This window comes from Dreissena polymorpha, chromosome 1 (assembly GCF_020536995.1).
Source record: "Dreissena polymorpha isolate Duluth1 chromosome 1, UMN_Dpol_1.0, whole genome shotgun sequence".
Lineage (NCBI taxonomy): Eukaryota > Metazoa > Mollusca > Bivalvia > Myida > Dreissenidae > Dreissena > Dreissena polymorpha.
In genome coordinates this window covers 107,906,500-108,050,678 of record NC_068355.1, presented here as the reverse complement: position 1 = coordinate 108,050,678, position 144,179 = coordinate 107,906,500, and the positions used below count along the sequence as shown (strand labels likewise).

The 144,179-nt window shown below is 34.6% G+C and overlaps 2 protein-coding genes and 4 long non-coding RNA genes across 14 annotated transcripts in view; 3 read left to right on the top strand and 3 right to left on the bottom strand.

The window, feature by feature from the left end:
• Window positions 1-22,321: 22,321 nt before the first annotated feature.
• On the top strand, window positions 22,322-37,175 carry LOC127844174 (uncharacterized). Its single transcript, XR_008032595.1, has 4 exons — window positions 22,322-22,685; window positions 33,092-33,360; window positions 35,939-35,977; window positions 36,529-37,175. It is a non-coding gene; the product is annotated as an uncharacterized LOC127844174 (long non-coding RNA).
• Window positions 37,176-42,356: 5,181 nt separating this feature from the next.
• On the top strand, window positions 42,357-45,145 carry LOC127844215 (uncharacterized). The gene is made up of 4 exons (XR_008032626.1): window positions 42,357-42,420; window positions 42,886-43,052; window positions 44,027-44,184; window positions 44,701-45,145. It is a non-coding gene; the product is annotated as an uncharacterized LOC127844215 (long non-coding RNA).
• A 3,871-nt stretch (window positions 45,146-49,016) lies between these two features.
• On the bottom strand, window positions 49,017-51,128 carry LOC127844188 (uncharacterized). Its single transcript, XR_008032599.1, has 3 exons — window positions 51,073-51,128; window positions 50,317-50,414; window positions 49,017-49,898 (listed from the first exon to the last, which is right to left on the bottom strand). It is a non-coding gene; the product is annotated as an uncharacterized LOC127844188 (long non-coding RNA).
• Window positions 51,129-67,287: 16,159 nt separating this feature from the next.
• LOC127844208 (uncharacterized) lies at window positions 67,288-73,740 on the top strand. The gene is made up of 3 exons (XR_008032623.1): window positions 67,288-67,318; window positions 68,114-69,113; window positions 73,070-73,740. It is a non-coding gene; the product is annotated as an uncharacterized LOC127844208 (long non-coding RNA).
• Window positions 71,489-125,034, bottom strand: LOC127843841 (tRNA wybutosine-synthesizing protein 2 homolog). 9 transcript variants are annotated; one of them, XR_008032384.1, is made up of 8 exons: window positions 124,920-125,034; window positions 114,447-114,718; window positions 103,195-103,308; window positions 99,861-100,011; window positions 95,904-96,013; window positions 87,919-88,076; window positions 76,741-81,541; window positions 71,489-76,603 (listed from the first exon to the last, which is right to left on the bottom strand). XR_008032384.1 is itself a non-coding variant. In XM_052373710.1 (7 exons), the coding sequence occupies exons 1-7, from the start codon at window positions 124,985-124,987 to the stop codon at window positions 81,038-81,040; spliced, it is 1,377 nt and encodes a 458-aa protein (XP_052229670.1). In that variant the 5' UTR covers window positions 124,988-125,034; the 3' UTR covers window positions 71,489-81,037. The 9 variants fall into 9 exon arrangements, 3 of the variants coding, with proteins under 3 accessions (XP_052229670.1, XP_052229706.1, XP_052229697.1); XR_008032387.1 differs by having other exon boundaries at window positions 71,489-76,501; window positions 78,601-81,541; XR_008032379.1 differs by having other exon boundaries at window positions 71,489-78,687; window positions 78,977-81,541.
• A 12,442-nt stretch (window positions 125,035-137,476) lies between these two features.
• Window positions 137,477-144,179, bottom strand: part of LOC127843584 (uncharacterized) — a 7,444-nt gene continuing 741 nt past the window's right edge. The window contains exons 1-2 of the mRNA XM_052373268.1: window positions 143,766-144,179; window positions 137,477-142,204 (exon numbers count right to left, since the gene is read on the bottom strand). The exon at window positions 143,766-144,179 is cut by the window's right edge and continues 741 nt beyond it. Coding sequence (XP_052229228.1) covers window positions 140,340-141,917 — 1,578 coding nt within the window. The 5' untranslated portion in view covers window positions 141,918-142,204; window positions 143,766-144,179 and the 3' untranslated portion in view covers window positions 137,477-140,339. The remainder of the gene's footprint in view (window positions 142,205-143,765) is intronic.

Here is a 144,179-nt window from a genome sequence, read left to right as displayed (position 1 = left end):
AGCTTAAAATTCCCTTTAAGAAAAGGTATTGTTATGGGGGTCTCTATGTTCAAAATATTTTTTTTCTGAAAGGTGTTGATATCTTCGTTTCGTTTACATTAATTTTATAGGGAATATATTGTGTATATATGACCTAAACACAAAACAAGCCCGTCACAAAGGATTAGTATTTACATAAAATTACCATTTTTTGTTCGGAGTAAGTTTTACGAAATAAATGCGTTTTGTTTCATGAATTTAATGAGCATTGCGAATTTAAAAGACATAAATAGCTTTTTAAGTGGAAAATATAAAAAACATTTACAGAAACTCGTCTTGAGCATCTAAAAGCGCACCAGTTTGTGTTTTATGATTCCATAACAAGTTTAAATAATTGCTTATTTATTTTTCGACATTGGATGTAACAATTTTCTTGTACATCGTCTAGTTTGTATTATTTAGGAGAAATTTGTCATTCTTGAAGGCCCTTTAGCAATCAAAGCACCGACATCGAAAGTCAGAGGGTTTATCATGCGTTATTATGAAATGCATGTTCAAGAACTTCTACGTGAAATATCGATCTGAAATTTGGCATACCCCCTGTGTCACTGGCAACGGACCAATTAAAATTTAACTTCATGTATGCCATAAGCGGGTTCAATAAACGGTACACAAATGTGTAAAAACGATCCTTGTCGTATAATTTTAGGCAGTAAACAAATCACTAAATACATCAAATCATTCAAATCCTTTCCTGTATATTATCAGAATGATCTTTTACTTACAGAACACAATAATATATGCACTTGTATAATGTTATGTCCGACGACGCAGTACTAATCTCAGAATCAGCTGAGGGTTTACAATCATCCTTGAACAATTTGTTTGAGTATTGCACGAAGTGGAATTTAACGGTGAATGTCGAAAAAACAAAAATTGTTATTTTTCATAAAGGCAGATTAAAAAAAGGCTATAGATGGGTGTACAATAATAATCCAATTGAAATCGTGAACAATTTTAATTATCTAGGAATAGTAGTTTCAAGCAGCGGCTCGTTTATACAAGCCACAAATACTTTATCAGCCAAAGCGCTTAGAGCGATGAACGCATTATTTACTGTTACAAAATCATTGAATGTATCTGTTAAAATAATGTTAAATCTGTTTGATGCATATGTTGCCTCGATTCTAAATTATGGAAGCGAGATATGGGGGTTTACTAAAGCCGAAAATATTGAGTGTGTCCAACGCAAATTCTGTAAATGGCTTTTAAGTGTAAAAGCTTCTACTAATTCAAATGCTTTGTATGCCGAAGTAGGGAGATACCCGATGTTTATATGTCGATATTTGCGAGTAGTTAAATATTTCTTAAAATTGTTCAACGAAAAATCTTCTAACTGTATTTTAAGTAATATTATTCATAAACAATTTAAAGAAGCATGTGATAATCCTCACTCCAAGTCATGGACATCAAACGTTCGGACACTCTTGCAAGAGTCAGGTTTTAATGACGTATGGTTATATCCAGAATATGTTAATGTTAACAGCTTTTTTATAATGTTTCGCAGTAGATTAAAAGATTTGTTTATTTCAAAATGGCGAATTGATGTAAATGACTCTCCATCACTATAATTGTACAAAGAATTGAAACCCATTTTTGAAAGATCCATTTATTTAGACAAAATTGAAAATTCGAAATTTAGAAACATAATCGCAAAATTGAGATTGTCTTCCCATGTTCTATTTATAGAAACTGGTAGGCACCAAAATATTCAAAGAAATGAAAGAACATGTACATTTTGTTCAATGAATAAAATTGAAGATGAGTACCATTTTGTTCTTATATGTCCTTTATATGATAATATTAGAAATACATGTATACCTGTTTTGTACAAAAGAAGACCAAGTATGTTTAAATTTGTACAATTGTTGAATGAGACTAGAAAATCTGTATTGATACGTCTAGCTAATTTTTGTATAAAAGCATTTAAACTTAGAGCCGAAAATTTATAGTCTTATGAGAGAATAGTTTTTTACCCAAAATTGTGATTTTGTAAATAATTTATAACTGCATAATGTCTATATTTTATTTTTCTCAATCATTAACGGATCATAATCATTTACTTAACTTTTTTTAACAATTAAGAGCCTTCTCTTTCATATTGCATTCTCACAAAAATCATCTATGAGTAAAAATGCATAAACATTTGTTGTTAGTTTGACGCATGTGTATGTATATGTATTTATGATTGATTAATTGTTTTTGACGATGAGCTGTATATGCTTAAGTCGCGAATAAACTATCTGTTCTGTTCTGTTCTGTAACCTCTCTGTTACCCTGCTATAATTTTGTTTCGATGGGAGAGTGTCAGACATGGGATACGCTCTTTTTAAAATTACTCCCATGTAGTAGAGTGCACAAAATAATACAGGCCCGCTTTACCCCGGTAATAAAATGCTATACATCTAGTACCTCAATATTTGTATTACACCGGTAATCTACTCGTGGTCTAAACGATTATATTTTTTTACAATAAATATAATTTTCGGCTTTCAAATTTATTGAATACGAAAATTACTTTCACTTCAGTATGTAATTGCCACTAGGGGTTGCTGTAAAGCACGAGGATATTCATGCATGAGTGAACAGAGGTCAGTTTTTGTCATTCAGCCTTGGGAACTCAAGTGGTGTACATGTTATTTTATCGGCTACGGTTTACAGAATGGACGACACGGACCGAACCACGTGTAACAATTCTGAAGACATTAATATAGATTTGACGGAAACAGTGTCTGAATTAAACTTGTAATTATAACACAACAGGAAACGTGAGTTAAGGTAATTGTTAAAATAATATTTTGTGTGGTCAGTTTACCGTTTTGGGTTTATGTAATTTTTTAATAGAGCTCTTTAGACGGTGCCGTAAACGTTACCATAAAGGCCAACACCGTCGAATGGTTCTTTTCGCGGCCACTCTGGATGCAGTCCCCAGCTCGGTTCATGATTCGCGTTTTTAGAGGTTGGCAACTTCCAGCGGACGTGCCTTCCACAAGAGGTTAGCAAGCAAACGCACAGGACAGGAAGTGGTGACGTCGCTTAGGCGACCTCACCCTAGAGAAATATGTATGCATTTAGAGATGAGTACTCAAATGTGCGGTTTGAAGTTGACAGATAGATTTACTTATGATAATATTATTTACGAGCAAGGTCAGAAAGATTTTGCTGTTAAAAAAAGATTGAGAGAACATATTCAATTTTGGAAAAAATGCTGCCAATCATTTTATTATTGATTTTATTGAACGTGGTTATAGTAATACATTGTATTCTTATAATGCGGCGTTTACATTATGTTCCCGGCAGCCACGGCAGTCCCGTTTGTCCGAAACGTATCGCGCCGTGTGACTGTTGCAATTTTTGCCCTTTGATCCAAGGTTCGCCAGGTTGTGTTATGTTTCCTCACGGTTTATCATGGTATCCGTGACGTCGAAGCGAAAACGCGGCCTTTCGACGGTGCGCTAAGTTTTTATCGACGGTCTGCCACGGATGTATAAATGTTGCTTCAAGGTACATTGCGTTCTGTTAAGTTTCCGCACGTTGTTTGCGTTTGTCATGCAGGTATGCTACGTTTTACACGTTTGTCATTCATTTGTTACTTTCTGTCAAGGTATCGTGCGAATCAAACGTGGACAGCCGAGAGGTTTCTGGCACAGTTGTGCTCCCGGTATAAAGTAAACTCTCAAACAACAGTATTTATTATAACAAAATAATCCCAGTGACATGGGTGTGAACGGCGAAGAGGACTTTGTGTTTGCCTGCTTATTTGCAGCATTAATACAATATTTGCGTTGTAAAGAGCTGAAAAAAGCACATAAGTCCGGGAAAAGACGAAGAAGGAGGTCAAGGTCCCTGTGTGTTCGTCCATGGCTGTCGGAAGCTAGAAAGCAGCAGCAAGGGCACTTTGATACATTTTTTACCTAAGAACTCCGCAACGAAGATATCAATACCTTTCAGAATTATCTGAGGATGCCCCCAGAACTTTTTGAAGAGATCCTTAAAAGGATATTTCAAGTCATCACAAGACAAAATACGAAATTTCTCTCTGCCCTTACACCTGGATTTAAACTGGCACTGCGTTTCATCTTTTTGGCCTGCACCACCCAGAGCCTGTCTTTGGCCGCGGCGTCTTTGTAACCTGTGAGCCTCTTTGATGAGACAATTGGATTTTGCTGGAGGAAGTCAATTATGAGCTCTTTTTCTTCTTCAGTAAAATGTGTTATGACCAAAGGGGTTGTCTCTTCCTAGCACATGCACCTCCTTCTGCTTCTTCTTCCTCATTTGTTATGGGCGGATTAACAGGAGCAGTGGATTCTTCTTGATCGTGCGGTGGTAGGCATGGACTTAAGGTTGCTCCTCAACTTGAGCGTCCTTTGCAGCGCGGGGAGCCTTTGTTCGGCGCTTTCTTGGTGGCATTATACTGATCGAGTGTTCAGAATAAAATGAATGTTTCCTGAACAGGCTTTTATATACTCATCTTCAGACCGCGCGAATCGTGTCAGACCGTACAACAACTCAACTGGTCGTAACGCATCTGCCTGCAAAACGCAGCACACCGTAAAGGGTCGGAATAAACACGTAGCAAAACGGCTGTCAATTATCCTAGCTTGCCGTGGTAATCTTGACAAAACGAAACAAAACGTAACAAAACCTGATAGAAACTTAACATGTAGGGGAGGAATAGGATTCCCGTCAGAGTACGGACCCTTTTTGGGTTCTGTTACATACTGTCCAGTTTTGTTGCGTTTAAAACGTGTTATCACGTTCTCATTTTCGCCGTGGCTGCCGTGGCGAATTTTGTTGACTGTTTAAAATTTTGGCACGGCAACCCGATTGTGTCACGTTTGGCTATCCCGTTCCCCTACATTGTCTCCTTTTCATCCCGTTTCCTCCACGGTGGCCCGAAACGTGATTGCCTTGGTCGCCGGGAACATAGTGTAAACGCAGCATTATACAAAAGAGAACCGCTTAAAAACAATAAATTAGCGTGTGATTATAGTTAATTTGTTAGAAAAGAAATAGCAGATTTGTTAGATCGGGTTATGATACAAATAACTGATGGCCCCCTTGTGTTGTTAATCCTCTATCTGTCTCCATTCATGGCTATGATAAAGAGACTCAATCTTTATCTGAGATGTTTAAACAAACACGAATGGAAGCAATCTGTTAAATAAGAGGGTTTAATATTAACTTTGATGTTTCTCAACAAGGGTGTTTTAAAATAAAGTTTGATATACATTCTGATAACCATTTTGTAAATATATTTGCTGAACACACAACTTATTTTGGTTTTCATTTGAAGAGTTACAATTGTCTTGGATGAGATTTTAGCACACAAAATAATTTCGAGCAGACAAATAAAACAGCTTGCGTCGGATAAAAAGCAAGATTTGCCTCTCACTGTGTTTATTCTTTCGGTAGAAACATGTTTCTGGAAAACAGTACAGGAAATATACTGGATGGGAGACAATTGTAATTATGAGGGAGGTTTCAATAAGAATTTCTGAAAGAAGAATTAACAAGGCTATGAATACCATCGAGATTTAAACGGGCTCTGAATATATTCCAGTAAGAAAGGTAACTATGGTATAGCACATTATGTACATCAGTATTGTCATTGGTCCTGTAACTCATATAATGAATAGACATTTTAGTATCGATGTTGCGAAATGGCGATCGTGGAATTTTTACGTAAAGTTTTCAATAGTCTGAGGTAATTAGCATGTTGGATAAAAACGCTCAATTAGCTTTAATAAGGTTGCTGTTACTACTGGCGTTATCTCAAACATCGTATATGAATGCATCTGTTGTGTCCTATGCCGGATATGGCGTAAGCTCGGTAAATGGAGTGATGCATGGGTCGTGGACGTCAGAGCAGACAAAATGTCTCTTACTTGGCGGGAACTTTGTAGAGTTTACAGAGTTTTAGAGCTTTATTTGATGTTCTATCGTTTACAGAAAGTCGGGGAGTTTGTAGTGTTTTTTTTTTAAATGTTCTATGAAAAAGGATTGTCAAGATTTAACTATCAACACATTCAAATTCACAGCGTTAAGAAAATCATTTAGAAGTTAAAGGGATTCCGATCGAAAAAAAAAACGCATTGGCAGATTATTTATCTAAGATTGTAGAGAAGGATAACTGGGATATTGGTTTTAATTCATTTGACATGTTGCAAAGCAAGTGGGGCCATTAAGAAGATGTAGATGTCTTTGCGTCAGAGTAAAATTTTAAACATATATGATTCTTTAGTAGATTTTCGTTTCCAACATATGCAGTTTTTAATGTATTTACATTTCACTGGAGCATGTTTTTTGGGACTGAATCTTCCTCATATTACTCTTATTCCCAGATTGTTTAGTAAAATGGCGTATTGAAACGAGAACACTGTTTTGGTTGTGCCATAATCGAAAACGGTTAATTTTGGCAAAATATATATGAGAATTTTACCGAGTTCAGTGCATTTGTTAACGATTTTATCATTATGCCTACAAATAAAGAGACTTATTAACCATATAGAAATGGTGCTAGCATATTTGGTACTGAAAACCTGTGGTTCAGAATGATTACTTTTTTCATTTAGTTTTACATCTTTAAATCGTCAAGTGTTATTCAAATTTGTGTTCTTAATTGAACATTTTATCAACATTATTTTGTATGTATAATATGTTCTTGCAGAGGCATGCAGATGATATAAACGCGCTGCCTGACGTCATAGTGGGTATGTGTTCTTGCTGCTGGGGTTACACATAAAAATCTATAGCTTTTAAGTCGTCAAGTGTTATTTACCGAGAGAGGTAATTTTGGTTATCATAATGACAATGTCATGGTTTAGGCGCTTGCCTAAATTAATCATGCTGTTTTACAGCCCTCGATGTAAAAGAGGGAGATTACTCGTGAATGACTATGCGCTGAAGTGTTCAGTGGTTATGGCGTTTGCCTTCATACAAGTCACTTGTTACAAACCAGGTATGGGAGCGTGAGTGTAAGCACGGCACGACGTACCGGCATCGGCTGTCGGCGAAGTTATATATATTGGAATGTATTTGTTTGGTTTTCAAAGTGTGTCGTTATATTGAACTTTTTATTAGGATTAATAGGTGGTGTACTTGGAGTTTGAGAAATAAGTTTAAAATTTGAGGATATTTTACCCGCCTCTGCGTTTCATGTGCTTTATTTTTGACATCTTTATTCAAACTGCTCAGTCACCAAATCCTATTGTGTATGCTTTTTATACTATAAAGTGTTATCATGATTCGGTTCTAATTTAGTTAAGAGCAAACCTTCGAAATAAAAAACAAATTATGTACCTGTACTGCAAAAGTTTTTCACTGAAAGAAAGAAAAGAAACAAAAGAAAACAATTTATATAATCAAAGTACAATGGGTTCACTGCTACTTTTCTTTGTTAAGCAGTAATGGCCTGTTTAATTGAAAGAGATGTGATATAATTATTAACACAATGTATATGAGTAACTTGATTAAGTCATTCAAGACCGAAGAGTATCGTTCATTTGTTATTTTTATAGTAATTCGTAAATATTCCATATAACTCATAGTTGTTAGTAAATTTATTATTCTCAAAATACTATTTAATTATCATCATCATTATCAACAATATAATCATCATCTAATCAACATCACTATCATGAATGTCATCATCATCCTTATCAACGATATATTAACAAATGTTCTCTACAAATAATATCCCAAAGACAAAATAAGAGTGGATGTTTGTATTTAAGAGGACTTTCGACATATAAATGCAAAAACAATTTGTCTGACGCCCGTTTGTCTTCCATGTGCAACGAAGATCGATCTCAATGGCACCGCTAAGTTGATGAGTCTCGAGACGCGCGTAAACGGTGTAACATCCTTGTTCATATGTCTAAAAAACTCAAACGATATAAATTAAATTTTGTAGGACATGTCGTTATATATAATTAAACCTCCACATGAATTGCATGTGAATAGTGAAAACTTATTATTTTTAATCAGACGGTAAGTCTAAACCTAAAATCAAGAGTTAATGTTTGAATAACCTGATCCCGCCGATTCCCAACGCGCACACGGGAGGCCCAAATGCCCATCAATCACGTATAGTTGCTTAAAATCGTTCACATTTAGAACCATGAAACATTATTTTTGTTTAAAGAAGCTGCAATTATTTGCGAGCTTCATCCACTACCACCAATCAAGAGAAGTGTACATGACTTCACGTACACCCCATACAATAATCGGTAGTAATGAACGATTCAGGTAAAACCGCGATTTGGATACGCAACCCTACTGCTCATTTTTATTGCTTTCTTTTTTTCTTTTAATGGCAGGGGGACGTATGAGGACCCATGGCTCAAGGCCGGTTTCTAGGTGCCTTCATCACCTCCCGAAACCTCTAAGTTTAGAGAAATCTACAATAAGAATATATTACTATATTGTAAACATTAAGTATTCTGTAGCAAAATATGTAAATAACACATAATCAATCTCATTTGCGCAAATTAACATAACAAACATCCATAAATTAATACTTATAAAGAGTGTAGATAAATCATACGTATTCGAGTATTATATATATTCATATAAAGACATTTTGCAAATGCTGTACTTAACTGACATCAACATCTAACCAGTCACACCAAAACGAAAAGATATCGGGAATCGTATTAAAATAAAGAAAATACGAATACCTTGCAGAATTTAACGTTCATTACGTAACAAAACTAAAAATGATAGCACCTACATGTAAACATTCTAAGATTTCAATAAATATGAAGAAAGAAATATCCCCAGGAGGTAAGAGTCTAAGATGATACACAAAACTTTGAATTAAAATTCACATTAAAAACACAATATGAAGTAAAAGATAAAACAAAATAATCAAGAAAACTTAGCTGCTTCAGACTTAAATGAAAATACACCCATTGACTTTCACGGTAAAGGAATTGGTTCGTGTTAAGATCCCATCTCATATGTTCTAAAATACCGATCTGAAAGTAAACTCAATATAGACTTTATAATTGCAACATGAAAGGAATGTAACCGATTATTTAAAAATACACATGTTCATTAAAGGCGGACGGGCGGGTTTTTCACCCTTTCATACTCCTTGTCCATACCTTGTTCCTGTCAAATACACACCTCGAATGGCGACTCAACAGATTTGCAGATCATATAAACCACAGAACGAGAAACCCGTTCGTTTTCGCGCTGAATCCAACTAAAAAAAACTGCATTTTTTCGCGCTAAACCATTACCATCTCTCTTCTAAATAACATGTATAAAACCAATACAATACCGTATTTATCAAACCCAGAATAATTTCATTTATGGGAATGATATATGGAATTGAATAGTTGATACATGTATCGAACTACCTACATGTACGTATAACTTTGTTTGCCGTTTTTTTTTAATCTATTCGTGTTGGCTTAGAAAAGAAATTATCTTCCCACAGATGATATTGTTAAACAAAACACAATGTATTTTTATGAAATAGCTATTCTTGGGATTTGGATTGTGAATTGTTGCACAGTGTTCTTATCTGACCTTTATTTGTATTACACTAAACTTATCATTTGAAAATGTGACAAAATGTGTTTTTATAATTTACTGTTACCTATTTTGCCAATGAATGATATAAAAATTGCGTCGTTAAACTGCGGCGGTCTATATGGGAGCAGAAAAAGCTAATTGATGTTTTAAACTATTTTAAAGAAAAGGATTATCATATGTATTGTTTGCAAGATACGCATTAGTCAAATGATGTTAAAATAGAAATGTATTACGTTTGTGATGGTTTGTATTTTTTAGCTACGGTAAATCAAACACCAGAGGGTTTGCAATTTGAACTAAACGGAGAATTGACTGTCAAGTTTGATGGTGTAAACATGATACTGTATGTAATTTTATTGGACTAGATATGATTCTGGGAGAACGTATAGTTTCATTAATTACTGTTTATGGTCCGAATACAGATAATCCCCAATTTTATGAAATATCTTTGCGATCATTGATGAATTCGGAAATGATGACCTTAAAATATATGGAGATTTAATCTTGTTCGTAATAACAAGTTAGATGATTGTAATTAGAAATCAATGAAAAATAATCTAAACTCAAGAAGTATTATCCTAGAAGAAATATCCAAAACGAAATTTTATGGACATTTTGAGAGAAATGCAAGGTAGTGTTCGAAGATTTACATGGCGACGCACAAACCCATTGCAACAAGCAAGACTTGACTTCTTTTTAATAACGTCAAATATGTTAATTTTATGCAACACAAATAATCTCCATACACTTTATGATAGCGAAATTTCTTTTAATATAAATTACCAGCATTTTCTAGAAACACTATTTATGGAAATTACGTGGTAAACTATTTCGTATTCTAGTTATAAAAAATAAAGTTGTAGCTTTATAGAAATTTGACCTTGAAATACAAATTGAACAATTAGAAACAAGAAATAGATAACAAAAAATATACGGCGTTGATTGTGGTCGGTGTTTATGAACGATCAAAAGCTATATCTATGAAATCAAAAATAGCGAATGCCTTTTTTCTCCGCAGTTCTTAGCTGCATCACAAGCAAATCAATTACGGGGTGTTGCGCCAGATTTCGTGGCGTACTTCGCTTTATAAGATATTACTCAGATATCTATATTTACAGAATAGAAAACACAAGAAGCAGCATGAAAATAAATGAAAGCATATACGTCACCCGGCAACATTCGAATCTTATTTGATTATATTATTAAAAGTATCGTAAATCATCATGCTCATGCTTAATAATTTGGTCAAAATGGATTAATATTTATAATTAAATTAATCAAAATTGGTCCTTATCATGCAATTGTTGAAAACACATTACAATTCTATGATTGACATACCATAATCATATCGCCGAATATCTTTATTTAGTATCTATCTGATCAAAAGAAACTTCAAGTGCAATTAGTTTACGCGATAGTGTTTATATAACGATTTCTGTAACTAACTGCAAACTGACCTTGATACCTTGCGGGTTGGAATGCAATGCATTAAAGTCAGGTAACAATTCCACTGCTGGAACGACGGCATGTTTAAAACTTTAAACATTTACGTGTTTAACGGTAAATTTCGCAAACAATTTTAAATATTTCGTCTAAGCGTACATCAGTTTACTGAACAATAATACTTATATGATCTTATATGTATGAGTGCACATAATTCAATTTCGTAGTAATTACCAAATATGAGAACACAGCCTTAAAAAAACAAACGCTCTGGCGCTAACATTCTTCTAAATAGAAAGGGGCACACACTCTGTATTGATGTCGAGAATTGTGTTTGAAACTGCTCTATCTCTCAAACATTGTGTGTGATACACGCTTTGTATATTTAATTAGGTTGTGTTTATTTCAAACTTGCGATTTAAAAAGCTGTAACATAATTTTGAAAAATGTATTGCGTCTTAGATTATGCAATAGCGAACAACTTCAATGCCTTAATCGCTTTGATTACCTACGTATCAGTGTATATGTACTATACCAAATTACATATGTTTTGCTTTTAGGACAGTAACGATACATGTTAACGAAATAATGCACAGATTTCTAACTAAAAAAGAAGGTATTTACAAATCCATATAATGATACAGGATAAGTGACTATTGTTAAAAAAAAAAAAGAATTGTATATTACAAAAGAATGCACTTTACACTGTGCATGGTTCATCACAAAGGCACGTTTATATATATATATAATACTGATTATTGTTCTAAAAAAATTATATTGCGGCTGTCACATAACAAAATGGCGAATATTAAAATAACACTGCTTATAAAAAAGGAATAACAACTCATAATATGAACGATACATGTTAACAGAAAAAATGCCCACAATTATGGTTCACATCCAAACGAACCTAACTGACGTTCATAGTACACATCAAAGGAAGGAAAATAGCAAAGTTCGTAATGTTTGAGAGTTTGGTAGAATGAACTTTATTAAATTAGGGATGATTGATTAAAAAATAAAGAAGAGATTCGGGCCGAAACGAAAATGTCCCTGGGGGGGGGGGGGGGGTGGTGACCAATGTCATTCAAACACTTATTTAGTAAGTCAGTCTTTTATTAATTTATTCTTTCATTCATTCTTCATGAGTTCAATTATTCAGTCATCACTTGGAAGAATTTGTTTTGGATTATCAAAACCGTTAACCCTAGTGGCACTACATGTCTGTAGGAAAAGTACATTGTCCGTTTAACTTTAAAACGTTAGGCATACACAGGTTACAATATAATAACAATTGAGATGTGCTAAACTCTCTAAAAATCATATTGATTTACTCTGTTGAAGGCATGTTTTCAGTAAATGAGACTCGTTGTGTTATTCTTTCCTCGACCTGTTTGCAAGGAAACCATTGATGTTCATCAAAATATAACTGTTATGTGTTATGATTTGAGAATAAAGCGGGAAACTTGTGCGAATGGGGGTTACAATAAACTTAAAAGTACCGGGAAACCCGTTAACTTTGCTTTGTGTCAAGTTCTTTCTGACACATCGCATGACCTACTTTTTCCTTTTGTCATATCTTAAGCGCATTCAGCTTAGAATGCCCTTTCAGAAATGGATGGCTAGTGGGGTCTCTATATATGAAATGTTGACTTCATTTTTTCTTTCTTTTAATGTTGTCTAATCAAATTAGGATTTGAATGAGTATATTGTGACTAAAGGTTCAGCATGGGGTGCGGTAGACACGTGATTTCTTGGCGTGCCCCATCCGTAAAACTGGTCCTATAGCATTAACGTAAGAATAAGTATGACTTAAAACAGATATAAAACACAATTTCACTATCATAATGAATAGCATTATGATGACAAGCATATGTAAACCACACCTACAAGATAAGAACATCAAACGAGCGCAAAGATATACCCAACTCGCTAAAGTGAGGGATGGTTTTTGAGAGATTGTATTGTTAATTTGCTTTATAAGTCTATATTAGTGATTTATTTCCAACTTAAATGTTTGAAGAGAATAAAAAATTATGTTATACAGTCTAATTTTATTTTTGAAAAAAGTGTACAATAGTTTTAGTAAAACATATGTATAATATTACATTCAATGTTACTTGTTGTAAGGGTGCAGCGGGGCATCGAACCTGCCAAAGAAAGTTTACGAAGCCGGTTCGAAACCATTAGACCACGAAATTCCAGTAAAAAGGACAGACCCAAGCGTATTTAAGTTTATCATGAACAGGACATTTCACACCTTATCTTTGCCTTCAAAGGTGTCTTTTGTTTGCAAATCCAAAGGCTGAATGATCATTATTTATAGTAACTGAAACATAAAGTCCTATTAGAAAATTAAAATATAAATAGCAACGAGCAGCTGATAAGTTAAATACAAACGTCAAATGAATACACATATAACACATTTATTATAATCCAGAAGCTATAATTGTAATACAATGGTAAATTACCCGTGCTGCCCTATTTAAAATCTACATGTTTGTTGAGAAACCAAAACTTGATTGAAAAGAAAAATAGCCTAATGCTATAAAAAGTTTACCAAACACATCAAAATCATGAACTGAGCTCTAAACGCAGAACTACTCTCGCTACTCTATCCTTATTACACGCCTCTACTGCAACTACTGCTGCTAAACTTATTCGAGGTGATTTCTTCTTTATTTTATATCAATTTTTTAAACTAGAATTTTGTAAATCTGTTCTTTATATACAATCACCTTATAACTGATATCTTCAACAATCAAAACACAGGAATTTAGTATGCTTTTTCATATATTTTACTGCACGTAAGATTTTCCATTTCCTATTTGGTAAATACTATCAATATCATATTTTATTTGTAACATATTTTTTACAACAAATCTCCGAGAGAAAATGCAGGGTCGAGCCGATCTAGGAATGACGCAATCGTATTCGGAAATGATTACAAACTCGTGTGGCTTCTAGCAAAAATAGGACGGGGTTTGCGTTTACTGACGTGATTAATTTGTCATAAGTCTGCTGTGAAGCCATGTCGTGAGACTTCAGATATTGGAAATAAAAATACGTTAACATTCGGTTTATATCAGAAATGATCAACTAAAAGGTTTTCTGAACCATTCAATTAAAAATTATTGGTGCGTTTCATACTAAACGCATTTTTATGTCTAACAATCTTACGTTTTGCAAGCGTGGTCAGTAGAAGTATTAGTAGGTAACTCTTATTGAAGTCTGAACTCAGATAATGTAAATACCCAACGAGGAACAGAATGAGTAAAATAACCCAATAGTATTACATCGCCCTTCTCCGGAATCCTCCGCAAGATATATATCGTGTCTGATAGTCGTCATCTAGGCTTGTATGACTAATTGACTTTCCAAAAAGTCATTTCTACTTTTATTATGCTGTTTACGACACACGGTGAACAAGCGACGAAGTTTCTGTCGATATGTTGATATAAAGAGCATTCAACGTTCACGTGTTGTTAACTATTATCCAAAAGATTTCCTTTTTAAACATTATTCAACAACGTTGTTGTTATTTTTTTGGAAAATGAATTTGCGGTGTTAACAAATGTATTGAAACCGAAAGTTAAACTGGATTCATTTCAGTTCGCGATGTAGACACTTTTTTCACTTTAAGGAAGTAAAATCGAACATAGACATTAGACAATGAGATATTTATGCAATACAGATTGCCGTTTATAGTACTTGCTAAAATGCGTATGATGACAGACCATGTATAAATATTGTTTAATCAAATAAATGACTGGGTTCATAATTAGTTCTATTATTAATGCATGTGTCTGTTATGATTGGTTGTATTTATTTTTAAATATCATGATATTGTTAAAGTTTAAATAAGTTTGTCATAAATAAACATTTTGTGTTTAATTATTGCTATTTAATATAACTAGAATTAATACGTATCATTATGTATTCATTTATGTACTTATTTATGTATTACAAAATATCATTATTATTGTTAAACTAGTTTGTTAATTTCAACCAATTTTAATAGTGTTTTGTTTTCGTGGGTCAATATGAAAAGTATTAATCAGGGTGTTAGTATTTAACAATATATAATATTGCTTCAAAAATGAAAATTTTGGAAGTGGTTCTTGTGCAGTACAAAATAAGTCTAAACGCATAATATTTACAAGAGATGTCTTCGTGTCTTGCTTATTAGCTGCAAGTTTGCTTTGTATAGGTGTACTGAATTATGAATCAATGATAAGCATGATGTAATCTCCCTAATAGTACATTGTTTGGCTTAAACTCGGGACATAACGACACTAAGTAAGAAAACAACCGTGTATAAACACCACTGAATTGTCTTACAAATAAAATGTTATCATTTAATATAAAAATAGACGTCCATCTTAACATACATTTTAAAGACTTTAATAAACCAAAAACGTGTGAATTTGATGTTCACTTTATTTGTTCAAGACCTTTTAGTTTAACAAGTATAGGTTTAACCCAGGAAACAGGCTTGAGTGTTCAGTTAAGCTTCAGCCTTCCAATATTATCCAACTTAAATAATTTGTTTTAAAATTATAATTATTTGTGCAATTTTTTTTTATGATAAACATGTTATAAAAAATAACATTCAGCACAATAATTTATTTACCTGTGTACAAGTACCAATCCAATCTTGGAAGTTAGTGAACAATATGTAAAGTATCATTACTATGAAACACTAGTATTATCCTTATTGCAAAGTTCCACATAAATGGTGATGATGATAATTCAGCATGATTAATAGATATTTCTTCATTCCTTTTACACTAAAAATTCCACTATTCCACTTTAAAACCGTACCAATGATTAAACATTGATAAACTTGCGCAATTAAAATCTTATGTCACTGTTTTTTGAGCTTCCTTATGATTTAAACATTTTCTCTGAAATATGCAAATTTAAATTCAATGAAGTTGTGGAAGAGGCCACGTTGGTGTTGCAGGTGTTTCTCAATAATGAATCGGCTGTTGAAGATCTGTTTTACTGTGCTCCGCCCTGCTCTAAATCCAGCCGGCTCTTCGGCCAGCAGTTCCACGGCCATACTTTTCAATCGATTAAGGATGATGCGAAGCATGACTTTGCTGAGACCGCTGATTAGACTTATGGTGCGGTATTCTCGCACAACTTGAGGTGTCACTTTTTCGGTAGGGGTATGACCAGTGACTGGGTCCGCTCTTTGGCCACTTATTCTCCTTCCAGATCCTTTGGCATACTGACGACAATGACGCAGTCGTTACCTCTCCTACGTGCTAAATCAGTTCGAAATAAACGTTGTCCATTCTCGGAGATTTTCCTGCCTTAAGACTATATACTGCCTTCTCTACTTCTTCTTTAAGTATGAGCGGAATTGCGTCGTCCGGGTCTGGTCTGGGATCGTTCTGAAGGACAATGGAGTCCGATTGAAGCGAATAGCTGTATAGGTCTCTGCAGTATTCACTCCATCTGTAAATGACTGTGGCACTCTCGGTAAGGAGATCCCCGTAAGCATCTGATAATATACTGGCATTGGGCTGACTGGTCTTTTTGAGAGTCTTTAGGGTGTTGTAGGCCATCTTACTGTCGTCTGCGGTCATCTCTTTGTCAATGATAACACATTTTTCCTCAATTTGTTTGTCTTTGGCCTCTTTCATCATCATACGACATGTTCTGTCGTCACGCATGACTTGTTTTCCCTCAACTCTCTCATATGGCCAATGACAGTAGAACATCCTTGGTGTTGTTGCTAATTGTGTCGATGTCATTTTCTAAGATGTTCAGGGATGCAAACTTGCCACCTACCTGTGCTTGAAATACCTCTGAAATAACTGCAGAAACGTTAGATTGTCACTGGTCTTCTTTTTCGGCGTTGCTGTATAAGCCAGCTTTTCACCTTACCTGGCCTTTGTAAGTGTCCAATAAAATTCAAATAAATTTCCCGCGGCTAGACACAAATGAATACACTTTATTTAGTCCGTTGGCTGATTTGAGCATACCACCATAACATTGGAAACATGAACGCGTTTTGTAACACTGTTTTACTGCTTGTTCAGCATGAAACAATTTTATCTCTAATGAAAAGGTTTGATAGATATAACAGTTTTACACTAAACACTCGACATCAATACAGTTTGTGCGTGCAGCTTTTAATTTTCGAAGATTGCCAGCGCTAGAGCGTTTGTACTTAAAGGCTATGCTCTCATATTTAGTAATTACTTTCATATGTCGGCTGCCTAGGAAATGTTATTCTCTTCTGTTACAGATTTGTATTTTCTTTAATACTTTGTCTAGTCAATGTTTTATTGAATGACAGAATATGTTTAACATAATATTAAAATGGTAAAATAAAACACAATAGTCAAATTTTGATAATGTATTTCTTTTATTATTTATAATTTTACATACATACATATAGGCGTTATGAATATAAACCAACAAATTCGTGAACATTTCATAACTAATATATAAGTCCGACACATAAAATGAAAAATAAAAAATAAAACCCACCTGTCTGTGTACTAGTATATTTAAGCTCATAAAAGTAACGTTTTTCCCTATCCTGATATTCGTTTTGGCAAAAACCATTTTAAAATGTTTTAAAATTTGAACATTTAACATGCAAAAGTATAAGATTTAAACAAGCCGTCGTTCCAGCAGTGGAAGCGTGACCTCACTTTAACGAATCGCATTCCAACCCTCAAGGTATCAGGGTCAGTTCGCGGGAAGTAAAACAATCGTTATATAATATAGACGCTATCGTGTGAACAAGGTGAACTGGAATTTTCTTTACACCAGAAATATGTTAAATGAAGATATTCAGCGATATAATTATGGTATGTCAACAATAGATTCTTAATGTGTTTTCAACAATATCATGATAAATATTATTTTTGATTAATTAAACAAGATTTATTCCACCATATTGACTAATGTATGAAGCATGAGCGCGATGATTCTCGATACTGTAAATAATCGAATCAAAAAGCAATGCGCAACAAACCACTAAAACAGGTTTGTTTGAAGAACGCGCGTATAAATATTTAAAATATGTACGGATATTTCACGTGTGGCCGGTTTACTCATATGTTTTAATTTCACTTCCATTATTCTTTTGTGTTTCTGTTTTGTAAATATAGGTTTATGGCCAGCAATATGTAATAATGTAAAAAAAGCCGCGAAAACTCCGCGTAACATCCCATACTGCTTGTGATGCAGCTAAGAACTGCACAAAAAAAAGACATTCGCTATCTTTGATCTCATTCACTGAACTCTTTACCTTTCACCAACACCTACCACAATCAACGCCTTATATTTTTTAAAGATATTTCTTGTTAATAATACCCCAATCATTAAGACGTTTACAAATACAACTATTTTTAAGATGAGCCTCTCATAAGTATGTGTTGTTGATTGCTATCTATGTAAATTTTCTTTATCTTACATATGTGCTCGTATGACGAAATGCTTGCATTTGTTACCTGATGCTTAACTACAATTGAGAAAGAGGGAGAGACCTACTCAACACATATACACGCCCCCCCTCCCAACCGACGTCAACTGACGTTTTCTGGCTATATCTACATAAGCAGTATTCTTTCATTTTAGTATATACCTGTTGTACATTGTGAATGGGTGTGTTACCTTTTGCATATAAATCCGTGTAAACAAATATTTCAAACGGAGCTCCACGATGCGTCTGATATCTGCTGATTTGCATATCAGGCTCACCCTTAATGAATATTTTGATTTGCGAACTTGTAGGTAAGCATTATTACAATGTCGTTGAGAGCTTATATCTAGAAAAAATCACCGAGCAAAGCTTCCTCTGTTGATTTCAATACCGTTTTATGCATCGGCCTGTGATGAAATAAAATTTGCTTACGGTAGGTTAAGGATACAGCGTCTGCGACTATCACTGCTAGACATCTATACTGCGACAGTCAACATGAATGGAAAATACTGGTGGCATTGAAAATACAGACACAAAACTTATAATAATTACAACCATACGAAACATTACATAAAAGATAGAAAGGAAATACTTTCATTCAAATTGTATTTTAGAAACACAGAATGAGTCATGTTTTGCGCGGACTCAAAATGTATTGTGTAGTCTGTTGCACCGGCATAATGTCTCTAGCATCCTCCGCCTCTCTGCTATTTTTAGCGACTTTCTTTGCCTTCCGAAAGTGAGCCATCCAGTATATGTTTTGCCACTACTTGTCTTGTATCTAACCATTAAAAAGGCCATGATTATAGACCATGAAGCACGGTCATTCTTAAATATTTTCCATGGCCTACTAGCTCAAACTGCACTAATACAGAAGTGTCTAGAAGTAAATTGATTAGAAAAAAAATATTTATATGATGTTCACCATGGATTGTATGCACATCTCACATTTTCCTTTCATCGACGATGAATCAGGGTCGCTTGCTTTGATAACAATTCATTTCAGGATAACAACAGCTTAGTATTATGTTGAGCCTTTAACGCAGCGCGTACTTCTTACTTACTTAATATCAAACACGCATGTATGGGTATGAATACGTGTTATCAAGTGAAGACTTGTCTCCTTAGTTGTATGAAGATTGTCGGTTGTAAGCGAATTCGCAGAATCAAATTATTTCGATGAACACGTTGTGATTTATTTCTTAAATGCACGGGGTGTGGAATTAATATCAACACGACATTTGGTGTTCAGTAAATGTAAATAAGGCTATATTATATTAGAAATATAAGAAGTTTCACCAAGCACCACAAACTTAGTATTTAGAACTTAGCAATGGTTTATAAAAAATGGTAATTAAATTAATATACCTATCGACGCAATCTGACTATTCAATGAGTCATGGGTCTGGGCAGAGCCAGTACTTGGTGTCGCGGGGGGGGGGGGGGGGGGTAAGAACACTCCCACAGGAGGATTGAACCTGTGACCTTCCAATCGCTAGGCGGACACTATATACATAGAGGTCCTAGGATCCATGCCAATTGTTATTAACACCATGCCCTTGTAAAATATTTAAACATAAATAGTTTGAAACAAAGGTTGTAAAGAACTAATATTATCTGAAAATGAATACACCGGATCGAAAAAATGTAAGACATGTCATAGAGTTATATCAATATTTTTACTGAAACCATCGACAATCGATATTGATAATTGATAGCAAATTACACGCTTTTCAGTGTCCCACTTATGAACCACTGATTATGCGGCCTAAAATTTGTCGCGAATCATTACAAAAAAGTATTCATCATTTGGCAAGAAGATAAAGAAATCATTTAAGTCAGTTAATGCTGTTCAAAATGCAGTATTAATCACTTGACGTTATTGTCAGTTTTCCATGTTACTACACATGGCTTTGTAGAAAGCTGTTATTAGTAAACCACTCCATAAGCTTCTTTGAAATGATTACTATTTGTAGCAAAAAGATTGAGCTATTGTTTGATATTATATCTTTTAATGCAATAATCCATTTTTTTAAAATTACATTTCTGGTATTTCTGGATAATCCCTCGTAAATATTACTCATATATTTTATCACGTTTTATACATTTGAATAAGACAATCACAACGTCAACATTAAAGGTTAAACATTAATCGTAACTTCAGCTAACGTTTATATTTTTTAACTGTTTAAATAATTCATTTTATCACAAATATCATTCACGGAGTTCAAACGAGTTTGCGATAACATGATAGCAGTGCTCCAGCTAGGCCTAAATCGAAGGGCGCCGCGCCCTGCCCTCCCGAACCTCCGCCCTGCTCCCCCGAACCCCCGCCCTGCCCCCCCCCTCTAAAAAAAAAAAAAAAAAAAAAAATTTTTTTTTTTCATATTATAATTCATAAATCTCTTATTTCATTGTAATTATTTTAATCCTCATTGTAGAAATTGTATTTGAATGGTTTGATAATAATGGGAATAATACAATTATTTATAACATATAAATTAACATGCAATAGGAAGCATTCCTACGCGCGCTCGAACGTGCCCTTTTCACAAAATACTGCGTGTCGAAAGTGCCCATTTGACAATATACTGCGCGTCGAAAGTGCCCTTTTGACAAAAAAGCCCCCCTGCTTTTTTTAAATCCTAGCTGGAGCACTGATGATAGTATGGAAAATCTTATCCGGACATCTTAATTAAGCTTGATTGCTACATTGGGAAATGTTCAAATATCCGCCGGTTATCAGAGAAACCTTTCATTTGCAAATATCTTCGTAACATTGAGCTTGCATTAGTATAAAGGTTGACAAGACTGCTCATGCATTCAGATTAGTGCTCTGTCCTGTCGCCTGTTTCCATTCAACCTGAAGTTTGCAACAAGTAAGTAGTGTTTGTATTAAAATAATATTTTCTAACATAAAGTTTTCAACAAAGCACTGTTGATTGGTTACACGCGCATGTTGCCGTGAAAAGTGAAGAAACAATCAAGTAAATCATTAACTACAATTGTTTTAACTTTTTTGAAAATCTTGAGAACTTTTGTATGACGCCTTTCTAAATTACTTTGACTGTCTGACTGTATGACGCCGGTCTAGAACACTTCGACTGTCTGCCTGTATGACGCGAGTCTAGAGCACTTTGACTGTCTGTCTTTATGCCTGCCTAAAGCACTTTGACTGTCTGTCTGTATGACGCCGGTCTAAAGCACTTTGACTGTCTGTCTTTATGACGCCTGCATAAAGCACTTTGACTGTCTGTCTGTCTGTCTGTATGACCCCGGTCTAGAGCACTTCGAATTTCTGTCTATATGACGCCGGTCTAGGGCACTTCAACTTTCTGTCTGTATGACGCCGGTCTAGGGCACTTCGACTGTCTGTCTGTATGACGCCAGTCAAGAGCACTTCGACTGTCTTCCTGTATGACGCCGGTCAAAAGCACTTTAAAAATCCGTTTGTATGACGCTGGTTCTCTCATTTCACCAAACCTATGTAACGCGTACTTTACCTCAACAAAACTCCACTCAACCGGTGTTGATTGTGTAGACATTGCAGCGATTCCTTTTAATAAATGTATTGGAATTTAAGATTTTCTTTAATTTTTTGTTGAGATTAATATGAATGCATATTGATTGAAATTCGTATAAAAAGCAATTGTTTTTTTAATCGACGTTGATTATTATCGGCATTGGCAACGACGTTGATTTCATAAAAATACTCAACAAACCATTTTGTGCTGCATAATTCATAAATTGTTTTTTAATTGACGTTGATTATTATCGGCATTGGCAACGACGTTGATTTCATAAAAATACTCAACAAACCATTTTGTGCTGCATAATTCATCTTCAGTTTCTAGCTAACATACACTTTACTGCTGTACGAAATGTGTTTTTTTTTTAATGAAACAAAATATATTTCTAATAAAGTATTTAAAGATGTGCAATATTTGGCAAATATGTGTACGCATTTTGTTTTGCCCTTTGCTACGATCATCATACATGGGCTTGTTCAATACTGTGTTCTGGATTCAGTCACAATGGCACACTAATAACGATATAGCACCGCGAACACCGCACTACAGTATTCATATAAAATATCGGTTCGCTAGCGGAGAAGAGGGAGCAGTTCAAATAGCCTCTTACAACTAGCCAGTTACGTGGAAATATTCGTCAGTAACTTCTTACAAGGAGAACTTCAGCGAAGTACAAGGTTAGTCACATTATTTTATTGAACAGGAGTACAGGTTTCCTACGACTGTGTTCACATGCACTCTTATAAAAAGAATTAAATACATGCTATAAAGGATAAATATAAAATATATATTACTACAATTAATTACAAAATAATAATAATACATATGTATCGTTATAAATATTCCTATCTCACGCAGCTCTTATTGTAATCATTATAAAAAAACATTGATCCACACCAAACTAAAGACATCAAACACGCATTGATCCACACCAAACTAAAGACATCAAACACGCATTGATCCACACCAAACTAAAGACATCAAACACATTGATCCACACCAAACTAAACACATCAAACACATAATTTTCTGTTCTAGATTTTTATACCTATTGAGTTGCCGGAAAATCTTAACATAAGTGTATTTATTTAATTTATTTAAAAAAACTTTAAACAGTTTCTACTTTATATCATGATAGAGTTACCATGAAGTTTGTTTTTCCGCGAAGACATCGCGAACACTTTAGATAGCCTGACGTGTGGGGAAAAATATACAATACATAGTATTTTTATTAAACTAAGACTGCATCATCAATTGTGTATTAATATACTTTTTAGCGCTATTTGTAAGTGTTCCAAAATATTTATTTTTACTTTCGTAATAAACTAGGAAATATGATAATTGAAACTATAAGAAACACGCGTTTAAGACATTAACATCATTATGTTCGATTTTAATTGCATACCATGAACAAATTAGAACCACGGACATCCTATCTTAAGTCAGCTAGATCACAAAAATGAATAGATTTTTTTCATAATAAATTAGTTTATATATGTTTTATACATTGTAAAACTAAACAAGCAAATTTCAAAAGCTGAAGTGAAAATATACATACTTGTTTGACAATTGATTGTAAACTTGAAATAGACTTGTTCACAGTGTTGACTTGTTTTGGTTAAGTTTATCATAACATGCCATAAACCGATCACTTTAAACAATCAAGGTGGCTAAATAGCTCAGGTAAAATAGAAAGACAATAATTTAAGAAAGAAAACGAAAGAAATTAGAATAGTTTGCGCCACCGGGATTTGAACCCTCATCTTTTGCATGCAAATGAGTTAAACTTGCGGTGCTATATTTAGTTTATATAAGCGATCAACGTGTTCTTACAATATTTAATGTTTATAACAATTTCTGTTTCCAAAAATAAGCATTCAGTTCGGTTTTTAAAGCCTTGTAAGTTTCTCCGGTTTTTAAAGCCTTGTTTCTCGATGTTCAATGTCGATTACCCAAACGTGAAAAGATATGTTCTGATTGTGTAGTTTTAATTCCCTCCTGTGTGTAAATTTTTTTTTTTTATCTGAAAAAAATGTGTCATGTTGTCAATTTGTCGGTTTAACTACTATATATAACGAAACTAATTATAAAAAATAACTCTTATCAGCATACCCAATGCGAGAATGTCATCGTTTCAATTAAAACATTACTGGACGTGTTAATAATGATAAAGAAAATAGCAGGTTTCTATACGATCGTGTGTAATAGATCAGGTTGTGAAGCCTAATAAAGCAAAATCTAATACATGACACAGACCCAGAACGCTACCTTATAAATCCTAATGCGCCTTAATGTGCTTGTCATTAATTATCGTGGTATGGTTTTAAAACGCGAAACTTATTCAAGTTTATTGAGTTTACATAAGCATGAGGACTAACAAGAATCCGTAGTTACCTGTACAATTTATGAAGAATATCATGGCTCTCCTCATCTTACGCTATTGTTTTCCAATACACTTACTGAGAACATTGTTTTATAGACGTTGTTTAGAATTTGGGAAACGTCGCCGCATTAAGTATATATAACAGAGAATGTATTCACGTTATAGTCAAGATTACGATTTGTTAGCGTTTAATTCGTATTAATATTTGATTTGATTTATATCTCGAATTTACTCGCCACGAATTGTTTGTGGGAGCAGTATTTTTATATCCCGCTAAGAAATTTCGTAGCGAGTAAAGTCGAGATAAAGAGCGAATATTTATACGAAATAAACGCTAATCACTTTCTTGCTGATATGGCTGGAATGTTAGCGCATTAATAACAAGAAATATCTTTAAAAAAGATATACGGCTTTGATTGTGGTCGATGTTTATGAACGATCAAAAGTTATCTCTATGAGATAAAAAGTAGCGGATGCCTTTTTTTCTGCGCAGTTCTTAGCTACATCACAAGCAAATCAATTACGGGGTGTTGCGCCAGATTTCGTGGCTTATTTTGCTTTATGTGATATTATTACTCAGATATCTATATTTACAGAATAGAAAAACACAAGAAGCATGAAAATAAACGAGTGCATATAGGTCAGCCGGCAATACTCGAATCTTATTTAATTGCATAATTATAGTATAGTGAATTATTATGCTCATGCTTAATAAACTGGTCTAAATGGATAAATATTTCTAATTAATTTTATCAAAATTGGTCCTTATCATGCAAATGTTGAAAACATCTTAAAAATCGATGATTGACATACCACAATAATATCGCCGAATATCTTTATTTAGTATCTTTCTGATCAAAACAGACGTCAAGTGCACAAAGTTTACGAGACGGCGTTTATATAAAGATTTCTGCAACTGACCGCAAACTGACCTTGATACCTTGCGGATTGGAATGCAATGCATTAAAGTTAGGTAACAATTCTGCTGCTGAAACGACGGCTTGTTTACGCCAAATGTACACGACCAAGGCAACAGCTGTGCCTAAAATATTGATATATCGACAAAGCACCTAACGAACTATTTACTCCATCAGACAAAAATAGCATAGATTCCAATTTTTTCCTTAAATGAAAAGATCGCAACCCCTGCGAACTCCGGTGATGAACTGTTTATAAACTCTGACTTTCACACACTGGCCGCGAATTGACCCGAATTGACCCGAAACCTCGCGGGTTGAAATGCAATGCAAGTAAGTACTAAATATGAGAATATAGTCTTTAGTATAAACGCTTTTGCGCTGGTAATTCTCTGAAAATAAAAGGTGAACGCACAAACTGTATTTATGTCGAAAATTGATTGTAAAACTGTTCTATCTATTGAGCCTTTTCATTAGAGATAACATTGTTTCATGCAGTAAAACAGTGTTACAAAGACGCGGATATGTTTCCAATGTTCTGGTGTTATACTCAAATCAGCCAATGGAATAAATGAAGTGTATTCATTCGTACCTAGCCGCGGGAAGTTTTATTTGAATATTATTGGACACTTACAAATGTCAAGTCAGGGTGAAAAGCTGGCTTAATACAGCTTACGCCGAAAAAGTAATAGAGGGTATACACGGCGAAAAATAACTGCCTCCGCACGGACGTCGCCATCGTGACTATCACGTGATTAGCCCCTCTTTATATGTCTAAACGTAATTTCAGAATATCCATGCTGATTAAGTTATTCATTCGCAACCGTCAAATATTTAAATATGTTTTTCCACTTTTTGACAAATATGTTGCTATGAATATTATATTTACAAAAAACACCATGAAATACAAAAGGGCACATTTAAAAAAATGGCTTAAATGGCACCATGGGGGTTGAAAATAAAGCTTTCATCATCCTATATCTATTGGTTTCGGTGAGTTTGTAAGATATTGAAGTGCAGAAATCTAAGTTTTGGTGGCAAAATGTTCGTCCATTATTTTTTATTCAGCTTTTATGAAACAGAATTTATTAAAGAATACAATAAAATACATATATAATGAAGGTATATCAGGCACCATAATGTGTCTTACTTAGCCAATATTATTATTTATTTTACATGTAGTAGTATTAACCTTTACAAGAAAAACATTTTTTTTTGCTTTAAATTTTGAAAAAAAAATGCATTTTTTCATAGAAATCAGCAATCTTATTTAAATTATGATACTAAAAATATATGATCCTGTTATTTAACCAGCATAGAAAATGTATAAACAACTTTTTAATAAAACTTCAGCCCTATGGTCACAACTATACACAACATTGGAGTAACTGGAATATGACAATGTTTTAAAATGTATGTTCTTTTGAGACCATATACTTTAATTAAAATCTTACACTCCTGACATGTTCAACATAAGCACACATTTTGCAGTTTCAGGTACATTGGAGTGACCTGAAATGCTGCAAGACATCAAATATTTTAAAACTTTGTCATAATCACAATTTAAGTAAGAAACAAATTACAAATCACAAATTATTTTATTTCACTTTGATTTAATTTGATGTAATTAAGTATTTTAATTTAAAAGTTTATCCATTGCTCACTTTGTGAAACATGACTGCTGCAAGATGTTAGCAGAATAATCATGCATTTGAATTTTACTTTTATGCTTAAACAAAAGCTTAGCAATCTTACACTCCTGACATGTTTAAAAAATACTAACTTTTCTGACAAATTTAGATAAAAACACGGGATTGATTTAACATCAAAACGCAAATTTACTTGGAACAAACATACATTTTTTGCATTGTTTGAAAAAATGTTGCAGTTTTGAATTCGGCCCGTGTTTAAGTTTTTAGAGTAATTTCGCAACCCAAACACTTGCCAGCTTGTGATGAATATTTCATACCTGCACCAAATATTGACTACCATGGCATGCCAGCCATATTTTGATAAAATGTAATATATTAGTAGTAATCTGAAATCTTATATAATGCCAATGGTGACATCTTAATAGATTTCAAAATGTTTACTATATGTTTTCTCCCCTCTGTGATGCCTGCTTTTTCTTACTAGCTCACCTTAAAGTAGCATGAAAAGTTCTATACTAAGTGAGCTAATTTGGATTCCCTACATCGATGATCATGTGTTAACGATTAGTTTGTTTACTCTCTTGAGGCTGCAATTTTTGCCCAAAATTATTGCATTAAATCTGGTGTGTTTTTTGTTGCTTATTCAGTTTTCAATAAAATCATGGGAGACTTTGTGAGCTTTAGTTAAAAACTAGGACACTTGGAAAATACATTGGAAAATTTCGCAGAGCTCACAATTATCAATATGAACCTGATCGTGATCAAAATGGTATTTTTTATAGTGGAGAGCTTCTGCATGATTGTGTGGGTTAAACTATGTAACAAGGTCAAATCATAGACACACTTAAACAATGTGCTGAGGTCACAGTTTCTAGTGAATAGTAGTGATCTTCATAACACTAGGTCAGAATTATATGCATAATATCTATGCCGAGTGTTGACATTAAAATCAGTCACAGTGATTTAAAATATTATAGACAGTAGAAACACTTGTTAATAAAGGTTCATGTCATATCTTGAATTAACATTTTACTGCATGTTCAACTTAATAATCTATGCCAAATTTGAAAGTGGGTCATGAATGCAAAGTGAAATCTTCATCAATAGGTCAAATCCTTGAAAAATACTGATGACTATCATTCTAGAGGTATCATTTTTCATTTGAATTTCTTAAATGTTGGTAAGACAGTTCTTTATCTTTACAATATCGTTGTTATAGACCTCGGTCGAATGCTAGGTATCAATGCCAATATTAAGGAAAAGAAACATTGTAAACAGTATTTTTAAGTGATTCATATAAAACTTTGTCAGAATGTTTATCTCTATTAATCTTGGTCTAAAATTGCTAAATTTAACATTTAAATGCTAGAAATGCTAGATTATTCTGATATTCAGGTACAATCTTACAGAAATTATTTTAACATTATAAATGCAATGTGGAACTCAAAGAATGGTTATTATATTACTTTATTTCACCACTTTCATTGCAAAAAACCCCCCACAAAACTACTGACTTTCCTACCTGAGTAGAAATAAATGTTATAGTTCTCAGAAGTCCTGCGCATTAAATAGTTTAGGATTTACTTTTCAAGTGAATTAACCGAGAAATTAAGATCATATTGTGACCAAATAAATCAACTTACACACATTTATATCATACATAACCAACTTATTGTCCAAAATTCAAACTTGGACAAAATCGTACAATCCTGACATTTAAAAAATGAGATATATCTCAATGATAAATATATTTTGTGAGCTTAAAGGATTCTTTTCACGTTTCGGTAAATTGACAAAATTAAAAAAAAAGTTGTTTCAGAATCGCAAATTTTTTATTTAGTTATTATATTTGTGATTAAACATTAATAATGAATATTTATCATGCTCTTATATAGCCATTATAGGCATCTATTGACGATTTAAAAACCTGAAAAATTATAAATCGTTGCAACGCGAAACGATTGAATAATTTGGAGACTTCTTTTGATGTCGTTTTTTTTTTTTTGTGAAACTACGAGTATTACTTATATATAGTATAAAATACACCATGCATTGTATGCAGAAGGATGGTCGAGGGGTCAATGTAGGATACTTTTTACGCCAGGACTCCAAGGGTCAGTGGTTCGAGCCCTGTTGATGGTTACTTATTTCTTCTTTTTTTTAATTTTATTATTATTTTTTTTATGGAGCTTTTAAGAGCAAATGTTTACATTTATCAATAGAAAGCATTTAATGACAAACTTCAAAACATTCCAAAATCTGTAAAAAGGCCCCTTTTAATAACCTCATATGGCTAACTTTTGTTGGTTTAATAAAAAAATGTGCAAAAAGGTTAACTTTTATTCTGTATTTAAAATTTATCATTGTTTGATTCCATATCTGACACTCCAGACACTTTGAGGGTATACTAGTAAATGCGGTCATCCTTTTAATAAAAAGAAGTTTGTATGATGACGCTTGCACTGGTTTAATTCAATATACTTGCTACTTCATAACTCCCACATAAAAATTATGAAACATGCAGTATATAAAATGTTACATCAATGTAAAGTTGAATTTTATTGAATTTTGTAACTTTTTTCTCCAGAATGTGTGTGTCTTCATGTGACCACAAGCTATGTAAAAGTCATAATAAAATGTAGAAGAAGACAATTAAATATTAGTCAAATAACATCATTTTTATATGCAGGTCATTTTAATATGGTATGTTTTCAAATATGTCTGTACTGCTGCTGTGAAGTTTAATTAAATTTTACAATGTCACACTTTTTCCTTACACTCCTGACACTTTAGCCACATTTAGCGCAATAATTTTTCATTCTTGCATATTTTTAGAAAAATAAATGGACACAATTTTAACACCATTGAGAGACATTAATGAATAATAACTATTATAGATTAAAGCCAGAACAAAAAATTCTAAGCAGTTCTAAAAAAATAGCCTTTTCTTAATGTGCCTAAAACGTGATTTTCTGGTGCCAAATAATCTGGAAATTATTTAATGTAACAATAAGGGCGTTAAAGCGCTTAATGTTCTCCGATCTTGCACAACTATGTTAATTATTAGTCCCCGCCTATTGTTATGGTAGATAACCTTATGCTCAGTTTGCTGCTTTTTATATTGAAAACAGCCGCGTGTCGTGATGCATGGCAGATTTTTGGCAAAAATATGTTCGCCGATTAGAAAGTAGATTTCATAGCATTTAGTTGAGTTATACTTTACAATAAAACCAAAAATGAGTAATTATCGTTACATAGTTTTCTTGGTACTTTCAGGAAAATACAACCAATCCTCAACACTTTTTCCATTTCACAGACGAAATACTGATTTTCTGAGATTGTTTTTTGACGGAAATGAAACCACGCCATATCCTCATTAATATATTTCATCATTCTCGCTTCCGACAAATCGAAGCGGACCAGTGCGTGTCAACAAGTTATGAATTATATCCGATTTTTTAAGACTCTGTTTGGCGCAATAAAGTATTGACGAATAAGGTCAAGTTATTCACGAGTTCATGTTTATTGAAAGTAACGGCGTTTGATGTGCCGATGTAAAAGTCCACAGGTAAAGAGCAGTTATTCATTGTTTATCTGATATCCATTAAACAAAATAGCTTATACCGCTCAATTTTATCAAGAAGAATATTCATGAATATGGGATTATTAAAATGTATGATTCAATCGCACGAACATTAATTATTTCATATTAAAAATCGTGGGTAATGTTTTGGAAGTCTGTCTAGCATGTGCATTCAAATATTTATATATGGGCGCGCATATTCATCACATTTTCTGAAATCGATATATTTTAAAATTCAGTCTTTGATATGTTTATAAAAAAAACATGGGTTCTTGGACTTTTAAGTTGGAAAAAGAAAGTACAGGTGGTAACATTTTGTTTGTCAACTTATGGTGCATTAAAATGATAAAATATTAGTGAAAATAGACTTGGTATTGCCCGGGTATCAGTTTTCATATATCTCAAATGAGCGAGTGAATATGTGAGAATGGAAATATGGAGTTTATTTTGTAGACTTTTATATCCATCTTCAGTAATACTGTTGCAATTGATTATGGATTTTTGGATTATGCAATATACTAGTATCAAATACCAACATGTATTTGTAAACAAACTGACAGTAGAAATTGAAAGCGTTTATAGTTTTAAAAAAAAACTGGGAATAAAACAGTTTGGAGTTTTTAAGCCCGAATAAGAAAAGCATAAATAAAAATCACATGAAAAAAAAAGAAAGGAAAAACTTTATTTTATAGAAAACTATTCAGTCATTTTGACAATTTTTCAACTTTTTGACAAATACAGAAAAATAAAGAACACTGTACGATATGACTCGTACGCCGTGACAGCAATCGTATTTAGAATTTGATAAAATTATAAATTGTCACAAACGCGCAACCATTAAATATTTTGAAGTGCTTCTATTGCTTTCGTTATATTTTGTGACAATACGCGGATTGATTACATTATGAATAAAATGCTACTAGTATTACAAGAGGTCGGATGGCCGAGTGCTTAATGCGGTTGCTATAACATTGCTAGGTTAATGGTTGGTGCAAAGGTTGGGGAACATTTTCTCTTTGTTTCTATTATTTAATTACACTCTAGGTCATTAGTACCGATGTTTGCATTTATCAATTAAACATATATCATTATTTAATTTTTAATATGTGAACAATTCCCTCAACATAATATCATACATAAAATAACACGTGTATTGAAAACTACATGTTGCTTTCGTATAGTCGGGACTATGATTATGTGCTGTTTATCAATTAGAATTGTTTACAACGAGATTTTAGCACAATATGCCAAAGGTATTTATCTTCCCCCCGAATAAATCCGTGAACCATATTTCAGAATTTTATCTAGTGAGATATTTCATTTTGCAGTATTACTAGTAAACGACTTTATTGAAATAATCAATAATCCAAATGTGGAATAAATGTTTGCTTGTGTGTATCATACAGATTAAATTGGATTGTTAACCAACTTTTATATTACAGAAACATTTGTACTAAACTTTCAAGCTTGTACATTATGTGAATGTTACGCTTTTATCGGTCTTTTTTTATGTAAAAAGGTTGTGCATTTTAATTTCATATTTTTTTAAAAGATATTTATATAGATACCGTTGGAATGACCATTTTTATTTTTAACAATCGTTTGGATTAAGTTAATTATTAAATTGTGAACACTATATAATTGTTGAATTAAAGATTAAGATGTACTTGAATAAAGCAGTGATTTTACAAGTGCAATCATAACTTCTTGATAATGTTCGATTTATCTCTTCTTGCTTTGTGAATATTTACCTTTGCTTTAATGGTAGCGCCGTAAGCTATTAAAGAATAAATCAAGGAGTACAACCTTAGCACCAATCGTCACACAGTTACAACAAACAACATGTTTCCGAAGCAGTCTGATTAAAACAGACTGTTGTCTTATCAATTTCAACATACAGCTTGTACTCATTTTTATTAATCAATATTTAAGTCCAGAAACATATTGTACACAATAAAAGCAAGTGCATATTATACATTAATTAAAAAAAGCAACTATGTTTTATTTATGTCAAAATGACGGATGTATAATCTCCTGTTGACGTTCTTGTTTCAACATCAACGATGACACTCTGTGTGTCGTTCGATGACAAAGACGAAATTAATAATCTTGTCTGTTGAGGGCATGCATATTAATGAGGTCTGTCAGACATTTCAAATAGAATAACATAATGTGATACAAACCCTTCTGCTTTCTACTAAGTCAAATAATATGCTTAGCACAAACATTCACGAAGGTGTTCTTTTTTATTCTACATATATATTTTTAATATCGACAAAATATACAAGTGGTTATAATATCGTTTTTCCGAAATCGTTTATATACACGTACGATCGTGCATGTATATAACCTTATATATGATTATAAAAAATATATACTACACCATACAGGGGTAAATGTGATTGGTATCGAGTCTATATTATGACATAAACTTAAACATTAAACGTTTTAAAATGTTGCATTTAAACGTAATTAGTATATATATATATATATATATATATATATATATATATATATATATATATATGTTCTTACTATAATGTTGCAGAACAGCGACTGCAGGTATGGCGGTTTTAAGTGTGGGCGAGGCTCCAGGGATTAGACTGCGAGTAGACGTTCGTGTGTGCCTGCTTGTGTGCGCCGCAGCCATCTGGTCTACTACGATCGCAACCGAAACAGAACAACCAATACATAATACCGGATTGCGAACACTCTGGGACAAGGTCGTCCTGCCAAGATTAGAGCTATATATTAAGACGCGACTGACTCAACCCTATAGTGGAACGAATGTGATTGGAAGTCCGTTTCAAATATTTGGTAAGAAACTGTTTAGCACGCGAGTTCATGAAGATTGAAAAGTAAAATATTTTTATTGTTTAAGCTGACCTGGATAAAATAGGATGAGCTTCTCTGATCGTTTTGTCCGCCGTGCGACTTCTGTAAACATTTAATTTAAACGACTCAAATTCTAAAAACAAGTACGAACCGTTGACTTTATGTTGAAAATGTAGCGTAATGTTTGTAAACATGATTATACACACACATCGTCTACTGAATGTAAAGATTAATGTAGAAAATGAAAAAAATGCGTCTATCACACGACAATAATTAACTTAGTGGCTGTGCGAATTTACCATTTTACTATCGGATAAAATTGAATTGTGACCGGTTAATATATAAATATATACACGTGTCTTCAAATATACGGTTCTATAGTACATTATATTGATAATCTCAATTTTATAATTTGCTATGGATTTCCATGCGATGTTCATGACGACCAGTTTAAATGTATAGTATGTTCAAAATCTCTCCCTCCCTCTGAAACACAGCACACAATCGCACCAAAAAAGAATGACTTTAAATTTAAACATGTACTAAGGGAAAGGAATGATCTTATCAGCTGTCAAATAATTTTACAATAACTTGTTCCCGAGATCTCGCACGGATAATTTGCTTAGATAAATTCTGCAAAAATCTCGTATGTACGGTGGCATAGAGGTGACATTCACTCTTCTTTTTTAACTTACACTCCTCTTTTTTCTATCTCGTGGCCACGACATAGCGAGTTACTAAGTCGAGGTCACGAGATAGAAAAAAGAGGTGTATAAAACTAAATAAAAAAGTGCATTTACAAAAGAGCGGTGCAGGAAATAAAGGAGGGATGCATTAAACAAAGAGGAGAGAATTTTAGCTACCTCGAGGAAACGAGTTAGTAAGCCAATCAAATTTTGCGTAACATGTGCAAATATTCTGTACGCATATATATATATATAGTTGGCCAAAGCGGGCTTTTACTGTGATGATTACTTCCCTTTGTATAAAGATCACCATGAACGACCATATGGAACAATTTGATTGGCTGACTTACTCGTGGCCACGAGTAAGCCAAGTCGGGATCTCGAGATAGCTAAACTTCTCACCTCTTTTGTTTAATGTACCCTTCCTTTATTTACTGTACCGCTCTTTTTTAATTGCACTTCTCTTTTATATACTTTTACATTCCTCTTGTTTCTATCTCGTGGCCTCGAGTTACTAAGTCGAGGCTACGAGATAGAAAAAAGAGGAGTGCAATTCAAAAAAAGAGGAGTGAATGTCACTTCTATACTACCGTGCGTATGTGTAATCATAAAGATAAATTATTTCCAGAAAAAAAAATAGAGCACACAGACAATTAAACGTTAATAGATGTCAACACAACTGTAACTGGTGCTTTTTTCAAATAACTGTTAAATCATGTTTTTTCTGCATATTAGTGCATAAAAGACAGATTTTTATGCTGCTTATGGAAATGTGAAATACTTCGGAATTATTTAATTTAATAAGCCTGTATTCTTGTTAAAAAATTCGATTAATACTACACGGCTATGCTTCTCGCAACGTAAAATTGTGTCACCGATTTCAAACGTATTCAAGGATTTATTATTCTACGTGTCTTTAATGCACTGAAGATTTATGCAAATGTATTTCAATAACTTGAGATATTTGCAAAACTAGTTCTTAACGGTTATTTGAAACAGTTATTAGGACTTTCCTTTTTGCGATTGTAGACCATAAAATCTATTTGCCATATGTCTGCTTGCGAAAAAACTAGATCTTTATATTAATCAATAGTTGAGCTATTAAATCAATAGATATTTATCTAATAAGTATATATCGTGTACGTATTCGATGTGGGTAATCACAACAATTATTCGTATTTCATTTCCCGTTGTAAACCTTATCATCATACCTCACCCTTAGAAAATAGCCGACAAAGACTATATAGTTCAATTTATGTTTGATACCAAATAACGGCGCACTGGGTAGCTTTGTAATAAAGCTTCCCAATAATAATAAAAAAAACTTTGCTTATTAAAAAATAATCCCAACAATAAAAATATACTCGAATGCGTATTATTTTCTAGGATCGCATGAGAAAAAACAACACGTAACTTTACCAACTATGAAGATAGATATAAAAAAAAACTAATGTCGGATTTAGGCCATATGTTAAAGGCATACAATTGATTGTTGTCGGGTTTTCATATAATCTATAAATATAGACTTAACCACACCGCAGAGGCTATATCTGACCTAGGTGTTGATAAAAAAATATTTACAAATTAACTCTTTAAAAAAAAAAATCTCCATTGAACAACGCTTTGAACAAAACTCTTGTTAGCGACCTAGGGCAATCTTGCCCGTTTTGTTTGTAAATTACTCTGTAAGACGTGTTGTCGAAATTGACACAATATAGTTATATAACCAATATTCGTTTGAGTGCCATCAAATAAAACAATTGACATGAGATAAATTATGTTGCGCTGAACATTACGTGCAAAAAAACAACAACATGTTTACCAAATACCAGGTGACATCGCAACCTATGATAACATATACGTTTGCCTTTCAGACAAACACAGTATCAATCCAAGCCGACAAAAACGGAAAAGTATGTATAGTAAATGTCAGGTTTTGGTTGCAAATGAAGACGTTATAATAAATGAATCCATTTGCGGTCTAAAGTATGCTTGTTAGCTCGGGACTAGCCCGTAGTGATGTGTTTCGGGGTCCTTTAATGTCCACAATATGGGTGGCGTGGAGAAATGTGGTCAATTAGCACTGCAGTTTTCGCAATATTCCAAATTATAATATTAAATAACAGTATATTAGATTTCGCTTTACTCGATCAATTATTCAAATGTGTATGCAATTTGATTTTTCTGTGACATCCGATATATTCTTTTCTTGGGTTTTATAATTATCTGACAATGTATAGAGCTATGTAAGCTATGTGTGACATCTTCTCATTTACTGTTGGCGTTAAAATATAGCGTTATTTCAATATGACATTATGAGGTTTAACGCCAACATACCAAATTAAAATGTATCATGGTTTTAAATGTATATGTCGTTATTCAGTTTCTGAGCAATTACTTAGTCCAGTGATCCATTTCGGTTTTATATTGTATTTGAATATGCCTGAACTATTTCTTATTTCAGATTTTATGGGCATGGACACAATGGATCTTGTATTCGGCTCCCTTGATAAGCCTCGCCTACCGATGTCCGTCAGTCAGTTGCAAGTTGGAGATATGCAGAGCATGCTTAGAAGCATAGGACGTAAACGATAAAACAACGTCTAGAGCTTCGCAACGATCTGCATGGCTGATGAATTTACTTAAGCATAAACAGACGGAATGCGAACCGTTTAAAACTGATAAATATGTTCATAAACAAATCGTGATTACATTTATATTAAATGTTATGTTTGATAACGCGAAATTAAAGACATATTTACTAAATGTATTTTACCAGTTTACATATCTGTTTCTGTTTCTAACGAAGACGTTGAATCATGTTGTTTCACTTCGAATGTAATACAAACTTCTGACATCATTTGTTTGACTCTATATTTACAATATGTGTAAGTAACAGCGACTGAGATTATTTCTTATTCACTTATTTCAACAGTGTTTCTATTATCTATTAGAAAAGACAAAATACTTCCGATATAACGCTGGATTTGGCTTATCTTAGTGTGGACGTAAGCAGTTGCTGATGAAGTCTGTATATAACAGTAAACTCACCTGTACTAAAGTAGTAGTTCATAAAATTGTGCATTGTCGAAATAAAACAAGAACTTTGAAGCGGTATTTTGTCTTAGATGGGATTTTATAAGCTTAAATTAAAAATGAATTGTTGATTTTAATTCTAATGCAACATACAGTAAATGTTGCTATGTGTCATAAAGACTCGTTTTGGGACACGATTTTGCGTCATTATTAAAGTGTTCAGTTTTTATTACATATGTTATAATTGATGCCAATTTCTTATCACATTATCTAGTGCAATAACCTTCTATCCGCAACTTTATGTTTGTACGGTCTTGAGTGTACTCGTTATGCAGAGAAAGCAAATGATATAATGATACAATATAGAATTGGTTTGTATGGTTTAAACAGATTTGTTAGATGCAAACACTTAAATAAAACAATCTTTCATTAAAATATAGTATGTCTTGTATATTACATTGTAGTTAACACAAGGCGCATATTGTATATTAGTATCGCAGGCAAATCATCAGAGACATGTTTTCTAGCCTCAGAATAATGACATTTTCGGCCTTGATCCTGTGCGTTCTGGTGGTTATCCAGCTAGAGCTACACGTGGGAGGTGTATCCAGCAGAATGTCGCCTGGAGACGACGATCTGTTCTGGGAACCGCAGCTACCCGACCTATCTAATAACATTGGTATGTCAGCGCTAGGAGTAGTTTTGTCGTTTATGAATCACCAAACATAAGTTAAACCCATCTTTACATAAATGTTTCATTACAAAGACACGCGTTTATTAAACTGTAATATAACTTTTTTCTTTGGCAGATGCGTACTCTAGAATACGGAAAGGTGAGTATAATAACATAGTATGTTATTTGATAAACGAATTATAAGACTTCTGCTTTATAAATTTCCAAGACATTGTCTTGCATTAACATGTAGTTTATATGTATCTTGAATGAATTCGTATGATGCATAACGACCGACTTTAAATACTTGTTCGCAACATCGATTCCTATTCAAATGTGTATATCGTTAAAATGATTTGTGTAATGTTTTAATTTCAGCACTTGGTCCCGCTTTGGACAATTTGGACGTGATATTTCAGGCACTCGACAAGAACAGGCACCTAAAAGACCGCCATTTCCTAAGCGCTATAGGTCGCAAGCGCTAGTTATCAATTGCAATAAATTAACAATTTTATTGAAAATTGTTTTGGTACATAAATAATTTTTCAAATGCTGCACAGTTTCCATGCGTATGAAAAAAAAACAGAAATAAGAAAAGTGTTGCTTATAAAGGGAAAAAATAATGTAATAAAGTTTCAACATTGAATGGCTCTTTACTTTATCTTTATCTGGTTAAAAAATACTAAATTATTGTTTTGTACATTTTAGTACATATTGAAAATGTACACTTTTCTACAAATTGTATCTCATACAACGGGGGTTACTTTAATGCATTCGTTCACACCTACGATAATAAATATGATGCGTATTTATATAATGTTTGTCTTTTCTGAAGCAAGTTTTCTGCGTCTTTGACGCACCATAACTGCGTAATGGCGCACTATTTATGGAAGGAAAAGTATGTTTGATACTAAATAGGCCGTTTGAAATCATACATAAATAAAATCTGCAAAGATTAACGACGATGCGATATATACAGAAATGGTATGCCCTTAATTAACAACAAAAGGAACAAGATGATCTGTCGGTAACGATTTCTCGGACCACATTATTAAACATATATAAAATGAGCTCGTCACAATTCAATGACCAATTTTATCTCGACTCTAGTCAAAATTAATAGCGATATATAATGTGTGCACAGGGGCGGAGTTTTAGAAAACTAAGTTTACAAATACTAATATTTTTAAAGTAATGTTAATAAAAACAGTCTTTTTAGATAATTCCAGGCATCACGTGGCTAGTTTTGACTGTAGGAACATGACTTGTACTATGGCGCAATGCACAATATGACAACATGTGAATCCGGCATGGGCGTGTTACAGTTATGTTTATCAAATTTAAATGCTTTCGCTTGAAAGAATGTGGAAGAAATTGAAAAAAAAAAGATTATATAACCGCTTGTAGAATAAAATTAAATAATCGATAATGTATTGCTTATGTTTATTGCGGAAGCCTCTTAGTTTCCCTTAAAATATTAATAAAACGGTGAGATGTCATATTTACGCGAACTTATAGGCGTTTATTTGCAATACAAAAAACACCTAATAATGCAATCACACACATTATACCGTTTATAGACGTGTAATCTTCGTCTTCATCATCATCATCATCATCATCATCATCATCATCATCATCATCATCATCATCATCATCATCATATTTCCTATTAACGGTCTGGCCACAGGGTGGGGGATGAGGGACGACGATTCCGATAACCTCCGCCAGTTGGGAATGTTATGTTCTGCTGGGAGTAATTCATCCATGGTGGTGAGTGATGTCCATTATTTACGTTGTCCGCCCAGCTTGTAATCTATCTGACGGCCTCGATAGAGAGCCCCCTAACGTTCCTTGAAGTATAGTCCTGCACTGAGAATCATGCCAAGTGATTTGTCCAAACCAATCCAGCTTTTGTCGTGTGACGGTCGCCAGTAGGTGTTATTATGGGCAAACGAGTGTTCCGGTCATGTTCCGGACGTACACTTTCGTCTAATGCTCCATGTAGGGGATGCGGAGCAGTCTTAGCAGACACGTTTGTGCAAAGGCCTGGTGAGCCGTATTCACCTATTAATATAAGTCTGTAATTTTAGACTCAGTTCAAGTTTCTGTCTCAGGCTCACACTTAGACTTAAAAAACATTATTCAATGAAAATAAAATGGTAAATTCCAGACTCACACAGGAAAGTCTCAAATGCTAAGTCCACATTGTTAAGACTTACGTAATAAACTCACGACGTAACGTTATAAGCACGTAAACATTTCAAAATGGACGCCGCACGACGCCACTTGCGTTTTAATAATAATTTGCGAGTTGAAAAAGTGTTCATCGATCCAACGAATCACTCGGAAATATATCGGGACATTGAATTATATATCGTACGATTCCCTTTTTTTCGAGCAAACCCTAATTTCGATCACTTCGATTACATTAAGAATGTTGCTCTCGTGATGACGTCACACGCATGCGCTCCGAGTATTTTGTTTTACCAACAGTACTACGCTTGAACATAATTACAGACACGACTAAAATAAGGAAAAACACAGTTAAATTGCATTTAAAAATCTTACTTCAACTGAAATAATCCAAATGTACGCCTATTCCGTGCATTTTTTTCGGTACTCTTCATTAAACTTGCACTTTTGTCACGATTCCCGGAAAAAGGTCGCATGGAACAATCTGTGCGCGCACATCGCAAAAATAGGTGAACAAATTGCGGAAGTTTTTTTTTGCAATTCTTGAGTACTTTTTCGTGTCAATGTTGCTTAAAAGAAGATCGACCGATAAAGTTAAGTGGTAAAAACAAGTTATTAAAAAAGTTAAATTAATCTTTCAGTTTCTATAAATTTGTTCCGTGAATCGAATTTTCAAAGTTTAGTTGACCTAATGCCTATTGCAATCGAGTACTCTCGCTTTTCGGATGTGACGTCTCGACACAAGGTAAACAACACGCGTAGTGTATGTAATTTGCGGGTGTGTATGGAACTACAGTCGATTGGTGTATAACGGATAGCTAAGGACTTCGAGTCTCATTTCAACGTAAACACCATGCATTCAGTAATTAAACCATTAAACCTAGATAGACACATGTCTTTCCTATTGAAACATGCCAGCGGTTTTAAATTTCCGAAAAAATATTATTTGTTTACAGCGCGAATTTCATGGTACACTGATTCAGCCATTACCGGATCGCTTAGGTCTTTATCGGATTACATGTGTATCGTGTTATTTCCTGAAATTTGACACAGCATTTGTAACAAAATAATTGCAATATATGTACATTTCCAGAAAGGTAATTCATTTCTGCATTTTATAAGACCAAGTTAATGGAAATCGCAGCACAATTGATGAAGTAATAGCTGTTCAAAGCGACGCACCCTATATTCGGGTCATTTTGAGTTGAATACCTTGTTATATATATATAGATTTGATAGTGAAAAATATGTTTTCAGAGAAATCAATTTTTCGTTATAATTTGATTATTTTTCATTAAAATATGATGTTTTCACTAATAAATATCATAGTCAAACGCTAACCACATGTGTATTGGACAACTTCAATTGAGTTTATATTTATTTTGAGACAATCCCCACATTCCTGAATATGGGTCACCACATGTCCGTTATTCACTAAATCTCGAGTTGCAGCTTTCATGCTTATTTTATATGGTACGCATCAATTTGGTTTCTGAGCATGCTTACTTTTGTAAAGGACACATAATACTAAAATATTACATCAATGAACATTATGTTTACCAAACAAAATCTGCAAAATTCAAGAAACCATTCGTCTGCACTTTTCCATTCGTCACAAAAACGGTGCGTACATAACGTGACCTTGTTTTACTTTCGAAAAAAGAAACAGTTGTACACATTGACACACGTCAACAAAAACATGAATTGACTTAACAATTATAAGCTTTTTGTATTCAATTCATAGAAAACTATAAATAAAACGTTTAACCTATCCGTTACTCACTAAAATCCGCTATACATCAATCGACTGTATCGGTTTTGCGTGCTTAAACACGCTGTAAATAAATAATTTTGACATGGATTTAACGCAAATAAAATGATTCTTTAATGGTTACCGCTCGACTCAAGGTAATTGGAGGATAAACGTTATTGTTTCACAAGACCGGATAATCTTTTTATTTGTAATATTTGTGATGAAGAGCAGAGTCGGAATACAATGCGGAGTCTGCGGTGGCATAGAGGTGACATTCACTCCTTTTTTTTTAAATTGCACTCTTCTTTTTTCTATCTCGTGGCCACGAGTTAGCTAAGTCGGGATCTCGAGATCACGAAATAGAAAAAGCACTCTTCTTTTTTTATATCTCGTGGCCACGACATAGCTAACTCGTGGCCACGAGATAGATAAAAGAGGAGAGAAAAACTAAATAAATGCGGAGTGCAATTAAAAAAGAGCGGTGCAGTAAATAAAGGCAGAGTGCATTAAATAAAAGAGGAGAGCATTTTCGTCATCTCGAGATCCCGACATAGCTAACTCGTGGCCACGAGTTAGTCAGCCAATCAAACTGTGCGTAACATGTGTAAATATTCTGTACGCGTATATTCTGGTTCCCAGCTTCTACTGTAAACAAATAGAAGCCTGACATTGGCGGAATCATGGTCGACGCGATGATAATGGTGAGTTAACCAAATATTTAAAAATGGGGTTCGTCGGGGTATCATTCATTTTTCAATCGAAATGCATATATTTCATTCTGTAAACGTTCTTCCTTTTTTCGAGTTCGTCCGCATATTAGAGTTAATTATTGTTCCATAACCTGAGTATGTTTCGGACAAGAACACAGATAGTGTAATTTCGGATGTTTGAGTAAATTTGTAACATACTGTATTTGTGATGTATTTTTGAGTAGTATGACAAATATGAAAGCATTGCGGTGTGGTTATCTTTGATTAACAGTAGTTATGCATTTTTATGAATTCAGGCATTTTTCAAGGTTCACCACAGTCAGAATTTCAGACCTGCTTTTCCCAGATTAGCAAAATGCTTCTAAATATCTTTTCTAAACTCCATTAAAAATGGTTCGTGGTTTTCAAGACAAAGTTATTCATAATTCATAATTCAAATCATAAATCATATTTCAGATGGATCATACTTGGTTCCAAGTAATTGAGAGTAGGTCTGGCCCAGATCACACATACAGTGCCTGTGCCCAAAAAACTCAAGTACCCCTCATAAACGAGGAAGCAAGAGGGCAATATCAACTCCCACAGGAAAAACACATAAACATGAACATAAAAGGATTAAACTGGTGATTATTTTTCACTTTCTAGTACTACTTTCTTTTCTATAATAATTCAATTGTATTTTTATAATTGTGAAATCTCTTCAACCAATTGTAAAATTTGTTGAAAACACAACATATCACTTATTAAGTACCAACATTTGGTATATATCACTTATTAAGTACCAACATTTGGTATATATACTATGGATTTAAAATTTGTTTAACATAGGCTTGCTTAATAGAACACTGTCTTTTTGTGTGTATATTTTATTTTTATGTCCCCCACTATAGTAGTGGGGGACATATTGATTTTGCCCTGTCTGTTGGTTGGTCTGTTGGTTGGTTGGTTGGTCTGTTTGCGCCAACTTTAACATTTTGTAATAACTTTTGCTATATTGAATAAAGCAACTTGATATTTGGCTTGGATGTGTATCTCATGGAGCTGCAAATTTTGAGTGGTGAAAGGTCAAGGTAAAGGTCATCATTCAAGGTCAGAGGTCAAATATATGTGGCCCAAATCGCTTATTTTATGAATACTTTTGCAATATTGAAGAAAGCAACTTGATATTTGGTAAGCATGTGTATCTCATGGAGCTGCACATTTTGAGTGGTGGAAGGTCAAGGTCGAGGTCATCCTTCAAGGTAAAATATATGGGTCAAAATTGCTCATGTCATGTCACTTCTGCAATATTGAAGCTAGCAATTTTATATTTGAAATGCATGTGTATCTCATGGAGCTGCACATTTTGAGTGGTGAAGGGTCAAAGTCAAGGTCATCCTTCAAGGTCAAACGTCATATAGGGGGACATTTTGTTTCACAAACGCATCTTGTTGCCATTAATATTAAGTTCTTTGCATTAGGATATGGGCTAAAATTTTAATTCAAAGATCAAATAAACCACTCTTCATTCATATAAACTATTTTGGCACAAGCCCATCAATCCTTTTTAAGCTTTGCCATTAAACACTCAAATTTTCATGTTTCATCACTGATCTAGGATGAAAAAACCAGACACACCAGATGGTCCATCGAAGAGAAATCCTTTCTGAAAGAATACAGTCAGAAATTACGAAAAGATGGCGAGTCAGAAAACAGTTTCTGGAACAACTGTGCAATGGCCATGAACAACATGTTTGGTGGAAAAAAACAGAACAGGTACATAATGATTCTTAAACAGTGATAACATAAGTATATTTTCCTTATTTTGCTGGCAGAGCACTCAATTTTATATTCAGGTATGATACAATGTCATATGAACCATGCTCATTAAATTGAATTTAGAAAACAGTCATTACAAATTTACAATATGTCATAAGCTGTACATATGTACACAACAGAAACAGTGGGAGATGATAAATGTAGTAAAGGGGTGGGTGATTTTATAAAATAAAAAAATTTAAAACAGCTATCAATCAGATTTTTTGTTTTTGTAAAATATATGACTTATTTTTAGTCAATATAATTTAAACAAATTTTTTTTTTGAAATGACTACTAATAATGTATAAAACACTTTTAAAGAAGTCTATGATATAGAAACATAGATTAATAATGTTTGCTAAAATAACATTATATTGTCATTTCTTTAAAAAAATAAAAGATTTATCAAGCAATATTATCATGAATTATTATTTCTTTTTTTTTTTTTATTTTACTTTTTTTGCTCCAATCAGGTTCCAGCTCTCCAAGAGAAGTAGCAGGGCATATATTGTCTTCTCCATTGAGAGGAAGTATCGCTGTAGAACTTTTAAATGAAATTGAATATGCAGCCAAAAGAATGCTACAACAAGGACAGTGTTTTAGCCCAAAAGGATTTCTGTGACCTGGCTGAATTTAAATGGCATGAACTGATTGATGAACTATTAGAGCAACAGCCACTGCTAGCTGATGTTCTCTTGACTGTGTCTCTACCAACCTCTAAGATAGGGAATACAAAATCTGTTCAGAGACTAATACTGGTCATATCTACTGTGTTTGGAATGTTGATGAATACAGGATACCAGGAGTTGTCGTTACAACTTGTTAGTTCAAAAGATAATCGCAATGACTTTAGCTAATGAACAAACATACCAACAATTACATTTTGTTTCAACTGTGTTTCTTTTTTTCTTTAAATGTTATGTTAAAGCACAAAAGCACAAAATATGAACTCAACACCTTGTGTATAGAATGGAATATTGTAAAGTGTGCAGTTTATATTTAATCAATTTATGAGTAACTCAAGTGAAAATTTCATTAAAGAGTTGCCAAACTCAGCTGTGAATGAATGTTTGTTTTATAAAATATTCAATGTATGTATTTTAAATATATCTTTATATGTTTTAAATATTTCACAATATCTAAATACACATACATTAAAAAACATACCAGGTATTTAAAAAAAATCTTTCTTAGCCAGAAATTAGCAATATACATGTATAGTTTGTTGCAATTTGATAAAAAAAACAGTTTTAAACAATCAATTGTGTACTATTTTCTTACCCTCAAGTTTGTGAAATTGGGCATTTGAATGTTTATGTTACTGTTCATGACACATGTTTTGTTTGGAAATTAAATAAATCTTTTGGAACATCTATTTAATAGCACTTCTCCAGGATCTTAAGGTCCTTGATGTTTTAGCTCACCTGAGCTGCTCAGATGAGCTCATAGGATCGATGAATGTCTGTTGTCCATCCTTCTTCTTTTAACTCCCCTTTGGTGTTTTTTTCTGCTCATAGATCGAGAAACTTGGTCAGGATGATTGTTTTGAGGAATTGAAGGTCAAGTTCAAAGACGGGTCATCAGGGGTCAAAAACTAGGTTACTATGCCATTGACAAATATTGGCTACCTGTACTTAGGTGAGCGATATAGGGCCATTATGGCCCTTTTGCTTTAATTCTACCCTTAACACAATCAGAAATAAGTTTACCAATCTTGCAAAAAAATATTCTTATTTCTTGTCAATTTCGTATCAATTTTTTATTAATTGTAGTTCTATATGTAATTAGAACACCATTTAAATTTCATTAATATACCTTACGTAAAAATGTGTTAAATATGATGTCAAAAGTGAATTTCCCAGCAGGATTCTCAGGGTTTGTAATTCTTAACTAATAAATCATTTTTAGCCTTATATAGAAGCAAACAAAATTGGTCCTGTCAATTTCATGAGTCAGTCAGGGATCTCCAAACAATAGAAATTTTAAATGGGCCTTTTCACAGATTTTGACATGTATTGAAGCTTGTCATTAAATGCTTTATATTGATAAATTTAAACATTGGACCTAAAATCTCCAGTAAAAAACAACAAGAATGCAATGAAACAAAGGAAAAAACGTAAGCCCCAACTGGACTCGAACCACTGACCCCTGGAGTCCTGGAGTAAAAAGTCTCCCGCCTAGACCACTCGACCATCCATGCTCATGCTATGAGCGGATGTATTTTTTAATGAAATAAGCAATCCTCTTAGTTTCCCAAACTATAACGACAACAACAGAACTTTCCAAATTATTCAATCGTTTCGCGTTGAAACGCTTTATAATTTCAAGGTTTTCGAATCGTAAAAAGATGCATATAATGAATATTTTAGAGCATGGTAAATGTTCAGTATTACTATTTCCTCACAAATATCATTGCTAAAACGAAATTTTGCGAGTATGAAACTTTTTTTTTTCAATTTACCAAAACGTGAAAAGGCCCCTTTAAAGTCAGCCTTATAAAAGATAAATTGCTCTGCTACACAGCAGATGTCATAAGAAATAAAAAAATGTACCTCATGACTGTTAGTTTGTTGTTATTTGTTTATACTTTGGTTATGTTTATTTGTTATTTATACTTAAAGTATTATAGAACTTCAAAAACCAAACACACTGAATTAGTTAAAGCTTAAAGTTATTGCTTCAATCTTGTTTTAATATTACTTACATTTAATGACAATCACCTTTTGACCAAATTGAAGAGAAAAACCAATGGAATTTTTCTAAAATGAAGCAAAACCAAGTATAAGATTTTTCATTCATTCTGCAATTTTCTGAAATGTGATGTTTCTATGAGCCTTTAAACTAATTGTTCATATAGTAAGTTAAGCGCACCGACTTGAAACAGGTGTTGTAAATTATGAATTATTCACTATATACATTTGTATATAATGTATCCTTATATAATTTCACTTAATAGAATGCCTTTCAGGTAAATGGAAATATATGAAGTATTACCTATATGTGTTTGGTTTAGCTTTTCAAACCCATTTAAGTTGATTTATTTAAGGTAATATTTAAAAAAATTCAAATGAATTATAGACAAAAATGTTTGATCATTGTAGGTATATGACATACTTCAACCTTTGGGTGTCATTCAGGCATGTTGTAAACAATGGATCAGATATTAATTAATTAATTAATTGATTCTATTGCCAGTGGAAAGAAATTCAGAATTGTTGGGGACAACATTAACTTTCATTTAGGTTTAAGCACTGTCCCAACAAGAGCTGTCAGAGGACAGCGCGCTCGACTATTCGAGTGCTTGACAGTATAACGTAAGCCAACATGGGGGTAATATTCAAATTATTCAATAAGGTCAAGGTAATAGTTCAGGTATATTTTCCACAATCTATTGAACATTTGTAAAGACATAAAACAAACTAATAAGATTTTATTTAACGTTTGATTGCAATAGCTTGGGTGGGAAGTTTGGACGGTCTTTCAAAAATACAGTAAATAAATATATTTATATTTTTTAACCATGTTTCAAAGAAAAAAATATTCTTTTTTTGGGTTGGGTGGGGGTTGAGAGGGGGGTATAATGTGGGGTGTCGTCATTTATTAGATGATCTTTCAAAAATAAAAAAAGTGTGGGGGGGCAGGGGTTCTGGGTTGGGGCATGGGGTTTTGTTTGAGTGGAATCCATTGTGGTATTCTGGTAAGTGTTGTTTTATCAAAGTATTAATAAAATCTGATCATGAATAAAGATGTAATGGCAATTTAACTAAAATTTACTCTTGACCTTCAAAGTCAAGGTCATTCAAAGGTCAAGGTCAAATTGAACTTTGTAGGTACAGTACCCTCATGATAGTAAGAAAATATTTGAAGTTTGAAAGCTTTGTTACTAAGATAAAAAAAAGGTCCATAATTCTTACAAAATGCTTGATACAATTGTCTGCTCTTGTTTATAGATTGGGGTCATGTTGTTAAAGAAGTTTGCAAAATATGAAAGCAATATGTTAAGGGACATTGAAAATATTTGAGGTGGTACGCAAACTTTAACATAGATTTAAGAATAATATGCATATTCTAAGTGAAAAAAGTGCCATTATTCTTACAAAATGCTTGATAGAGTTGTCTGCTCTTGTTTATAGGTTTGGGTCATGTTGGTAAAGAAGTATGCAAAATATGAAAGCAATATGTCAAGGGACATTGAAAATATTTGGGGTGGTACGCAAACTTTAACATAGATTTATCAATAATATGCATATTCTAAGTGGAAAAAGGGCCATAATTATTACAAAATGCTTGATAGAGTTGTCTGCTCTTGTTTAAAGGTTGGGGTCATGTTGGTAAAGAAGTATGCAAAATATGAAAGCAATATGTCAAGGGACATTGAAAATATTTGGGGTGGTACGCAAACTTTAACATAGATTTATCAATAATATGCATATTCTAAGTGGAAAAAGGGCCATAATTATTACAAAATGCTTATAAGAGTTGTCTGCTCTTGTTTATAGGTTGGGGTCATGTTGGTAAAGAAGTATGCAAAATATGAAAGCAATATGTCCAGGGACATTGAAAATATTTGGGGTGGTACGCAAACTTTAACATTTGCACACTAACGGGAACGCCGACGCCGGGGTGAGTAGGATAGCTCCACTATATATATTTCATATATAATAGTCGAGCTAAAAATCCGGTAAAGAAGATTAACATGGAAGATCTGCACACATGGATTTCTCAGAACCAAATTAAGTGATATTATGAAATTGGACGTTAAAAAATAGGGTTACATTATAATGCTTAATAGTTCTGAACTCTTTATTCAAATTACATAGAATGTTCTAATTTTAAAAACATTGTTATAGACAATGACTTTTTTATTACTAAACTGTTTCCCAAAGGCCAAACAAAATCTTGTTTCTGGTCACCAGATTGACCCTCTTTTTTGTATCCCCACCCAATCTTTTTTTATTGACACTTTCTTTAAATATGTCAAAAGTCAATTATTTATAAGTAAGTTCTTTTTAAGGTAGATTTGATCATTTTTCAAGCAAAATAAGCATAGCAGCACAATTAAGAAAAGAACAGAAAAGAACTTAATTAGGTAACTTATACTACATGATATATCGTTACAAACAAATGTTAATTTATAAACATAAATCACGCAACTCCCGTTCCATTCTCACACATTTTCACCCATACGCACTATCCTCAGAAACACACAAACATACACACAGACTCACACTAACATATGCATTAATTCAACATAGAATATACATTTCCATCAAACATAAATGTAAATTAATAAATCCAATCAAATATATTTAAAATATTTAAAATATTCGAGGATAGACTTTCCTAAAAAGATGTGAAAATTCAATTAATCAAGGAATCTTGTAATAATAATATGTATGCTTTTAGTTAGGTGACAGTTTACTAAAATCATATTCTATCCCCAGTTCATTATTACACAAATCACAACAAATTGAACACTGTTAGACTTCCTTAGTTTCAAAACCAAAATACTGGTTAACTAAAGTTCTTCGGCAGATAGTTGAGTTTCCACAATAGTCCTTCATTTCTCTGGTGGTCATATGTGCAGATGCAATGACTGATTTGTTAAAGAAGAGAATGGCCAGGGCATCAACATGGCTTCTTCCTGCTCTGCCGATCTCTTGTTTGTAAGCTGCAAATATAATTTGTATATATATATATATATATATATATATATATATATATATATATATATATATATATATATATATATATGAAGATGTTCAAGATATTCGTTGGTTTACAATTGTACATTTTGCTAAAAATATTAGGAAAATTGTTTCTAGTTTTAGGAAAACTTTGTTAATAGGTAATAAACAGCTCCAGAAAAAAAAAGGATTATTTGTGTCATGTTTGAGCTGAGAGCACAGATTTGATCAGAACTTAGAGCACAAAATAAAATTGTATAAGCTCAGGTCAGTTTGTTTGCATCAGCAGATCAAAACTTCATTATCTATTATCTTGTTTGTGCTCAATGCTCAATTCTGTGCTCATTGCTCATATAGTTTTGTTGACTTTTATATCTAATATTGGAGCTTAATTATGCTTACATTATGACCAATTTTGTTTAATTCTGTGTTCGCAATCAGAGACGTAGATAACAACGTTTCTGTTGCAATGCATCTGTAACTGACTGGCTGTTGATAACCTGAAAAAAGAAGAAAGCAGTGTAGTGTCAGGGCTAGTTTAAATAATTAGACCTTGGTTACACAGGATTATCATCCCACCAAGGAAAATAACAAGCATCTGGATTTAAGCTCGCTTGGTAGGCATGTTAGAATAATGGTCATCACAGGTTTTAGTCCTGCATGTGTCATAATCTCTTTCTCTTGTGTACTATGACTATGTAAATTGCTTAGCTCTCTCAGCCATCATAGCAAAAATTGCAAGTATAATAGGACAATTTAAATAGTTCTATTAGAATGAGCAGTGGCTTGTAAAATGTATTATATAGTTGTTTGTTATAAATGAGCATTGATAAAACAATCAAATTAAATGGATGTACAAATACATTATTGATTTTTAAACAGAATAAATTGTATTATGTAAGCCAAAAATGTTCATAGCTTTGGTAAAAATAAGGATTTTGACGGTACTATTAATCCAAATAATTAATGTTATCCGAAATTACATTTTCCATTTATTTATCCGAAAACTATTCAACTAATGAAGAATGAAAAATCTCATACAAAATCAATCGTTCCGTGAAAATGAGTCATACCATTGAAACACTTAATAATAATACTGATCAAGAGATTAATAATTTGCACAACGAACCACCGTTTAAAATTTGCTAGTAAACTTACTATTGCCATCGCCTCCGCTGTCTGTATCTGCTGACTCTTTGTATACAAAGGGGCAGGTAATCCAGACTAAACGTTAAATTGACATAACAAACAATTTGATTGGCTGAGCTAAGTCGGGATCTCGAGATAGCGAAAATGCTCTACTCTTTTGTTTAATGCACTCTGCCTTTTTTTTTTACTGCACCGCTCTTTTTTTAATTGTACGCCGCTTTTATTTAGTTTTGCACTCCTCCTTTTTCTATCTCGTGGCCACGACATAGCTAACTCGTGGCCACGAGATAGAAAAAGAGGAGAGCAATTTAAAACAAGAGAAGCACCGCTCTTTTTTTAATTGTACGCCGCTTTAATTTAGTTTTGCACTCCTCTTTTTCTAGAAAAAAAGAGGAGAGTAATTTAAAAAAAGAGAAGTGAATGTCACCTCTATGCCACCGTAGGTGTCTGCCAGTTCTGGTCTCCCTGGCAGTATGTACCTAACTGAGGTACGTGGGCACCGGCGACCTTCAGCTCACCGTTGGTGATAGTACTGGCCTGTCACAGGCAACGGTTAGGCGTGTTTGTGCGCAGCCACAGGTCAGCGACATTCTGGAAGCGAAAGTGTCGGCATTCGTGAAATTCCCAGCTGGTGCAGACCGTGCAAAACAGGAACTTGGTGCCATCGCTGGTACGTGAGTGCATATGAGGTGTATGCTTTTGCAACTGTTCTAATGTATTATAGAGAACTGTCAAATTCATAATTATCCGCGTGTGTGGTCTTCGTGAAAATAATCTCCAAACTTAATGTACGGTGAACATGCACCAATTCTATAGATAAACAGTGTTGTTTGAATGTAAAAGTAATGACATACTTTTTTAAATATCGCTAACTATCATTATATGTATTTCTTATAAGTGATACTTATTTTAAATCGTTTACAAGGCAAAAACTTGACATAAATTTTATTTTCATTACTATAACAAATGTTTTTATAGATGTCGCAATTATTATATAACTATATTTGCCTTAACCTATTCAAATTGCCGTGAGGCAGTTAGTAGCGCTTCGGTTCTCTTTAATCAATTTTGCATTCTAGTCGGTGGGTCGAAATCACAAAAGTTCACGTTTTTTTGTATTGTAAATATAAAGTATACCGAGTATTGTATTATTGATTCTAGCTCTTTAATGTAATGGTAATTCATTATGAATTTCAATTGTTATTGGTTACTTATGAATGCCACACAATTCAATTTTAAAACAATGCACTATGATTTTATACACCCTGTCCGTCTGTCTGTCTGTCTGTCTGTCTATGTTATCATTGAGTTGCCATATAAACTAAATGCTATATGGTATGCATTTATTGACAGAAAGTGCATGGTTTTAATGCGCTGAATGCTTTTCATAATAAAAAACACTCGACAGCTGTAAACATATTGTATTATCACGTGACCTTATTTATTGCATTTTCAATAATGATGATATTAAATTTGATAATCAATTTAAGACACATAAGCATATTACATAGTTTTCTAGCTGACTTTAAGTAACACTTTCATTCCATATTACAGATATACAGTCACAAATCAAATTACATTTAAACCAAAATCCATTTAAACAAAATCCATTTATTTATTGATTCATATGATTAACTTTCAGGTTCACCAAGCACTTTGGGATATATTGATTGCACTCACGTGTACATAAAGTAGCCAAATGATCACGTGGAAGACTACATAGGGCGAAAGGGTATTCTCACAGTCAATGTTCAGGTATGGCTTAACAATTATTTCCGTGCAATGCTGAAATTCAATGTAAATGTTTTTCAATGAAACACGTTTATTGTTAACAAAACTAATTTATTAAACAACTACATTAAAATTGTTTGCCGGTTGCTATTCGTGAACTAAAAAATCATGTCATCATGTATTATATCAACTGACATAGCACAAAACAATCAAAATGTATTATTTAGTTTATTTATATGATATGTTGAAACCATGTTATGCACGTTTTATGTTCACAGGCTGTGTGTGACGCACACTACAAAATTACAAGATCCAATGCCTACTGGCCAGGGCGGACGCATGATGCCAGGCTTTGAAGAAACTGCGAACTTAAAAATCTGTTTGAAAATGGTAGGTTTTCTGACATTCCACAAACACTCGTGAACACAATTTGTATTAACAATGTATGTAAAGAATGTATGTGCATCAATGTATTTAAGATAATATTCAGCCATTGCTCACGGATAGACAAGCGGATATTATTTTTACTGTTACTCTATGATGATCAATAAATACATTTAAATATTCAAATCAAATTAAGTGGAATATAATAAATGAACTTTGTATTTAAATTTCTAACAATTTAATTTAAATTTAAATTAAAAGGTCAACACGCTGGGATATTGATCTGCGACAGTGGGTATGGCTGCTCAATACATCTTATGTCTACATAGCTGCGACCAGTCAATGCAGAACATAAACGGTTTAATGGTTCACTATGCAGAACACGTGTTAGTATAACACAATTTGTTTGGAATCTTGAAGAACCGGTTTGGAATATTGAGGAAAACGAAAACCAATCCACAAAAGGCGGTGAAAATGATATGTTCGTGTTTTGTTCTACACAACAAAGCGATCATTTACAATAAACTGCATGATATTCCAGAAGAAAATCATATATGCCAATTAACAACATTCAAGGCTATGATGATGATGATAACATGGATGAAAGGACAATGAGGGAATATATTATCAGGGTAATTCCGAGCAATTTTTTTAACAGTATTTGAATTTGAAAAAAAACCGTGTACACTTGAATATCAGTAAAAGTGATAGTGTATTTGATAAATGTCACTGTTTTTTTTTTAAATCTTGTCCATTATACTCATAAGTTTTCAAAATAAATAAAATGCAATATGTAGAAATTCAAATTCATAAACAGTATTGTTGAAATTACAGTTAAATCAAGTTTTGATGTCTTATTTCAAAGTCACATAGCAACTGAACAATTATATTGTAATTTTATTCAGTTCATTGAATGTAGCATTCATTATTATCAATGTTTTATATACTGTATACAAATAAAAACAAGACAAGTCCAATGACACAGCGCTCGACTTTTATTCCGCTTTGATCCGCTTTGATAGTACAATATACGTTAGCTGTCAATAACCTAATGCAGAGACCAATGCAATCCTTAACCTACATTTCTTCTAGCACACAAAAATTAACCAGAAATTTATAAGTACACAAGCGGACATAATAATTATTAAATGTTTCCAGTATTTTAAGTGGTTCTTACAAATGCATCCTTGCTGAACCAAATGTGTGTTCTATAATTACACGTGTTCATGAATACCATGAACAAATATGGTCATTTATGGCACACATTGACCCTGAACACAAACGGGACGTTTCAATTGAATATCTGTTGTAGAAACAGTGATATGGATATGTGAAATGTTGACCTTAACCAGAGCAATGCAGATGCCGACGTGCGGGTAAATAGTATAGCTTGGACTATTGAAGATTCTGAATCTGTATCTCTTTTGAAATTTGTTCTCGTTTTATTTTTATTTTTTTTGGCAAATGTTTAACAATCCACAAATTATGCTTTAATCATTTATGTAAATTTCGTTTTAAAAAACATAACTTTTGAATGGCTATATTAATATGCAATATAACCATAAAAAGTTTTAGTATGACTTCAAATCTTTTATCAGTGTTCATTATTATTGTAGGTGTTTTGATAATAATGTGTTCACTTGAAAATCAAGGCTGTTACTGTACATATTCAGCATCGTTAATGTTTACAAGCTGTTTACAAGCTGTTTAACACTTTGCTTTTGTAGTACAATGTTTTGACTTGCAAATATTGTGAATAGTATTCTTCATTCTAATGTTCAAACTCAGTAATTTGGTTCTCAAATTGGATTTTTTTCGATTTCTACCGTTAATGAATGTATTTCAAGAGTTAATTTTATTATGTCTTTCTCCATGTTTGATGATGTCATGTGTATCACCCTATGTTAATGTAACCTTCTATCTGTCTTCTTTGTGAACGCTGAATTAAGGATAAAAAGTGTGATTTTGATAATGGACTTGTTCTCATTATATGCAATTCAAATGTTAAAATCAATACATAGCGCATACTCTTTTCATTAGTACTTAATTTTGACATATTTGACGCTAATTATATTTCAATAAATGCACGATTTTTCTTACATCCTAAATATTACATATTATACAGTGCTTGGTTATCAGATGGTATTGTAAGTCCAGTTTTAAGAACTGTTATTCCGTCAATGCATGTTTAATACTTTTAAAGTGTCATCTTAATACCTCTAATTATAGACAAACTATGCCCTTGAACAAAATTCATAGCTTCCAATTAGAGCTACCTAATATAAAGTTTAAAGTTGATCACCATTTTTAGTTTTCAAGAATTGAACTATAAATTTAAACATATCCAAATTTTACATTCTTTTCGCTTCGTGCCTCTACTGTCATTACGTGTGGATTCTGAAATAACCAAGAAAAAATACATTGTCAGAAATCAAAAATATTTAAATCCAGTGATGTTTTCAATGTAATAAAATGGACGACATGTGTTGTTATACTCTACGTAAGTTATTGTTTAGTAACCCCAGCGTTAATTTTTAAACACAATATTCACTGATAATTTAATGCATGTTTTTTTGTTTTTCTGTATATAAGGGTAAATCTCTATAATATTGTATACTAAAATTGTTTTATGTGATGTATAAATATGGTTTATATATGATAATATATTTGTGTACCAATATGTTCTTCGCTGTGGCAGACTCTGTTTGTTGTAATGTGTATGAAGAGGTTGCAAAAGACAACGTACATTTTTTCTAAAAGAAAACGGAGTAAAACCCTAATGCACATACACGTATGCTCATTACCAATATAGTTACAATTATACCTAGATTTTGTGTATCTATAACAAAAGTTAATTTACAGTTGATTAAATATGGAAAACATAGTGACTTGAAAATATCTATTAATTGAAGGCTAAATAATTTTAGAAAAAATATCTTTAATTTTATAATAAAAGACAAAAAGAATCTTCTGAAACATATCTAAGAGTTCATACAGATTCAGCCCTTGTTGCCTTTAATGGCTTTGACACGTTGGAGGAGACCATTTAAAAAATTACGGGACATTAATTAATTTTATTTAAATCGTATATGGTCACCGTCTGAATCCACTCCCCCTGATAATCTTTTCATCACAGGGTTGCCTTCCATCGTTGAGGCAAGCACCTCCTCTGCCGATGACAGCAGGACTGCAGCACCACCGCCCGTGGTTGGGTGCCGCATTTCTCCGACCTTTTTAATATCTTCATTGAAAGAATAACAAATCATGATGTGTGATGACCAAGAAATACAATGTTTGTATTTGCACTCATTCCTTGTATTATTTTTAAGTAAAATTAAAGGATGAAACTAGACAATTATTTACAATGCATAACATCACTTGACTACGTTTCAGGAAAATATTATAATACAAGTACAATGGTCTATGAAACATACATTAACCAATGAAAACGCTCATAAAGCTTTAGTACAAATGTAAACGACAATAATATTGATAGTGATTATATCACATAGAAAACAGGTTCAACATATAGACTGTAGTAATAATGAAACAAACACCACCAAGTGCAAGTGATTGAAGGGACCGTCAACCGCGATTGACGAAAACAGAAAAGTTCTAAAATACCGTGTGTGTTTTTTAATTATTAGTTTATATTGATTAAAATATGACGACTGGTATGTTACATTACTTGAAAAAGTTAATATTTTCAGTATATTCGGTAATACAATTTCGCGATGTGAAATCGAAAGTACATATGGATGGCAATATGTGACATAACGATATACACACTATAAATAACGCAAGTAGATTGATCATTTGATATATACAATATATACAATTCACTACGCATGCACAATTTGCATTTCTGGGTTTACTACGTGATGATGATCTACTTGCGTTATTTATAGTTAACTGGTAGTTACCTGGTACCTGTACCCTGTAAAATTCATTACCGAATATACTGATAATATGAAAACTTAACAACTTTTTTCAAGTAGTGTAATATACCAGTCGTGATATTTAAAAAAAAACTTTAATTCTAAAAACTACGGTATTTTAGAACTTTTATTTTTTCGTCAATCGCGGTTGACGGTCCCTTTAATACTTGTACAACAAATTTTATAATATTTATTTTATTATATTTTCAAATGAATTAATACATGTTTTTGCAGAAGAAAATTATCGAAATAATCTGACATTAATTGACAAGTAGAAACCATGCGCATTTAATGAGCATCGAAAACAGTATCATATGTATACCAGTGCCTATTTATGAGCAGTAGGCTTAATATTGCCGACTCGTGGTAGAAATAATGCATTTTGTAATACAGTTTCTTCATAATGAATTGGATTTTTGTAAAATGTCAGGTTTAAGAATAGTGAATGGTAGACTAGGTTCAGATAGAAATATAGGAAAACACACATTTGTAAGTTCCAAAGGTTGAACTTGTTCTCTGTAAAAGTAACATATTTCCATTGATTCATAAGTTTGAAGTTTAGATCCTAACATTTTATAAGATCACTGTGTAGTAAAATGTAGTATTGCGTGTAAAACTGAGTTAGAGACATATCCTAACAGTAATAGCCGTAACGATCAATGACGCCAAAACAAACATATATTTACAAATGGGATAATGAAAAGAAAATGGATTATAAATATGCATGAAATTGTGAAAATGTATTAAATACTTGTGATACTATTAGTGTCTGTATTGATCAAACCCAAAATATTGATTCATTAGATAGTTATTTAACCCAATTTTGTGATGTACTTGAAAACATAAGTTCACCATTATTTTGAAAAAGCTAGTTGTCAATACATATTATGTTGATAAAAATAGTGTAAATGTTATAACATGAATCTCAATTTGTACAGACAGTATTCCGCATAGGAAAATAGAAAAGCATGGTAGTACCTACCAGTCTTTATAAAAGTACAATTAGAAAAAAAGAAATATGCTTATGATAAAAATCAAACAATTAAAGAAGAGAATGCAAGACTTACAAGTGCAAAACTTTGCTGGAAAATGTTTAAGAATAATACATGTAAAGACAATAAGTTAGATATAAGAAGTAGGGAGTTTTTAAACTATTTTAAATCAATTAATGATCCTAAATCTAGATTTTATCAAGCTGATGAAGATGTCTTGTTTTATCAGGACCGTACTTAAATAGAGAATAAAATATATTGTTTAGTGAATGAAATGTGGCAATTACTGATCAAGAAATTATAAGTGCTTCACTTCTTTATATATTGTAAGCAAATACATAATGGTAAATCAGGTGGACCTGATTATCTGCTAAATGAGTTTTTTAAATTTGGAATTAGTAGTAAAAGTTTCTTAAAGGGACTGGTAACCACGACGACGAAGAAAAGAAAAGTTGTAAAATACCGTATATTTTTACAATTATTAGTTTATATTGATTAAAATATTACGACTGGTATATTACATTACTTCAAAAAAGTTGTTAAGTTTTCATTTTTCAGTACATTCGGTAATATATTTTAATGGGTATGTCTACCGGGTAACTACCAGTTAATTATAAATAACGCCAGTAGATTGATCATCGTCGTCACGTGGTAAACCCAGGAATGCAAATTGTGCATGCATAGTGAATTGTATATATTATTTATATAAAATGATCAATCTACTTGCGTTATTTATAGTGTGTATATCGTTATGTCACCTATTTTCGCGATGAACTTTCGATTTCACATCGCGAAATTTTATTACCAAATATACTGAAAATATGAACTTTTATCAAGTAATGTAATATACCAGTCGTGAAATTTTAATCAATATAAACTAATTTTTTTTTTTAAATACGGTATTTTAGAACTTTTCTTTTTTGGTCAATCGTGGTTGATAGTCCCTTTAAAGTGGTTTGAACTTTGTTTAATTAATTCTTTGAATATGGACATTTTCCTGAAGTGTGGTGTGAGGTTGTTATTGTTCCGTTACATAAAAAGGGTGACAAACAGGATGAGAATAATTACAAAGGGATAACAAAATTAAGTACTTTTGGAAAATTATTCACGAAGGTCATTAACAATATGCTTAATAATTGGGCTGAAAACTAGCGAATCTATATAGAGGCACAGGCAGAATTCAGGCAAAATATGGCAACTATTGATAACATTTTGTATTACATGATGTAATTAATTACTTATTAAGTGAACACAAAAGATTGTATGTCGTATTTGTTGATACCAAAAAAGTGTTCGATTATTTGGTGAAGGATATCATCTAGTATAAACTGTTGAAGCTAGGCGTTAGAGCAAAAATATTTGATATTATAAAATCTATGTATGCAAATGTGAAATCAAGAATAAAATTAGGTAACACAATAAGTAATGAAGATTTTTCCTGTGTTTTTAGGAGTAAGACAATGAGAATCAGGACAATCATTATCACCATTTATATTTTCTATTAATTAGTTATTTTTGTTGCTATATGCAGATGAGATTGTATCTATGGCAGAAACTGAGGAAGAATTTATTAAAGGTTTGCCTTTGATAGAGGAATATTGTGATAGGTGGAAATTATGTGTTAGCACAAATAAAACAAAGTTTATGGTTTTTTAAAAAGGGAGACAACTTAGGTGGGATTTAAAATTGCACAAAGACCAAGCATTAGAATTTGTTAAATCATTTACATATTTAGGAATTGTATTTACTACAAAAGGATCTTTTGCAAATACCTTTGAAACACTGTCATGTCAAGCCTCAAAGGCTGTTTTTAAGCTTAATTCATATTTAATTAATCATCCAACAATTTCAATACATACCAAATTGTTGTTTGATTTGTTTGATCAGCATGTTTTACCAATTTTAAATTATGGGGTAGAAATATGGGGCTTAACTGAGTCAATGGCAATTGAAAGAGTTCACTTAATTTTTAGCAAAAACTTCTAGTCGTGAAAATTTAAACACATAATAATTTTGTATTCGGGGAACATGGAAGAACGTCCTTGATAACTAAAAGAGCCATTAATGTAAAACGGTATTGGTTGAAAATTATTCAGTTAGAAGATAATAAGTATGAAAAGTGTATTTATAATCAAATGTGTGAGAATTTAATAAATAAAGCAAATTATTCTTGGGCAAAATCGGTTTGTAATCTTTTACAGGCCTTAGGTTTTCAATATGCATGGCTAAACCAAGGTGTAGGTGATGAAAAGTGTTTTTATCCTTGGTAAATTCTTTATTAAATGATACAGAACTTAATGATTCTTCATAAGCAATAAGTTACAGGCAGTTTTGTAAATTTGACTTGCAACCTTACTTAAAAATGTAAGTATAAATAAGTTTAGATCTGATCTTTGTAGATTAAGGGTTTCATCCCAAAGATAAGAAATCGAATCAGGAAGATGGCATAAACCTGAAGATATACCTTTTCAAAATAGAAAATGTCAACATGCAAATGTCCTTGAGGGTGAATATCATTTTCTATTAGAATGTTCCTTATATGATGATATAAGAAATTGTATACGAATAAATATTATTGGAAAATACCAAACATTATACATTTTATTGAATTAATGCAATCATATAATACAAGTACAAACTTAGCTATGTATGTACATAAAACATTTAATCAAAGAAACTTGTATACATATTATTTTGATTAATTGTATATAATTCATTACTCAAACTTGACTTCTCGCTCTCTTGTTGAGTCGTCTTTGTTGTTTTTGAAGTTATCGTTATAGCATTACTTGTTAAATAGATTCTAAATGCTGTAATCCAACAAAAAAATCCTAGACCTTTTCATGTATTGATACTATTTGAACAACTTATGTATTTCAATACTGATCAAATGTCATGCCTTTAAAAATATGTTACTATGTTTTGATCATGTATGCTCATGGAATGTATGTCTTTTGTATATATTGAATAAACAATATAATGTTAAATAAACCATAGAATGTGAAGTTTGAATGATCTTTTCAGTAATGTATAGAATTATGTTTCCATTCAAATTGTAAGTGAAACAGACACTTGCTTATACAAATTGATTTTTTGTTTCATCAAAACTGGATGTTGTCTTTGATTTCATAAACCTAAACATATTAAAACCGTGTCCATGCGTACATGAACATAGTTTATAAATGAAATTAGAATGATTAAACATGTCATTACTATTTATGAAGAAGTCCTGAACAATTGCTTATTATACTAAAGGAGTAGAATAACAATTACAACAATACATTTAGAACATGAAATTAACAATTTTGTCTGAGAAAATCACCAAAATAATGCCCATCCTATGTGTAATGTCTGAATTCAAAATCACACATTCGTCTGACTCTGCAAAATAATATCCATAGATCCAATAAGTCCTCTAAATAAACAACAAAACAAGAAATGAATTTAAAACAAGATGTGTTTGTGAAACACTATGTCCCCCATATATTTGACCTTTGACCTTGAAGGATGACCTTGGCCTTGACCTTTCACCACTCAAAATGTGCAGCTCCATGAGATACACATGCATGCCAAATATCAAATTGCTATCTTCAATATTGCAAAAGTTATGATCAATGTTTGACGCAGACAAACCAACAAACCAACAAACAACCAACAAACAGACAGGGCAAAAACCATACTATACTGCGGGACATAAAAAACAGCTTGTATTTTGGTATCTATGCCTACGACCAGATGACACCTTTATAACGTATAACAACATTCAAATTAGAACAATTCACATTTTGATATATATATAAACCACAATGTGAACTAACGTTCATATAGTTTAAACAGAAGAATACTACATTCTTGCAGATAATCATTTCCATGAGAAAACTTGACAATATTGTATATCCAATAAAATATAATGAAAATTAACGTGTATACTGGTCAGTAACGCAAAAGCCGAATGACTTTTTCACAAGCATATGTACCGCCAATACAATACAATGAGCGACCCCTAATTTACCTCTGCGCTAAAACTATGATAATTATTGTTCCATACATCCTTTACGTCTCATAAATAAACAACAAGTGAATGAATTAAATTGAAAATACATCTTGTATTTTGGTATTTATTCCTAAGGTCGCAGTGGGGTAGTGGATATGGTGTCCGCCTAGCAATCGGGAGGTCATGGGTTCGATCCTCACTGTGGGAGCGTTCTTTAGATTTCCCCCCATAAACACTGGTAAGTACTGGTTCTAGTCCCAGGTAACGGACTCGATAGCATTTCAAATAAGCATAAGGCTTTTCTATGCAATCGAGCTAAAACAAAAAGAAAAGGTTTAAACTTAGAAAAGATGCACGAAAAGTTCGGGAAAATCTATATTCATATTGATTTACTAGTTTTCTATGAACAAAACAAAGACAAGATATAACTGTTCATGAATAGTATGGCACTTCGGTAAGTAAGCACATACGGAAGCACACAAAGCAATTCTTAATGAACAGCTTTACTTAAAATACATTAATAATATATGTTAAGAGGCTTCCACGAAATCAAGCACGTTCTTCTTTGTTGGCGAAGCAGGGGTGAACAGATCCCTTAATCACATTCGACCATTTTCAAATTTGGCAGGGTTGGACATCTTTTGTAGGTATTCCTGTATCTACCTACCGGTATATGCAAAATAGAATCGAAATACTTAAACACTTAAAAGGTTACATTCAATGAACAAATCAATTGTCATTGTCTGCAAAAATAAAAGCCACATAAACATTTGATAGCGTAAGAACGATCACTCTATTGATCAGATATGTAGCTGTTTCCCTTGAAATTATCGACGAAATACGGGATAAATACATGCTTAACGAATGTATCGTGTCTTAACCAGACATTTTCCAATATCCGTCAAAGCCAATACGGACATTGCAAGATTCTGTATTTTATCTAGCATTCATTTACCTATTGTCAAATCATATGTTACACAAGAGCAAGTACTTGTACTGCCAGGATCATACTTTGTTATTTAATATTGGCATGTTCCCTTGTATGATATGGATTGCAAAAATGTGCATCGGCGTCGTAAAAGCGTAGGTATCTTAGTTATTTTTTATCTATTGAGAGTATGCTTAGGTATGATTATACCATAAAATGACCGCTGTTGATATTGGTTTAGTTCTAATACAAAAGCTACAAGTATGCATGGTTTTTACCTCTGACTGACTTTTTTCTTTTGAGCTATTCAGACATGTTTTCAAGTAAATAACATGTTCTTTATCTTTCCATGTGTGTAAGAAATAATGGAATACTTTTGCTACATCCAATGAATCGTAATGTTTTAATGTATACAAACTATTTTCCCATCCGTGGTGCAACATAATATTTCGACATTTTTGATATTATGCAAATGTGTATATGACATAGAGATGAATTGAAACATGTTGGAAGAACATGTATAATTATATACCAGTACCGGCAGTAGGTGGGATAGGTCAGGTTGTATATGACTTAATGTTGTTGATTTGTTGATCTGCCCTCGATCTTACCAGTGCAATAACCTTAACATTATTTTAAGGATGTTGAAATAGCTTACCAAAACATTTAGCAACAAGCAAATTCGTTGAATTGATATTCCCCGCCAATATGCTTCTGGACACAAAAGTGTTATATTTGACTCTAAAAAAGCATTTTTTTCAAGATACAAAGGGTCATAACTCTGTTATTATCAGATGGTGTACAATGCCATTTGGCGTGCATCATCCTATTATCTATAAATATACTCATACGAAGTTTCAATAAAATCCGCCAAAGCACTTCCAAGATATGGCTCCGGACGGACGGACGGAAAGACGGACGGACGGAAGTACGGACGGACAACGCCAAAACAATATCCCTCCGCCTATGGCGAGGGATAACTAGTGGCAATATGTTGATCGCAAGAAGCCCATGGCTTAATTCACTATCAAAGTCATTTGTAGATTTCATTGTATGTTTGGCCTAAGAAGGATGTGTACGCACCTTTAGTATCCATATATGATATAGCATATTGAAATAACCTTCCATTATAAATGTGCTACTAGAAAATCGCTGTATTTTAAAGGGACCTTTTCACATATTTGGGCATGTATTGAAGTTTGTCATTAAATGCATTATATTGATAAATGTAAACATTGGATTGCAAAAGCTCCAGTGAAAAACAAGAATACAATAAAAGAACGAAACAAAAATAACCCTCAACTGGGCTCGACACTCTGACCCCTGGAGTAAAAGTCTTACGCGTGGACCACTCGGCCATCCATGCTCATACAATTAAGGATATATTTTATACTTTATATAAACAATCATCGTAGTGTAACAAAATATAACGACAACAACAGAACTCTCAAAATTATTCAATCGTTTCGCGCTGCAACGCTTTATAATTTTTCAGGTTTTAAAAATCGTCAAAAGATGCGTATAATGGATATTTAAGAGCTTGGTTAATGTTCAGTATTACTGTTTCCTCACAAATATCATAAGTACAACGAACATTTGCGAATCTGAAACACATTTTTTAATTTTGTCAATTTACCAAACCGTGAAAAGGTCCCTTTAACATCATGAAGTGTGTGAGGTTTAAGGACACACAAATAATCACTTTCAAATGAAGCGTGACGAAATGAATCACAATTATTTTCTCCCAAAATGCACAAGTTTGATAATAACTTATTTTCTCACTTACAACAAACACAAACCATAAGAGACCCAAACAAAGAAGAGTGCACAATTTGACTCAATATTTGTGAAAATATTGTATCTATGTACATATTTTTATGAACTATACTCATTGGGCCAACAGGTTTAGCTTCTCAATGCATACCGGTATGAATAGCATATTTGGACGTTCTTTCGTCGGCGTAGCTGTCAAACTAAGATTGTCCTTTGTCATTGTGGAATTAAACGTTCAGAAAATTCCCCGTCATTTTGACCGATTGGGCGAAAACTGCGCGAAAAAGGAAACGAACACTCTATAAAATGTCAACTCATTTACTTTAAGGTTCATGTAAAGGCTTCAGTTTGAAAAATGTTGGACCCCTAGCATTGAACTCAAACTTGACTAAACGAAGAGTGCCACATTGAAAATGTTTACATATTTGCTTGAAAGGATGGTTTTCCTTCAAACTGCTACCAATTTTGTGCAGCAAAGTCTCATACCATCGACAAAATCAATCAAATTACAAAGCGATTTTAACACAAAAAGAAATTGCAGACGACATATACAATTGTAAATAAATATAAAGAAATAGGTTTGGCTGGGTAGAAATCATTGTGATAAAAGGAGATTTTGCTCATCAATAACAAGATTTTATGAGTTTTGTGCAGACGACTCTAGAAATCATAGTTTTACATAGAAATACACAACTAGGTATCGTGGTTTTTTCTTTCTTCCTTCCTGAACAACTACTGTCCTTGTACCGTTTTGAATAATGTGTTCCTTTTGGCAAACCGAATCTTTTTATACATTTGTATATCGATTCCTTCTACCCATTTTGAAAGCGTGGCACTTGCTGTGCTCCGTCGAAAAACGTGCATTACAAATCGGTCGAAATCACGTGCAGTAATAAGAAAACGTGGTATGTGAATACACATACCTGAGAAAACACATCATTATTTTGACAGTTGGGTCGCGACTAGTAAAAAACATTAATCAGGAAGAGATCGCGCTTAATAACAGAAATGATCACACACAGATGTAATCATTTACCCCATTTCAAATATTTTCCAGCTGAAAATTCCGCCCCCCTCCCCACACACGTCTTTTTTTAGTGTATTTGTATGTTTTTTTCTGAGCCGAAGTGCATCTCACAGAATATCCATCCGACTTCCGTTGTTTTCACTTTCGTTATTAAAAACTCCGTTTAAAAGAATTATTTTTACATTTAGGTTGTTGAAGCGAATTATTATTATATATTATCAATAAAATAGTATACCGTGATGAATTGAGCGGAGTTTCGTATCGATCTTTCTGTCAGTCTGAAAACTTACTATTTTGTGCGCAATAATACAAGTGCATGTGATTCGACAACATTGTAAACATTGGTGAAATGCTTCTTACAAAGTTATTTTTTGGAGTGTTTACGAGGTCTGATCATGCAGTTTGCACACATCAACGAAAAGATTACAATTCAATGCATTTGTCATCGTCAACCGTTTGGAATGTCAATAAGGCGATGAGTGGGTTTTTAGCATGTTTCTTTTGATTTTATTAATTTAAAAATGGCTGCCCACATCGTCATGAAATGGCATGTGTTCGAGTTTTGATATTTCTAGATATGATAACGTTTTTTTACTATTTAAGCGTAACTTGCCCTCATCAATGTCGATGTTATTAACTAGTTATATAATTTTCCGCCGAAATACGTTGAATAAACATCATTCAGATTTTTGAAAATAATTATCTATTTTTGTGTTAAAATCGCTTTGTATTTTGATTGATTTTGTCGATGGTATGAGACGTTCCTGCACAAAATTGGTAGCAGTTTGAAGGAAAACCATCCGTTTAAGTAAATATGTATACATTTTCAATGTGGCACTCTTCGTTTAGTCAAATTTGAGTTCAATGCTAGGGGTCCCACATTTTTCAAACTGAAGCCTCTACATGAACCTTAACAGATACTTTTAGTGACTACCTAATTTGTAAAGTAACATTACTCTATTTATGCATGATATATTTGAACATATTCGGGATGCGAGATAACGTTTTACAACGTTGTAAACTGACTGTTCAGCGTAGAGTTATTTCCAATATAAAGGCCAAGCGGATACAGCAGCTACACACTATGCTATCCAAATCAATACAGTTGTTTGTTGCCCTTAATATATGGCATATTGTCAGCATTTACGCTTAAAAACGTTGCTGTCATTTTTAACAATAACTACAATATTGCAATATGTGCATTATCATACTGCATACCATATAAGTATTGTGGTTCCATATCCTGATTTATTTCTTCAAAAAATAATTTTACGAACATATATTGTATATAATGTTAATTATCGACATTTAAAGGGGCTGTCAACCAGATTGCCGAAAAAAAGTTCTAAAATACCGTATTTTTTTACAATTATTAGTTTATATTGATTAAAATATAACAACTGGTATATTACATTACTTGAAAAAAGTTGTAACGTTTTCATATTTTCAGTATATTCAGAATACAATTTTACTGGGGATGTCTACCAGGTAACTACCAGTTAACTATAAATAACGCAAGTAGATTGATCATCATCGTCAAATGGTAAACCCAGGAATGCAAAGTGTGCATGCGTAGTTAATTGTATATATTATATATATAAAATAATCAATCTACTTGCGTTATTTATAGTGTGCAATCGTTATGTCACCTATTTTCGCGATGTACTTTCGTTTTCACATCGCTAAAATGTATTACCGATACACATTTATATCTTACCCGAAAGTACTGATTGTGGCTGGTAACCACAAATCACCTAACATCTAAGAAAAACAATGAGCTTTCACATGTTTCCATTTTGAAATATATGTCCATTCATTAAGAATTGTCGTTTTACACCATATTTTGCAAAAGTCACAATTTTAATTTGATAGTTCATCTTCAAAATGTATTTAAACGCCTTCTTTTTTTACTGTAATATGTGTGTTATGTTAGCGGGATCAAAATCGTTAAAGGGGTTGCAAGGCAAATTGCTTAAGAGGTGTGAAAACGACAACACTCGATCACAAACTAAGTTTCGTTTTTGCGTTTATAGTTGTCGTTCCGTTCAAGTTGTAATATTGGCAATAAACCAGCAAACACGAAAGAACGACAAATATACCTGTTGGCGCGCTTCAAACCGGCCAAATTATAATAGCAAAGTCCCCAGAGTTATTAAATATAGTGTTAACGGAATGGAATATATATTGTAGGTTTCGACACTTAATCGGCCAATAAAAAATGTCTTCTAAGAGCGTTACATGTAGGGTGTTCATTTAGTTTAACAATGATACATTGTTTTGTAGACACAATCTCCAAAAGATTCTAGATGAATCCACCGGACAATCCGAATATTCACCTACGGATTTACGTGTATTAAACGCATTACCACGTTTTGAGCGAAACTGGCGTCGTCAACTGAGACATGGATGGGTGTGAAATTATGCGAAAAGGAGCAATCCTCACTTAAATTTTGTAAGCGCGAAAATATATTAAGCAAACAAATGCAGCCTACAATAATCTGTGGAACTAATGAACAGAATACATTGGACGTTCTTTTCCACACGTGCTCACAAAATGAAAGAATACAGTCCACAAATGGGAAATCGTTTTCACGACGAACGGTCGTCGATTCTATACTAACCGTAGACTGTAATACAGATTCAAATCATGTTTCTACTTCCGATATTGTTTTCCCTTGTAATCACAACATCGCTGAACACGGAAGTTGTGATTTGAACTATTCAAGAACAGAAAGACAAATAATACAAACATTCCCTAATGTGCTACACACTTCATCATCGGGTGACAATGCAATCACAAATGATTGCATGATAAATTCGATACAGCTCGACAACAAAAACACTGAATGTTCGAGTTTAGAAGAAAGTAAGCATGTGCATTTCGCGTCAAATGATGTAAATAATGACTCAAAACAAGCAGATTGTGGAGCTTGTCGCTTGTGGAGCAATATGTGCATTCAATGATGACGTCGAAATATGCAAAAACAGCTCATGTCAGATACCCCTAAAATTGACTAACACCGGATTGAGTCATACTGTGTATGAACTGTTTCCTTCCAACACGTTTTGTGATTCAAATGGAACGGGACACGATCACGACAATTGTGAATATGAAGGTCTTGGTTCAACAGATAAAACGACCGTCCCGTTTACTAAACAGGAAACATCCACCCAACAGACAAATCTCCATACTAACGAAAAAGGTTGGAGTTCGGACATAGGGTCGATTGCCGATGAACAACTTGAACCACTTGCATACGATTCGAATGTTGTTTCAGAAACGGTACGTACTCTTAGAACAAAAACGTTTTAGTCAATTTGCTTTTAGTAGTGTTTAGAAGCAGATATGATTTTGTTCCATAAAAGTGTCCTTAGTTTGGTACCACAAGTTGTAAATTTTCTGCTGTAGCTTTCATTTAATGGTTTGTTCAGTGATACCATTTTCTTGTCATTCAAAGACACTGACAACCACAAATGCAACAGTCTAACAAATACGATATACAACTAGCTAAAGAAACTAAAGTGTACAGTTTATATAGTATTGACAGACCTGTACAAAGTCGCGCCAGTCAAAAATCATAACAAGCGACATTTAAAGTTATGGTAGCCAGAACTAATATACAACACGATCCGTTTGAATAAGGATCGATAAATACACACGTTTCTTGATAAATCTTTGGTTTGAAACTCAGCAAGGTTCAGAGTTGTTTAACTGTCTATGTTTCAACATCTTTTTACAAATAATTTCTTTAAAATTACATAAGCAATTTTTTTTCTTAATACATCGTTTCAACATTTTTAAACAACTTTGATTCCAATCATACTCATGAACTTGTTTAAATTCGAATGATTATTAAAATGTTTTGTGTGTAAAATGAAATTACCGTCACTATGTTTGTGTATATGTATATCACTGAGGAAAGGAGCCCCACTGGCCTAGCTTACATGTACGTCCTATATATCCTATAAACTGTACATGCTTGTAAGTTATGGTGTAAAACACATTCTTGAATAAATATGTTTAAACCAAACTAATCCCTCAAAGTTTAATATTCCCGCTTAACAGGGATCCTAATATCTTTATTACATGAAATACTTGAGAACCGCATGTTTATTTGTGGCTAGAATTTGTTAACTTTTCAGATCAATTGAGCCTTACTCAAAACTATTGTACTTCAATTCTATTCAACGCGTGGGTCCAACGAATTTCTCAAAATCGTCCTAGAAAACTAAGAAAATACGTCTCTCTATAAAAGCACATAATTTGGAATCATTTGAATAGTTCTGTTGTTGTCGTTATATTTGTGAAACTAATAGGATTACTTATGTAAAGTTTAAAATACATGACTAATTTTATGAGCACGGATGGCCGGATGGTCTGAGCGTTAGGCCGGGTTTCCATGTCTCCGCGTCCGCGTTCCGTGTCCGTGTCCGCGAAAAAACGAACTGGTTGAAATCTGTTGGAGCGATTCCATGTATCCGCGTTCCGCGTCCGCATTTTTCGTCCGCGAATTGCGTCCATGAAAAATCGCTCGGTGAGCGATTTTTCACGGACGCGGACTCAGTACACGGACGGAAGTGAACATGAATGGTCGACTTTCAAGCATAAATATTAGTGAAAAAATAATATATTTAGTAAGGGATCACTCTGAAATATACAACCAAGGTAAGAAACAATACAAAGACAAAGACATTGCATCAAACAATTCGAATATATATCGTCTACACTCTATAATCGCTTTTCAAAAGACACAGTATATATTTCAAACAAGATATAACGCTATAAGAAGTCGCTATTTATGTTCTTTTTTGTCTATGCGGGTTCACATACAAGTTTTAAAGTCTGTAATACGAATAATCAGTAATGTTTATCAATATAACTATGCTAATTGTCATTAATTCAGCTTGTCCAGAGTGGCTTATCAGCTCGTTTCGGCTTTCTGTACTGTGGTGTTGGAGAAATTAGCTGATAGCGGTATGAAACAATGAGATATTTAGGATTTTTGTATACCTTGGGTTATAACAGTATTTAAATATTTTGTTAATAATTATTAATAACTTACCAAGGTCCTAAACTCTTCATCGTTCAGCTCTAATTCTCTAATAAGATGGTAGTATGTACCGTAATTTTGACGGTTTCTTATGATGGCACGTGACCAGTACCTATGTCTGCGTTTCCGTCTACTAACTTGCAGTGCTGCCGCAGCATAAAAAATGTGTGCTCTTCTAATAACGACATCCTAATCAAAGTACCACCACGTTTGGAATGAGCTTTTTACACGTAAAGGCTTAAATAATAAGCGGATGCATGGAAACGATACTCCGTGTCCGTATACGGAACGCGGACACGGAACGCGGACCCGGAGCGCGGACACGGATGCATGGAAACCCGGCCTAAGACTTTTACTTCGGGGGTCACTGGTTCCAGCCCAGTTGATGGTTACTTATTTCCTTTCGTAAAATTATTCTTTTTTTTACCTGAGCTTTTTACATCCAATGTTTACATTTATCAATATAAAGCATTTAATGACAAACTTCAATACATGCCAATATCTCTGAAAAGGTCCTTTCAGTTTATTGCCGCTACGGCTAGAATCTTAAATAATGCACCCCGCTTTACTTTTTATTTCAGGTACGACCAAGAATAACAACGCTGCCGAGATTTTAATTATTTTTATCATAAACATTTATTAAAATACATGATATGACAAATAAGAATTTGTAATACAGGTGTATCTTTTTATTGTACATGTCTCGTATTAAAACTGATTTCGATACATATTTTAAACAAGAAACCGTCGGAGACGGGTGATGCTCCCCAAAGGTTTTTTTTGTCACAATATTGCACTATATATTCAGATAAAAGGAAACGTCTTGAGGGGCATAACTTTGGACAAAATAATACGATGGATGGTTTAGCAACTTAAAAATTTCAAAGGGCCATAACTCTCTAAATTAATCATCTAACCAGAACCCAGAAATAACATGCGCATCTCCTCAAGGTAGTTAAGCTTCCCATAAAGCTTCATTGAATTCCAGTCAGAAGTTGGGAGAAATAGCCTGGACAAGAATTGCACTTTATCAGAGACGTAGATAACACAGTGTTATCTACGTCTCTGACTATATGTAAAGTTTATAGAAAATTTCAAAGGGCCATAAATCTGTGAAAAATCATCCGACGAGAACCGGCTGATAATATGCACATCTCCTCTTGGTAGTGAAGCTTCCCAAAATGTTTCATTGAATTCCGGTCATTAGTTGCTGAGCAATAGCCCGGACAAGAATTGCACTATATGTACAGTTAATGGAAAATTTCAAAGGGCCATAACTCTGTGAAAAATCATCCGACCAGAACCGGCTGATAATATGCACATCTCCTCTTGGGTGTGAAGCTTCCCATAAAGTTTAATTGAATTCCGGTCTTAAATTGCTGAGACATATCCCGGACAAAAATTGTGCACGGACGGACGGACACACGCATGGACAGACGAAGCGGCGACTATATGCTCCCCCCAAAAAAATTGGGGGAGCATAAAAATTGTGAAAGAAGTAATCTTAATATTGTGATATTGAATATATCAATATTTATCACAATATTCCTTCAATAACGTTTTTTTTTACGAAATGAACTTGTTACTGAACAAAACAGTTATAAACATGTATAGTCAGTCGGCAACATAACAACTGATCTTTTTGCATTAAAATATCACTAAATAGAATACTCACTGCCGAATGTATATTATTCTAATAAATACATGTAACAATACAAACACAAAATCAATAAATTAATCGGATATCAAATTACATGTTCATGTAACATGTGTATATGTTAATATTGGCAAGCTATGAGACACATTTTCCAAATGTCAAAAAAACAATTCTTTAAATAAACAACTAGTAAAGTTTTCATGTAGAAACTATACTGTATTTCACCGTGAACCACTGTGGCCGCGGTGGTCCACCGTGAGATTGATATTCCCATAATGCACTGGGTGCTCACTTTTTGTCACCGCAATCTATTACGATGGAAACGCCGCTGGACAGATCACGGTGATTGTCATCGCTGACAAAACATTGTCCACGATGGGATTGTGTTGTAGGCAAAAATCGCTCAAGACGAAGTGACTTAGGTCCATTAATTTACGTGTTAATACACGCACCATGCTCATTAAAACATTTATGGTAATATACAGCCAGATGCTAGTTTACTTCTAACAACAACCCACATTATTGTTTCAGGGTGCTGACAAGGGTTTGCATTATAAACAGAAAGCTGCAGATAGAGGCACACTTTACTGCGCATGTGGAGGAATTGCTGCGGTTGCTGTCATTGTTATCTTGCTCATAAATTTTTCGTAAACGTACTTGTTTAAAGATATGTAAATGATAACAGCATATCAAATATTTTAATAAACCACATGTACTCTGGTCTTTAAAATTTACTTAAAAAATAAACATTTGGTATTGGAATTTAACATAGCACAGGCATTTTGGTATGTTAAACTTGGTTGTGCCAATTAACTTTTTGTTATTCATAGCATATTAGTTTTATTTATAATTTACACATCAATTCTTGAGATTATTTGTCTAAATCTGTCTGTATACTTAATATTATCAATTACTTTTAGAACACATGTAAGGAGTAATTTAAAGCTTCTGGCCAGTGGAAATAATTTACTGCAAACCAATATGGCATTAGTTCCGACCAATGAAAAAATTATGCCTATTTCATCTAAATGCGTTTTGTTTGTAAAAACGTATAAACAATGTTTGAAAGCACTGGAGTCAAATTGAATACTGTAGGCTTGCCACTATCATGTATATCGTGTATTATTACAATATCATTATTATTGACCGCTTAAGTTGAGGTGTTTGTGTGCATTTTAATTTGTAAGTTGTATTATAATTAACATGTTTTGAAATTTAAATTTATTAGCAATTGCCAACTTGGTCTTTACTGCAATTATTTAAACAAGAAACCGTCAGAGACGGCTGATGCTCCCCAAAGGTTTTTTTGTCACAATATTGCACTATATATTCAGATAAAAGGAAACGTCTTGAGGGGCATAACTTTAGACAAAATAATACGAAGGATAGTTTAGCAACTTAAAAATTTCAAAGGGCTATAACTCTCTAAATAAATCATCTAACCAGAACCCACTATTAACATGCGCATCTCCTCAAGGTAGTTAAGTTTCCCATAAAGCTTCATTGTATTCAAGTCAGTAGTTGGGGAGAAAGAGCCCGGACAAGAATTGCACTATCTGTACAGTTTATAGAAAATTTCAAAGGGCCATAACTCTGTGAAAAATCATCCGACCATAACCGGCTGATAATTTGCACATCTCCTGTTGGTAGTGAAGCTTTCCATTAAGTTTCATTGATTTCCCGTAATAAGTTGCTGAGAAATAGCCCGGACAAGAATTGCACTATATGTACCATGGAAAATTTCAAAGGGCCATAACTCTGTGAAAAATCATCCGATGAGAACCGGCTGATAATATGCACATCTCCTCTTGGTAGTGAAGCTTCCCATTAAGTTTCACTGAATTCTGGTCATTAGTTGCTGAGAAATAGCCCGGACAAGAATTGCACTATATGTACAGTTAGTGGAAAATTTCAAAGGGCCATAACTCTGTGAAAAATCGACCAGAACCGGCTGATAATATGCACATCTCCTCTTGGTAGTGAAGCTTCCCATAACGTTTAATTGAATTACAGACATTAATTGCTGAGAAATAGCCCGGACAAGAATTGCACTATATGTACAGTTAATGGACAATTTTAAAGGGCCATAACTCTCTGAAAAATCATCCAACCAGAACCTGCTGATAATATGCACATTATCTCTTGGTAGTGAAGCTTCCCATAAAGTTTCATTGAATTCCGGTCATTAGTTGCTGAGAAATAGCCCGGACAAAAATTGTGGACGGACACACGGACGGACGGACAGACATAGCGGCGACTAAAATTTTTTGGGGGAGCATAATAAAACATTTATCAGATGAAACATATTGACTTGTATGTAACAGCTAGAAAATATTGCACAGTACTTGTTGAATAAATTAAAGTATTTGACTGGAACCAGTCAATAACGTTTTAGAGTCCCTGTCTGCAGAAAATAATTGTATGCATATTAAATGAAATCGGCTACTCTTAAAAACGAGAGGGCCATGATGGCCCTGTATCGCTCCACTGGTTTTTTATGCGAAAAAAGCGTGCAATGCGCATTGGTTGAAATGTACTAAAGCATGTGACTTTCTCTTTCTTTCTGAAGAGTTTGTTTTCGTTTTGAAAACAGGACTTCCGGTTTCAAAAAGGAGAAATTGCTCATAATGAGCAATTTCTCCATTTATCACAATGATTTCTTCCCCACCCAGCCAATTTATAAATAGTCCTTTACAATATTATTTCTCGTCTGCAATCTCATTCAATTTGGGGCAGTCCAAAATGTGTCGTTTGGTAAAGGGTTAACATTTATGGATAGTTTACATGTTGGTCTACCTTTCATGCTCGACATGTATGCATTTATCTCTTATAATTAAAAAGTTATTCCAAGTGTATTTTGATAAACTTTTAGTTTGAGAAGAAAATAGTTTATTCATCCCATAATGAATAAGTAGCAAACACGCATAAACATGCAAAGTTCAACGACTTCCTGTGGCAATGTTTTTTGACGAATCAAATTTTATTGAAAAACTTTTTAATAGGAGCCTTCAAGGGATAAATTTGGCCCAAGGGGCATAATTTGAACAAACTTAGTAGAGAACTATAAGATGTCACTACCTATCAAATTTGGTAGCCCTGGGCCCAATGGTTATGGACAGGAAGATTTTTAAAGTTTGCACAAAAGAGGCTTTATAGAAGCATATTTTCAGTTTTGTGACCCCTGGGGAACGGTCAAATTTTATACCAGGGGCATAATTTGAACAAACTAAGTAGAGAACTATTAGATGTCACTACATACCGAATTTGGTAGCCCTAGGCCCTACGGTTATGGACAAGTACATTTTTAAAGTTTGCACAAAATAGGCTTTATATAAGCATATGTTCATTTTTCATAATTTGAACAAACAAAGTAGAGAACTATTAAATGTCACTACATACCAAATGTGATAGCACTAGGCCCAATGGTTATGGACAAAAAGATTTTTAAATTTTGCACAAAATAGGCTTTATATAAGCATATGTTCAATTAATTGACCCCCGGGGCGGGGTCAAATTTGACCCTAGGGGCATAATTGGAATAAATTTGAAAGAGGTTTACCCCAGGAACATTTGTGAGAAGTTTTATCAGAATTGGACTTGTAGTTTAGGAGAAGATGTTTAAAGAGCAAGAGGGCAAAGATGGCCCTAGTTCGCTCACCTGAAAGGAGTCGGTTCATTCAATCTTAACCAAATGTCAAACTTGACCTAGATATTGTCCAGACAAACATCCTGGTCAAGTTTCATCATTATTTCATCTGTGAGTCATGATCAATGTACCTATGAAGTTTCATGATCCTAGGGGAAAGCATTCTTGAGTTATCATCCGGAAACCATTTTTCTAAGTTGAGTCACTGTGACCTTGACAGCCCTTGTGTGAATACGTTTTTTGGCACTGTTACCTTGACCTTTGACCTAGTGACCTGATAATCAATAGGGGTCATCTGCGAGTCATGATCAATATACCTATAAAGTTTCATGAACCTAGGCATAAGGGTTCTTGAGTTATCATCCGGAAACCATTTTACTATTTCGGGTCATCGTGACCTTGACCTTTAACCTAGTGACCTGAAAATCAATAGGGGTTATCTGCGAGTCACGATCAATGTATCTATGAAGTTTCATGATCCTAGACATAAGCGTTCTTGAGTTATCATCTGGAAACCATTTTACTGCTTTGGGTCACCGTGACCTTGACCTTTGACCTGAAAATCAATAGGGGTCATCTGCGAGTCATGATCAATGTATCTATGAAGTTTCATGATCCTAGGCATAAGCGTTCTTGAGTTATCATCCGGAAACCATTTTACTATTTCGGGTCATCGTGACCTTGACCTTTGACCTAGTGACCTGAAAATCAATAGGGGTCATCTGCGAATCATGATCAATGTACCTATGAAGTTTCATGATCCTTGGCATAAGCGCTCTGGAGTTATCATCCGGAAACCATCTGGTGGACGGACGGACCGACATGAGCAAAACAATATACCCCCTCTTCTGCGAAAGGGGGGGGGAGGGGGGCATAATTAGAAAACTGCCCCCCTCCCAGCAGCCATGTTATTCAACTGACCGGAACCATTTTTGAACTCAACTCTCGTATCAAGGAAACAAATGTTCTGAGCAAATTTCATGAAAATTGGGCAAAAATGTGACTTCTACAGTGTTCACATGTTTTCACTATATACATATAGAGAAAAATGCCCCGCCCACTGGCGGCCATGTTTTTTCACCGATCCTGACCATTTTCAAACTCGTCCTAGAAATCAATAAAACCAATGTTTTGACCAACTTTCATGATGATTGGGCAAAAATTGTGACTTCTAGAGTGTTTACAAGGTTTCTCTATAGCCAAAAAGGGAAAACTGCCACTTATATAATATACATATAGAGAAAAATGCCCGGCCCACTGGCGACCATGTTTTTTCACCGATCTTGACCATTTTCGAACTCATCAGAGACATCAATTGAACCAATGTTTTGACCAACTTTCATGATGATTGGGCAAAAATTGTGACTTCTAGAGTGTTTACAAGGTTTCTCTATGGCCAAATAAGGAAAACTGCCCCGCCCACTGACAGCCATGTTTTTCAACTGATCAGAATCACTTTTGAACTCAACCAAGATTGCTCAGGTGAGCTAAAAAGTTAATGCACACACGGACGCACGCACGTACGACGGACACAGGACCATGACATAAACCCCGCTGGCCTCTGGCCAGTGGAGCTAAAAATCACGTTGTTTTTTCATTGCTAACTTGTTTATGGAACCAATCACAGCAAATAATTTTCTTGTTGAAAGCGCCTAGGTGTGATAGGGATTAATACATTACTGTGCATATGATAAGAACATACAAACTGTACTAATGAAATTGACTCCAGATATATCACATGCTATTACATGTACATGTATAGAAAATATACAGTTAATAATAACCAAATTGTTTTCATGAAACCGATTCAATTGCGTTTTTTGGTTTCACTCACAGATGGGAGGGATGGGGACGGCAAAAGATTGACCCTTGTCCAACCATCAGTTTGCAAGTATTCAGTCCATATGTAGGTGTTTGGGTCGTGCTAAACTAAACAAGAGGGCCAAGATGGCCCTAGTTCGCACACCTGAGAGTAGTTGGTTCATTCAATCTTTACCAAATGTCAAACCTGACCAAGATATTGTCCAGACAAACATCCTGGTCAAGTTTCATAATTATTTCATCTGCGAGTCATGATCAATGTACCTATGAAGTTTCATGATCCTAGGCGTAAGCATTCTTGAGTTATCATCCGGAAACCATTTTTCTAAGTTGAGTCACCGTGACCTTGACAGCCATTGTGTGAATACGTTTTTTGGCACTGTGACCTTGACCTTTGACCTTGTGACCTGATAATCAATAGGGGTCATCTGCGAGTCATGATCAATATACCTATGAAGTTTCATGAACCTAGGCAAAAGCGTTCTTGAGTTATCATCCAGAAACCATTTTACTATTTCAGGTCACAGTGACCTTGACCTTTGACCTAGTGACCTGAAAATCATTATGGGTCATCTGCGAGTCATGATCATTGTACCTATGAAGTTTCATGATCCTAGGCATAAGCGTTCTTGAGTTATCATCCAGAAACCATTTTACTATTTCAGGTCACCGTGACCTTGACCTTTGATCTAGTGACCTGAAAATCAAAAGGGGTCATCTTCGAGTCATGATCAATGTACATATGAAGTTTAATGATCCTAGGCATAAGCGTTCTTGAGTTTTCATCCGGAAACCATTTTACTATTTCGGGTCATCGTGACCTTGACCTTTAACCTAGTGACCTGAAAATCAATAGGGGTTATCTGCGAGTAACGATCAATGCATCTATGAAGTTTCATGATCATAGGCAAAAGCGTTCTTGAGTTATCATCCGGAAACCATTTTACTGCTTTGGTCACCCTGACCTTGACCTTTGACCTAGTGACCTGAAAATCAATAGGGGTCATCTTCGAGTCATGATCAATGTATCTATGAAGTTTCATGATCCTAGGCATAAGTGTTCTTGAGTTATCATCCATAAACCATTTTACTATTTCGGGTCATCGTGACCTTGACCTTTGACCTAGTGACCTGAAAATCAATAGGGGTCATCTGCGAGTCATGATCAATGTACCTATGAAGTGCGCTCTTGAGTTATCATCTGGAAACCATCTGGTGGACAGACCGACATGAGCAAAACAAAAAAATACCCGCTCTTCTTCAAAAGGGCGGGGGAGGGGGGGGGCATAATGAGAAAACTGCCCCCCTCCCAGCAGCCATGTTATTCAACTGACCGGAACCATTTTTGAACTCAACTCTCGTATCAAGGAAACAAATGTTCTGAGCAAATTTCATGAAAATTGGGCCAAAAATGTGACTTCTACTGTGTTCACATGTTTTCACTATATACATATAGAGAAAAATGCCCCGCCCACTGGCGGCCATGTTTTTTCACCGATCCCGACCATTTTCAAACTCATCTGCGATATTAATAAAACCAATGTTTTGACCAACTTTCATGATGATTGGGCAAAAATTGTGACTTTTAGAGTGTTTACAAGGTTTCTCTATAGCCAAATAGGGAAAACTGCCACTACATGTATATACATATAGAGAAAAATGCCCCGCCCACTGGCGTTTTTTTTTTTTTACCGATCTCGACCATTTTCGAACTCGTACGAGACATCAATTGAACCATTGTTTTGACCAACTTTCATGATGATTGGGCAAAAATTGTGACTTCTAGAGATCTGAGTGTTTACAAGGTTTCTCTATAGCCAAATAAGGAAAACTGCCCCGCCCACTGGCGGCCATGTTTTTCAACGGATCGCACCACTTTTGAACTCAACCAAGATATCATTAAGACAAACATTTTTACAAAGTTACATGAAGATTGTGCATGAAATGTTACTTCTACAGTGTTTACAAGGTTTTTCTTTTTTTTGACCTCGTGACCTAGTTTTTGACCCGGCACAACCCAGTTTCGAATTCGGCCAAGATTTCATTGGGACGAAGCTTCTGACCAAGTTTCATGAAGATGGGACAAGAAATGTGGCCTCTAGAGTGTTTACGAGCAAATGTTAACGGACGGACGGACAAACGACGGACAAAGACCGGTCACAAAAGCTCACCTGAGCAATCAGGTGAGCTAAAAAGTATTGCTGCTACAGGGATGGTACTTACTAACATATTTAAATGACTGTTTCAAAAGTGTTCACAAGGTTACACTATATGGACTTACTCATAGATCTTCACAAGGTTTCACTATAAGGACTAATTCATAGATCAAGTTATTACAAACAATTCATTAATAATGTTTGTTAATAGATCTATAACGTTTTAATAAGTCTTAACTTGTTATAACTTATAATAGAAAGAAAAAAAAATGAATAAAAAATAATACCGTCCCCAGGATTAAAACCCAAGTCCTCTAGAAGCAGAAGCCAACGCGCTACGCAGTCTTTTGTATGCATCAGCGAAAAATTCACCAATACTAATACTTGAAGTATTTTCCAAATAATCAAGGAAAAGCGTGTACAGCTCTTTATTATTTTATTGATTTTGAAGGATGCTTATCTGTTTAGGAATAACTACAATGTACTTGAATCAGTCTTTTACCGAGCTACAGAGCATTATTTCGCTTCTTTAAACATAATGCATACATTCTTTTTCGGATATATAACAATTATTTTCAAATTATCATTATACCAAACTCTGAACAAGTCCCTTAAAGCCATTGTGATCAGATGAGTTAACCATTGAACATACTAATGCATTGATAGCAAGTTGGGAAATGCCGGTAATTGATTTAAAACATCTCATATTGGGTACGTAGAGATTGATGACAAAAAGGTCTTTCAACAGGCACAAATTACTGTTGTGATTAGAAGATGTTGGAATGGTAACGTGGTTCAGTTGAAAGCCTTGATGGCCTGAGACATACATGTATATAACAAATTCATTCAAACTCATAAAATAACATTCACTCTTATTTAAAAAGATGTACAACGTAAATCTAATACCACATGGTCTATATAAGGAGCATACGACTTCACATGTTCAATGTGCAATATTGTTACTTCCCAAGGTTTGCAATGAATAGTTTCAAGAAGTCCCTTTACAATTCTGGAAGTCCCCTGTGCCCATTTAATCCACCTCTGATACCTGTCTGCTGATTTAGATTGCAGAGGTTCATCATCTAGTACTTGTCCTAGTCCATCTTTACTTGTTTCCTTGCCACCAATTGCAGAGATTTCTGTGAATATCGTTGAACTACCAACATGTTCTGCAGAATCTAATTCTGTCTGGCAAACAGAGCTGGTGTTGATATTGTGGTGATTATGCAGGGTACCACCACATGGTTTGCTGTTGATATTATGATGAATATGCAGGGTACCACCACATGGTTTGAGAGCTGCACATGCAACTGGCCAGCCTTCTTCAGAGCTGGGTATCAATCCCAGATTGACACGATCTGCTATACCTCTAGGGCAAACCTAAAATATGTACATGAACTTTAGAGTCTTATTACAACATCTTAAACTGTTCCCTTATTTTAAGACTGCTTATCTACATGTTTTCTTTCGGAAAAAAATCCTTTGTAACTACAGATCATGTCATCCCTATTTTGCTTCAAAAACATTCATGGTACAGACATTCCTGTTAGATACAATAAAACATACTAAAATTGTTGAATAATTGCAACTGGTAATGCCATTTTCAGACAAACACATAAAAATTAATTGAATAAATTCATATAACTGAAGGTCGAAGAATAATTTGTTAAAAATTATAATATACAAGAAATATGACAATTGAAACCCCCCACAGATTGTAGACATTTAACTGTCACCATAGGATGACTTATGCCCCCTATAAACGCTTGATAGAAGTTATGAGCTTTTTTGGAAACCTAAACGTAGATTTGGAAACCTAAACGCGGACCCTAAGGTCAAGGTCACAGGGGTCAAAATTTGTGTGCGTATGGAAAGGCCTTGTCCATATACAAATGCATACCAAATATGAAGGTTATATCTCAAGGGACATAGAAGTTATGAGCATTTTTCAAAACCTAAATGCAGATTTCGAAACCTAAACGCGGACCCTAACTTCAAGGTCAAGATCACAGGGGTCAAAATTTGTGTGCGTATGGAAAGGCCTTGTCCATATACACATGCATACCAAATATGAAGGTTATATCTCAAGGGACATAGAAGTTATGAGCATTTTTCAAAACCTAAACGCTGATTTCGAAACCCAAACGCGGACACTTAGTTCGAGGTCAAGGTCACAGGGGTAAAAATTTGTGTGCGTATGGAAAGGCCTTGTCCATATACACATGAATACCAAATATGAAGGTTATATCTAAAGGGACATAGAAGTTATGAGCATTTTTCAAAACCTAAACGCAGATTTCGAAACCTAAACGCAGACCCTAACTTCAAGGTCAAGGTCACAGGGGTCAAAATTTGTGTGCGTATGAAAAGGCCTTGTCCATATACACATGCATACCAAATATGAAGGTTATATCTCAAGGGACATAGAAGTTATGAGCATTTTTCGAAACCTAAACGCAAAGTGTAACGGAAAGACAGACAGACAGACAGACAGACGGACAGTCCGATCACTATATGCCCCCTTTTCTTCAAAAGGGGGCATAACAAGAGCTGTCACCATAGTATGACTTATGCCCCCTATAAACGCTTGATAGATGTTTTGAGCATTTTTCGAAACCTAAACGCAGATTTCGAAACCTAACCGCGGACCCTAAGTTCAAGGTCAAGGTCACAGGGGTAAAAATTTGTGTGCATATGGAAAGGCCTTGTCCATATACACATGCATACCAAACATGAAGGTTAGATCTCAAGGGACATAGAAGTTATGAGCATTTTTCGAAACCTAAACACAGATTTCGAAACCTAAACGCAGACCCTAACTTCAAGATCAAGGTCAAAAGGGTGAAAATGTTTGTGCGTATGAATAGGCCTTGTCCATATACACATGCACACCAAATATGAAGGTTATATCTCAAGGGACATAGAAGTTATGAGCATTTTTCGAAACCTAAACGCAAAGTGTGACGGAAAGACGGACAGACAGACAGACGGACGGACAGACAGACGGACAGTCCGATCACTATATGACCCCTTTTCTTCAAGGGGGCATAAAAATGTTATTTTATGTAATAATTGTGCAACCCAAAGCTAAGTCTGCTGTTAGGCTTTCTACCCCATCAAAAAGCAATACATCAATTTGAACTGATGTTATTGTGTACAGTTTTTCTATAATGATTCACCTTGTGTAAGTGGCCTTGACCATGATCAGACTGGCCAGACATGCAAGCTTAAGATAGGTACACTCATGTGAGAACTCAAGGAAATTTACTTGTGTAAGGATCTTATGGGATGTTTGCAAAATAAATGCAGCTCCTTTCCTTGCTTTTTATCCAGTGTTAGAACTGGCCTGAGATATTATTAGAGCAAATGTTTTCATAAGTTTTATGCATGTGACTTCAAAAGTGTTAACAAAGTTTTAGTATATCCTGAACCTGGACAATTTTCCAACTCAGCAAAAATGCAATAAGAACCATAACTCTGATCAAGATTCATGTTTATAGACAAAAAATGTGACTTCTTCACTGCTGAAAAGGTTTCACAATAGATATAGAAGGAAAACTGCCACTCTTCATTGAGGCCATATTTTTAATGGACCGGAAAACATTTCCAAACCAAGCATACCATTATATACCATGAGAACAAAAATCTATAATATCAAAGTTTAACGAAGATTTGAACAACATGCTACTTCCAGAAACTTCACAGGCATTCACAACAGGCATATATGGACAACTGTCTTGTTCAATGGTGGCCATGTTTTTCAACAAGAACCTTTTCACAACCCAGCCAAGATATTCTGAGTAAGTTTCATGACCATTGGAGACATAATAAGACTTCTAGAGTGTTCACAAGGTTTTAATATAGCCATATAAGGACTAAGCTATATAACAGCTGTGGCCATGTTTATCAAAAAGCTTGAACCTTTTTCAAACACAGTCGAGTTATTTAAAGAACAAATCTTCTACGCAAGTTTCATGATGATTAAAAAAAGAAAGAATAACTGAGTTATTTAATTAAACCTTGAGACCCTGTTTTACACCCCATTAGATCCCGTTTCAATCTCCACAAAGATACCATAGTGACAATTGTTCTGATCAAGTTTAGTGAAGATTGGGCGATAAACCTGGCCTCTAGAGTGTTCACAAGATAACTGTTCAAAACGCACCACTAAGCACAGACAAAAGATTATAAGGCCATAATTCTGCAAAAATAGCTGCAGAATTAAATCCTTCCTTATCGATCATCTACACATTTATGTCATTCAAGTTTGAGAGCTCAAGTGATTTCCACCGAGTAGTTTAAGTCGAGGTTAAAACACAAGCTTCAGGACGTACAGATGCATGTATGTTTTCACCAATGGATGAATGGACGGACAGACAAGTGACATGCATAATGCCTCTCACTCTGTCACCAATGGATGAATGGACGGACAGACAAGTGACATGCATAATGCCTCTCACTCTGTCACCAATGGATGAATGGACGGACAGACAAGTGACATGCTTAATGCCTCTCACTCTGTCACCAATGGATGAATGGACGGACAGACAAGTGACATGCTTAATGCCTCTCACTCTGTCACCAATGGATGAATGGACGGACAGACAAGTGACATGCTTAATGCCTCTCACTCTGTCACCAATGGATGAATGGACGGACAGACAAGTGACATGCTTAATGCCTCTCACTCTGTCACCAATGGATGAATGGACGGACAGACAAGTGACATGCTTAATGCCTCTCACTCTGTCACCAATGGATGAATGGATGGACAGACAAGTGACATGCTTAATACCTCTCACTCTGTCACCAATGGATGAATGGACGGACAGACAAGTGACATGCTTAATGCCTCTCACTCTGTCACCAATGGATGAATGGACAGACAGACAAGTGACATGCTTAATGCCTCTCACTCTGTCACCAATGGATGAATGGACGGACAGACAAGTGACATGCTTAATGCCTCTCACTCTGTCACCAATGGATGAATGGACGGACAGACAAGTGACATGCTTAATGCCTCTCACTCTGTCACCAATGGATGAATGGACGGACAGACAAGTGACATGCTTAATGCCTCTCACTCTGTCACCAATGGATGAATGGACGGACAGACAAGTGACATGCTTAATGCCTCTCACTCTGTGAGGGCATACATAAAGGAATCAATGTTAATACTCCATATATACCCTCTGTGCACATACCAAGTTTCGTAAAGGTAGCTTAAGGCATACATAACTGAAATAACATGCTTATTTCCCTTATAGGCCTGTATCCACAAACCAGGTTTCATCAAGCTAGCTTAATTACTTTTTAATAATAATTATTGTAGGCATCTAAAGAATATCTTTGAAGGACTTGGAGACAGACAGACAGATATGCGAATAATACAGATAATATATGCACACTCAATCAGCATACCAGATTTCATCAATATTGCATAAGTACTTGTTCTTTATAGTTTCTCTCTACTTCTGTAACTATTGCAATCACTTTTTTTTCATCAACCTAGTTTTTGGTTTGTTTTGAGCAATCACGGGATTCAAAATTGGGCACACAAGTGAGTGATGAACAGGCAGACGCATGATCTGACAAAATGAAACCTACAATTTGTATAGTTGTACGCCTATGGACAGGAAATGACTGACTAAGGCTTTCAGCTAGAGATAATAATTTGTTGTACAGAATATTACAAAGCTGACTAATTTGGTATTGTAGTTCAAACTATTGAATGAATATTTGAGCTTATAAGTCATGAAACATATTATACTTGGAAGTTTTGAGCAGTTGGGGTGAATAGCAAACAGCAGATATTTGTTGAACGTGTATGCCCCCAATGTGCAGTCAAGTATCAATATAAGCAATCGTTAAACCATGTTTTGTATAATTCTTGCTCCTGTAACATTTGATCTTCAGACCTCAAAGTCAATGCCATCTTTCTTTTCTTCCAAGTGACCAGCATACCCACCTAGATGATTGTAGGTTTAAGGGTTCTCCAGATATTGTGCTGAAACTAATTTGTGGTACAAGACCCTCAGGCATAAGCCTTCAACCTCTTGACTGGAAAATCAAAAGGCATTTTTCTTTTCTCTAAAGCAACCACCATACCAATTTGTATTAGTATAGAAGTGTTATCTAGTCATTGTGCAGAAACAAATGTGTATGTCAAAAGCATTTGACTTTGACCTTTTACATGTATTGTTGAAATAAATAGATGTCTTTCTTTCCTGTCAGGTAACCAACCTACCAATATACTAGTACACTTCAACACTGTTATTTCGAAGTAGTCGGGACCGTTAAAAAAACTTCGGATAAACGATAATTCAAAATAAACATTTGACAGAAGACTTCTTTGACTTTGTAAAATATGACGTTGTGGAATTCGCATTGTTCGGTTACACTTTACTATTAATAATTGTTTTACTTAAACACGTAAACTCGTCAGATAGCAATAGATTTCTACTTGTAACAAACGGAGGAATAAAACGATTCTTTTTCTTCTTTTTATCTTTCTCTAATTACAGAACATATAAAATATAATGAATAGCACAAATTATCAGAACATATAGAATATAACAAATAGCACAAATTATCAGAACATATAAAATATAATGAAAAGCACAAATTAACATACATGTAAATACATATGAATACATTTTCGGAAATGAATTAACAGTTTTTAAATAAGACGCGATGTCTCTCTGAACACCGGCGTTAGCAGCACTTAACTGGACGCTTGTAACATATTTCTCCCATTTGTCAAGGACATTGAAGAACTCGCTTCCGCCCGTGTTTTGCTCGCAGAACTGCCTTACGTCGTTGATTGGATATCATGTTCGTTCTTTTGTTGTCAGCCTTGTCGTCGTCGTTTTGACAACATTATAAAATTAACACGCTATGCGCAGACGACAAAGGGGTAATTATCGGCTTTTGACCGGCCGCGTGCAGACGCCAAATGTGTGAAATTACGCTCAGTGTTTTGCAGTTTTGACTTTGGATTAAAGATTGATAATTAGGTGTGAATTATAGTGTTGGGACCGACAGAATCACTTCGAATTAACGATTTCTTCGGTTTAACGAAGTTCGGATTAACAATAAAATTGTACATTGAACAAAGAAGAACCAAAATCGGGACCCGAAAAATACTTCGAAATAACTGTGACTTCGCATTATCAGTGTTCGGGAAAACGGTGTTGAAGTGTAAATAATTGTAGGCAAAAATGTACGCAAGATATTATGTGAAAAGAAATTTCATGTTACAATCTCTTATGACCTTCACATTGGACCTGTTGCTTCAAAATGTATAGGCACCTTTCTTCTGTTCCCAGAAACCATCTTATCAATTTGTATGATTGTAAGCCCGAACTTTCTCTAGAGATTGTTAAGAACAAAATGGTCTTAACGTCAAGTTATAAGCCTCTCTGATCTTAACCTTTGCCTCTTGAACTTTAAATATTTAGGTGTCTTTCTTTCACCCCAAGCAACAAGCCTAATCTTGTGTCAAAACATAAAGCAAGGATCATGTTGAAACCAAATAGTCTAACATTCATAAACCAAGTCCTCTTGACCTTTGATCTGGTAACCTTAAAAATAGACATCTTCATTCCTTTCTATTGTGCAGAAATAAAAATGGTATACAGACCAACCAGCCGACAGACTGACGAACACATGCAAAGCAATTTAAACGCACTTAGAAGAAGGGCATACTGATAAATTGTCCACTTATCAAAAACAAATTAAGAAGCAAATGTTACCTGTTTATTGTCTCCTTCATGTACAGTGCATCTTTCCACTACATTATTAAGATGCAGATTATGCTTGAGAGCAAGGATAGCGTCTGGATTCCATTCACATGCATGTACATGCTTCGCTTGTGCATGAACCAAGTAGGGCAATGTAAAATACCCTATGCCTACAAAACATCAAGCATCTTAGTAACAAGTTCTGAAAGTAAAAGTACAATTAAAATGCCATCTGAAAAAAAAAATTGTTTGAAAAAGACCAAATGGGAATGACCAGTACTTGGTCACACTATTTTTTGTTAATAATTAACTTAAAGGGACCATTTCACCTTTTAGCAAATTGACAAAATAAAATAAAAATGTTTCAGTTTTGCAAATTTTCATTGTTGTTACGATGTTTGTTAGGAAACAGTAATACTGAACATTTACCATGCTCTAAAATATCCATAATATGCATCTTTTGACAATTTAAAAACCTGAAAATTATAAAGCCTTGCAACGCGAAACGATTTAATATTTTGGAGATCTGTTGTTGTCATTACTTATATAAGGTATAAAAAACACTACTCATTGTATGAGTGCAGATGGACGATTAATGGTCTAAGCGATAGACTTTTACTCCAGCAGGGGTTCGAGCCCAGATGAGGTTTTACTTTCTTTCTCTTTTATTTTTATTCTTTTTTTTACTGGAGCTTTTTAGAGTCAATGTTTACATTTATCACCATTTATATAAAGCATTTTATGATAAACTTTAATACATGCCATAATTTGTGAAAAGGCCCCTTTAACTATCAAGTCACTATCATTAAGCGGGCCAGGGGCCCTATGGCAAGCACTTGAGATCAGAAGGAAACATAGAGCTTTGTCACAGACGTGAGGTATACCCCCACATGCCGCATTGACACAGACTATTTTGCATGCTGTCTTCACAAAACAAGAGAATCTAATTTATGGTGATTTTTAAGAATTATTAGGCCATTATCATTTATAACCATTTTGACATTATCACATGTTATGCCGTCCAATGCTTTAGAACAAAATTAATGTACAGAGTCATTTTAAAATCCCACAATGAATGACTTAGTTATGGCCCAGACAAGATTAATTTATTGCCATTTTTGACCTTTGAACTGAAAGTGTGACCTTGACCTTGGAGATATCGACGTAAATCTTTCACACGACACACTGTCCAATGATGGTGAACATATGTGCCTAATGATTTTAAAATCTCACTTTGAACGACATAGTTATGGCCCGGATAGGTTATTTATGGCCTTTTTTGACCTTTGAACTAAAAGTGTGACCTTGACTTTGGAGATATCGACGCAATTCTTTCGCGCGACACACTGTCCACTGATGGTGAACAAATGTGCCAAATGATTTTAAATTCCCACAATGAACGATATAGTTATTGCCAGGGCAAGCTCATTTATGGCCATTTTTTACCTTTGAACTTAAAGTGTGACCTTGACCTTGGAAATATATATATACGACGTAATTCTTTCGCGCGACACACCGTCCAATGATGGTGAACAATTGTACCAAATGATTTTTAAATCTCACAATGAATGGCTTAGTCATGGCCTGGACAAGCTCATTTATGGCCATTTTTGATCTTTGAACTCAAAGTGTGACCTTGACCTTGGAGATATCGACGTAATTCTTTCGCATGACACACAGTTCAATGATGGTGAACAATTTTGTCAAATGATTTGAAAATCTCACAATAATTGACAAAGTTATGGCCCGGACATGCATTTGACCTTTGAACTCCAAGTGTGACATTGACCTTTGAGATATCGACATACTTTTTTCACACGACACACCCTCCCATGATAGTGAACAAATTTACCAAGTCATTTTTAAATCTAACAACAAATGACATAGTTATGGTCCAGACAAACTTTCAGTTAAAAACGCACTAAGTGAACCCATGACCTAGTTTTTGACCTGGCATGACCCATATTCAAATGTGAACTAGATACAACTTCTGACCAAGTTTGGTGAAGATAAGTCTAAGCAAGAAATTGAAGTTTGTACAGGTAAACATATCAATTTTTTATTCTACTAAGGTCTAAAAAGATCTGTAGCAAAGTTCATTAAAAACTCAGGTTTTGCATCTGTAAAAGCAACATCCAATGATGGAGCTTATATTTCTTGGTACCTTAAATTTGTTTCTGCCCAGAAACAAAATAAACTAGTATATGAAACTCTTATTTCAAACACTGAAAAACCTTCAAATGAAACAAAATGGAATGCAATATTTAATAATATTGACTGGAAGTATGTGTACAGCTTTGTTTTTGAAATAACCAGAGATACATATTTACAATGGTTACATACTAGAATAATACATAGAATTTTAGGTACTAAATATTTGCTTTTTAAAATGAAAATTGTTGATGATAATAAATGTACTTTTTGTAATAAAAATGAGGAAACTTTAACTCACCTTTTCTGGGGTTGTGAGCACATAACAGATAATTGTTCAACATGTTTCGAACGTATTTAATATAAATAATGTCAATATGCCTTCACTCTCTTGCCAAGACATGATTCTAGGAATTTGTATGGAAAAAATAAATCCTATCAATATATTGCTTCTTGAAATAAAAAAATATGGCTTCATGTGTAAACAAACAAACAAAATCCCCAATGTTCCAGGACTTAAGAGAAGTTTACTTTAATCATGGGAAATCCAAAAGCAGACAACTATTCAAAATAATGAATTCCCTAATTGGTCAGTTGTAAGAATACTCATAGAATGAACCCAAGTCAATATATTTCATTGTTACAAAATATGTACAAGTAAACATATTTTTAGTACACTGGTTACATGCCATTTTTTCTTCAAACTTTTTTGATTTGTGTATTTACGTATACATTAATCTTTATTAACCTCCCAGATAGATAACAAGAGGACCAATATGGCCCTAGTTCGCTCACCTGAGAGGAGTCGGTTCATTCAATCTATACCAAATGTCAAACTTGACCTAGATATTGTCCAGACAAACATCCTGGTCAAGTTTCATCATTATTTCATCTGCGAGTCATGATCAATGTACCTATGAAGTTTCATGATCCTAGGCATAAGCATTCTTGAGTTATCATCCGGAAACCATTTTTCTAAGTTGAGTCACTGTGACCTTAACAGCCATTGTGTGAATACCTTTTTTGGCACTGTGACCATGACCTTTGACCTAGTGACCTGATAATCAATAGGGGTCATCTGCGAGTCATGATCAATATACCTATGAAGTTTCATGAACCTAGGCATAAGCGTTCTTGAGTTATCATCCAGAAACCATTTTACAATTTCAGGTCACAGTGACCTTGACCTTTGACCTAGTGACCTGAAAATCAATAAAGGTCATCTTCGAGTCATTACAATGTACCTATAAAGTTTTATGATCTTAGGCATAAGTGTTCTTGAGTTATCATCTGGAAACCATTTAACTTTTTCGGGTCACCGTGACCTTGACCTTTGACCTAGTGACCTGAAAATCAATAGGGGTCATCTACGAGTCATGATCAATGTACCTATGAAGTTTCGTGATAATAGGCCTAAGCGTTCTTCAGTTATCATCCGGAAACCGTTTTACTATTTCGGGTCATCGTGACCTTGACCTTTGACCTAGTGACCTGAAAATCAATAGGGGTCATCTATGAGTTATGATCAATGTACCTATGAAGTTTCATGATCCTAGGCATAAGCGTTCTTGAGTTATCATCCGGAAACCATTTTATTGTTTCGGGTAATCCTGACCTTGACCTTTGACCTAGTGACCTGAAAATCAGTAGGGGTTATCTGCGAGTCATGATCAATGTATCTATAAAGTTTCATGATCCTAGGAATAAGCGTTCTTGAGTTATCATTCTGAAACCCTTTTACTGCTTTGGGTCACCGTGACCTTTGGCATAGTGAACTGAAAATCAATAGGGGTCATCTGCGAGTCATGATCAATGTATCTATGAAGTTTCATGAACCTCGGCATAAGTGTTCTTGAGCATTCATCCGGAAACCATTTTACTATTTCGGGTCATCCTGACTTTGACCTTGTGACCTGAAAATCAATAGGGGTCATCTGCGAGTCATGATCAATGTACCTATGAATTTTCATGATCCTTGGCATAAGCGCTCTTGAGTTATCATCCGGAAACCATTTGGTGGACGGACGGACCGACATGAGCAAAACAACATACCCCCTCTTCTTCGAAAGGGGGGGGGGGGAGCATAATGAAAAAACTGCCCCCCTCACAGCAGCCATGTTATTCAACTGACCGTAACCATTTTTAAACTCAACTCTCGTATCAAGGAAACAAATGTTCTGAGCAAATTTCATGAAAATTGGGCCAAAAATGTGATTTCTACTGTGTTCACGTGTTTTCACTATATACATATAGAGAAAAATGCCCCGCCCACTGGCGGCCATGTTTTTTCACCGATCCCGACCATTTTCAAACTCGTCCGAGATATCAATAAAACCAATGTTTTGACCAACTTTCATGATGATTGGCCAAAAATTGTGACTTCTAGAGTGTTTACAAGGTTTCTCTATAGCCAAATAAGGAAAACTGCCACTATATACATATAGAGAAAAATTCCCCGCCCACTGGCAGCCATGTTTTTTCATCGATCTCAATCATTTTCAAACTCCTCTGAGACATCAATTAAACCAATGTTTTTACCAACTTTCATGATGATTGGGCACAAATTGTGACTTCTAGAGTGTTTACAAGGTTTCTCTATAGCCAAATAAAGAAAACTGCCCCGCCCACTGGCGGCCATGTTTTTCAACGGATCAAAACCACTTTTGAACTCAACGAAGATATCACTAAGACAAACATTTTGACAAAGTTACATGAAGATTGGGCATGAAATGTGACTTCTACAGTGTTTACAAGGTTTTTCTTTTTTATTGACCTAGTGACCTAGTTTTTGACCCGGCACAACCCAGTTTCCAACTCGGCCGAGATTTCAAAGCTTCTGACCAAGTTTCATGAAGATGGGACAAGAAATGTGGCCCCTAGAGTGTTTACGAGCAAATGTTAACAGACGGACGGACATACGACGGACAAAGACCAGTCACAAAAGCTCACCTGAGCAATCAGGTGAGCTAAAAATTATATGTGTTATTTGTGCATGTACTTTTATTATAATACTTTTACTATAATATAATGAATTTGTGTATGATTTTTTGAAATCTTTATGTATATGTATATCTATATTATATTAATCTTGAGCTACTAACACAATCATTTGTAAAGTATGGAGCAAGATGGCCACGACCTGCACATACCTATGTACAAGGTTAATAAAGACTATATAAAAAAAACAAAAAAACAAGCAAATTCGTAGAATTGATATCCCCCGCAACATATGCTTTGTTTGAGGATGGGTGCAAAATGGACAGATGAACATACTGACAGATGGACGGACAGAGGACAATAACTCAAAACTAAGACAGAGGAAGGTTCTTGAGCCTTCAAAATTTTGTTATTTACAGATGGTGTACAATGCCATTTGGCGTGCATCATCCTCTTATCCATATATATACTCATACCAAGTTTCAATGAAATCCGCCAAAGCACTTCCAAGATATGGCTCCAGACACAAAAGTGACGGACGGACGGACAGCCGAACATCGTTAAAACAATATCCCTTCGCCTCCGGCGGGGGATATATACTCATACCAAGTTTCAATTAAATCCGCCAAAGCACTTCCAAGATATGGCTCCGGACACAAAAGTGCCTATAGTAAAAAGCATTTTTTCAAGATACAAAGGGCCATAACTCTGTTTTTAACAGATGGTGTACAATGCCATTTGGCTTGCATCATCATCTTATGCAAATATAAATACTCATACCAAGTTTCAATGAATTACGCCAAAGCACTTCCAAGATATGGCTCCGGACACAAAAGTGTCTAAAGTAAAAAGCATTTTTTTTAAGATACAAAGGGCCATAACTCTGTTTTTAACAGATGGTGTACAATGCCATTTGGCGTGCATCATCCTCTTATGCATATATATACTCATACGAAGTTTCAATGAAAGCCGCCAAAGCACTTCCAAGATATGGCTCCGGACACAAAAGTGCCGGACGGACGGACGGACGGATGGACGGACAGACAATGCCAAAACATAATCCCTCCGCCTCTGGTGGGGGATAAAAAAGTTTGGAGAAGATCGGATGAAATTTCAGGACAGACAGACCGACAAAGTGACTCCTATATAGCCCCCATTACCAATAGTAATGGGGGTATAATAAACTATTCTGCATGGTGGAGTTTAGAATAATAAAAGTACTTTTTAAAACATGAATAGTTAATTTTATTTTGAACTCTGACAAGGTATCGATAGAACAAATGTTCAGACCAACTTTCATGGATTTAAAAATGTGTTTTTTCTTGAATGCTAACAAGGCCTCACTATAGCCATACAAGGAAAACTGACCCACCCTCTGGCAGCCATATTTTTTTAAGGACCCAGAACCATTTTCAAACTTAGCTGAGATATTATTAGAACAAATGTTCTAACTTTCAGGACGATTAGACATATATTGCGATATCCATAGTGGCAACAAGCTTTTTTCAATTTGACCTAGTGACAGTTTTTGACCTCACATGACCCAGTTTTAAACTCAACCCAAATTGAATTGGGACTTAGATACTATCATTTAGAATGTTCACAAAACTCATATGAGGAAAATGACCCAGCCTCTGGCAGCCATGTCTTTCAATTAACCACAATCACTTTCAAAATTGGCTGAGCTGTGATTAGAACAAATGTTCTGACCAAGTTACTTACGGATTGGACCAAACATGAAAGAACTACAAGAATGTAGGAGCTTTTCTTATTTGACACATTTGTGACCTCTCATAACCCAGTTTTAAACTAAGCATTTATTTCATTGGAAAAATATGTGTCAATTAAAAGTAAGCACAACGTTTCACTATAGCTACCGGTATATAAATCATGTGATCCTTGGGGTTCAGCCTGTTTTGACCCTAGACACATTTTTTTATTTCATGTAAGTCCAATTCCCATAACTTTGTAAAAAACTAAGTGGACTGGAACGAAACTCTCACTTCATCTGAAGCTCAAGCAGGTAACTGACATACCAAAAATCAGCTCAATAGCTAAGAGTTGCACAAAGAAACACCTGAAACAGAACATTTTGAAGTCTTAGGCCCATAACTTTGCCAGAAAAGAATGGACCGGAACAAAACTCACACTTCATCTGTTAGTCATGTAGGTAGATACATATACACACAATAAACAGCTCCATATATGAAAGCGTTGCATAAAAACCTCCCTAAAATGGAATATTGTGTACTGAGGGTCAGTAACTTTGACAACTTCAGTGAACCGCAACAAAACTCACACTTCATCTGTAAGTCATGTAGATAGATTCACATACCAAAAATCAGCAACATATCTGAAAGTGTTTGTGAAAAACCTCCAGGCAAATTTTGAAGTCCAAGGCCCATAACTTGGATAAAAATCAATGGCACAGAACAAAACTCACACTTCATCTGTAAGTCATGAAGTTAGATTTTAATACCAACAATTAGCTCAATGTCTAAAAGCGTTGTGTAAAAAACCTTAAGAAAATGGTATAATAGAGAAAATTCCCATTCCCATAACTTCGCAAAAAATCAATGGACCGAAAATGAACTCTCACTTCTTCTGTAGGTTATGTAGGTAGACTGGCATACCAAAAATCAGTTCAATATCTGAAAGAGTTGCCTAAAAAATATCTGCAAACACCAGACAAACTGACGACTATATACCACCCTACCATGGGCATAAAAAAGGGTCACTCAATGGTAATTTCTGTGAAGTTTCATATTAACATGTTTAAAAGACTGAAGCCGATCTCAACAATAATTCACAATGACCTATAATGTGGCCCACGAACGGACAGACAAGTCTATTACAATAGGCAACAGCAAGGTAGCAGTTTGATGGCCCAAATAAGGTTCTCCTCCTACCTGCATATAGGTCAACTACAACTTCCTGAGAACAATCAAACTTGGCTATCCGCAGTTTTTCTGTTATGTTGCCTGCACTGAACATACACTTTGTGACATCATAGGAATATCTGTAAGAGAATACATGGAATATCTGTAAGAGAATACATCATAGGAATATTTGTAAGAGAATACATAGGAATATCTGTAAGGGAATACAATGGAATATCTGTAAGAGAATACAATGGAATATCTGTAAGAGAATACAATGGACTATCTGTAAGAGAATGCAATGGAATATCTGTAAGAAAATACAATGGAATATCTGTAAGAGAATACAATGGAATATCTGTAAGAGAATACAGTGGAATATCTGTAAGAGAGTACATGGAATATCTGTAAGAGAATACATGGAATATCTGTAAGAGAATACAATAGAATATCTGTAAGAGAATACATCATAGGAATATCTGTAAGAGAATACATCATAGGAATATCTGTAAGAGAATACATAGGAATATCTGTAAGAGAATACAATGGAATATCTGTAAGAGAATACATGGAATATCTGTAAGAGAATACATGGAATATCTGTAAGAGAATACATGGAATATCTGTAAGAGAATACAATGGAATATTTGTAAGAGAATACATCATAGGAATATCTGTAAGAGAATACATAGGAATATCTGTAAGAGAATACAATGGAATATCTGTAAGTGAATACAATGGAATATCTGTAAGAGAATACAATGGAATATCTGTAAGAAAATACATCATAGGAATATCTGTAAGAGAATACAATGGAATATCTGTAAGAGAATACATGGAATTCACAGAAAAATCTGAAACACATTGGTACAATGTGAAAGTACAAGTGTTGTGTAGGCTTATTAATTCTATATTTAGGCTTCCTGCTGAATCCGCGTCGTTTTACCCTAATATCTATTCGTCCGCGAGTCATTTCGCCCTAATACCCGTTGGCCCTAGAACGTTTCACACTAATTCCCGGGTCGTTTTGCCCTAGTTTTTATATATACAGCAATTCAAAAGAATTTATCTTTAGATAGTCACAAGCTGAGTTCATACTTCCTTTTGAACTTTAACAACGATGTTCTGGGGATAAGGGGATAATAAGAAGCACATGACTGGCAATCTTCTGTATTGTTTCCATAAATGTTTACCATTTATTTTATGCTTTCCGGTGGTTTATAGAGAAATATCAGTGAATTCAAACTGATAATAAAGAAGTGAAAATTATCGAAAATTTTCACTGTTTATTCGTCATTTTTTTGACGAAATGACGTCATTATCCCAGCGAAATTCTTTAGTTAAAATCTTTAACAATGTATAAAAACTGTGAAAAAAAGCATAAAATAACAAGATGTGTTTGTGAAACACGATGTCCCCCTATATGACGTTTGACCTTGAAGGATGACCTTGACCTTGACCCTTCACCACTCAAAATGTGCAGCTCCTGGAGATACACAAGCATTTCAAATATAAAATTGCTAGCTTCAATATTGCAGAAGTGACATTACATGAGCAATTTTGACCCATATATTTGACCTTGAAGGATGACCTTGACCTTTCACCACTCAAAATGTGCAGCTCCATGAGATACACATGCATGCAAAATATTCATAAAATAAGCGATTTGGGCCACATATATTTGACCTCTGACCTTGAAGGATGACCTTGACCTTTCACCACTCAAAATGTGCAGCTTCATGAGATACACATGCATGCCAAATATGAAGTTGCTATCTTCAATATAGCAAAAGTTATTGCAAAATGTTAAAGTTGGCGCAAACCAACCAACAGACCAACCAACCAACCAACAGACCAACAGACAGGGCAAAAACAATATGTCCCCCACTACTATAGTGGGGGACATAAAAATAAAATTTGTTGGATTCAGTGGAATATCGATTTTAATCCACTCGTGATCATAGAAAATATCAGTGAATTAAAACTGATAATTTCACTGTTTTAAACAATGAAAATTATCTGTGAAATGACGTCATTTTTTTGACGAAATGATGTCATTATCCCAGCGAAATACTTTAGTTAAAACTCTTTAACAATGTATATAAACTGTGAAAAAAAGCATAAAATAAAAATAAAATTTGTTGGATTCGGTGGAATATCGATTTTAATTCACTTGTGATCATAGAAAATATATATTTTCTATGATCACTCGTGAATTCAAATCGATAATCCACCGAATCCAACAAATATCCTCTGTATAATTTGCACACCATAATGTGCCTTATATTCCAAATAGTTTGGGGTAAACAAGTCACTCATACATACAAAGCGAATAAAGACAATATTTTAAGTATACTGCTTAGAGTGTAGACAAGAACAAAATGTTTGTTATTCCATTTACTGCACATTTCTAAAGTATAAGATTGTGTTGAGTTACTAACAACAGCAATGAGACGTTACAAATACGTGAAACACATCAAATATTCTTTTTGTAATTATCTGAATATACGGTTGTCACAATTAACATCTCTTTCACACTAGTGGTCGGTATAGTTCTGTTCTGTTCTGCTGTTCTGGTATATTTCACAGGTAATATATCTGTGTGTAAGAGGTGTGAAATGTATTATATACAACATACTTTAATTAATTATTCAATTAACGATAATTGATATGTTAATTTATCGGCTTTAATTGTAATTCAAACTAAAATAAGGGCGAAACAACCCACTTGCAAGGGTGAAACAACCCAGAGCAAAACAACTCAGAGTGACCTAGGGCGAACAGGTTTTAGGGCGAAACGACTCGATACCGGCTTCCTGCCATTGCACCAATTTATGACCAACTTTAATGTTTAAACAGAGAACATGTCATTTGTATTGTAATTTGCAAACAAGTGCTGAAAGAGCTGTCCCAAGACAGCACCCTCGACTATTGTTCAGATATGATGCTGGTAATTGTAGATTTGGAGCTGAATATCAGTAGAACTTAAAAAGTAAACATAAACTAAATGATAAACATTTCTTTATCTAAGCAAGAAATATGACCAATATGACCTCCAATACATTATCATGTTTTCTATTTTTTAACAATAAATTTAGCTGAATTTTATTTATTTGGCAATCATGGTTTGTAAATAAATAATATACCTACAAAGGTCAGCAAGTACGCTTATTTGAGAAAAATACCCAATCCAAACATAAGTTATTTGGCAGAAACTCTTAATCTATTTTCAGTACCAGTGATCTTGACTCCTGACCCTAAATGCAATCCCTTTCTAGATACATTGTAAGCATGTAAACTATCCATACACAATATTACATCTCCATCCTCCTGAAGTTTGTGAATGCAAACTTTCACCAGACTTTTAAGTTCAAAGGAGGCATTATTCTGCTAAAAAATAGTCTTGAACATAAAGACTATGTACTAAACTATTATTCAAATACTGTAGTAGATATAGTGATATGTAGCAGTTGCAAGCAAATGTTAACTTGAACGTACAAAATGGGGCATACTTCTGCTTAGTTGCATATCATGTTATGGAACATGGTCAGTGACCACACATAATGAACTGGGACATTTATGTCTAGGTTCATATAAATACCTGTAGAAAAAGACATATTACCATTTTGCACATTAACCTAAACCAATGTTCAACATATAAAAGGGACATAATTGTGCTCAATAAAGGCTCAAGTGAGTGACCTCATACAATGACAATTAACACATATGCTAAGTTTTAATTGAAACACATTAAAGTTTATGATACTTAGATGCTACATGCAAATGCCAAAAAATTGTAAGTAGCATAGCTCAGACAATAAGAGATACTGTTAACATTAAAATGGCAATTGGAAGAAATAAACAAATTTAATTAAATACTTATAAATAACAACATGTATTATTATTTAGTATGGTGTTAAAACAATTTGGGCAAAACATGGTATATGTGATCGTAAACAAGAGTTTCACTTCTCAGACTGTTCATACCTGATTTTGTTGTCAATGTGTTCCACCCAACCATCCTCACCATACAATAAAGTGACAGAGGGTCTTCTGAACTCATCAGCTAATACATGGGACTTCTTTGCTATTCGTTTACATGACAAACTTCTGCAAACCTCAATCCATACATCCGACCCTACAAAGAACCATGTTTGGTACCTTGTATCCTAGTGTGACATATGATACAGCTTTTTAAATGCCTCCTTTAAAGGGGCCCTTTCACAGATTTTGGCATGTTTTGACGCTTGTCATTTAATACTTTCTATTGATAAATGTAAACATTTGCTCTAAAAAGCTCCAGTAAAAAATCAAGAATAAAATTAAAACAAGAGGGCCAAGATGGCCCTAGTTCGCTCACCTTTTTTCACAAGGCCTTGATCATTGTTTACTGGTAGATGAAAATTTAGTACTCTAGATCACATTAGATTGGTTCTCTTCTGTTTTCTTTTGCAGTGTGAGCATACAATTAATTATGATTGAGTACTGCCCATTTGCATGGCTTTTTTGCAAAGCAAACATTTGCAAGTAATGCTCATTCTACATGTGTTTATACAAGGTGTTGTAAGATTTGGACCTAGAAATGTGGCCTCTATCGTGTTTACAAGGTTTGTCTACAGCCAAATAAGGAATACTGCACCACCCACTGGCGGTCATGTTTTTCAGTGGACCGGAACAACTTTTGAACTCAACCAACATATAATCAAGAAAAACATTTTGACAAAGTTACATGAAGATTGGGCATGAAATGTGACTTCTACAATGTTTACAAGGTTTTTCTTTTTCTTGACCTAGTGACCTTGTTTTTAACCCAGCCTCACCCAGTTTCGAACTCGATCGAGATATCATCGGGACAAATCTTCTGACCAAGTTTCATGAAGATCGGACAAGAAATGTGGCCTCTAGAGAGTTTACAAGGTTTCTCTATAGCCAAATAAGGAAAACTGCCCCGCCCACTGGCGGCCATGTTTTTCAATGGACCGAAACCACTTTTGAACTCAACCAACATATAATTAAGACAAACATTTTGACAAAGTTACAAGAAGATTGGTCATGAAATGTGACTTCTACAGTGTTATCAAGGTTTTTCTCTTTTTTTGACCTAGTTTCCTAGTTTTTGACCCAGCATGACCCAGTTTCGAACTTGATCGAGGTATCATAAGGACAAATCTCCTAACCAAGTGTCAGGAAGATCGGACAAAAAATATGGTTTCTAGAGTGGTTACAAACCAAATGTGGACGACGGACGGACAGACGACGGACAAAGACCAATCACAAAAACTCACCTGAGCTAAAAAGAAAGAAAACAAGAGATGTGTTTATCAGAAACACAATGCCCCCTTCTGCGCCGCTTTGAAGCCATATATTTGACCTTTGACCTTGAAGGATGGCCTTGATCTTTCACCACTCAAAAATGTGCAGCTCCACGAGGTACGCATGCATTTTAAATATCTAGTTGCTATCTTCAATATTGCAAAATTTGACCCTTGACCTTGAAAGATGACCTTGACCTTTCACCACTAAAATTGTGCAGCTCCATGAGATACACATGCATGCCAAATATCAAGTTGCTATCTTCAATATTTAAAAAGTTATGGCCAATGTTAAAGTTTTCGGACGGACATAATATTTGACCTTTGACCTTGAAGAATGACCTTGACTTTCACCTTTCACCACTCAAAATGTTCAGCTCCAGGAGATACACATGCATGCCAAATATCAAGTTGCTATCTTCAATAGTGAACAAGTTATGGCCAATGTTAATGTTTTCGGACGGATGGACAGACGCCATATATTAGACATTTGACCTTGAAGGATGACCTTGACCTTTCACCACTCAAAATGTGCAGCTCAATAAGTTGCATATGCATGCCAAACATCAAGTTGCTATGCCAAATATTGAACAAGAAACCGTTGGAGACGGGTGATGCTCCCCAAAGTTTTTTTTTGTCACAATATTGCACTATATATTTAGATAAAAGGAAACGTCTTGAGGGCACAGTAGTTGGGGGGACAATAATTTTTTTATAGAAAATTTCAAAGGGCCATAACTCTGAAAAATCATCCGACCAGAAACCACTGATAATATGCATATCTCCTCTTGATAGAGAAGCTTCCCATAAAGTTTCATTGAATTCCGGTCATTAGTTGCTGAGAAATAGCCCAGACAAAAATTGTGCATGGACGGACGGACAGACGGACACATGGACAGACGAAGCGGCGACTATATGCTCTCCCCAAAATTTATTTTGGGGAAGCATAAAAAGTTATGACCATTACAGTTTTCGGACAGACAAACATACTGACTGACGGACAGTTCAACTGCTATACGCAACCCTAACGGGGGCATAAAAAGTAACCCTCAACAGGGCTCGAACCACTGACCCCTGGGGTCCTGGAGTAAAAAGTCTACCATTTAGACCCCTCGACCATCCTTCCGCATACGATGCAGAATGTATTTTATACTATACATAAGAAATCCTCGTAGTTTCACAAAATATAACGACAACAACAGAACTCTCCAAATGATTCAATCATTTCGCTTGGCAACGCTTTATAATTTTCAGGTTTTTAAATTGTCAAAAGAGTGGCTAATGCATTTTTACTTCAGGATTCTGGGGGTCACTGGTTTGAAAACTGCTGCAGGCTACTTTTTATCCTTTTTTAAATTTTATTTTTGATTTTTTATTGGAGCTTTTAAAATTTAATGTTTACAGTTATCAATATAAAGCATTTAATTACAAACTTCAAAACATGCCAAAATCTGTGAAAAGGCCCTTTAAGCAAATCAAAATAATTGTTATCAATTTGACAAAGGATCATCTACGGATCAGTTCTGTGAAACTGTTTTGAAATGCATTTTTGTTTTAAGTGTTTTTAAGATTTTTCAAAAGTTTGCTATTCTTTAAGCTATTGTTTTTTGCAACAACCATATTTTTTAAGAAACAATGAACATTTTTGTCATATTTCACCAGATGGGTTCAGCAAATAAGTTAATTGAAGCACAGTATTAATGCAACACAACAGACACACAATTGGTGACAAATGTTAAAGAGAAAATATCTCCAGAAAGTGTGGATCATTGATGAAAAATGAGTCTTGCATATACATGTAGTGATCACATATTTCTAGTTTCAATTCAATTTCTTAATAACTGTGGAAGAAGTTCTCTATAAAATCTTATAACACTTTATGCGGACTGTCAGATACACCACTGACTGACAGAGCTACTTCAATCTAACCCTTCAATAGGGGATATAAATATCATTGCTGCTTTAATATCTTGGAAGAGTGTTGATGATGTTTGTTATTTGTAAAATACCTAATGCAGTCCAAATAGGTAGACAAAGGGAAGAATCTGGCAGAACAACAAGATCACCATGCTTTTCCCAATGTGATGGCAAGTCATCTTCAACTTCTACAGTCCAAAGACCTCCTGAAGATTTTTTTTTATCATTTTACAAAATCTCATTACGTAGTACACCTGTACGGGTAACACGGGGTGGAATCATTGCGACCATAACGCTAGTGTTATGTGCGTAAAATGTCGCAATGCAGCTTCAGTTGTGGTGGCAATTTCAAACAAGAGCGCCTGAAAGGCCCAAAGTCACTTACCTGAGATAAAAAGAAATGACCTGTTCTTTGCAGCCCAAGATATCAATGAAACAAATGTTCTAACCAAGTTTCATGAAGAATGAACAACAAATTGCCCTCTGGCAGCCATGCTTTTTTTAACAGAGTTGAACCATTTTTGAACTCTTCCAAGATATGTCCAAATTTCATGAAGATAATGTTTTCTAGACTGTTTACATGTTTTTACTATATACATATAAAGAAAACTGCCCCACTGCCTGGTGCCCATGCTTTTCCACACATCACGACCATTTTCAAACTTGTCCGAGACATCCACATAACTAATGTTTTGACAAAATGTTATGATGATTAAGTAAAAAATATGACTTCGAGAGTGTTCACAAGCTTTTTTACTATATAAATATAAGGAAAAAGACCCCCCCCCTGGCGGCCATGTTTTTTTTATAGATCCAAACAATTTTCGAACTCAAATGTCGAACCCAGGTGTGGTAGTACAGTCTCGTTTTCTTACACACATGAACTGACCACGGTATGGTTACGAGTTATGTAACTTTGTGAGCACTTATGTAATGCGTAAATATTTATTCAACAATCCCTTATTTCCTGTCAGGATGACACTGCTGACTGGTTGTAATTCAATTAAGTAAAGGTATTGCCGTTTACTTGAATCATTTTATAAACATCTTATTCAACAGTAGGCTGTTTTACACTAAACAATTTAGAAATATGAAAATGTATCAATTTTATATTTCATTTCATTTACATTGTGCATCATTCATTACCGTTTTATTTTCAATTTTCTGACATCGTTTAAATACATGAAGTCTGAAAATGATTAATCTTGATAAATGAACTCCGCAAATAAGAAAAGTAAATCTTGATTTTGAAGATTATTCTGAATTTGTTTTTTATCTCCAGAAACTTATAATTGAAATTATTTCTTTATTGTTTTCATAGACTATCCATTTGATATTTGCTAACATATCTTTAATATGATTATATAGAGTGAATCATTATGGAATCTTGTTTTGATATATAGTTCCCATGTAAATTACATATTTTTTTGTTAATTGTTGAAAACATGCATTAAATACTCCCACTGTGAAACAAGACTATTGTCAAGCAATATTAGTCCCCTACCGGCTCCACCATTGTAAAAAATTCCAGATTTTTTTATATATATTTGTTGCCATAGCAACCAAAATTTTTATTTAGAAACAAAATGAAATGACGATAATAATGTCCATATTGCCATCTATCCATGTTTCAAGTTTCATGAAAAAATATTAGGAACTTTAAAAGTTATTGCTGGATCCAGAAAACCACCATTTTCAGCAGTATTTCTAGTCTATTTGTTGCCATAGCAACTAGGATTTTGACGTCTGAACGAAATGAAATGACGTGCATAATGCCCATATTGCCATCTATCCATTTTAAAGTTATATGAAAAAATATTAAGATTTTTAACAGTTATCGCAGGATCCAGAAAACCACCATTTTCATCAGTATTTCTAGTCTATTGGTTGCCATAGCAACCATAATTTTTGACGTAGAAACGAAATAAAATGACATAGCAACCCGGATCTTTTTACGTCGCAATGAAATAAAATGACGTGCATAATGTCCATATTGCCATCTATCCATGTTTCAAGTTTCATGAAAAAATATTAAGAACTTTAAAAGTTATCGCAGGATCCAGAAAACCCACCATTTTCAGCAGTACTTCTAGTCTATTGGTTGCCATAGCAACCATAATTTTTGACGTAGAAACGAAATAAAATGACATGCATAATGTCCATATTGCCATCTATTCATGTTCCAAGTTTCATGAGAAAATATTAAGAACTTTTTAAGTTATCGCAGGATCCAGAAAAGTGTGACAGATGGACGGACGGAGACAAAACCATAAGTCCACTCCGGTGAAACGGGTAGGGGACTAATAAAATATATAAAACAGTTCAACCAGATTTTATTACTGATTACTGATATTAACATTTGGCATACAGCACAGTGAGAGGATCAGTAAGCTGAGTGGTAAATAGTTACACACTGCAATGATCAATATCTGGGGTCTAACAAATTCTAGAGCAGAACTAAAAATAGATTGGGAAATATGACTCAGCAGGTTAAACTATGGAGATAGATACTACAAAATTGTGTACATGTTGTCTTCGTTTCAGCTTTCTCTTAGTTGATAGGCTTACCATAAGTACATGTAATAATGACTAAAACAGTTGTTAATTATGAAAATTCTGTGTTATGAAAAATTAAATAAAACAGTTAATGGTACTAATACTGACATAATAAAACCAAACTTTACTACACAGGACACAAATGTTCTGACCAAATTTCATGTAGATTCGGCAACTGAATTAAATAAAACTAGAGTGTTAACAAGATTTTACTATAGCCGTATAAGGAAAAATGCCCCGCCCCATTGGAAGCCATGTTTTTCAAGCAAACATAATTATTTTCGAACTCATCCAAGATATCATTGTGACCAATCTTCTGACCAAATTTCATGAAGATTGGACAATAAATGTGACCTCTAGAGTGTTAACAAGGTTTTACTAAAGCCATATATAGCAATATAAGGAAAAATTCACCGCCCCTGGTGGCCACGTTTTTAACACAACAAAAAACATTTTCAAACTCATCCAAGTTATCATTGGGACAAATCTTCAGACCAAGATTCATGATGATCGGAAAATAAATGTGACCTCTAGAGTGTTAACAAGGTCATACATTTCAATATAATTTAAAATAAAACTTAAGAAGAACATGTGTCGAAAAATGCGAAATAAGCGAGATACTTAATTCTGAAATCGAAAATGTCTGTACAGTCGAATTCGCCAGAATTTATATCATGCATGAACGATGTGAATCTTAATTTAGTTTAATGGTTGTTTTTAAATTCCTGCAGTGATGTCTATTCATACGACACACGAACACTAACTCCGATTCTAATAAAAAGACGAATTCTTGAGTAATTGTAGGAAAATATGTACGAAATATCTTCATCACCATTGGCTCGGGTTGCTAATTTGTCTTTGCTGCACTTTATGAAATTCGTCTTCATAATCTTGCCTATTTTGTGTTATTGCAACATGTATTTATAAATATATTACAATTTAACACATTTAAAAATTGTTTAGTCTCGCTTTAATTGTTTGACAAAAAAATGCCATATTGTACAGAATCATCAAACAATAAAAAACATATTCAAAAGTTTGCTATCTTCCATTTATAATTAATTCCACGCGGCCTTGTGCTTAAAACAAATATTTTAAAAAGGGAGACAACTCTGTCAATTCAACATAATTTTTCATTTGCAGTTACTTCCCTTGACATGATAAACTATATAGTGTTCAAAAGCTGTTATTACTATATAAATATAAGGAAAATGACCCCCCCCCCCTCAGCGGCCATGCTTTTTTTACCGATCTGAACCATTTTGAAACTCAACTGTCATATCCATGTTCATGAAATTTGGTCAGAACTTGTGTTTTTTGGATATGACAGTTGAGTTTTTTGTTACATTGGACCAAAAATGTGACTTCTAGAGTGTTCCCATGTTTTCACTATATACATATAGAGTAAACTGCCCCGCCCCCCTGGCGGCCCTGTTTTTTCACCGATCTGGACCATTTTGAACTCGTCCGAGTTATCAATGAAACCAATGTTTTGACCAAGTTTCATGATGATTGGGCCAAAATTGTGACTTCTAGAGTGTCCACAAGGTTTCTCTATAGCCATATAACGAATACCGCCCCGCAACCTGGCGGCCATGTTTTTCAATGGACCGGAACCATTTTTGAACTCAACCAACATATCATTTAGACAAACGTTTTGACAAAGTAACATGAAGATTATGCATCAAATGTGACTTCTAGTGTTCACAAGGTTTTTCTTTTTTTTGACCTAGTGACCTAGTTTTTTACCTAGCATGAGCCAGTTTCGAACTCAGTCGAGGTATCAATGGGACAAATGTTCTGACCAAGTTTCATGAAGATCAGACAATAAATGTGGCCTGTAGAGAGGTAACAAGGCAAAATGTTGACGACGGACGACGGACAAAGAGCGATAACAAAAGCTCAACAAGAGCACATTGTGCTCAGGTGAGCTAAAGATGGATGCAAACGGTGAGTACGATTTTATTTTTTACGTTTCCCAAAGACATAGACATAAATTAAAAAATCGGGGAATGCTATTTGATACGAATATCATTAATGTTTACTATTCTGGCAAAATTCTTTAGAAAAATCCAATATCCTAACCTCAAGGACTTTACAAAGGTTGGTTCATGTAATGTTGACTATGAAAAAGTCTTATATTTTTACTATATTATGATATTTTTGTATAGAAAATCCCACTTTATATTCGTTTTCATAATAACCATGCTCCGCTACAAACAATATCGTAACCTCTGCTGAAAAGAAGGCGTTGTACCTGTTTTTTTTAAATGTTGTGGTCGCGAGCATATGTTGTGGTCGCAATTTATTGTTGTGGTGCTGATGTGAAGTAACTTATATAAGAACAAACGTAAGGGCAGTAATTTAACATTTTTTAATTAAAAAAACGAAACAATACAATTATGTTGCACGAAAGCCTCGCTTTACGACCTCTCATAGTAAACATTATGTTTATTATTGCTTTTTTTTAATTGCAGATGGGAATTTCAAGGGAAGATGAAAGAATTAAAGGCTTGTTCCTATCCAGTATCAAACGGATTTCTTACAATACAAAGTCCGAACGAAGAGAAGTTGTATAGGATGAGCAAGAAAGGATCCTAGAGGGGGGAACAGCCCATCCGAGTACAGTTCGGTTACAAAATCAATGAAGCAAAGAAACTGCCTTCTAAACGTTTTGTTTTCAATGAATAAAATGTTTAGGTGCAACTGTTCATAGTCCATATGTTTTAATTTTAAAACGTTTGAAAAAGCATATTGAGGGAAAACAACTTACTTTAATAACGTGTTGTTTTTTCTTTTTCAAGCAAATGTATAGCTGCATTTCTACCCACACGCCGCCTTGTCGATCCTTTTAAATATTAAACTCTTATGAAATAAATGATAATTCTACAGTCTAAACTGACCTAACCGCCACCTGAATTTATCGGTCACCTGCAGACAACGGTCAGTTTGGAATCCCCCCCGACGAAAAACACTATATTACACTTGAATTTAACGGCCACCTGTCCATAAGGGCCAACGGCCACTATATTCCACTCCGAAATTCATGTTTGACCTGAAATCAACGGTCATCGTCAGTCGTCTCGAGTGGCAAAAATTAAAAACACAGCACATCATTTGTACGTCCGTCTATTTTGCGGTTAATGCGTATGATAGCGGTAATTGTCCTAGATGTTATAAAAACGGCCCTCTGCGAGTAAACAAATAATAAGGTATTGAGACGGTTTGTTTTCCGGGGATAATTGTGGGGGTATCTTCAAAAGAAAATATGTCAGAGTTTGTGACACGTTTAAAGTAATTACGCTAATTAAATGACCGCTAATTAGTGCATTGTACTAACAACATTGAGTATCGATTTGAAAATAACATTTTCGGATCATTCTTTGAAAGAGCTTTCTAGCGTACACAACACTTAAAAGCAATCGGAATAATAAATCACGGAATAACAATGAGTGGTAAACGTAAGTTTCTCACATTAGAGGAGCGAGTCAAGTGTTTGAAACTGTTTGAATCTGGAAAAAGTTTGCATGTAATAGCAAGTGAGCACTGCTTTTTGTGTGATGTTTGTGTATGAATAAATTTTAACAAATTTTTTGCGTCTCTTTCTTTGAATTAGAACGGTACAATTACACCGTACTATCGGTTTATGACAGCGAATCCGCTTTTAAGACTTGTACGGACGTGACGTCAACGGCACGTGACAAGCTTTATTTACTGAATGAACGAGATGCATGTGTAAACAATTATACCAGCGCTGATAAAGTCATTGCTTTAGTTTAACAATATGAAATTAAAACAATCTATAAGATATTATTCTGTATTATTCAATGTACACACGTAAGTTATTTCTGTTTTTATGCTTGGTTAACGGCAATGAGTCTTTGTTTTACACTGTATGCAAACGACTGGGTGGGGTAACAATGCAGCAATACTACCAACTGACAAACCATCTTAAAATTGTGATCCGAATTCAACGGTCTCCTGTGGACAATGGTCACTTTGGACATTTCCCTTGACTGACCACTGTTCTCAGGTTTGACTGTATTTCCAAGCGTAAAAATGTATAAAATACCTTTATTTTATGCAAAATGGAACATAGTTATTCGCAGAATTAGATTTTATTGAATATGCTTTCATTAATATTTTGTGTCTTGTTCTTTGTTTTAAATTCATGACACTTATAAGAAGTGTTCTCTACAAATCATGGGTGTTTCGCTTTTTTTTTTTTCAAAATACATGAACATAAAAGATTGCTTTTGAAACCATTTAAAGTATTTAAATAAGGTGCAAAAATGTGTTTATTTTCCACTTACCCGACCGATCCTTATTGTTTGTACCGACAGATTGTTTGTTTTGTTATTTGAAATAAAGTTTACAGCGAACAATTCATTGTTAGTTTAATTTAATTATTATAATCAAAATTATGACTGTATCATCTTTGAATTTTATAGAATGTTATGGAAACACATTTAGAAAACATTGCGAAGTGGGAAATAACTTGCACAGGTAAAGAGTTTCGCCGACCTCCTCCTTCCAAAATTTTTGGCAATGTAAGTGGAAACAAGTCAACCTAATACATGAGTGTGGTCAAAATTCAACCTTGAATTGCATTTTGCTATGAACATTTAAATTTATTGAGCGATCATTTAATCAAATATCAGTGGGGAAAGAAGTACCATTATTGAGCACACTAGCATATATGTTAAACAGTTTAATAACAAAAATATTCTTTTATCACAATAACATATAGTTTATGCAGTGTAAAGTAAAACAAAAACAAATTGTCTTTAATTACATATAAAGTATATACTGAAGCATACCAAAACAAATCTTAAAATATTTATGTAATTAAAACAAACATACAATGTAGGCGTAACCTAAATAAAATCAAACAGCCCGTTGGCCTCATTTCAATCCAAACATGCTCTTTGATAAAACTGTTAAACAAATGGTAATTTAATGTAATTGCAGCTTAAAACCAACTTCTAGGATGAATATAACAAGATGCTAAGTTATGGTATGTTGCTCTTCTACAGAAATACACAGTTGAATATTCAAACAGTATCCTATTAAATTATTAAACGAATAAAATAAACATACAACTATTGCAACACAAACGGCTTTCAAACATAATGTAACGAGAACTTTAGCTTGATCATAAATTATGTTACTTCACAGGAAGTGAAATGCACCTTTAAACTAAGAAATAGTTTAATCCATGCTACACAATATGTTCACTGTTACATGGTCTTCACATAAAAAATACATGTACTGACATGTTTAAGAAAACAAGAAAAACAACAACATATTTATGGTTTGAGATTTAAAACAGTTTAGTTTGTTAGTACATATTGCAAATTGAATTAAATAAAAAATATAGCTAGAATGTTTTTACACAGTTGTACAAGCACAGTGACAATGGTGTTTAAAATTAAGAAAATGCATCATATTGGATAACTTTTACTCGATTGGAATTTACTTTTTGAAAGTTTATGGGTGTTTTTGATATGGAAGAGACTAGGGTTTTTGCACTTAAAATTTTTCCACAGAAGTAGCAGAAGTACTTTTGGCGTTTGTTTGATGTCGGCATAACGTTGCGACCTGAAACATACCAAATCATTATAAGAATATAACGTGACAGTTTAGCAAGAAAATATTGAATCAAGATGAGACAGTGCATTACAGTTATCGCAGGGTCCGGTTATGCAGAAATGTTTAATTTCTATTTATGCACACCAAATTTCATTAGAGAAACCGGTTACTACTTATTATAAAGTTTTTGCAGAAGGACGGACAGAAAGACGGATGGACGGAGGGCAAATCTATTTGCATATGAAAACTCTAGACTCGGGCCATGGAACTGTTCTACTTACCTTAAAACGAATTTTAATACATTCCTACACATAGAACTGTAATGTTATTGACCTCATAATCACGTAAACAAGAAAGATGACATAAGTAATCTATATTATTTTCATGTGCATTTATCAAGTGAAGAACCTTCTCTGTATTAAAATTGTATTTTAAATTCCGATAATAACGTTACTAGCAAAATTAAACTGTGCAGTGTTAAAAAAGATCTGGCAATGAGGTAATTCATCTTTACCTGGTATAACAAAATGGAGATGTAAACTTTAAAAGCGTTGTTTGTCTTCTGAAAATCTATCACATTGAGCCTACATAAAATACAGCAGTGTTTACAATGGCGCATTTGTTAATGTAGGGCCGATATAACTCTGTAATCGGGCGCTTTTCAAATATTGCAATGTTTATACTGTTATTCGACTACACATAGAGATAACCACATAAATTCAAAACCATACTAAATGATGAACATATACACATCAATTTAAGGGATTGGTTATTGGCTTTCTAGATGTAACAATTTATTTGCTTATTTGAAATGCAGATTGATTCCTAAAGTAACCAGCACCAGATTTCGAACGTGAGCAAATGTAGATTGAGTAACAATCAGATGGGTAACAATCAGACGGACAAGGTCAGACGGACAGACCGACTGACAGACAGACACAAAGACTGACAGACAGACAAACAGACAGACATACAGACTCAATTATCCTTCTGTTTTACTTCACATCGGCACCACAACAATAAATTGCGACCACAACATGTCAACGCGACCACAACATTTTCAAAACAACGGGAACACAGCCTTCTTTTCAGCAGAGGTTACGATATTTTTTGTAGCCGAACATACTTATTTAAAAAACAAAAATAAAATGGGATTTTCTATACAAAAATATCATAATATCGTAAAAATATTAGACTTTCATTGTCAACATCACATGAACCAACCTTTGTAAAGTCTTTGAGGCAAGGATATCAGATTTTTCTCAAGAATTTTGCCAGAATAGTAAACAATATTAATATTCGTATCAAAAAGCATTCCCCGATTTTAAAATTAAGGTCTGTATGTCTTTGGGGGAAAAAAAAAATCTTACTCACCGTTTGCATCCATTTTTTTAAAATTGCCACCACAACGGAAGCTGCATTTTGACATTTTACACACATAACACTAGCGTTATGGTCGAAATGATTCCACCCCGTGGGTAAGTACAAATACTTATTCCAGAAATCCAACTCTTATATATAACACACAAACCTTGCGTGAATAAACATTCAGAAGTCATGTTTTTTTAAAGAATTTTAGGTTAAAATGGGACTACAATTGACAGCAATAAGTGATTTGTAACCAAATTCGAACTTTAACTGTATTTTTGATACTACATTTTAGTACCGACAATTATGTACATGTATTTTAAAAAATGAGAAAAAATTCTTGATTTACCAACTGAAAAACATGTATTTAGATAATATGAAAAGAAGCTATAACTTTGTTGACAAATGTGCACCAAAAATATTTTGATTTACTGTAAGTTACCATGTATAAGGCACAGTGTTTAACCACTAAATTTCAAATTAACAATATATGTGTTTGTCAGAAACACTATGTCCCCTTTTGCGCCGCTTTGAAGATATATAATTGACCTTTGACCTTGAAGGATGACCTTGACCTTTCACCACTCAAAATGTGCAGCTCCATGAGATACACATGCACGCCGAATATCAAGTTGCTATCTTCAATATTGCAAAAGTATTCATTAAATGAGCGATTTTGACCCATATATTTGACCTTTGACCTTGAAGGATGACCTTGACATTTCACCACTCAAAATGTGCAGCTCCATGAGATACACATGCATGCCAAATATCAAGTTGCTATCTTGAATATTGCAAAAGTTAATGCAAATCTTAAAATTGGGGCAAACAAACAAACATTTGCAAACAAACAAACCAACAGACAGGGCAAAAACAATATGTCCCCCACTTTAGTGGTGGGGGACATAAAAAGCTTGAGCGTAATACATTGACATAACGCTATCCTTGCAGGTAATCCTGGCTGCTAAATTGCAAAAACTTTATTTTCATAAATAATCAAAATAGCCGCCATTTTTTCTTTTCCAGAAAACTACACTATAAACTAATATCTTACAGACTGAAGGGGCGTTATTGAAACAACAAGAAGTCAGTACCGGTAGATATGAACGTGTTATAAGTTTTTAGTAAAAAATAAATTAGTTTGAATAAAATTGCAGACATTTCTTTGTGTTTTTACACTTCTTAATCGATGAATTCCGATGGGGACTGTTGTCGACATAGCTGAGAGCGGGCAAAGGTAGGTGTGAGCGACGTCTTTTATGCATGTAATGGTAGGTGTTAAAGGGATTCTTTTTGTTCTTTGTATTTGATTGCCAGCTTTTATTGAGTAATTTGTGCCACAACTTGTTGAGACGCTAATTGATATTTGAGACACTAATTGACACTTGAGAACATGAAAATATGCAACTGCATTTTGTGTGTATGAATATTGAACATTCAACACTGGTGTTTTAAACATTTGTTTGCAATCATCTGAACGATGCATCAACGCATCAGACATTGACGGAAGACCACTCTAGACGACGGCAAAAGAACCACAAAGACGACAACAGCCCTTTTCAAAATTGTCAAATATAGTGCTATACAACCCATGCTCCCGATCATGATAACCCTTCTTCGATCAAGAGTTCATAATTAAACATTCCAAAGACCCGGATTAATTGATTGTGCAATATAAAAAATGGCCGCCATTTTCAATCTGATTTTCAAGTTTTTTGGTCTTGAATTCTTTTTTTCTCCGTTTTGACTTTTTTTAAAATCGGATGCGCGTTATACATTGGGGCACGCTTTACGCGGAAACTAACAGTACACTTTCAATAGTTCTTACCTAATCTTGAAACAAGGTTTTTCAGACCAATCTTCAAAGATTGTTTAGGAGTCATAATATTTATTTTTTTTGACTGTGGTAAAGCTATGTTTTGTAATTTTAAATCTATTTGTTGACCCAGCATGTGTGTCATTTCTTGTTCAAGCCTAGTAAGCAAAGATTGGTCCATGGTGTTAGGGGTGGCAACAACTGGCAGAGCAACAGAATTGCTGTTTGCATCATACTGCAGCCTCCTTGAAGGATCTAGAAGATTGTTGGACTGAAGGAGCTTTCTGAAAGTAGATAAAAATATGGCCCTTAACAAAAAATCAATGTGGGTTTTTTTTCCGATTGGTAAAAATTACCATACAAATGGGAAACAAATTTGCTAAAACAATATACTTGGGAAAAACCGTGTACTTAGGTAATCAAATTTTTATGGCTGTAACTTTTAATTTATATATGGTTATCAAATAAGATTTTTTAAGTATATAGGTTGCACAAATTATCACATATAATAAAAAATACTTATTCCCAATTCAAATTATTTTTAAGAAAGAAAAAACAAAAACACCCATTTTCCAAATTTGTGTCAAACCAATGTGATTTTTTCCGCTGGTCCCATTAAAAAAATGATGAAAACAATACACTGACTGGTGTAACGTGTTTATTATCCATTTAAATTCTGTGCAAAATCATCTCGCTGCTAAAAAATAGTTTTTGTTAATTAATGTAATAAATGCTTACCTATTTACACATGGTAAACCAATTATAAATAAATGTACTTGCAATTTCGTGCATTTAAAACATTTGTCAGGATATAACTGCATAACTAATCCTGGCAGTTTCACAAGAAATGATAGTTTTTTTACCATGATGTTTAGGTTGTCTTTTTGTTGGTCATTAATTTGGAAATGATCGTTTTTTTACCATGATATTTCGGTTGTCTTTTTGTTGGTCATTCATTTGAAAAAATGGTGGAGTTAAAAGGGATCATGGCTAACCTTATTAAACACTTGACCACTTGGAAAATAAATGAAATCCAAAGAAGAACAACAAACCGGAGATGGGTAATGCTCCCCAAAGTTTTTTTTTGTCACAATATTGCACTATATATTCAGATATAAGGAAACGTCTCGTGGTTGGGGGACAAGAATTGCACTATATGTACAGTTAATGGAAAATTTCAAAGGGCCATAACTCTGTGAAAAAATCATCTGACCAGAACCGGCTGATAATATGCACATCTCCTCTTGGTAGTGAAGCTTCCCATAAAGTTTAATTGAATTCCGGTCATTAATTGCTGAGAAATAGCCCGGACAAAAATTGTGCACGGACACACGCACGGACAGACGAAGCGGCGACTTTATGCTCCCCCCCTCAAAAAAAATTTGGGGAGCATAAAAAATAACAATACTCATTTGCAGTTATATTTCATGAATATCAGATAGATTTTCTTAAGGCGATTGGTCCTTGACCAGGATATATATTTTTAGCAAAAATTCAATACATGTACCGTATATTGAATACATAGGAAATTTTGTTAACAATTAAATAGTTATTTTGCAGCTACAAAAATACTTTGAAAAGGGTTTATGAAATACAAATATGTAAATATCTAGCAACAAGAGATGTGTTGGTCAGAAACACAATGCCCCCTAATGCGCCGCTTTGAAGCCATATATTTGACTTTGACCTTGAAGGATGACCTTGACTTTGACTTTTCACCACTCAAAATGTGCAGCTCCATGAGATAAACATGCATGCCAAATATCAAGTTGCTACCTTCAATATTGCAAAAGTTATGACCAAGGTTAAAGTTTCGGGACAGAATGACAGAGTGACAGAATGACAGACAATACCTCCACCACAAACATCGGATGTTTCGAATCATTTTACGAGGTCAGCAGACAAATCAAATGCAAGATGCAAATATTGCTCTACGGATTTTGTGTATGAGGGAGATCTTACAGTTTACATTAAAACTTGAAGCTACCTCCCTGTCCATCTTCTAAATCAATAAAAATAGACAACGATCGACTTTGCACCTTCATCTGTTGATGGGATGTTGTCTTCAACATCCAAACGAATGACACGTGCGATTGCAGACTGGATTGTAGTGGAGTGTAGTAGTTTTCAGGAGATGATGGCCATAGCAGCCCCATCTTATAAAGTCTTAGCAGTGGCACCATTAGTGCTCGTATAGAGCAACGCTACAACGAGGAACAGTCAACTCTCCATCAGCAGCTGAAGAAAGGGACTTCCCCCGCCATATTAACAGATACGTGGACATCAAACTTTACGGAGAGTCATTTTAATGTGATGTGTCACCTTATCGACAATGACTGGCATCTCCATTCCAATGTTCTACAGAAATGCGCATTACAAGAACATCATACTGCCCAAAACTAAAGAGTCTCGCCTCAAGGACTGTGTCAGTGAGTTTGGGTAGACGGATAAGATCAAAACCTGTGTGCACAGCAATGCCAGAAACATTGATAAGACTGGGAATTTGTGTGACTATTGGCCCGACTTGTCATGCCTTGCAAACTCACTTCAGTTGTGCGTGAAGCCAGTGTTAGACCTACTGTCTAAGTCAAAGATTTTTTAGAAGTTCCAAAAACTTTAGGCTACTTTAAGCACTCCACAAAACTATCAGCAGAACACCATTGACGACAGGAACTTCAGCCGCAAGAGCCCAACAAGTATACATATGCCCTTAAAAAGGATATACTAACATGATGGAATTCAACGCAGATTATGTTTACTCGCAATCATCAACTCAGGCCTGTGGTTACTGAAAGACCATGAAAGATCAGTTGTTTCGGAACTCACTAAAGTTCTTTAGCTGTTTACAGATGTGACAACCTACATGGGGAAGGACATGGACATTTCTGATTTTGAGATATTTCAGATTGTAGCGGGCCTGATCAAGACGCTTGAAAAACAACCTGGTTATACACTGCTGCTAAGAAATGTCAAGGAGACCTTCTCTGACAAACTTATTCAGCACTTATAAAGCCCTTTACAGAAACTGTGGTGGGCTCAATACAGATGCCTGCATATGCGCTACATTTTAAATACAAGAAATTGTGCTTTCTGCCACAACACTAAGTTTGCTTAAAGCGCTGGAGGGTCGCATTGATGATGTCCCTCTGAGTGTCACTCCTCGTGATGAATCATTGATGGAGATGCCTTCAAAGCGTCAAAGATTGGACTTCCTAATTTATTAACTAAAGTCTGTCACTCAAGATGAACTTCAGCTTTATTTAGATGAAAAAACGGATTATCATGCAACTCCTGCTCTGAAATAGTGGCGTCACAAAGAATCCAGATTTAACAATATTGCACATGTCCCCTGGAGAATTACTCCTTTAAATATGAGGTTGATATATCGACCTCATATCTTTTAACATCATTTTGCAATAGCATCGTTCCGACATGAAGTCATTTGGAAGCTTTAACGGATGCAAAATCATATAACAGCGTAGAATGACCATGCAAGAATTATTGAACATAAAATATAAATATTATTTTAATAATTGCATTAGAAGAATGTTAATAAAAAACTTACAAGTAATGCTATTCAGGGCCTGAAAACACTACCACTGTTCAAATTCCATATTGTTGCCATAGAGCACTGTGTAAATTGAAAGTTGCATAGTGTAATGCCATTGGTGGGATATGAATACGTTGTTTCTCTATACATAGTATTTGATTTAGACTAAACTTATAATTTGGTAATTTACTTGAATGTCATATTAGTTTCCCATTTAAACTTTGATCTTGACGTGTTTATTGACATCATTTATTATGACAATGTTATACTTATTTTTGTATTTCATTATCCCCACGCTTTTTGAAACGCGTGGGGATATTGTGGTAATCTCCGCCGTCTGTCCGACTGTCCGTCCTGGCCACTATCTCCTCCTACATGTACACTATAAGCACTAGAACCTTGAAACTTACACACATAGTAGCTATGAGCGTATGTGCTATCCTGCACTATTTGGAATTTTGATCTGACGCCTGGGTCAAAGTTATGGGGGTTGGGGTGGGGCCAGGTCAGAGATTTTCACACATTTTTTATGTTATTTTACATTAACTTCTTCATTTCTACACCCATTTACTTCAAATTGATACTTAATTGATAGCATCCGTTAAAGCTTCCAAATAACTTCTAGTGGTTATAGTGTAGGAGGAGATAGTGGCCAGGACGGACAGACGGACGGACGGCGGAGATAACCACAATATCCCCACGCGTTCAAAAAGCGTGGGGATAATCATAAGGCGACAATACTTTAAGATCGACCAGCACTCGTAATCAGCACAAAAACTTCTTGTGTAAATGCGCTTGTATGGCTACATCAAGAAAATGTAACACTTTCACATAATTTGTTTTGGCTTAAAAGAAACTATAACTGTATATATTTAATAAAAAAGATGACCTTGACCTTTCACCACTCAAAATGTGCAGCTCCATGAGATACACATGCATGCCAAATATCAAGTTGCTATCTTCAATATTGCAAAAGTATTCATAAAATAAGCGATTTGGGCCACATACATTTGACCTCTGACCTTGAAGGATGACCTTGACCTTGACCATTCACCACTCAAAATGTGCAGCTCCATGAGATACACATGCATGCCAAATATCAAGTTGCTATCTTCAATATTGCAAAAGTATTTATAAAATAAGCGATTTGGGCCACATATATTTGACCTCTGACCTTGAAGGATGACCTTGACCTTTCACCACTCAAAATGTGCAGCTCCATAAGATACACATGCATGCCAAATATCAAGTTGCTATCTTCAATATTGCAAAAGTATTCATAAATTGAGCGATTTATACCACATATATTTGACCTCTGACCTTGAAGGATGACCTTGACCTTTCACCACTCAAAATGTGCAGCTTCATGAGATACACATGCATGCCAAATATGAAGTTGCTATCTTCAATATAGCAAAAGTTACTGCAAAATGTTAAAGTTGGCGCAAACAGACAAACAAACCAACGGACCAACAGACAGACAGGGCAAAAACAATATGTCCCCCACTACTATAGTGGGGGACATAAAAAGACAAATAAGAATATTAAATTGATATAACGTTTCTTCATGGCTTAGCTGAATGCCGTTACACGTTTTTGGTCGCCATGCCAGTCGGTTTTGAAACCGAAATGGAGGGTTTCGCTTCTGTCCGAAACATGTCAGACTTGTACATCACTCATAGTTATTGACGAGGCACGATGTGTTTCTGAATAAGGTGAAGAATTCAGATCCGAATATCAGCAACTGTGCCAACTGGGTAGCACTGTTTTGGCTTTAACAGCCACAGGCATTATGAAAGTGAAAAAAACATATTTTTAAGTCTTGCAATTAGACTCCATGACCACAGACATGATATTGAAATCTCCAAACCATGATAATATTTGCATATAGTGTATGAAAGTAGGGAGTATGAACAAGAGTTGACATGGTAGATAGAACATCTAAATGAAAACTTTAGAATTGTAGTACATTGTAGGTCAATTGATACAGTCATTACAGTGTCAGAGATTTTTGTCATTTTTAAGGAATTATTTGATTATCAGTATAAGTGTAAGGAATGTTTCGATGATTATTATTTCTCACTCTGAATGAGCTTCTCCACCTTTTTTCATGATTTATGTTTTGTTCAACACATTTTTTATCAAACAAAATCCTTTAATAACATTGTGAAAATAATTCATGATGTTTACAACTGCTAGTTTTAACACACACATATAGGTTTCATTTATTTAAATAGTACAGAAAGCTGAAATATGATTTGGTTTGTTGTACAACAACAAATGGTTATGTGTAACCTATGAACAATTAATTTCGTTCACGGTTAATCTATCACGGACAAATATACTTTGTGTGTTGTTTATATTTATTTTCCAAATCTACTAAAGTGTTGTTATTGCACAATGTTCACACATTTTGAGGTAATCGCTCACATTTATGTCTAATTAATGATAATTTATGCATTAGCAAAGATTCAACAAGAAAAACTTAAGTATAAGTTGAAATCAATTTGCTATAGCAAAACGACGTAAACCGTTACCGACGTAGACGTTATCAGTAGATTATGTCTAATTATTTGGACTTCTGGATATTACTGGCATTTTTGGCAACATCGTTTCTGTCTAAAGGCGTGTTCTTGTTAGCCGGCTTGTTTCTTACCAAGCTAGGCACTTGACTAAATAGTGACTTAGCAGATGGAATAATTTTTTATGAACAAAAACCTTACGGTAGAACATCTAAGTGAATAGAAGTGATATTGAATAGAAGTGATATATAGTGAATCACTGAATATGTACTGGGCTTTTTTTTGCCCGATTTTATAGCCGAAATTTGGCTATATTCCCAATTACAAAATAAATACTTTTTCCCCCAAAATTTGCTAAAAAATTCCCAGTTGGGAAAAAAACGCTAACGACATCGGCTGTTTGACATTTTAACAAAGCGTAGTCTGATCCCGTCTTGTACGGGTTTAAGACTATACCTCGATTTGGATTATGTCGGCATTATTCTTGTTCACAATATTCTTTGTGTTGTTCAGGCGCTTATTTTAATTGCGATTAAATTCAAGCGTTTTGTGATTTGGCTGGATGGAAAACAAAGATGTCGCGCAATTCAAAATATTATGTGAAAAAGATTCCTAAGCAAAAACCTGGCAGAAAAACAAAAACTGTTTATTTTTTTTAGCTAGCGTCATTACAAAAAAACATCTTCAAGAAGTACATGTCTTTCCATTGAAACTCCTTCAATTTTAATGATAGTAATTTAATAACAAATGACTCTTTTGCATCGTCATCAGGGCTTGTCACTTAACCTTTTTACCTACTCACCCAAAGGACCACCAGCTTTTAGAAATTACTGGTCCTCCAAGATTTCAAGTGGTCCGACAATTTCTATGTTATTTTACCTAAATTTCAACTTACTTTCCTGACTATCCACAATGTATTGTGCATTTATAAAAAGAAAACTATACTATCTACTAAACTATCTCTTATCATTTTCATATTTTCACTGTACTTCAAGCTTCTCTTCATAAGTTTTAGTTTTTTTAGGTGGAGGTTCTTGTAGGTCTTTTAGGCGAAGGTTCAACCACCCCTGGAATGAAATTCCAAATCGCGAAAACTTGTAATCTTGAAAATACGCACGTTTACTCCCCGGAAATTGCAAAATATTATTCGGCGCCCTCCAGCGTCAATTTGCACGGTAAACAAAGTATATTCTGATGGTTCTAAGATCGATAAAATGCTGATTATTGCTGCTTTTTTTAAATGATAAATACCATTTTGTTCATTTCTCGATCCGAACGCTTTGAATTTTATGTTAATTTGTGTATCAATCACGAAAGTCCAGAGCCATTTGCGGATCGCAAATTGACTTTTTGATCCGACAACAGGTTTTTGTCATCCGGGCATCTAGAAAAATTAGAATTTCCAATATGCTGCAATTTTTATCTCGGTCTCAAGTCGGCCCATAAAATAATGATGAAATTATCCGTTTATTATGAACTTATAAAGTTGTTTTATTGATGAAAACGGCTTTCCCCAGTATATCACAATAAGCTGGCCAGGATTTTTCACTGGTCCAACGGATCAACCAAATTTTTAGTTTCACTGGTCCTTCCTACTTTTACTGACCCCGGGTCAACGGATCACTGTTAGTGTCGAGCCCTGGTCATTGTTGATTTCCGAAAGCAAAGTACTGACTGATTTTCAAGATGGTGATAGCAGTAGTTCTTCAGAAGAAGATGAAGCGCCTCATAATAAAATGGTGCCTGATGTGACTGAAGACTTTGTGTGAGCTTATTATGTTGTCATGATGGGGTCTGTGGTGTTTGTGTGATTAAAGATGCTGACCTCATTCATGTAGTTTTAAATCCCAATTTATTTTCCCAATTTCTTGACAATGCTGATAAAATTCCAATTTCAAAACCATGGGCTATCTTCCCAAAAAGCTGAAAAAAAGCCCTGATGTATAATGTATAAAGAGTGTTTATATCAAAGCTTGCCATTGTTTGTTTCAGTTTTACGATGTTGTTTTTTGCGGGGGGGGGGGGGGGGGGGGGGGAGTATTTTGCAACAATAATACTTTTCTTATAAATAAAAGATTTAAATTGAGAAATCATATAGTATTCTTCCTTCCTATCTATCCGGTCATTCCTATCTATTTGGCCACTATTTTGACATAATCGCGTATTCGCACATGTCTGAATTCTAAGCTAGTATACACAACATTCGTTTCGTGAGCATCGGGATAGAAAAATGCCTCAAAAACAGGTATAAACCGTTGTTGTTGTAAAAAATTCATTTACCTGTACACAATTTAACCTCGATTTTACATGCAAATAACTCCTAAATTATTATTTTTTGTCGTATTTTCACAAGGCATGCACTCGCCAGCTTTTCAAATTTTTCTTGGGTCATGTGACTAAATTACTATTACTGTAGAACTTAATTTGAGACCTGTCTATATGTTTACTCTCTGTTTTTGGTGATCTGCTAAAAATAAGCGTTCACAATAATAATCCAATTTGCAGCCGTTATTAAATTATTGCAAACCTTTTTCTACTAGGCAAACTCATCAAGGTACCATAATAGAAACCATACGTATTCGACTGAGACGATGCTAGAAGCAGTGTCTGCAGTTCGGCATTTAAAAAGGCTGAGAGTTTCCCCCTCAATCGCACCAGATAAACTTCTTCCTTGTGAGCCATTTAGAGACGATACAAGTTTACAGCAATGCAAGGGGGGAAAGACGTGTACTTGACAACCTCAAGAACTATGTGGCCCAAATATCTGTGACATCAGAGTGCTGTAAGTGCAAACTGAAAAGCAGAAAAAGATCAAGACCCAAACCAAGTAAACATGAAATTACAGACGATCAATTTATGGCCGAAATCAACGAGATAGAAAAGGAAAACTCGTCGCCAAAGCTGTGTAATAAAGGAAAGAAGCCAGCACAGAAGAAGAATCTACCAATAACTACCTAGCAGTGAAACAGTGGCATCATCTTTGAAGAGAAAATGCGCTTTACTCCGTGAAGATTTCAGTCTTCCGGTCTGATCGATGTCAAGTGGGTCAGGTGAGTTGTGTATATTGTTATTTCTTAAAATTTGACCCAGCATGTGTTGAAACAAAACAAGATCTATACATTTCCAGAAAGAAATTCATTTCTGCGTTGAAAAACACCAGGTTGATGGAGTAAAGGCTGTTCAAAGCAATGCACCCTGTTTTCGGGTGATTTTGAGTTGAATATCTTGTTATATATATATATTGTATAGTGAAATATTTTTTTCTTCAGAAAAGTTGATTTCGTTATAATATGACAGGGGACAAAAATATTTATAAATTGCACTCGTCCTGCAGAAAGGTGCATTAACATTTTCACTCGTCCTGCAAACAAATGCACTTGTCCTTCAAATATGTGTGAAAGAAAGATTGCAAAGGACTGATATGACTAACAATGTTTCCTATATCACTGCTAAAATGCTGCTTACTTAAGTTATTCATGCCAGCTGATCACAGAAGAAATGTTAACTTACTTTATTTATGAGGAACACAAAATAAATAAATGACAAATTTGTTTTTTCCTTTTTCTAATGCTTGCGTGCTTTCCATTTCTGATGGTTGAACATCGCTCCTGCCCCCTTTAAAAAACGCTCGTATGTCAGACATTTTTCAGATGAAATTCAGACTGGTTGAAAACGGTACTTCGCAGTAAAATAATTCTTTAAAAAAATCAATACTTACAGTGAATGAAGTCAGATGGTTCCCTGTCAACATGGACGCGCAAAGTTTACACCAAAAAGCCAATATTTACTCCAGGACACAGTCTCGCATAACAACGCGCACCTGCTGTATGAAATTTACAACAACGATTTACGGTTCATTTGTGTTCTACTTTCGGAATAGATATGCTTTAAGAAATGATTTTATTTAATGAAAAAAAGTCTTACTGGTCAGAAAATACATATTTTAACATCAGTTGTTTTTCACTCGTCCTGTAGGACGAGAGCTATAGAGAAATTCACTCGTCCTTTCAAGATTTCACTCGTCAATACGAGCGGACGAGTGGAATTTTTGTCCCCTGTATGATTATTTATCATTCAAAATGATGTTTTCACTACATAATATCGTAGCTACACGATATCCTTAAGTGGCCGAATAGATAGGAAAACAGGCTACATACATTGTCTTGTAAATATTTTTTTTAATAATTAACTAAAGTTTTCACAGTGATGTTATTGGTTATTATGTTTAAGTAGCCTTTTGTAGTTTGTTAAGGAAGTATATACGGATATCCAAATATATCCGAATACTGGTTACGGTTATCCGAATACCGATTTCGGTTACAATTCCTATCCCCAACATAAAAAGAACGTCCAATAAACACTGCCGTATGACAAATGCTAGCTTACCAGTATTAAATAAACTAAAATACTCACTTCAGTTTGCTGGCCAACGGGCTTTTTATGATTATGCAATAGTCTCCCATTGCCATTTTGTGTTGCATCTGAGTCGAGCAGTCGTCGGTCCGTCTAAAACGCGTATATGACCATATCCGCGTATATGAACGCAAAGGGCGAATATCGGTCCATACAAGCACCGAAAAGCACCGAAAAGCACCCCATTTCTCTCTCTATATATATGCAATATATCGTTTCGAGTGTGTGTTAACGGGTTTAATGAGTTGATAATGGTTATATGAGTGTATGCCTATACCAATTTTTACCAAAATGGTAAATATCGGCAATATACCGACCGAAAAGCACTTCATGTGAAGACCGAAAAGCACTTAAGTTCTCTCTATATATGTGAAAAATTGCGTTTCTATTGTGTGTAAACGGAATAAATTAGTTATAAATGGTTATATTTCATGCATATTTATACTACCTTGTGTTTATTATGATGTATTAATGCACAAAATTGGATAAATATTAGCAATATACCGACCGAAAAGCACTTCATGTGAAGACCGAAAAGCACTCAATTTCTCGCTATATATATAAAAATTTGCGTTTCTATTGTGTGTAAACGGATTTAATTAATTATAAATGGTAATAGTTCATGCATATTTATACTACCTTGTGTTTATTATGAGGTATTAATGCCCAAAATTGGATAAATATCCGCAATATACCGACCGAAAAGCACTTCATGTGAAGACCGAAAAGCACTCAAGTTCTCGTTATATATATAAATATTTGCGTTTCTATTAAGTGTAAACGGATTAAAATAGTTATAAATTGATACATTTATGCATATTTATACTACCTTGTGTTTATTATGAGGCATTAATGCCCAAAATTGGATAAATATCAGCAATATACCGACCGAAAAGCACTTCATGTGAAGACCGAAAAGCACTCAATTTCTCGCTATATATATATATGAAAATTTGCGTTTCTGTTGTGTGTAAACGGATCAAATTAGTTATAAATGGTTATATTTCATGCATATTTATACTACCTTGTATTTATTTTGAGGTATTAATGCCCCAAATTGGATATAAACCGGCAATATACCGACCGAAAAGCACTTCATGTGAAGACCGAAAACACAGGCAGCAGTATCATAAATTTGCCCCCCCGGGACCCTACCCCCCCCCCCCCCCGAGCTTACCCCAGGGGTTCCAGATTGTTAAATGTACACCTATTGTGTATGGTTTGACTTTTCAACAACGAATATGGACAAAAATACAAAGTTTTAAAAAGTAACCCTCGTATAGGTATTATGTATACACAAGGTATGAAACGCACTATATGCCTTTTGCTGAAAGATTGTGGAACACTGGACGTGACCTTTTTCATCGAAAACACACATGTTCCCATGCAGTTGCCGACAAAATCCAACTGGATTCGTTAAAAGACAGTAAAAGCAACGTGTTTACACAACTAACCGATCTCCTGCTCGGCTAATAACTTTAATATTCAATTAAATTTGATTTTCTCGCTACATGTCTGTGTTTTGCTGTCATATTTTGGCCGGCCGGTACGCTTCTATAATCAGCACAAAGCAGTTTGGAAATAGATTTTCGCACCTTCATTTATTTATATTCCAGAGAATGATGAGAAGTTGTGTTATGATCGGCGCCTTTCATTCATGTCCGAAAAAGTGCGGCTCGTGTGAATTTATGTACAGTTTTGTTGAATTAGATTTGCTCAATTGATTATTCTATGTACGATGTGGAACTAAACTTAGTTTTAGTGCAGATTCGTTCATACGACACAAAGACACTATTTTATTTTACGGATCATTTCGGTTTAGAGGACTGAGGCAGTCATGTAGAGTATCGAATATAATATATATTTTTTTATAAAAAAACTGGTAGCAAGTTATAAATATATCGGCAATATACCAATCGAAAAGCACTTCATGGTGTTTATCATCTTATACGTAAATTGATGTATATGTTTTAAGTATTTCTAATTGACGTGAAACTCTTAAATAGAAATTGCAGCATGACTTTTAGTTTATGTGCTTTGTATTAGTAATAGCGATTTTAATCGTTCAATTAAAACCATTTATTGCGCGAGTATCGAGTGTACGCTGGTAACTTAACACGCATTTTATTATGACTATTAATTTACAGCTCAAACACAAATTTAAAAAGGCGCGTGTGCGTTAAATCAATTACAATGGATTATTGAAGATACAAAAAATCAACATGTACACTTGAAATTCAATAGCTCCCCCAAGAAATGCAGGAAGAATCAAGTGTCAGCGTGTAACACACAAGTTCCCCGCATTATTGCAGCAAAAACAACGTGTCAACGCGTTCACATCTGGTCGGCGCCTGAGTATGGGGCCAGACCCCATTGAGTACGCAATGTATATATATACCCATATTTTAACATGTCTTCACCACTTGATATTGAAAGTTGCGTTTGTCCGGTCAAGAGAGCTTACACGTTAGAGTGCAATGATGATACTATTCAGTGTAATAATTGCAAAAATTGGCTTCATCGCCAGTTTACTAATTTAAATACTGAAGAATATAAATCTTTGTCAGACAGAAATTTGAATTATTTGTGTAAATGTTGTGCATTCAGAGGAACGGATTATGATGCAGAAGGGTCGCTGACAAGGTAAGTGCATTAGAACGATAAGTTGTAAATTCCTATAACTGTTTACAAAAAACAAAACAACAAATAAAATAAAACAATGCGTTAGATCCAAGATTTATTACATGTTATAACAAAAAAAAATACATATATCAACAATATTACATAAACACAATTGTAATGGAATTTAGCGTTTGACTGCACATATGAGTCTTTGTAGTCGGCACTGATACTTGCGCATGCCGTTGTTCCCCGGGGTACGGCTCTCCAAATGCACCAGATCTTTGGAATAGTCGGCAGGGAATTCCGATTTTTCCAGTACAGTAGCCATGTTCCTGTGTAAGATCACCACAGCAGGTTGCTAATACACAGTGTAGACTGAAATGAAATCAGTTATTTTGGCTGTAAATCCATTGATTTCCAGTACAGTACCCATGTTCCTGTGTATTGAGCTGATAAGATCACCACAGCAGGTTGCTAATACATAGTGTAGACTTCCCCTGTTTTATTATAGTATTTGTTATTTACCTGCTTGGAATAAACAGAGGCGTATTTAGGTGGGGGGCTAGGGGGCTAAAGCCCCCCCAGCTGACTGGCTAGACACGATTTTTAATAAAAATGAGCCCCTTACAGTTTCAATCCACTTGTGTATTTCCTGTCATATGTCCCTAATTAAGCCATAAACAGCTGTCGATTTGTATGATTAGCCCCCAGGCATGTGTACAGACGATCTAACCTTCGTCAGCTAAAGTGCACGCTTCATTGACTGTAAGTAATAAACTGCGCTATTTGATTGGCTGAAGAAGATACATTCAACTAATGAAATTCATCCATACATTTAGCTATAGATAAATGTTTACAAATGGCTGCCGCATGAGACTTGTGAAAAACAATATTTCAATTTGTAGCAATTAAAGAGTTTAGACGAACGCAATTGACAATCATTATTATTTGTTCGGTAATTTCTTTGATGAATTTAATTGGTATTAGCTCTTTAGAGTGATAATCCTTTTGAGTAACAAGTTATTGCCAGTGAAATTTAACTGCACACTTAATGAATGTCAATTATTTTTTTTATTTTTATTTTTTTACAAATCGGGCTAACTGCTTTGATGTTCATCCATACTTTTTAAAATTAAAAAAGACTCAAAAATGAAGAATTACTTAAGCTATATGAAACTAAATCATTTTCTTAAAGCGTGACAACATCCAAAGACCTATAGATAACATCTATAGGTCTTTGCAACATCGAGGCAGCAACACCCGAATTAAACTACACAGAAACCTAACGAAACCTTTGTTTACACTTTTGTGAACGAAATGGACACCCGATTCAGTGATTTGCAGACTAAGACAGCCATGAGATTGAAGTTTATACATGAACAAATGTGCGCCTCTCCTGTCAGTGCTAGTGAACTTGAATGGTTCATTGATGATCTCCCTTCCCCTCAGTCCCTCCCTGCTGAGTTGCACTTTATATGACAGGCTAGGCGGAAAGGTGTACCCAACCCACCTACTACCCATCAGGGCTCTGTTGCACATTGTGATTCCCAGCTGTACCCCATCATTCACACTGTTTTGTCCATATCATGTGTGTTCCCTGTTACATCATGCGAGTGTGAAAAGAGTATCAGTGCCCAAGGACTTGTTAAGACAAAACTAAGATCATCAATGGGTCAGGACAGGTTGTCCGCTGTGTGCCTGCTTTCCATTCATAGGGACATGGACATAAACATTTTAATGTTGTACCTAAGTTGACCTAGTAGGATATCCAACAAGGTTAAATAGGAGGTCCACCCATCTAACTCTGTTAAAAAAGTTATGGATAAAGATAATGTCTCCCACCACTTAAGTGGTTTGAGAGACATTTGATTTACCCCTGTGTGTCTGTCTGTCACACTTGATGTGTGAACTCAAGTTCTTATTTGTTTTACATGCACTTTTATCATGCAAAATGCTGATTAGATAGCAGGAAATCGCATCATTTCAAGGTGCCATTTAAAAAAAATTCGTCGACGGAAGGGGACACCCCTCCCGCACCCTCCCCTGTTGAGCCCCCCCTCTGAAAATTTTCTGGATACGCCTCTGATAAATGACGTGTATTCATTCGTTCTGATGGCGTTATGTTAAATGTCATTTAATGCGAAAAGCTGGTTTTCTGACATAATTTTTCAATCATTTAAATTTAAAAAAATGACACAATAGACATATTGTCGCGATGAAACATGATTATTAAATCAACCTGACGGAATAGTATCAGTTTTAAATTATGTGTAATTTAATTCGCAACTCTCGCTTAACTCAACGTTCAATGGCACGCGCACTTAACAAAATTTTAAAACATCACGTGTATCATTATAGTTCTTTTTATAAATTACGTACAAATATTATATGCTATACATTGTTTTGTTTATTTACTAAAAAAGTACCAGAAAGAAACATTGTTATGTATAAAGCGCTTTACTTTTGCAAAATTCTACATTAAATAAAGAAATATCGTATTTTTTTGTTCAGTGTACGTGCTTGATATATTCATAAAATAGCAGTTTTTTTTAAACAATCGGACCTTAATCTTTAATTTGATGCAAATGAAAAGAAGAACTGATGTATTTATTTAACGTGAATAACATTTTAAACTAAAAATGTTTTGAATTTATGTTAGTGTCAAATAAGTCCATAACATTATACCGATGTTGGGTATTTTACTGTTAGTAACGCTCGGGTACTACTTACATGTACCCCGGGTACTCTTAAGTAACTCATACTCAAAAATCATGTTGATGCAGTTTTTCTTAAGAGAAGTTTGTTTAAGATAATCGTTAGCGCGTTTTGCGACATCGGATTTTGGGCGGGAATACAAATCGGGTACAGTCTAATATCGGCCGGGTACGATTAAGTATATACATGTAGGGTACATGTAGGTAGTACCCGAGCCGACAATGACCAATCGAGCGTTAGTAACCCATTAATACAAACATTTTTAAAATGTGAACAGAAATAAGGAAATATCGTTTTTTGGTGAAGTTTACACGCTTGATTTAATGTTAGCTGTGGAAAATTAGTCAACTCTTCGGGACACCCTCTTTTTACAGACTTCAGGCCGTATTACAGTCAAATAAGAAAAATGCATTGATAAATGCTGCCAAGACCGAAAGGAAACTATTAGATGCGTATAATGTGGGATTAAAGCAGACGGATGTTATGTTCCCGTCTTCAGACGCGGACAAGATGGCGATCAATATTCTGCAAAATTTTCATCCTGCAATGATAGGGCATTACACACCTATAAAAACAATCGGTGACGGCAACTGTCTGTTTAGATCTATTTCAAGAAGTTTGAATGGTAGTGAAGAGCAACATATTTTGTTGAGATTGTTATCTACTCTTGAACTTATTAAAAACGAAAGTTACTACAAATCTGATCAGTTCCTCGCCGATGACAGAATACTTAAGGAGGAATATTCAAATTTGTTGCATGATGTTATAGTTATGAACATTTGGTCATGCATCGAGCTAATCTTTGTGGTAAGCGCAGTAATCAAAGAATGCATTAAGTCGTACTATCCGCATCAGCCGTTCTCGGACTATACGGCCGAAGTCTTAACACGGCGTGTTGTGGGTAGGGGATGTAAAGACATGTCACCTGATATAACAATAATGTGGTCTCAAATGTCTCGCTCGGAGATAATCATCCTAGAACCGAACCATTTTGTGCCATTAATTCCTGCAAACAAAATTTTAGCAAATGATGTTTCTCCACTCAGTGATTATATTAAAGTTACAAAGGTAGAAACATGTTCAATTCCTGTCAATGCAACTTTTGTGGAAATTGATGGTAACGCCTCCGATTATGACCACTCCGAAACTGTTGAAAGGTCTTTTGAAAACTCATTATCTGAGAGCAGTGATGCAAATCAGAATGATGAACTGACAAATGACCAAGCAACGGCTGTCTGAGGCAGACAAAACTGTAACATTGTTTAGTGGGAAATTAAACTCTTCATTCATGGAAACGGAAAAAGCCGTTCACCTTTTGAAAAACACCTCGGGTGAGGGATTGGGCCGAATTCCAGGGGGCACTAAAGAAAATTGTTACTTTTTGATAAATAATACCAAAAATATAGACAAGCGCTCTCGCAATAAAAAAAAGCTGTTTCTCGGATGATTGTGGTGTCTGGGATGCAAACAGCGGCGCCTCTCCTAAGACATTTTATTTAATTGGTAGCACCGGCGATCTCACAGTTATTTACAAAAAGAATAACGTGTTTTGCTCTTTAACACGTGCCCAACAGAAAAGGGAATATGTACCTATGAATCCACAACCTGATATATCTCAAGTTGTTGCGGTTCAGAAGTATTATACTTCCTTGAAGTTGGACAGTTCGTATAAGAAGAAGGTCACTTGGTTGGGAGAGGGCGGGTTGCAAAGTACGTTAGCTTTAGTAGAATATGTTGGTCAATTTCCAGGTCTAAGTTCTCACGGCAATGCACGACAGAAACGTGAGTTTCTCAGGACTCCATCTTATGTAATGGAAGAGTTCACGGATTTGCTAAAGTCAAACAAACCCAAACAGGTCTATGACAAACTAAAGAATAAGTATGATGCAGTGACACGCCCAGGTAATATTCAATTAATCCGTAACAAGAAACAACCTGTGAAAAGGCTGAAGCGCCACATTCATCAGTACATACGAAAAATGTTGCTGACCAAATATTACAGTTAGAAAATATGGTGTCGCAAAACCACCCATATGTCAGGGCAATTATTCGTACCAATGCAAAGGCACCATGCATTATCTTATATACGGACGAACAACTGGCAGATTTGCCAAACATTTGTTGTACAGGCCACTCAATTCTAGGTGTTAATAAAACTTACAATTTATGTGACATGCATGTCACGGTTACCTGTTACAAGCAACTTAGTGTCACCCGACAACAGACGGACGTTCATCCAATAGTCATAGGTCCAATCTATATTCATGATAATAGTGACTTTGAGTCGTACTGCCACTTCTTTTATACCCTGAAAATGAAATTATGCGGCTCATCTCTTAACTCCCTAGTCAGTGGCAGTGACGACGAACGCGCTCTTGTAAAAGCAGTTGAAACCGCGTTCCATGAATGTTATATAACTACATCATTATTGATTTAAGACACTGAAACTAGTTTGCGGTTGCATTACACCGGGTTATTTATTCTCAAAAAGCACAGACGGACACGTTTATTTTTCCCCAAGTATGTAAATATACAACCAGGGTGGTGAGCGAGACGTTTGTACAGGCCGCGTGAGTATTATAAAAAGAGCTAACTATTAATATATTATTTACTGCTTAAAATTCTACCGTTCGATAAAGCGATATTATGAATGATTTATGTTGTATATTCTCAAAAACAAGTGATACATATGTGTTGATAATTCGTTTACTAATACAATAAATAACGAAACAAAAAATAATTATATAAATGATATAGTTTTATTATACAAATGATCATAACAATGATCATAATTATTTACAAAAAAATATACGTATCACAGTAATAATAGTAAAAATAATAGTAATCATGCTTGAAAAAAGAGATCAATCGGAAATAGTCGTGCTTACGTCTATAATCATCAATCAGGCCCGCGTATGCAGACCAGGGGCCCTGGGGCCCAGCCCCCCCCCCCCAGCTGGCTGTAAAGTAAGGAATTTTTTAATAATGGGCCTACTGCAAGTTTTCATTCATGAAAGGGCACACAGTACACTTTCACTCAATATAAATATGCAATATTTTGTTATTGTATATGTATGTTAACGACAATGAGCTGTATATATGCTTAAGTCAAATAAACTATTTTGTTCTGTTCTATAAAAGAGGAGATGTGTTTTATTGTCCTGATAAACAATGGGATTAGCTATTTTACTCGCCATTGGAGATAAGCCCGTGGGCAATGTTTTCTTATCGCCTTGTACACACATCCCTGATCAGTCGATTGCTAGTCCCCCATGTGATCCTTAATGCTTCATCTATCGATGATTCATGTTAAACGTCTTTTGATTGGCCAAGGAAAGAAAAGCAGAGAATGGAAGCAAATGATACAGGAGGTCGAAGGTCTGAAAATGGCTGACGATAATGATTTGTGAAAAAACAAGTAATGTTGGAAGCAATTAGAGAGGTGATATGTATTATGGGCATTAATTTGAACTGGAAAGTTTCTTTGTCCAAGACCAATATTTTCGCAAAAAAATCAATGGACCGGAACGAAAGTCATACATACTTCATCCGTAAGTCATATAGGTAGACTCACACACCAAATATAAGGTCAATATCTTAAAGCGCTTCAAAAAAAGTTTGGATAATGAAATGCCAAACGGACGGACAGTGCTTGATGCCACCCTACCGGGTGCATAATAACCGGCTCAATTTTAGAAAGAGTTTGAAAAATCAACGTCAAGAAAACGGTTTTATTAGATAAAATTTTAATTTCAATGCCCATAACTTCGCCGAATATCAATTGCCCGGAACGAATTTCACACTTTATCTGATGGTCATGAAGGTAGACTCACATACCAAAATTCAGCTCAATATCTCAAACAGTTCCGTCAAAAACTTACGTAAAACTGTTATAATAGCAAAAAATTCAAGGTCCAATCTAATGTCGAAATTGTAGACAATTTTGATGGTTTATTTGTGTTGATGATGGGGAAAGTAAAACTGTGTAATAGATTATAAACAGTTTATGATGAATTTACTTTAAAACTTTAGAGGAGGTTTGAATTCAAAGACAAAATAATATTATGGTTATATGTCCGTCATACTCTCTGATACATTTCTTAAGAAAGGTTTTTGATTTTCAATGTTTGCTTTCTTTCTTCATCAAACATCATACATTTCTGAAATTTAATGCTTTAAACATTGTTGTGAATTTCACACCAGTGTTTAAAGCTTAAGACTTCAAAAAGGTATTGATTTACTTGTTAATTCCATAAGTTTATATTACAAAATAAGTTTTTAAAGCTTTAAAATTCACCTTATTAGAAAAAAAGTGCGGGGAGACCCCTTACGCACCCTACCCGGCTGGGCCACCCCAGTAAAAAATTTCTGCATACCGCCCTGATCAACATCACTGCCATCATCATTTTAATAATAGAAAAATCATCCTTATACTCATCCGTTAGTCATACTTATAAAATATATCGTTAATAGTAGTATACAGCTTTTGCAATTTAAGTAGTTAATTGTTCAAATTAATCATTTCGGCCGAGCTAAAACTGATGTAGAGGTAGTCGTGATTACCTGTACAAACACAGACTAAATTTTCCAATAAGTTATGCACTGTCTACCCGGGTTCTGTATCAATGGGGTTTACACATGTGCTGGACAGATGGTAAACACACCGTTAAGAACTTTATTTTTCGCAAATATCTCGTGTTATTGAAATGCATTTCCAAAAATCACGACTACATAAAATACAGTTTGCGGTGCCAAAATTTCACGTTGCGTGAAGTATCAGCGTGTACATGATTATGTTACACATCGAATTTTTTGCCAAGAACACAGGCTTACTAAGTAAAGTAATTCTGATGTATTTCATTCCATAAGCAGCCTTAAACTGTCTTTTATGCAAGTTAAAATTCTTAAGAGAACACATGTTTTAAACAGATATTTGAAGAAAAGCATCAACATTCCGGTGTCTTTACACCCATGAATGTTCAACTTTGTATCTCACTAAGTCACGTGATCCTTCATCCTGTCACTGTCTTGAATTGTACAATCTGTAATTTAAAAACAACAACATGTTTTCAAGCAGAACAATTATTTACATGACGGGTTTAAATGGCTGTCTAGAATTACTAAAACTGTAAACAATAGTAATGCTTTTATTTAGCTATTGTCAATGTGTTATTGGTAAATTCCTTGCGAATCAGCAAACAATCACAATATGCAATATTTATCACGTCTCAATCAAGGTTACATTATAATAGTGTTGTTAATTATTGTTTTTTGAACATTGAGGTTTTTTTTAAATGTCAAGATATGACAACACATCGCCACATGTTGGATATTTTCATTCCAATATAATTTCGTTGTTAACATGAGTTGTTTGGTGAATAAAAAAGTCAATCTTATGAAGAATCTATTGTTGAATTGATGTTACTGTTTCTTTTTCAAAGTTGTAAGCCTATATGTGATTTTCAGCTTAATACAACAATAACAACAACAACAACACTAATATATATTAGCTCTTAAGCAAACAGATGCTTTTTAGCCAAATACAAAAATGCACAAGAGTAATGAAATCATTATAAGTGTTTTGAAAATCAGTTATGATATAAAGGAACAAAGAGTGTACTTATTAAGAACATAAGTTGTATCACTTTAACATTGATAATACGTACGTTTAAGCATATTTACTGTACCCTTGGTACATGTAAGTATACTTAAAAGTACCCGGGGTACATGTTAGTAGTACCCGAGCCGACAATGACCAATCGAGCCCTACTTGAACGTGGTATTGGATTTATGAGTGTTGGAAAATCGGGAGGACAAGTTTTTCTTTTATACCTAATGATAAAATATGACATTTCTGCATTGAAATAACAGCAGTTAAAATAAACAAATTTTATTTTCACCAGTGAAAATAACAAATTTTATTTTCACCAGTGAAAAAAACAAATTTTATTTTCACCAGTGAAAATAACAAATTTTCGGAACAACTTTTTCTATTTTTAGATTATCATATCAAGATTTTCTTAAGATTTGTTTATTTTTGTTATTATTATTTTATCCCAATATCTCAAAGGGAGTGGCAAAGCGTGACCGTTTTTCTGTAGCCAAATAATGAATGGCGTAGTCATTTGTGCTATTGTAGTACCACATCTAGTATGCGCAGTACATACAAAAGTAGTCGAGACTGCAAACTATAATCGTATTGGACAACAATACCCCTGGCGCGGAATATTATCGGGTGTGAATACGTCGAAAAATCCATATATGGTCAATAAGAAATAGTAAATATAGTAATATAATGGATATTGTTACGCATTTTAAGTATTAACATCTGATGCGCTACAAACACACACTCGCTATATAAAAACGAGAGAGTTGCACAAACAAATATATCACTTAACTTGAAAGTAAGGTACACGTGGATTTTGTTTTGAGGATACGCGTAGGAACCGAAAATGGTAAGTAAAATTATTTTGTTATAATGTTGAATGACACTTAAAATGTTTTATCTCTAGATTTATAAACAAGAAGGGAAAATAAACTATCATACTGCTGGATAGAACAGAATTTGTCTGTTTACTTATGAGCGGCTGGACTCGCCATTACTTTTGAACGTCATTGTGACCCACAATATGACCAGTTTCGAAATATCTTGCCCGAAGTCATATTACATTTGAGAGCATGTTATGACAACGCTGCACGGAGATTGCAGTTTTAAAGGCAGTTGGGGCATACAGCGGTCACCGCTATTATCGTTTAATTTTATTTAAAAAGGAGAACAACATTATATTTAATCAGTTTGTTTGTGATTACGAAAATAAAATGAACAGTAAAAAACGATACCAACTTTTATCTTAACATTTTAAGTCAGCAATTAAATATGGCTTTAGGTGAAATATTTATTCATTAAGATGATAAGTTACATTTATTATTTTACTTATGGTATATCTTCTATTTGTTTATGTATGTCAAAATGCAGTACTCGGGTTTCAGCGCAGTTTTATTACTTTGTCTTTTATAGGGTATTTAATCTTGATCTCTGATGAACTTATGTTGACTAAAAAGGAAAATCAGCCAAATCGTTTCCAACGGATTATTTATGTATTGCCCAAGGTCGGGGGAGAGATAACAGTCTAGGTCGAACTCGATTATGGGAAAAAGGGAACACAGAAAACTATGTTTGAATGAAAACTGGGAATTTATTATAAATGCCATAAACTGACAAATACATGATTACGTAAAACATAATCAAAGCAAACATATAATAAATGTTTTCCCTAATGTACATAACTGGGAGGCAAAAAACCGCCGACCCAAAGACTAGAATCATACATGTATTCAATCAAAATTGGCAACTTTGAAGACTAGAATGGCATAATTGCAAATCAAATAAAACAATAGAACTAAAAAGGCTATAATGTAAAGCAAAGAAAATCATTTAACTATCTTGCAACTCTGTAAAACACATATAACTAAAATAGCTAGAATGTAAGCATGATAAACTAAGAGGAGGAGGCATGGGAGGAGGTGGATTTTAAATCAGTGAAAATTGACGTGAAACTACTCACGTCCAGAATTATGCAAAGACTGGCTTCTCGAAAGTTCCAAAACTGCTAGTCTATCAAAGCTTATTCTAACAGCTTTTTAAATGTCAAACATCTATTCATGAACTTAATTTGCTGCAGTATAAACAAAAGCATGGTAAAATTAATGCTCTTTCAACAGAGTGTGTTAATGTAAACAATCTGGCAACACAATGTGTTTATAAACTTTATGGTTAAATGCAATTTCCCTTCAGAACATTCCTGGCTAATATAAAATAGAGAGTGGGGAGGTCAATGACTTAAAAAATTATGTTGGCATAAAATGTTATTTATGTATTGCCCAAGGTCGGGGGAGAGATAACAGTCTAGGTCGAACTCGATTATGGGAAAAAGGGAAAACAGAAAACTATGTTTGAATGAAAACTGGGCATTTATTATAAATGCCATAAACTGACAAATACATGATTACGTAATACATAATCAAAGCAAACATATTATAAATGTTTTCCCCTTATGAACATAACTGGGAGGCAAAAAACCGCTAAAAGGGAACCGCCGCCCAGAGAGACTTAAGACTGGAACGAGCTCGACCGTGGACAGAGATAATATGAAGCCAGACAATTAGAAATGGATCATCATATTTGCATTGACCTACATATAAAAAATACTCTGCAGCCTCTTATCATATACACGTATAAACACAATACTTAAAAGTGGATTTTATCATATCATCAAACACGTGGATGATACATGTAAAGGGCATTAATTATCTAAATCTATACATGTACAGCCTATACAGAATAAATGGTCAATACTAGTAGACAGAAGGCAATGTAAATTATCATAAATATAGATAAAGGACTTGCCCATCCATGACAAAGACCACATATGATACATAAGTGGTTATTGCTAACAGCTTTGGAGACGAAATATACGAATTACAAAAAATACTGAAAGAAAAATAATATACAGCTGTATAACAAAGACACATGATAACGACAACTGCGGACCCCATTCTGCTCTCAATTGTTCGTATTATGCAAGCACATTTATAACAAATAATCATATTTACATTGACTGTCACTGGTACCCGCACTTCTTTACTGTGATATAATACTAGAGTTTGTACAATTGCGGCTTCAAACTGATATCATTTAAGACAAATTTCGTGACTGTGGCCTTAAACCATCAGCCAAAACAAATTACACAGCAGTTACTGTGGCTAAAGCAAATGTTTCAACTGTGGCCTTAAACCATCAGCTATGTTCTTTACGTTATAATGTGACAATCATTGAAAGTCAATATCATGGCCGCGGCGTTGACCGACAGCACTGAGAAGGCTGGCAATGGCATTCAGTTCTCTTATGATATTGTTTAAAAAGATCTGCCGCCTAATGAATCAATGAATTTTCATGTGGTCAAAATTATGAAAAAATTGATCTGCTGCCTATGACCGTCAGATCATTTGAAAAATTAAGATTAAAGATTCAAATATGTAAGCAGAGTATTGTTGCGACTTTATCTTGATTTATATAGAGAGAGCCGAGGGACGGATATATTTTAGGTATGCGTTGGACTTCCAGCGACCTAGCTTCTGTATTTGTGATACGGACATATTGGAATTGTGAGCATAAGTAGCACCACCAATGCGAAATGAATGGGCTGTAAAGAACTTTGGATCCATGTTGTTTGCTAGAACACATAAACGTTAGACCGATCTGAAATACGTGGTAGAAACTGGTTGATTGTTATTGTCTTTAAATAGCTGGCCATTACTGGGTGGTGATATGCGTAAATATAATAGAAAGCATAATATATTGTATATACCCGGGATGTGTTCAGCCCTCAGCAATATATTATACTTCATGCCGGCTAACACAAGACGGCGGACTAGGGCCATGATGTTAGGTACTTTACAAGTCTGTTTATTGATAATGTGTACAACTGCTCCATTATCTGTATGAAGTACTATACATTGATTTCTCATCTGAAAACCCCAAATTTCTAATGAAAGAGTGATGGGTAAAAGCTCTTTGAATGTTATGTCGTAGGGAGACCACAATGTAGGCCATGTACCATAAAACCAATGGGACTGAAAAATTGCAGCGAAACCTAGAGAACCTGAGGCGTCTGTGTGTAAGTGTAATGTATCTGAGGTGAGCCAACGTTTGTGTAGAATAAGTTGTTTACCATTGAAATGATCAACAAACAATTGCCAAGCACGGATATCTTTCCGACTTTCCTTATTTAGTGTTATTCTATGGTGTGGGTGTGTTACTTTTTTAGTAAGATCTATAAGGCGACGCAAAAAAACACCGACCAGGTGTTACTACCTGGCAGCAGAAATTTAACAAATCTAGAAGGGATTGTAATTCTTTAAGGGTGACCTTGCGATGTTTTGCTACTCAGGCAAGTTGCATCCTCAATCTTTCTAATTTGTCTTGAGGCAAGCGGGCTTCCATCATATTAGAATCTAGTTCAAGACCCATAAAAATGATAACAGTTCGAGCATTCTCTGTTTTTTCCTCTTTAATCGGAACGCCTATTTTTGAACAGAAATTAAGGAATTTGTTAAGATCATTTTGACAGCTGTTTGAGTTTGCAGGGCCTTATATGAGAAAATCATCGAGAATGTGTACCATGTGTTTAATAAGATATTTTCCGAAATGTGTTGAAGGCTACAACTTAAACGTTCAAAAATTGCAGATGATGAGGACGCTCCCATTGGAAGACACGTATCAAAATAATACTGACCCCTAAATTTGAACCCTAATAAGTGATGATAGTTTGCATGAATAGGAATTAAACGAAAAGCAGAATCTATGTCCGTTTTACAGAATAAGGTTCCTGTACCCAGTTCCAGTAGTTTGTTGACTGCATCATCAAAGGGACTGTAGTTAACACTAGACAAGTTAGGATCTATAAAATCGTTCACGGAATTTCCGCGTGGGTAACTTAGATGATGAATCAACCTAAATTGTCCCGGTGTTTTATTGGGAACAAGGCCAATGGGACTTACCCGGAAGTTTTCGAAAGGAGGGTATGTAAAGGGGCCTTTTACACGACCTGAATTTAGTTCTGCCTGAAGTTTACTTTGCACTGTGTCAGGGTTCTCATCACAAGACTTCAGATTTGGGGATGTGGAAGCCTTGTGTTGACCTGTGTAACCCAATTTAAAACCATGTGTAAAACCTAGAATCAGATATTGTGCTAATGGATAGTCCTGAAGAAATGGTGTAAGTGCAGAGACTTTAATTGGGGTAACTACAAGATTGTTACTTTGTTGACTTAGCAGGGTCGATGTTTGATTGAGACTGGGCTTTGGCTGCCTGTTCTTTGTTGCTGAATTTGCAGTTGTATGCTGCATATGGACCTCTACAAAAGCCACAGATGTGGGGCTGTGTGCATTTTTGGTTACAACAAGAGGTTCGCTTAATGAAATGCCAGCAGGTTTTTTCGAGAAACCGTTGGAGGGGGGTGGGCCAGTACTGTATGACCTGTTTGGTGGTTGCTTGGGCCGAAAGGGCTGCTGGGGTTGTTGGAAAGACATGCAGGCCATTAACCAATATTCCCTATGAATACTGTCCCAGGGCATAAGAACTGACTCGCGCAACAAGCGAAACTGCGTGTCGTAATAGAGAAAGGCCATCCCGGGGCGGCGCCTGGCAATGTCGCGTACAATCTCCATATATTTCAGGAGCTGTTGGGCCTCAAAGGGGTATTTGTGTAGGTAAACGGCCATGAATCTAATGAATGCTGTGGTCCATGCTTCAATGGTATTGATTTTTTTGCTACGTGAAGTTGGGTTAATGGTAAAACTGTGTTGGTCGTCCAGTTGGAGTGTAAATTGCAGAGTGGACGGATTTTGCGATGACGGCAGCAGAAACGCCATATCCACAAACATATTTTTCCAAATAAGTTTGCGCGTCTTACTTTTAATTTGATTAATGATTGGAGTGCCAATGGGTTCTGCGAACTGAATGCCATTACCTGCCAAGGAATTTGTGTGTTGAGACACGGCCTGTTGTAAGATTGGGAACAGATAGTGATCGTCTTCATCCGAATCGGAGTTTGAAGAAGAGTCTGATTCTACTGGTAGATGCGGGGGAACCGCTGGCATGTGAGGACTCGCAGATGAGGATGTTTGTACACGAAGGGTTGTTGCTGTACTTGGAGCAGCTGGCAAACAAACCGATGTTTCTTCATCACTGCTGAAGTTGTCATTCACATCGTCATCTAGATTGGCCTCCAGGGGCAGAATGTTGTGAGTCTTTTGTTTTTCGGGCCTTTGCCTTTTGTTGAGGTTGGGGCAGCATTGTTTTTGCGCTTGTGTGCTTGTTTTTGTCCGGAACAACAGGTACACGCCGAATGCGTACCCTTCTTAGGACGGCTGGTACGTTTCATGATCTGAAATGAATGCATGATTAACTGTTAGGGATGAAACTATTTCGAGGGCATAATCCCTTGAATGCATTATAGTCTTGTTTGTAAGAAAAACATAAAGTTAAATTGAAACTTTATGTATTTAACCATATGTATGAATCTATAGCTCTTAATTTGGTAGACTAAAAGTAACTCCACCTGCATAAGTGTTATTTCACAAGACTATTTTTGACCTTGATATTGTGTGTTGCGGAATCCGCAAACTAGCCGTATGATTACAACAAAGGCGTAAACTTTACAATAATAAATCTGACGCTAATTATCATGTCAAAAAATAAATTAAAGTAAGCGTATTGTCGTGTAAACAACATGTGAAATTCACACCTTCATGGTATGTAAAACTAAACCATAAACGCTCTGCGTAACATAAATTGCATGTAGGCATATAAAATAAACCATGTATCTACACATGCTGCGTGATGTATAAAATAACACTCATAAACATGGCCAGCAAAGCTAAACCATGATAGTAAAGCGTGAGTTATGAAACTAAGCACGCATACGTGGAGAATAACACTAAACATGTCTTCGTAATTTGCGTGTGATGTGTAAACTAAATCACACAATCATAGCCAGCAAAGCTGGTCAAGCTAATCTATGATACAAAAGTAAGCGTGAGCTATGAAGCTAAGCACGCTTTCATGTAATATAAGACTAAACCATGTAATTATAATTTTCGTGTGATGTAAATCACACAATCATAGCCAGCAAAGCTGGGCAAGCTAATCTATGATACAAAATTAAGCGTGAGCTATGAAGCTAAGCACGCTTTCATGTAATATAAGACTAAACCATGTAATTATAATATCCGTGTGATGTAAATCACACAATCATAGCCAGCAAAGCTGGGCAAGCTAATCTATGATACAAAATTAAGCGTGAGCTATGAAGCTAAGCACGCTTTCATGGAATGTAAGACTAAACCATGTAATTATAATTTCCGTGTGATGTAAATCACACAATCATAGCCAGCAAAGCTGGGCAAGCTAATATATGAAAGAATGTTAAGCGTGAGCTATGAAAAGAAGCACGCCTACGTGGAATATAACACTAGACCATGTATTTGTAATTTTCGTGAGATGTGTAAACTAAATCACACAATCATAGTCAGCAAAGCTGATCAACGTAATCTATGATATAAAGTTAGGCGTTGGCTATGAAAGTACGCCTAGATGGATTGTGAAAATAAAATATGTACAGAATTAGTGTGAAATGAAGACCAAATCACACCGTACTGACAGTGTTGGTAATAATTAGAGTGTGAACTCTTTAATAAATGAGATTCACTAATAAATAAGGACACAAACGTTACAGCAATTCTTGCATAACATTAAAAAAAGCAAGAACACTTCAAATGTAATTAAGAACATTGTAATATAGCCACATGCGCTATGTATTTGTATATAGATATACATAATATAAATATAATTATATATAATGAATAGATAATTTTCTTTTGAAATTATCTATATCTGAGAAAAGGAAAGATAGTATCAGACGTATCTTATGAATGGCAAATAGAAACCTTCTGGGCGGCGACCACAGCAGCTCTGACATTTGTAATGAGGCGGAGATGACCGGCACTGGACAGGTGACAACCATCGTCTGCAAAATTTTGTTGTTTGGAAGCAGGAGACCAAAACCCCTTCATACGCCATAGGTATGAACGACCATGACCAGTGCGATTGAGCATCTCTATCAGATGGGAATTCAGATCGTCAACGCGTGCATTGAACCAATCCGCGTCGACTGGATATCTTGTATGAGATAACGGAACCTGTTTGTGTAAAACTTGTAACACTATGACTTTTCCCACTCCAATCACAAACAAAAGAGTGTCTATTAAATTCTCCATATCCCGAGCAACACTTTCCGGAGTAGCATCCGAATTGTAGATGTCGATTGTCCCAATGATCAGCACAATAATGTCTGGGCTGAA

Bases quoted from the DNA above. Each gene is read 5' to 3' on its own strand.
- LOC127843841 (XM_052373710.1), bottom strand. From the start codon at position 124,987: ATGCAACACAAAATGGCAATGGGAGACTATTGCATAATCATAAAAAGC. The intron at 103,309-114,446 runs GTAAGAACTATT...AAAAATCTTCAG, and splicing joins AAACCTTGTTTCAAGATTAG to GAGGTCTTTGGACTGTAGAA. The intron at 81,542-87,918 runs GTAACATTTGCT...TACATATTTTAG, and splicing joins ATGAAGGAGACAATAAACAG to GTTTGCCCTAGAGGTATAGC.